Genomic DNA, 144,179 nt, shown 5'->3' with positions numbered 1-144,179 from the left:
CTCCGTGATCTGAAAGGAACCTAGTAATTCAATGGCAGCCAACATCCGTGTGTGCTTATCTAAGTCCAAAGTATTTGGAGTGCAGAGTATTTGGAGTTGCAGCAAGTGATTTGTGGTGGATCTTAAAATGCACCCAGGCACTGGAGCAGGTGCAGGAGGTGTTTGTTACTGCCCACTTAGCCACACACTGGCAGGGCTCTTATTGACCCTGTGGGGGGTGAAGAAAGCCCATTTGTGTCAATGGGAGCAACTCCTATTGCAAATAAGGATCAAGCTCTTCAATTTCTTTTTTTTCTTGTCTTGATGCTGTATTTGGGAGCATGGATTAAGTTAAACCTTGTGTTGTCTCACCCAGCCACTCTGCCTCCCCACAGCCAAAAGGACAAGCGGACAGGTCGTTTTCTGTTTATTAAGAGATTTGAAGGTCAGAGTATCAAAATGGTAATTTCAATCAGAGCCAGTCTGGTTGCTCAGCAGACTAACAGAGCTACTGTAGGTTGTAGATCTTAATGCATTCAGAGACTGTGATCTAATTCTGAACACTGCTTGCTGGGTCAGATCTGGTTGAGTCAAATTGCATTGCATCAGCCCATCAGGTCATTCCTGAGAGGCTGTCTCCTGCCACGGTGGCAGCAAATAAAATACAAAGAAGAAAGGAAATGGATATCTTGCTTTGCTGAACAAGCACAAATCTCTCCATTAAAGATTAGCACTTAGAAAATAATCCACTGTTGTCTTTAATGTAATTTCAGTAGACATGCTAAATTCAGTGTTGAAACCTTTGCAGGTACTGTCAAGTACCAGACAAAGGCATTCCTTGCAAATAGATGGGAGTAGAAAGCAGGGACTGGAAGAAAGAATAGATTAATTTCTTATTGTCGCTTGATTAATCCTTGAAGTGCCAAATAGCTTGATGCTGACTATAACAGGAGGCACTGTTTAGACTTTACAGTTTTATCCAAAAAGGGAAAGATGGATTGCAATGGCTTGATTTCAAGTGTAAATATAAAGAATTTGTTCTGTTAGCATAATAACTAATAAGGATTTGTAGGCACTTGAAGGAATAATAGTTTATTTTTAAAAAATGTAGGGGTATTTAGAACCTTGCTACAGCCCTCCCCTGATGCAGAGGTCTGTGCTGAGCCCTAGCACACTAACAATAGCAGCAACAGCAATTATAGAGCAAATGTGAGTAACATTTTTCAAGACACCATAGGTACTGTTTTAGGAGAACCCCAAACAAACAAATTAGCAAAATGAAAGCACAACACAGCACTTAATCACATAGTTGTCTCATTTAAATCAGTGGGTCAACTCATTTTCAGATAATTATGCATGTTTTTAAGATATGCTTGGTATGTCACAACTATGTAATCTTATAATTGCAGCTATCCATTTCCTTCATGTTTGCCCTACCCCTGGAGAAAGGACTACTCTTCAGTTACTGGTTGTAGTGCACTTGGCATTGGGAGGAGTACAGGTTTGCGAAGAGAACTGGTAAGCACTACAATAGGATGCATGGTAACAGAGTCCTAGCTTAAAAATAACTAACTATTGCCAAAGAGGTAGTAAAATACAGAAGTTGAATGATCACAGTGATAATACAAAAAGCCTGCAGTTGAAAAGGTTAGGGCAGCAGGGTAAATGGCTTCTGCCACTTCAATGTACTCTGCAAAAGTTGGAACCGGTGGGAACCAGACCAGGTAGGTGTAATTACAAATGGGGAGCTCTGGCAGAGACGGGGGAGTGCAGGTGGTGGGAGAATAGTAATAAAATGATGTGTTTTATGTTACTGGTGTCCTGTCTTTTATTCACTTTAGTCTGCTGGCAGGATGTTTCTCTGTAAACATTACCACAAAACACTTAACAGGAATAAAAGTAACTTTTATTGAAGGAATTTAAAAGTAGTCTCTGGAAAACATGCAAGAAACACCATGTGGACTCCACATCTTCTTCAAAGTAGAGCGAACACAGCAGGGATCTGCTACTGTCACCGAAAGCAAATCCAAACTGCACCCTTTAATATTTATATAATTGAAAGTACAAATCAAGGTTGCTGCCTGAAAGTGCTAACATTTCATGACAGCAAAGGAGTCAAACTCGCCTTTTCAAACGTGTTAACGAATTAAGCTTGTAGTTCTGGCATAAACCAGCAACATCAGGACAATAGCACTTACCACATATTGCAAAATATAACTTTCTATTCTTTAGACTAATTAGAGAGGCAGCCAGCAGCAACACTATGGTTCTGTCAGCATTTCCACAATAAAACCTTCTTTTCAGGGCTTTTTAACTTGGCTGTAAAAAATTAGCTTCAGGCTGAAAGTTGGCGTGCCATGGCTCACCCCAGCAGCAAGTCAAGCTGTGCATGGGGTTATGTGTGTGGTTTGTTGATTGTTTCCTAAACACAAATTTTCATTAAAATTAGGTTTGCCACTTCTTGAAAGACAATAATAAAATAAACCATTTTTTTTAAATGAGTGTAGCTACATTCTTTGTCAGTGTCTTGAGCAAGTTAAAACTATGAAAGTTTGAGGTGGGAAGCATAAAATCCTGTAATGCTTTTTTGTTTTAAATTAAATCATCTCAAAAGAAGTTTGAAAGTAGGTTGTTCCACTTGCACAACAAACTTATTTCACAGGGTATGATCCTGACTCCATGAACGACATTAAGCAGTTTTGACAGAAAAAAGGCCCCATTTAAGCAGCTCACATGAGGACATTGGTATTCAAATAGTCCCTGGAGCCCTTGGAACAGCTGTGTCAAAGGGAGGATCAGCATCCCAGAGCTGCAGAAGTGTCCAGGCCACTAAACGCTCAGGTGGAAAAGCTGTAAGTGTCCTCCACTTTGCATACAGCAGTGGCAATTTCAGCCTTTTCTAAGCTTGTGTCACAGATTAAACAGAAGCTCTTCCAGATGTGGGTGGTAAACCACCATTTCTTAAATTTCCACATTATGGCTGAGCATAGTGTACTACTTCAGAAGTGTTCACATAACCTGTTTATATCCACAAATTTCGAATTGAACTGAGTAGGATAAAAAACCTTTCTGCAAATGTTTCTGTTTCAGCTTCGTTGTCACCTATGGAAGTGCCCAAGGAGTCAGAACACTACTATGCACCTAGAAACACTGCAACATGGAGAGTGAAGAGGAAATATTTGAAAGGAAATCAGAAAGACTGGTAAGGTGGGCAAAGCTGACTCATTTTTCTTCAGTGAGGTCTTCCTCATTTTAATGGTGTTTAAAGTTTGTTGCATGTTTTGATGTATTTTTAAAGATTTTTTAACAGTTAATAACAGTTGATTATTAAAAAAGATAGGCAAAAAATGGAAGCCATGGAAGTTAGCTTTGCTTCTTCCAAGGAAGCAAACAAGAAAAATACTCTAAAAACTCGAAGGAGATGGAAAATGTCATCAATATGCACTAACATGCTCTCCAAATCATTCTTCAATATAAGTGTCACGAAGAAAACTAACAATCCACATCCAGTACTCTTCAATCAATGAACAGTTGAAGATGAAAATTAATATTATAGAGTAGAATAACCAATTATAAGCCAATTCAAAAATCTATTCATCATGGACTCATTTTTGCAATGCGTGGATAAGATTTGAAAGGGAGAGAAAGTGAGTAAGCAGCACTAAGCCAATTCACCATCTTCACAAGTGCAGTTTTGTTAACACACCAAAAAAAGAGAGCTGATGGCTGATGAGATATTTGGGCTCAGGCCATCTCTCTGAGTACAGGGAGTCAGCTAAGAGAGCCACCTCTCATGCAGAGGTAGTCTCAGGCTCTCCATCAGGTCAGTAGTATTTTGTTCCAGCTTTAATTTTCTTCAAGAGTAGCTGCCAGGATATCCTTGAACACATAAGCCCAATTAAGCCAAGCTAAACTGATCATTAGGCTTTCAAGTATGTGTCTGCTGATATTTTATAAGGCTGTAGTCTACTTAAAGTTTCACCTCCTGCAGCCACCCAAGGTTGACTCTGGGAATCCACTGAAACAACAGACAGAAACTCCTAAATTTCTGGGAGAGTCTGAGTATCTCACAATTACAGAGGCTGCCCAGACCACTGGGGCTCACATGACGATCACTCCAAAACTTCTTTTTACGTCTTTCAGCTGCTGAGGTAGCCCTCACTCAGAATAGCTGGTGTGACTTTGACCTACACCCGTGGGAAATCTAAGAGTGTGCAAGTGGGAAAGAGTGTGAAAGAGGCATAAGAGACATAGATGTGCTTCTTCAGGCAAAAATGCAATTCCATTTGTCACCTTGAAGACTTGTCTAAATTTTCTGATTTTCCACCATTTGCAAAAATTATCATGCTCTGGCTCGGATCATGTACTTGTCGTTCACCAAGTGCTAGAACCTAGGGGAAAGTAAACAAAACCTACTGTTTAATGCCTCCCTCTGCCCTCCCAAATCTACCTCTCCACCCCAGTTCTAGCTTATATAGACAGCCCACCTTTGCACAAACAACTGTAGTCCTCCGGAAGGAAATGCTGGGCCAGTAACCAGACACTTTGTTAGATAAATAAACTGAATTTGTTGAACTGAGAAGGTATGCATTGATTCCTCATCCTGCTTCTTTCCACTCACCCTACACAGTCAGCTTTGTGACTATGTGAATCTGAAGCCAGTTTCATTCATCCAGGTTAAGAAACCAGCATTGGTTTTGCTCATTCAAGCTTTGTTTTCTTAAAAGGTTAGTTAATAGTTAAATATGATGCAGGACCAGGTGAGCAGTTACACTGGAGAACACCTAGAGGGATTTTATATACAGACTCTTGGCCACAGCTAATCTCTATCCATGCTAAAGCAGGTCTTCTGTGATAGTAAATATCTCCTCTGCAGCTTTGCTTGAAGAGGTGTTTGCTATCTTTGATTCCCTTTTGGTAGTACTCAATAGCCTGCAGGCTCAAGTCTTGTTTCCTTAAATTTGGGCATGTTCCTTCTAAACTACCTGACTAACCAAATGCAGTCAGGAACACACGATCCTCCTTGTTGTGGTAAATGCTGGAAAACTAGATGAAAGGATCTTATCAGTACATCCCACTTGGAAAAAGAAATTAAATAAATAAAGAAACAATTAATGCTCAATAATAGAGGAACATAATTTACAAATGTCTTTTGTGGATTAGTAGGACTTTCAACCCACCAATATCCATGTTATTGTCCTGTCATTGACTAAAACTGTGGCCTATACAGCTTCATGCACTGAAAAGCACTGTCCAATATTTAAAGATATCCTTTGCCTGTTTGGAATCTCTTTGTTTGTTCTACTTTATCTGAAGGACACTGTCTGTTTCTTTTTTTTCCCCTTCTCAGTCCCTGCTTATGCTTTTAATGAAACAAAACCTGCAGACTGTAGTTTTGATTTTTTTAATTTCTGCAAGAATCTCCTCTATGATTTCCGCAAGGTTGCACACAACCTGACTGAACAGGAGCCCAGACTCAGCTGCCAGTGGCTGCATTGAGATCACAAGAGGACAAAATAAGACAAAAATCAAGCTAGATCTTGGCTGCATATTGACGGCTACTAAAGGAAATACATACAGAGGGCTGAATTAAATCAGAGGTAGCATAAGAGGTAAGTCAGGGCAAGTACCTATATCATAAACTAGTCTGAATTAAATGATCAAAACTAAAGATGGAATCAGGGAAATACAGCAAGTAATTAGATAAAATATATTCCTTATTGCATCTCAGCTTCCAATTATCACTAAATGTGTACCTCAGGCTGAACCTGACCCAACCTGACAGATGCTGGATAGTTACACCATTACTTCTGTCACTGCCTATGACTGGTCTCACAAAAGGGCAGGGCTTGAAAAAATTGGAATGGAGAGTAGTAGTTCAAAAAATATTTGTATCTTTAAAAAAATCTTGTAACATTCTTCATCAGAATCTAATCATTTCAAACCAGAATATATGGAGGATACACATATCTATTTATATCTGTAAGTAATATTAATGTAGTTAATAGTATTGCCTACAGTGCCACACTTAGCTATTACTTCCTCAGCACATCTTTAACCAAAGCCATGCTTTAGTCAGTGGTGGTTCATATCATTTCTGCCACTCAACAGGAAGAAGCACAGAACATTCCATCACAGTATTGACACTTCTGTCTGCCTTTGCATGATTGCACTGTAACAATTGCGTTGTCTAGAAGGACCATTATGAGTTCCCCTTGTCGGTTTGTGTTCTCCAGACCCTCTCAGGTCATGCTGTCAAGGAACAGAGTGACTTCAAGGAAGTCAGACTGTTGGTCTAGTGACGAATTTGGCCCTTTTGTAAAAAAGAGAATGATATCCATCTTTTCCCTCTCTTTCTCTCTCCAGATGGAAATTTCACTTCCAATCTGATGACTCATAGAAGTCTCCTCGTCTTTTTGTCTGAAGTTTTCATTCTCCTGATGAAGAGCAAAAGCTAAATTCTACAAAACAACATAAAGGGGATGCCAGTTATGATTAGACTAAATTTTATGCACTCTCCCATGTATGTTAATGCTTTATGTACAGCTACGCATGGAGATAAAGCAGGAGAAAGAAAATAGGCTGGGAAATAGAAGAAAATGAAGTGAATAGCAAAGGCTGTTTCCCTAAATGGAAAGCATTTAAAGATTAGAGTTGCCTCTTTTTTTTACTCATGTTTCCTTCTCAACTCTATCAGCCAGCGTTCTGCTCTCACTCTGCTTTTAGTTATGAACTTGTTTTTTGTGTCCTGTTCACAGGAAAAGAAAGCAAGCAGGCAAGAATGGAAAACAGAATGAGATAATTATGGCAGAGTTTCACAAGAAGCATATCCTAGAGAACATCAACAATCTAGATAAGGTTCAACTTTCCTTTTTGCTTGCTTTAAGGACAGTTGTTTGGCAGCTCCATGCTTCCTATATATGCCTTGCAGTTTATGTATAAATGTAAATTTCCTCTCCTGAGTATCACCCCACAAAGAAACAAATAACAGTGGAAAAAAAGTTTGGAGGAGATATTTGTAAATGATAAAAATTGCATGCATCCATAGTAATATGTCTGTATAGAGATTTCTAAAGCAGCCTTTTTACTCTCCTGAGTAGGAAATGTAAAACACCACTATTGCTTTTTTTCATGACTAGTAACTACAGAGATACGGATACTGGGATGAGGAGGGATGAACAAACCTAAAGATGACAGATCTGTACAGAATGCTGTTAGTATGCCAGATCTTATTACAGAGCAGTGGGAGGCCTAGTACACTACATACCAGATCTATGGGGACTTCCATATTTAAAACAAGATGAAAAAAATGTGATTTGAAAAACCCCTCATGGGCAGCCTTCAAAGGCACAGACAGGTTCTGACTGGATTAACATTTATTGACTGTTTAAGCCTCCTTTTTTGCTTCAGGACAGAGATACATGAGTTTAATTGCAGAGGCTGTTCTGCCAACTGATCACTAGAGTGGCAACCAAAGCTTTACTAATCGGTCCTTCATTAAAGAAAAGTCTCTATTACAAAACAAATTAAGCATGCTCTCATCCTAACCTACAGGTCCAATGGCATTACAGCAAAGTTTAAGCTGTTAGAACACTGAAAAACTTATTAAGGTTTAGCGCTGAGATAGCACTTTTGTATTGATTTTACAATACACAGGTATTATGATTTATGGAGTGCTAGTGTCACTCTAACAAGCTGAAGGACACACAATATCATCTCCAACATCATTAAAATTCAGAAGCCTCTAGAACTAACTCATCAACCACCGTACATTGTCACAGACTATAGAGCTGTATTCCAGTTGGAAAATGTCCTCAGCTTTCCGGACAGTTTTCTTCCTGAATCATTTCATTAAAAAAAAAAAAGGGAGGAGGAGGAAAAAGGACAAAAAGAGTAAGAACTCAAACTCCGCGTACATTTTACAATTTAGCTAATCGCCTAATGCCTAGTTCATGTAATAGAACAGCACTCTTATTTACTATCACCTATGCTAAAATGAATTTTTCTGTCTTCTGTTGCCTGATCGTTAAGGCATTGGTGGGTGTGAGGACTACTGGAAACAGCCGGTTAATCGGAGCTGAGAGGGGAAGACTTTCGACACGCTAAGCGAAAGCCATGCATTGTTTTACCGCGTTCTGTACGTGGAATGTTTTATTTTATGGAAGTTTGAGTCCTCACCCTGCCCCAGCCCAAAGCCACCCCTCCTTCCCAAGTGGCTGCTCTCCCTCTTTTCACAGAAAAAAAGAGACAAAACCTGACACTCCTGGCCTCGCACTCCATTCAAAAACGGAGAAAGCGGCGTCTGAGGTAAACAAAAACACAATGCCCGCTGCCACAGCCGCACGTTGGCAGGAGCTGCTGCTGCGGCAGCGGTGTTCGGCCCCACGCCCCTCACCTATCCACACACCCGGCCGGCGGCGGGGACCCGACCCCGGTCCACCCCAGCCCGGCCTCGGCCCTGGCCCCGCATGCCCGGCCGCTTCCGCGGTGCGCTGGAGACCCCTGTCGGCAGCTGGCAGCAAGGGCGGCCGGAGCCCTAGGCGGCGAGGAACCGGGGCCCAGGGGCGGCCCGGCCCGGTGGGCAGCCGGAGCTGGAGGCAGGGGGGAGCCGGGCCCGTGGCCGCTCTACCCGGCGCGGGCAGGAGTGCGACTGCGGGGTCACTTCGGGGTGAGGGTCCCAAAGGTGAGCCACAACAAAACACACAACCGAGAGCTTTCTGGTTTCTCTTTTAAAATGTTTAAAATGTTTTTCAGGTCTACACCTGCCATTCCCATAGTGCAGCTGTCGAGCCTCTGCTCCTTTACTCTGGTTCTGAAGTGCCAAGTTAATATTTTAACAGCTGGTGCGGGAACGTACTGAGTAGAGGCAAAACTTTGACTTTTTTTCTAGCGATATATAAGTGCAGGAAATCCTTCTCCTGGAATTTTACAACTCGGCTCATTGAAAGCATCCAGATGACAGTAGTATCTATAGCACTGGAATGGTTCAGGGCTAGCTGAAGGGATTCATTTTGGCGAAATCCGATTTTATTACCCTGCACTGCACTAAATAGTCACTATTTGTAATTATAACAATAGGAATCCTCAAGCTTGGTTCTCCTCTGTGTTATTGTTCATACAGCCCACATGTGGTCATTCACACCAATGCTACCAAATCACTTTAAAAGAGGAGCGTAGGAATGATTGTACAAACCACTTGAGCAGTAAACCCATTTGTTTTTAATCAGACTGCATAAGGTGTTGGGTATTACATAATAAGAATTTCCATTCTTTTGCACAGTGATCACTGGTAGTTGTTATTTCCTATCTCAACTCATGAAAAGTGTTGTATTGTTATTACATTTGCTGTATGATTATAATCAAATATAGAAACGTGCCTTCTACTGTCATTCTTTTGTGTGCACAACTCCCCTTAGAGCTGTAGCAATATTTCATGTGAAATTGCTCGACATTCAAAGTCGGGCAATTGGGCAGCTAAGCTTATTAGAAAGCAGCCTTATCTGAGGACTTCCAAAGTGTCCAAAACTGACAAAGCCTTGTGATGTGCCCCATGCTTCTGGCTGGCATATTTAAATACATTCATGTATATTTTTTTATCCCAAATTCTGGTACATCTAAATATTTTTTAGCTTATAGTACACTCGGAAATGTCAATTGCAGCTATGAAATGTTTACTAAATTATTTTTCTAAATAAAATTAAGCTGTAGCTTATTGATTATGTTAACTCTTAAAGCTCATCAGATTTACCTCTTACACTAGTGTAAGTAAGCCTTAATGCAACCGGGAGAGCCTCCTGATCTCAAATTGCACTAACACACAGCAGAAGTGCGTTCAGTGTAAACAAGATTAGGATCAGTCCATGAAATGTGAGTAATACTTGGAAGTGGCTTAATAAACCCCCCCCAAAAAAGCATTAATTAGTATTTCTGTCTGCTGAGAATTTCAGTACCCTCCTTTTTTGAATCTCTTACAAACCTACTAAAAATCCTGCAAGATGCAAGTGCTCCTGCAATATACCACTCCAGTATACACAGCAAACTAACAGCTAAAAGAATAAATATTTTTAAGCCTTCTTAAAATGATTACAATATACATATAAAAAAGATCAGAGGATTTCAAAATCAGTGTAAATGTGTATTGGTCAATGGCTTATTAGAGTGGTTGAAAAATGTTTTTATTTTGCTGCTTGTATTTTTAATAGCATATAATTTCCAAGGAAGGAAGAAAAAGGTTTTCTTCCCAGTATCGCCAAGGATGCCTGATTGCAAAATCCAATCAGCCCTATATTTAAAATTAGGAGGCTGGATCAGCATGAAAGCAATTGTGTTATAACTCAGTGCTAAGATGTTATTGATAGAAAAGCTAATACAATACATTTGCCTCTGTCACTCGTTTGTGGCCCAAAGCAATTTGCCAACTAGCTAACCACCTTAGCATAAACACGGGGGAGCCCCCGCTGGGTCCTGGAAATCCCGCTTGTCTGCAAGTGCACAATATGCAAGGCAAATCTCCATAAGGCTCAGGGCCACAGTTGAATACAAACACTCCTCAGGTCCTGCTGTGCCTTGGCATACCCCGCTGGACAGCTGGAAACTGAGAGGAAAGGAGCTGCTGCCAATAACAGGTTACAAGGGATTGTCAGTGCAAAGTTTCCTGGAAACGGGCAGTGACTGACATTATTATTTTGCGGGAGGATATTGGGGTGGATATGTAAGATATATACAATGATATACAGTTGCATTTGATACATGTTTGACAGGATATACTGTAAAACATCCAGTGCCTTTTTTGATACGGTCTGTGTGCTTGGGCTAAGAATTAAACACTGAAAAAACAAAGGGAGTTTGTCCCAACCTTATGTTTTACCTAACAGAATTCCGGAAATCAGATATTGCTCTGAATGCCATTTTATTTTCTGTAGCAAAAAGATTTAGCATACTAAGGGTCATGAATGTGAATCTAACACCTTTGCAGCTGCAGTTTACTGTAGATAGATTGCATACAGTCACGCTTTCATTTATTTTTTTTTCTGGGAACCACTTGCAATGAAGTGCTACTGGCGATCATTAAAAAAAGATTGCGCTTTCTATGTAGCTTGAATATAAAAAAATAGTACTTATCTGCATTCTGGTGTAAAGAATACTTGGAAGACAATCCAAAGATATAAATGAAACAGCTAAATTAGGGATTGGCACACTCAATCATCGTTAGTCTAAGGTAGTATAATTTTTGATGTAAAGAGTCTACTTTTTCTAACCCAGAATAAAAGCCTTCTCTATGTGTTATAATAAATTAATGCAATAAAAACAGGTACACTTATCCTGTAAAGAAGCTTATTAACTAGACTGCTAGTGCTGCAAAATTCAGCATACAGTAAACAATACTTTTTTTGTTAGAATAATGATGTACAGTTTATTCTTTTACACTGTGCAGCACTTGGGGACCACATCCATTTACCAAAATAATGCCAAATTAGTACTGCAAATATTGAAATCAGACCTTTCAGACTAACCAGTGGCCTAATTTTCTCTTCAATCTGCTCTTAATCTCAATTCATCAATAACACTGCCTTATTATAGGACTTTGACAGCGAGCTAGGGCTTTTGATAAATTATACATCTCAAGCCAGATTTAAAATTTGAAGCTCAAGTGCTAATTATCTGTACAGGCCTAGTTAATAACGAGATTTCTTGTTAAGTATCTGATCACAGCATGGGCATCATTTGTCAAGAACCTCAAGTCTACCTTGGAGACTAGCTCTTCGAATTCTCCCTTGCCTACCATATGTAAAATTGGGATCTTTGTTTCTATAATAACCTTTTATTAGGAAGCTGACATAATGATTAAGTTCGCTGTAGACACATACAATGAGTTAGACAATTACCCTTGCTGCTTTAAACTACTCAGGCTCCTAGCAAGACAAAATAATTAATATTGAATTTTAATTTGATGTGTTCCACATTTAAACCCCAATTTGCAAAGTACACCTGGAAGGCTGCCGCTGTTTCCTTGCCGTTTGTGCTGATGAAATAAAGGCTCCTGCAGTTTGAATGTAAAAGCACAGAAGGCATGATGCACCACAATCACTTCTCAGTGGAGCAAAGAATTTTTGAGCATTAATGGGAAAGGTAATTACCTAGGTCTAACTTTATAGCCTTTTCTCTAATGAAACTATAATCTCCCAGGCCTACATGGTTTAAGCATTTACATGATTTTAACGATTTCACTGCCATAACAGTTGTCACATGTGGTAATTTAAAAACTCAGTGCCTTAAAACAAAGATGCTAATTATATTTCTATATTTTTATTATTGAAATAAAACCGGACTGTGCGAAGTGACAGAACCATAATAAAAACAACCATGCACAGCATTGCCTAAGTGGAAGGAGGGGTGTGGGCATATTTGTTTGCAGGAAAAAAGGCACCTGAGAGCTTTGACAACTGTACCTGTTAACTGCTCAGAGTGATTTAATTCCTCTGAGCTTTGGCAGCAGGGTGAAGCACGCGATACACTCGGAGGACCTTCAGTCACTCCAACCTCAGGCAAAACTCCCTTTGTGCCAACTTGTGTAGTTATTCCCTTATTAAAATGCAAATAGTTCTCAACTATAACTACCTAAAGACATATCACATACATACAGTGTTGCCATTGTAAGGTGTCTCTTCCCTACCCTAGTCCTGTGCTCTCCTACAACTGTTACTGCGGTCCTGATGGCAAAATCTCCACTGTGACTGGCAAATGCTTTCTCCCACATACAGATGAATTTGAGACTGAAACATGTGGTGAAACGGGCTCACTGCCCAAAGGACTGGACAGGCCAGACATTTGCAGGGTGTATCCTGTAGCATGACTTCAGCTTTTTAGAGTGATGCTCTGCTCTATGTGTCTGCTGGGGTGGGATGGGGCTCCCACCCAGCTCACATCATCTGCTATTTTTAACTTTTGCAACATCCCCTCTGCATGTATTAGCCTCTGCTTTTACAATACTAGGTGGTTTGGCTACCATCTCACCTGTCAGATGTGCAGGCTGGCAGGGACATAGCACTATTAGTAAAATCAGCTTTGCCCATGACCTCAGCTCCAGGGCTGGGACCCCAGCAGGCATCCTGGCTTTATTCAGCTCTAGTAGGGCTGGATAGCTTTCTCCAGCATTGACTTTCATCTATACTTGAGAACCTCACATCTCTAAATAAGCTGAAGTCATCGCTGCTACCATTCTCAGGATAATCTAATACAATGTTCATCATCATGACACAGCTTTACATTGCAAAACCTGCTCACATCCACTAGCCATGAGCCTCGGGTGCCAAGTTAGGATCCATACCAAAATACACACTTTCCAAAAAGGCAGGTGTGTTCATGTCTACTACAGATACTTTCTGATTATTATCAGTTTATAATTGAAGCAAAAAGATATATTTAAAGAAAAAAAAAACAATTCACTTTGCTGATGGTGGCTCTCAATTTCTTTTAAAGTGTCAGTGAGGAGTCAGAATTTTTGTTCTGTGGGAAAATCAGGCATTTCAGGGTTGGGTTTTTTTTTTTTTTTCAATTTTTTACTGGACTGAAAAGCTAGGAAGATAAAAGAATATTTACCAAGATTATTTTCCTGTCAGAGTCACTCTTACTAGTCAAAAGAAAAAAAAGTCAGGACTGTATTTGTGACTTTTGAATCACAAATTCCAATGAAAGACACTGTAAGAAGACATCTGGAAGAACAGTCTCAAGAGGGGTAAGCTCTGAAAAATCTCTGGGGAATAACAGATCTGAAAGATGAAGCTGTGGACAAAGAAACATGGACAACTTAATATAGTGACAAAACATGGATTTCTACTTTGTCCACCATAACTAGTGTTTCTCTCTTTGCATTGATATGAGAAAGACCGGATGAGACCCTTAGCTGAAACTGTATCCATCCTTCAGCCTAGGGGAGAAAATATTAGTCAGCCTTGCAGCAAAGCAACAAGCAAAGGAGCTGTCAGGCTGAGGAGGTGCAAGGATGTAGTGCTGGATGCAGTGGCAGCTTATGGATTTGGTTTCATTTTTTTCATTTAGGAAAAGGAAGAATTAAAATCACCTTCTCTGCCTCAGCCAAGGAGGACACTTCAGAACAAAAGGAGATCCCATGGCATTACAAAATGTGACAATGGCAGGTGAAACGCTCTTTTATCAAAAGCTCAAACATACAAGTGTCTGTAGGTCAGCATTTACCATTATAGAATCATAGAATGGTAGGGTTGTAAGGGACCTTTAGAGATCATCCAGTCTAAACCCCTGCTAAAGCAGGACCACGTAGATCAGGTCACACAGGAACATGTCCAGGTGTGTCTTGAAGACCTCCAAGGAAGGAGACTCCACAACCTCCCTGGGCAGCCTGTTCCACTGCTCCGTCACCTGAACAGTGAAATAGCTTTTTCTTGTGTTTAAACAGAACTTTTTGTGTTCCAGCTTCATTCCATTACCCCTTGTCCTGTTACTAGATACAATAGAAAAAAGGGATGCCCCAACCTTCTGACACCCACCATTTAGATATTTGTAAATATTGAGATCCTCCCTCAGTCTCCTCTTCTCCAGACTGAACAGCCCCAGTTCCTGCAGCCTTTCCTCATAAGGAAGATGCTCCAGTCCCCTGATCATCTTGGTGGCCCTGTGCTGAACTGTCTCCAGAAGTTCCCTGTCCCTCTTGAGATGGGGAGCCCAGAACTGGACACAGTACTCCAGATGAGACCCCCACCAGGGCAGAGGGAGAGAAGAACCTCCTTTGACCTGCTGGCCACACTCTTCTTGATGCATCCCCGGATGCCATTGGCCTTCTTGGCCATGAGGGCACATTGCTGGATCATGTTCAGTTTATTGTCAACCTGGACTCCCAGGTCTGCCTCTGCAGAGCTGCTCTCCAGCAGGTCAATCACCAGCCTGTACCAGTGCATGGGGTTGTTCCTCCCCAGGTGCAGGACTCTGCACTTGCCCTTGTTGAACCTCATGAGGTTCCTCTCTGCCCAACTCTCAAGCTGGTCAAGATCCCGCTGAATGGCAGCACAGCCTTCTGGGGAATCAGCCAGTCCTCCCAGTTTGGTGTCTTCAGCCAACTTGCTGAGGGTACACTCTGTCCCCTCATCCAGCTAGTTGATGAAAACGTTGAACAAGACTGGCCCCAGAACTGATCCCTGTGGAACTCCACTGGCCACAGGCCTCCAACTCGATTCTGTGCCATTGATCACCACCCTCTGGGCTCTGTCATTCAGACAGCTCTCGATCCACCTCACCATTCACTCATCCAAGCCACACTGCCTGAGCTTTCTGATGAGGGTGTTATGTGAGACAGAGTCAAAAGTCTTGCTGAAGTCAAAGTAGATGACATATACTGCTCCCCCCTCATCTAGTCAGCCGGTTATGCCCTTGTAGAAGACTATCAGGTTAGTCAAACAGGACTTCCCCTTGGTAAATCCATGTTGACTCCCCTGATAACCATCTTTTCTTTCATCTTTTTATATATAATTTCAGAAAGGTAATTTCCCAACCTTTAAGGATTTAAAATCCAAAGGTCTTTTTAAATCCAAAGGTTTATTTAACTTATCAGCTGCTACATGCCCTGCTCTCGCAATCCTCTGCAAGGGTGTCCAGCAAGCCTGTTTATTGTGACGATTGTTGTGTTCACAGAGCCTCACAGAGCACAGTATAACCACGCTCTTCCACTGCATGTGTTTAGTGTTGTTTTTTTGTGTAATAGCACAAAATAGGAGTATCTGTAAAGCAAAGCAGGTGCATTGACCTGGTGCAAGATGAAGAGCTACAAACTCCTGTAATTCCAACAAGCTACAGACTTCCACACTTTCCCTAATTATTATTCACACCTGAAAGTGTTCATGAGCCTTGTTGGTAACTAGGTTTTCCACAGATCTCTGTGTTTCCACCTCTCAGACTGGGCTATATCATTCAAGGAGACCTGTTGGTCTCTTAGCATGGTGAAGGAGTACACCAGGATGCTGGATACTGAGGAAGAAGTCTTATACCCAAGTTTTAAAGATGTCAGCACTGGGAAAATCAAATTATTTATTAGTTTCATCATTATATGAGATTTTATGTTATTGGATTTTATTTTTTTCATTTGAAAGTGTAGATTTCCAGTAATGGGCAGATGTTAGAAAAGATGAAAGAAGAAGGTACATTATTAAGATGGTAAGAGATGACAGGAGGCATCTTCCTTAGATATGTAGCACAGCCATTCACTAGCAATGTTGCCTAATTAGCCTCCAATGCTTATTCCAGGGAGGAAGTCATGGTTTAGCAAGGAGCAGCTTTTGCTTGGTAACAGAGGGAGCAGGTTGCAGTGAAGACCCAATAAAGAGGTTTTGTACTCTTCCCCGGCTCCTGGGCTCACACTCACCTCCAGCCTGGCTGGGCCAATCTGGCACCTCTGCCATCACTATTTAGGGATGGGAATTTGAAATGCTGGTAGGAGGTGTAAGAGCAGTATAAGATGGAGGCAACCATGTGGACCCCAGAGTCAGAGAAGAAGGAAGGAAGGAGGAGCACCAGACCAGAGACCGCTCTGTGAGCCATGATGAGAATGCAGCTGTGCCCCTGCAACCCGTGGAAGGCAATGGCAGGACTGAGAGACACCAGCAGCTCCGTGTAAATGCACCTGGACAGGTGAGAGACTGTGTGAGGAGGCGGCCATGGCACAGGCCGTGCTGGAGAGCCTGCGTGCTGCAGAGCAGCCCCACATGAGAGGCAGAGAGAAGCTGCAGCCTTTGGGATAAATGCACATCAGAGTAGCCCATGCAGGGCTGCCTTGTGTGTGAGGTACCCCATGGATTTGCAGGGAGGACTGGGGTGGAGCCCGCCTGACCTGAGGAGAGACAAAGGGCAGAAGCTATCAGGAAGAGACTGATTGAAACTCCCATTCCCTGCGCCCCTGGCCGTTCAAGGGGAGAGGAGGTAAAAACACCAGGATCAGGACTCTGAGCCCTGGAAGAGAGGAGGAGTGGCGAGAAGGTGATCTTGAAGGCTGGTTGGGCTCTTCATCATTGTACCACTCTGTGCTGTTTTATGTTTGTTATGTTTTGGTGTTTTAAGGTTATATTTTAGTTGATGTTGCATTCAATTATTTTCTGTTTTCTTCCCCAAGCCGAGTAGCCTGGTCTGTTTTGTCCTGAACCTTAAGGCAATTCAGCTCTCCCTGCCCTTTGGCAATCCTCAGGTCTTTGGTACTTGAGGCTAATCTTGGTCTTTTGTTCCCTGATGGGCCTAAACCAAGACAGAGGGGAAGCCCTGAGAACTGACTCTCTCCTGCTCCTTCTCTTCAGGATGACAAACTAAAGCAGCCAAAGCAGTTACTCTGAGGACAGAATGAATTCTTCTAATGCTTACTCACTCCTGGCTTTTATATAACTTATACTACATTACGTTACATTACATTACATACGAGTTCCTCTCTAGTCTCTAAATTGTGTTGACTACCATTGCTACCAAATACTTTGTATAATAGATTCCCTCCTTTTGAAGATTCTTTGGGAGCCTTATACATCATGTTATAAAAAAGGATTAAAACCTCTTAGCAGGTTCCTGACTCTGTCTTTCTATATGCTTTACAGAAAGAAAAAAAAAAGGTTAGTTTTACAAGGACCCTCTTCAGGGTTCCCATCACAATTTAAAATTTCTTCACAGACACAGATCTTACTGGACTGAGACAAACCCAGGATTTTTTGGCATGTATACATGCTTTGATACTCACTCTCAAGATGTTAGATGTAAAACAACTCTGGAATAAAGTCAGTTATAACTATGTGGAAAAAACAGTAGAATTTCGACACTATGCAGCATTATAAAGAATTTGTAAATGTTTACTAATGCACACAGGTGACACAAATCAAATATCTCTTTTTTTTCTCTTTAGATGTGCATTGGGTTTTTCAGACACCATATTACCGTGCAAAAACCAGCCCAAATCACTTATCAAAAATACTGCCAATGAAAAAACAGGATTGCCACTTCACTGGTGGTCTTAGCAGATAAAGCAAAATTGCCACTATACATCATCCTTAAAAGAAAGACAATACCAAAGGGGAAGCTGCCAGAAGGTGCCATTTTCAGATGACAAGATAAGGGATGGATGTCTGAATTAATGCAAGACTTGTTGCATGTTATCTGTAACAGGCAACCTGGTGCCCTGCTAAAGCAGACAGCCTACTTGCTCTTGGATGCATTTCTAGGGTATATAACTGAAGGAACCTAAAAGATACTGAAGAAAACAAATGCTAGTCTTCCGAGTATTCCTGAAGGCAACTGCTATGTTGATGTGAATGTTGATGCTGTTACACAGAACAACAAGGTTAGTGGCTACTGCCAGAACCAATGACAGTATTAGCAGTACTGCTAAGAATGAGGGTGATCATAGGTATGTGTGTTTCATTGGCAAAACATGTGCCTGCCAGGGCTGCAGCAGGTTTCAGCACATGAGGAAGCACAGTTTTGGGCAATTCATTTTGTAACATGTGTAATTGTGATAAGCATCAAGATTAAAAGGAGTGGTTGTCTACAAAGGTAGCTATACTCTCAGGAGCAAGAAAAGGACCATTGGCAAAGCTGTGATGCAGATTTAGATTTACCTGGACTAACAGGTAACATCTTTCTGAACATTTCTGTATGTGACCAGTGTTTGGGTTTGCAGGACTTAAATATATTAGCCGAGATTGTCTTAAACCTCAGCTGTGTTTAAGGATAGATATGCACATATTACAGATTTCTGAAAATGGATGGGAATGAATCTATTTCATTTTGACAGGGAAACATGCTTGGCTGAAGGTCTAAGAAATTAAAATTCATATTCTTCTGGCCACTCGCTTGTCAAAGAAATTACTCTGCAGCTACTTAAATCCTCTTGAACATCTCATTCTTAAGCTGAAGATACTATCTATACCACTTTGATTTCCTGTGTCTCTGCCTTGTTATGCTTTCAAGTTGTTGGGCTTGCTTTCACTACCAGAACTGTATTTCTGGCACAAGCACAAACTGGCTGCCAGCTGGTAGCCTTGTGCTGAAGCCTCCTCATGGCAGAGTTATCCGAACATGGAGTCTCATTAAGTTCTCTGTGCACCTCATCTTTTTTAGACAAATGAAAGATCCAGAGCAGAGTTATCTCTGAACTGGATACCTTGGTGACCTGTGGCTCAGAGCTGCTCCTGCACCCTCCACTGTGTCATCAGACCACTGCAGAGTCAGCAAAGACAGGAGAGAATTGTGTGCTATAGTTGAAAGTCAGGCACAGAGAAATTAGTTCTCCAATATTCCTCCAACATTAAGGCTGTTTTTCCTACAAAATCTTGACATCTTGAAAAAAACCTCCCATGATAAAAATCTGAAGTATTAACATTTGCTTCCTAACACAAATGTGAATCCAGAAAACTCCTCTGATACTGGAAGTTAGGGCTGAGTGTGTCTGTACCTATATCAAGATGTCTGTGTCTATACTGGGACAACCAAACACAGAATTCAAATGTTAGTCCTATTCCACCTGTAATAGGACCATACTTGAGATGGCCCTGGAGTTGATTTTCAGAAAAAGAGTATTGTAATGCTAAATATATTTAACTGTTAAGTCTTTAACAGAATTTTCACTGGTCATGTACAAAGCCAGAGTAATGCCTGAGTTACATTTCTACTGACTTACACTCTTCATAAATGAAAGAAGGTGAGATGACTTGCTAACTGGTGCAGTAATTAATCTTCAAGAGGGTAGAAGATACAGCATTAAATTGGAGCTCAGGTTACAGAGATGAAATCAAATGAACAAGTTCAGTGTCTCTAATGTCTTACCACTTATTCCACAAGCTGTCTAAGTACATCAAGAGATTTAATTAATTCTGAGAATCTCTGATCAGCTGCAGAAAAAAAAAGACAAAACACAGTGTATGGCAAGAGTCCTAATCAGACTGACCTGCTATGTGGTAGCAGAATTATCAGTGTACCCTATGAGCACGCTGCAGATGATATACTGTCTCTGTGTCAGAGTGTTCTGAAATTCAGACTTACACCATGAGTTCCTGTACTCAGAAGGGCGTTTGAAAGTACTTGAGAAGACCTTAACAGATCAATTTGTTAAAGAAAAAGTTTTCACCGTTGAACTTTAAATACAGAAAGAGTTTCTCACACAATGCAACTCTCCCAGAATGTACAAGCTCGTTTTGCAGATTAGGTAAGATTTCCATGCTGGCCACCAGCTTCCCCAGTATCAACCCTGATGAGGAATGACTCTATGATTCTCTGAGGAAGAAGCCCCATAGCTCAAGGCCCCATGGAGAAATGCATGAGACTCGAAACTTCTGCCCTCCATAGCATTGAATCATAGAATCATTTTGGTTCCATAAGACCTTTAAGATCATCCAGTCCAACCACTAACCTCATACTGTCAAGTCCACCACTAAATCACATCCCTGGACTAGTCATCCGAGTAGACATATGGTTTTGCACCTTCCAAGACAAGAGCTCAGCAGAGAGCAGTGCTGCACAGGGTCTGTATCCATCTTACCCCAGGTGCAGCTGCCTGAGCACAATGGGAGTGTTAGGATCAGGCCTGGAATGAGGCAGAACCTTCAGGTTCTAGTTTAATTACGTGCTTTTTTGATTTCTACAAAAGAATGGAAGCATTTTTTTGAAAGGTGCCACACTCAGAGGGGAATCACAGTGTGCTGGGGAGTTTAAGTGGGGCATGGTTTATTTAATTATCTTTTCTCTGCATAGCAACTAAGCCTTGTATCCCAAGTAATTTAGGTAGGAAGCTTGTTCTTACGCTATTAACTTGTAGCATGAATGTCACCAGCCGTAGCTGATAGCAGTGACTGCTGCCAGAATGCCATCAACACTTTTATGATTCACAGTACACCTTATTATGCCTGCAAAACACATAACAGTGAATCTGAACAATTTATTTGAGAGCAAGAGCTACTTAGTGCTCCACTATGTTAAAAATGAAAAAGTGAAAAAAACTGATCTTGCCTCCATCCCTCAGACAGTTGCCGTCACTGGGGAAGCACTGAGTTCAGAGCCTGTGACAGTGTTTTCTGATGAGCTATTGGTACATTAGAGACTTTCCATGTTCACCTGGGGAGAAGCACACCTGTTCAGTCAACCCATGTGCATGATAACGTATGATAATTGTGCATCAGTGCTTCTGGGGACTCTGTCTTTGCACCCAGACTGCCGAGAGCTTGTGCCATCTATAATGCCTACGTGGGCAAGTGGGATCCTATGTGTTGGATAACAGTGGAGCCTCTTTGTTACTCATTTCAAATGCTCAGTTTGGCAAGGAGAGGTTGACAAGATCTTGATCTAAATTCTCTCTGATCTTTTGATTTCAAAGAGCTTTAACAATCCACAGTACCTGAGAATTTGGACAGTTTTCTACATCATGTTGGTTGTTTAAGGACAAGGCAGAATATTGTTTTTCCTTTAGAGGTTGATAAGTTCAGTCCTCTGAAGAAGCTGTTGACTACCATTAGTAGTGGGTTCATTTGTTCTCTGCTGGACACTGTCAGCCAGCAGGGGTTTTGGCTGGTGTGCAGCTCCCAGCTCAATTATTTCTCAGGGCCCTTTGTTTAATATAATGGGGTCAAATTCAGACTGTAGGTGGCTGATGATTTCTTGTCCAATTTGCAACAACCCGTCTGCAAGCCCACCTTGAATCCAGTTAATTTCTTTTGTGAAATAAAGTGAAAACTCTGCAAAGTGTTCAGTGTTTTGGTCCAATATTTAGTGTTTATAATGTGAGCCAATTAGCAATTTTTTGTGTTCAGAGCAGCTCTGACATATTTATGCAGCCATATTGATAGAGGAATTGTTTTGGGTATTTTTTCCCCATATTGTAATGCAATGCAAAGGGAGGTCTTTCTACTGAAAGATCAAGAGATTAGAACAGGTTTAATACTTCCAATATCTACCACTAACTGTTTTGTGAACCTCAAGTTTACAGCTAAACAAATATTCCTGATCACTGTTGAGAGTGTGATTTGGTCTTTAGGAGGTCACAGTACTCTGGTTTGTCAATACATAGGCATTGTAGCTGACTAATAGGCTTTCTAGAGTAGATATTAAGTTGCCACCTTGGCTGGCTCACAAACAATGAAAAGGATTGTGAGTCTTAACTGCTTCAGCTCAGTTCAGACCTTTAGGGCTGAAGGATACAACAACTTCCAGAACATCATGGCAGAGAGTGGATGTGATGCTTTCCCTGGGGATCACACAGAAAGCTCTGGGGATTCAAGGACCTTTGCAGAATAAACTGCTCCATTTATTTCCATGTTTTACAAGAAGGCTGAAACAAAAGGCTTCAATCTCACATTGTCTAAGGAGAGTAGTGGTGAGACTACCCATCTTGTTCTGGATTAAGGCTCTAATCCAGACTGTGACTCTGTACACAGAGATCTAGAGAACACTTGACATTTCACAATTTTTACGATGAGGCAAATAGATAAGACATTAGGAAAGCCTTAGCAATGGTGATACAGAGTGGAGGGTACTCTCCTGTATCAGGCTATTTCTGCTAGGAGATAAAGTGATTCAGTTGGACCTGATATAGTGTGTTACAAATCTTAGTTTTGCTGAAAAAAACCCATCTAACTACATAGACAATTTATGGCAGATTTTCTCTGTAGACCAAGAGGTAGTCATAGCCACCTGCTTGCAAAGGAGAGACAGGAAGTTTTTTTGGTTTTCTGGCATTTAGCAACTTTTTCCTCTTTCTGTAACAGTCATTTAGCAACTGTTTTTCTTTCTGTAGCAGCCAAAGCAGTAGATACAATACTGTACCACAGCAGCATCTTTGTTTAATCTGAACACATCTTTGTTTAATCTGAACAATGTGTCATATTACTCTTTATATTGCATTCACTTCAATCCATACATATTTGTTTCTTTGATACATATGCAGATCTGAGCATGTTATTTATTGTGGGGCAGGAGAAAGTGGCTGACATTTTGCTTATATTGCAATTTTACTTGCTTTGACTAGGTTTTAATTGCTAACAAATAGAGAAGCTTTATTTTAACAGTTGTATCAGTGACTTTGCAATTTAGCGATGCTTTTCAAGGATAAAAAAAAAGAGTTATCAGAGTTAGAAACTTAAAATGAAAACTAATGTAAGTATAGAACTGTAAATATATTTGATTTTGTGGTAAAGTAAGGTCCATTTGCTAATTCCACAATTGGTGGAAAAAGATAGAAAAAAATCCTCTTATTTTCTCCCTATGGGTAAGGCATTAGTGTTGATTCCTCATTAGGAGATAAATCCTTTTTGTCACAATAATGGACACAAGAATAAGGAAAGGAAAAAAACATAAAGCTTACTATTTAAAAGGAAAACTTAAATAGATATTTTACCTTTGCAAGTTATCTCACTAGTGAGTAAGTAAGATGTTACAACCAACTGTACTCTTGGGTCTGTTTCTTTTCTTTTTTTCCTCAGGAAAACTGACTAAGAACTTGAAAGTGAATAAAGACTGCAAGGACTTGACCAGATTCTTTAAGCTGACAGAGGACAATAAGGTTAGAAAGACTGAAAAAGCTTCTGGGTGACTCTAATATTTATATTTTATATGTCTTCATTTCTTATCTTTATTGTTGTTCCTTTTTTTCTACAGTTCTACTTCAAACATTTCTATTTGAGCTAAGTTCTAAAAACTTTCAGAATTTTGAAGAAACAGTAAATATTTCATTTCTTGTTTTTCTCTCTTTTTTTTTAATTCAGATGAGCATGCTTTTGTTGTTCTTTCTGTCTCCTCCATCTCCAGTTGCTAATGCAGAAGTTGAATCACAGAATCTTAAGGGTTGGAAGGGACCTCAAAAGATTATTTAGTCCAACCCCCTTGCCAGAGCAGGGCCACCTACAGTAGGTCACATAGGAACTCGTCCAGGTGGGTTTTGAATGTCTCCAGAGAAGGAGACTCCAGAACGCATCTGGGCAGCCTGTTCCAGTGCTCCATCACCCTCACAGTGAAGAAATTCTTCCTTGTGTTTCTTTGGAACCTCTTGTGTCCCAGTTTATACCCATTGTTCCTTGTCCTATCATTGGACATCATTGAGAAGAGCCAGGCTCCATCCTCCTGAGATCCACCCTTTACATATTTCATAGAATCATAGAACCACAAGGGCACATTGCTGGCTCATGCTCATCCTGCTGTCCACCAAGACTTCCAGGTCCCTTTCGCCTTACACTACTCTCTAACAGTTCATTCCCCAGTCTGTACTGGTACATGGGCTTTTTCTTTCCCAGATGAAAGACTACATTTGCCCTTGTTGAATTTTGTTAGATTTTTCCCTGCCCAACTCTCCAGCCTGTCCAGGTCTCGTTCAATGGCAGCACAGCCTTCTGGTGTGTCAGTCATTCCCCTCAGTTTCATATCATCAGAAACTTGCTGAGAGTGCCCTCTGTTCCCTCATCAAGATCATTAATGAATATATTGAATAGTACCAGTCCCAGCACTGACCCCTGAGGGACTTTGCTAGACACAGTCCTCCAAATACAATCTTAAGAAAAAAAATGATGTCCTGGTTTAGGTCTATCAGGGAACAAAAGACCACGATTAGCCTCAAGTACCAAAGACCTGAGGATTGCCAAAGGGCAGGGAGAGCTTAATTGCCGCTTATGGTCCAGACCAAAACAGACCAGGCCACTTGGGGAAGAAAACAGAAAAAAAATTAATGCAATACCAACTAAAATATAACCATAAAACCTCAAAACATAACAAACATAAAACAGCACAGAGTAGTACAATGATGAGGAGTCCGACCAGCCTTTTAAGATCACTTTCTTGCCACTCCTCCTCTCTTCCAGGGCTCAGAGTCCTGATCCTGGTGTTTTTACCTCCTCTCCCCTTGAACGGCCAGGGGCGCAGGGAATGGGAGTTTCAATCAGTCTCTTCCTGATAGCTTCTGCCCTTTGTCTCTCCTCAGGTCAGGCGGGCTCCACCCCAGTCCTCCCTGCAAGTCCATGGGGTACCTCACACACAAGGCAGCCCTGCATGGGCTGCTCTGATGTGCATTTATCCCAAAGGCTGCAGCTCCTCTCTGCCTCTCATGTGGGGCTGCTCTGCAGCACGCAGGCTCTCCAGCACGGACTGCGCCATGGCCGCCTCCTCACACAGTCCCTCACCTGTCCGGGTGCACTTACACGGAGCTGCTGGTGTCTCTCAGTCCTGCCATTGCCTTCCACGGGTTGCAGGGGCACAGCTGCATTCTCATCATGGCTCACAGAGCGGTCTCTGGTCTGGTGCTCCTCCTTCCTTCCTTCTTCTCTGACTCTGGGGTCCACATGGTTGCCTCCATCTTATACTGCTCTTACACCTCCTACCAGCATTTCAAATTCCCATCCCTAAATAGTGATGGCAGAGGTGCCAGATTGGCCCAGCCAGGCTGGAGGTGAGTGTGAGCCCAGGAGCCAGGGAAGAGTACAAAACCTCTTTATTGGGTCTTCACTGCAACCTGCTCCCTCTGTTACCAAGCAAAAGCTGCTCCTTTCTAAACCGTGACAAATGAGAACCCTGAAAGTAAAAAGCCTGAAAAGTAAAATGCAGGACTGTGAGAAAAAATGTATTGAACTAGCAGTCGGGTTAAGGTTTTGGCAAAGTATCTCAAGTAAATATTAGTTACTAAAGCACTGGCAAAAGAATAACATGAGCAAGAAACAGGTTAAACAGCAGATATTTAGATCAGCTGAATGAGAAAGTTACTGGAAAAAGGGTATTGTTTCAGAAGCTGATAGTATCTAAACAGTTGAAAAACTATTTTCAAGTTTACCTTGACATAAACCAGAGATGTTAATGAACTCTGCATCTGATGAAAATTTGGAAGGCACCAGTGATTTGGACAGGTCTAGAATATTATATAGGCAGAAGTTTGAGAAAAAAAAAAGAAATTCAACAAAACTAAGTGCAATATTAAAAGATCTCTGTAATCTGGAATTTCATCAGAAACATCAGACAAAGTGGAAGTCATACTTCAATCAGCCAGCACATATAACTGCAAGCCACTAATATCATAGACCTCGTAAAGATGTAAACATTCAAGGATACCTCTAGGTTTATGCACATCGTTGTATTTCAGAACATAGGTATGCTCCATGTGCACAAGGCATATCTAGCCTAGTAACAATAAAGCTGTGGAGGATATGGCTTTGCATATAGCAAAGAAATTAAAACAGAAAGAAGAGAGTCTATTTAAAAATTGATGTTAAATACAAAAAGACTAATTTCAGGCCAATCTAAAATATAAATGGAAAAATAGAAGAAGATCCATCTAAGTCACCAGAAAATTGATTTTAAAATAACGTTCTGCCAAAGTGAAACAGAGTGTGGGGAACACACGTGATTTTAAGATGGATGGCTTACAATGACATAGTGATTTGTGGTATCAAAGAGTTGGTTTCACAACCTTCTTGAGATGGGTTTTGTTCATTCAACAATTTTGCTAAACATCAGTAGCACCTGTTTCCTTGAATGCATCTTCACTTCCTATCAGAAGTCAAAACTGGCCACTAAACTAAGAATCCAGAAACTCTTCTGTGGTATTTACTTTCTGCAGACTTTCAGTCTCACAGATGCAATTCCTGAGATACCAGTTTTACCTTTTGGATCCTCTATTTGCATATCTTTGCAGAGAGAAGAGGGCTTTCCTGGCTTCTAGACCTCAGTGCACTTTCCAGGAATGCTTAGGAAAACTAACTGAAAGCATGAAGTAACTGGGGAAGAGAGTACACCAGCAGTGAGGAAGAGTGCATTGCCATTAGGTTGGATGAAGTATTGTTGTTTTGCTGTCTTTAATTGGTAGATGCCCATGAGCTGCCAGACCCATGCTGCCCAGAGCCATTCCTGGCTTACCTGAGAACAGCACACTGTGTTTGTACAATGGTTTTCAGACTTTTGGGTAGAAGACATTCCCCTGAGATTTCATGTGTTTTCCATTTCTTCCTAGCTCTTTTGAAAAAGTGGCAACACCAAACAACCAGAGAAATTCTTCACTCTCCAGGGCAACTATTGAGATAGTGGACTCCACAAGGTGTCTTTGGCTTAGTAAAACCCTCATGCTTATTAACTGCTGATTAACAAGAACAGAAAGATGATGTATCATCTCTGTTTTTTGAATTGTCAGCCACACTAAAAAAAAAAAAAAGCTACTGTCCATCTGAAGCACTTTGTCTATATGAGTCATACTTCAGGCACTCAGTGGAGGAAAACTTCTCAACTGTCAGGAAGTCAGAAAAACTGCTGGACCTTTTGGTACAAATGACCATCGTCTTAAGGATACTTAATGGCTGGGTAGCAGTCTCCTGTGTGAATGTATCCAAGTAATTATAGCTTAAAGTTATACTAATCACGCCTAATAGAGAGGGACTGTTCCTCCTGCTGTGACCCTCACTGCTCCCAGATGAGAACTATCCCAACAATTTGGGATTAGCAAAAACACTTGTTATACTATTAGCTTCATAACTTTATTATTATCTTTGATTATAGAACAGATGGATGACTCTTAATCATTCTATAATGGAAGATTAAATAGCTTAAACTATATCAATCATATTTAAGTCTTTACTTAATAAAACAACAATTTAAATTGGGTCATCAGTAGGGTTTGAACTCAAGGCCTTCAGATTATCAGCCAGGACTTCCTCCATTAAAAGAGTAAACCCATTAGCTGCTTGCAGTTGTAGATTTATATCTGTGTACACTGGCCATTAAAATATACGACACACGCTGTGCTAGTGGATTACACATTGAATTTTCAGATTAAGAATTCCTAAGTTCCTTTTGTGCCTCTCAGAAGGAGTTTTACCCCTGAATAGAGCAGGCAAGGAGAAATGGCTCAGCTGGTGACAGCATTTGGTTATATTTTTACATAAAGCTTGGATAAGTGTTCAGGTACCAAAAGACTTCATAAAAATGTCTATTTTGATTGTCTTTGGTTCAGAGACACATAAGAGCCAAACATGCACATTTGATGTAGGCACTTTGAGATCCAGACAAGAGAGTTATTGAATCCCCATCCTGTCATTATGAGTAGAACAGAACTATGAGAATACAGGGAAAAATTGATTACAGTATACTTTTTGTCATCTATTTCAGATATACTGGTTCACTGTAAACAAGGGTTTAGAGATTTTTGTCCCTCTACATCATTTTTGTGTTGCCTAAACCTTAGGTAACTTCAGATACTCTTCATGACCTCCTCTGGGGTCAATACTGATTTGCACTGACCTAGAATCCTAACTGAAGCTTATTAAAGCTCTTATCTGCCACCTTACCAGAGACAATACACCAAACTTTACTGAAGATGACAAATGTCACCACTGACTCTGGAGTAAAGATGTATTATTCCATGAATATTTAATGAAAGATCCAGTGGAGAGTGGCTCAACAAATCTCACCTGAAAAAGATATCTTCAATCTTACCTGTAAATTTGAATGCAATATATGTACAATGTTAGCCTTTGATTTCATGACTGCATGCAGAGAATTGATTTGTTCATTTTTGTAAATAATGTTGGACTAACAGAAAATGCATGACCATTGCTTGACAGTGTTAACACAGAGCTGCAACTTCAAGACTGAAGGTGGAGCATGGTAGATTGAAGATCAGCCACCAGTGCGGAGTTTGAGAATATCACCTCCAAAAGCAAAAAGCCCAAGTACACATTAAGGAATGTGTTTTGCTTCAGCTCAGTGGGAACAGAAACTACTAATTCCTCATAAAAAACACTTCATGTGACATCATTTGGGTTCCTTGAGAGGGTTTAAAAGCAGGTAGAGCTCTAGTTAACTTTGGAAAACTCACAATAAAAAGTCCAATTGCACAGCAGCTCCATCAGATGCATATTAACTCCTATAATTCTGCAAACTTTGCAAGTTCACCCATCAGTCTTCCTCAAAACTTTACATACACACTTAAGATTAAAATTTTATTTGTAGATGTCATTTCACTTTATTGTGAATTGGTACATCAGCTCTACTATAAGTGCACTCAGTTGCTCCCTGAAGAGACAGAAACTTAGCAGTGGTAGATATATTTCCTGCTCATTACACTGTAAAAACCGTTGGAGAACTAATACATTGATTAGCACAAGTCAGAAGTGCATCTTTGACTTGATCAATACATTTGTGTGTTGTGGACTGGCTCATGGCAAGTGTCAAAGTGCCCACCTGTTTGAAATAATTGCAGGATACAAACATTAACCTATCTGAAAGAGTGCATTTACTGGGCACAAAGAAAAATTTATGACCATGTGTACAGCCTGTGCAGTAACACTGACTGCCAAATAGAGACGAGATAGCTCAGCTATATTAAAATAGCAGGTAAATCTGAAATCTGGGGTTTGGTCCAGGTATTTAAAGACCTGAGCAGACCATAATGAAGGAACAGATGTACCACTTCAAGCCAGTATGGTACATGAGTAGCCTCAGAGGAGTGTTGGAACATAGAATGAAAAAAGATAAAACTCTGATAAAAAATATGTATCCAAAGGTTCAGAAAAAACACACCCTTTTTACAAAGACCCTCTTGACACAGATGTGTCATAACTCCTTCATGTCACTCCCTCAGGATAAGGTATTTTTTATGCTCTTGTAAATTATTTTATTTCTTAAAATATCTTTTCCAGGTGAACTGGAATACTTTACAGGTTGCTTTTAGGTACTCTGATATTTCTGACTGGCTGTGTTTTTCATTTTGAGTTCACAAAATGGAGGAAGAGCTCCCCTTTTTTGTCAGTCCTATAAACCCATACATACAAAGCTCTTACTTGAGATTAAGTTATGCTCCCTTGTTGGCATGTGAGAATTAAATACTTCCCAGGAAAGCATCTAACCACCATAGTAAATTTATTGTAAGATGAGCTGCTTTCAGTATTTTCTACTGCTACTATTCTACTCCAAATGGCATAGTTCCATACTCAGTGGGAGATCACTATTTTCTGGTGGTTCTACATCTCACTTGGTAGAGACCATGTCTGACTTCCGGTACTCCATGGAACAAATAAGCATGACTTTCCAAGCGGAACAAAGGAGACTCAGAGTAGCTTAACTGCAGAGAACACTGGACCTGATGGTAACACTTGCCTTTCTTGGAGAGGACAAGAAATGGTTGAATGTGTCCTGATGTATGGAGATGGAAAGGGAATAACTTCCAACAAGAGACAGTCTATGTTGGACTGTGCTTCCCTAGATATTTCATGTGGTTTTAGGACTGAATCTTGAAACTCTGCATCTGCCAAAGATCAATAACTATGGCCAGGGAAACACAAATTGCAGAAAACAATCACCTGAGGGAAGCGCGCAGTCAGGTGCTGGTGCCCTGAGTGGGTGTCCTAACTTCCCTCAAAAAAGTCTGACCCAGAAGTGAAGAGTTGTTTGATTTGAAACCAGTTTAATTTGTGTTGATGTAAGAGGATCTCTTTCCACGTTGAAGCAGCAAAACTAATCTCTTCCCCTAGCCTGAGTGTTTCTACAGTCCTGTCTCAGAGGCTGTAACATCGTGGCTTTCTTCTGGCCCAGTCAGCTGGATCACATCAGCGTAGAGTAGGAAGACTAGCTCTTGCATATCAGTCTCTGGTTTTAGTGTGGTTAGGACTCAGGGCCTGTACTAAGTTTGTCACATACCTTTGTGTAGGTGAAAAACATGAGTACTTGAGATCATTCTCTGAAATGTGATGCATTGAGGTTTTGTATGAGTTCCACGGAGATAAAATCTGGTCTTGAGAGGAACTCCCTTAATTATAGGTTAAGAGCTGTTATCTGAATTCAGACCCAGTACCTTGATTTATTCTTTGAAATAGGATCAAATGTGTAACAGTAGAACAAAAAGCTCATAAGAGAAGCTGAGGTAGAGGGGTGGAACTGTTCCTTCTATTACAGTAAAAAAAATAATGATTGGGAGTGTAATATTGAGCTTTTCCTCCTCTGTTTCTGCACTGCTGAGTTTATAGATGAGAGAATGTATGTATCTTGGGTGTCAGGTAAGTGTTTCTAAGTGTTTCTGTCACATCTAGTAGTGTCTGAAAATGCTTTAATTACTGATTAGGCTGATAAGAGTTGAGGGGTATTTTTTTTAACTTCTACTAGTAATCTGATACTGTTTTCTGTTCTTTTCCATTTTGTATAGTTACACTGAAGTTAGCTGTATAAATAATGGAAATTTGCTTGCCTTTTAGGAGAATATCAGAGGCCAAAGTACTAGTGCTGTAGCATAGAAAATTAATGTATTGCCATTGTTAACAGTATTTAGTACTCCTGCAATCCACAATAGTACAGAAAAGTAAGAAAGATTTTAAACAATGATCAAAGGGGAACAAGGGATTGATAAAACAGCAAAAGGATTCCTTTACTCTGTAGTTTCACTGTTTACATGATAAATCTTTTAAATACTAGTGTTAATCTAGCTCTCTTTCAGCTAGTTGTAGGCTATTAAACAAAAGCCACCTTTTTTGGAGTGCTGCAGCAAGTGTCTATGCTAATTGAAAAGAACATCCTGGGTAAAAAAAGGAGAGCTTTGTATTTTAAGGCAGCCTTTAATTAAGTGTAAAAATGTTTCAGGAAGGTGGTGGTAAGCAGCCCAAAATCAGGTCTGTTCTGGACTTTACTGCTGAACTAGACCAACCCTCTGATGTGATCTGAAAGAACTTCTTGTACCTTCAAGAAGAGCAGCATAAGGTAAGACACTGGTGATACAGGTTCTGGGAGAACATTTCAAATCCACTAATTTGTCTATGAACTCATTGTGGTGAACTATTTAGCTTTTATCTTAAGGCTGTCCATAGTAGCACAGAAACTGTAATACTGACTTAGTATACAATTGTTGACATAAAGTTCAGTTCTGTTTGGATGTTCTGCTTTGCGGTAATGAATCCACTTTCAGATGGGAACTATGGTGTCTAGGTAGATGTAAAATCTATCATGCATCTTCTGTATCTCATTGGTTGTTACAAACTTATAAACCACCACCACCTCCTCCTCCTGGTTACGAGCTCTCAGTTGAGAAGGTGGGATTTTAAATATGGTATTTAATTACAACAGGCTGCTTATCACATTCACATCCTTCCTTTACTATTCTCTGGTTGCTTCTACAGTTTAGTAAGTGTGAACAGGCATCAGGTAGCTCCTCATGAAGACACCAGCAGATCATGTTTGGGAGGCAGTACCCAGGGAGACCTAGCTTAGAATCCAGGCTTGGATAAAGCACAGTGTCAAACACTGAAATGACCATTTCATTGATGCCTGTGGACAATACCAGCCCAGGGAAAAGACAGTCCAGGGACAGAGCCCTTGCAGCGTGAGAGAAGAAAGTGTACTTGCAACCACTTCTCAAATGTGCAGGTAGACATTTCCTACTTGATGTGCACTGGCCATAGAGAAGCATACTGTACATGATGAAACTCCTACGCAGGTATCCATATCCTTCATGTTTAGATAGTTTGCCTGCAGAATTTGGTTGCTCGTATATATTTGAAGTTAATGTTGACAATGTACCGTAAAAATGACTTTTTTTCAGCCTTCCTACTCCTTGCATCATCAACAACTGGAAAAGAAGAAGAGACAGAAGAAAGAAAGAAGAAAGAAGAAAGAAGAAAGAAAGAAGAAAGAAGAAAGAAGAAAGAAGAAAGAAGAAAGAAGAAAGAAGAAAGAAGAAAGAAGAAAGAAGAAAGAAGAAAGAAGCCTCCTCTTCAGGCTTCTTTTTAAAAAGTGATCGTGGAGGCGTCTAATTGGCTCAGTCCCAGCAGTGGGTCTGGCTTAGAGCTTGGAAGAGTTTTGAGCAACTTCTTACAGGAGCCACCTTTACAGCCCCTTCCCCCTTACCAGAAATGGCTGTCATGTCAAACCATGGCATTTATTCAGCTTGGAAATTGTCTTTATACTGTACACGCAGATAGGCAAGCTGAAAAAGGGAGATTAAATCTCAGTTAATTTGAGACATTTCTGAAACCACCTTCTTTGAAAATGTAGAGCACTTTTCTCCAAGCAAATCTTTAGAGAGACAGAGACTGTGTTTTAAAGCACTGTTTGAGGAGTTTAAGCTACAAGTTATCTCAGAAGCACAGACTCCTAAGCTTTATTTTCATCACTTTATATGTAAGACCACAAAGAAAACAAAATGTGACTTACAAGAATAAAATAAATATAGCTAAAAACCTCAGTTTTAAACTTGGGGCTTCTTGTTCCTGGCACATGCTACCCTTCTTACAGATCTCTTGACTCAAGTGCATGTCTAACACATTTGGAAGCTGTGTGGGTCTCAAACTGGAAAAAAAATTATCATCAAGTTGGATTTTCTTGTTGAAAATATTTTCTTCAATGAGTTGCTGAACACTTGCACTGTTGGTAAGGTAACATTCAAACTGAGATGGAATGTGCCATACACAACTGTCTTAATTGTGAGACATGTTCAACATATGTTTAGAAAATTGAATTCAGACTTTATAGTGAATGAGAGACCCTCTGAATGTTGTCTACTGTGCAGTTCTGCAAAGATGCCTTATTACAGGGCATGTTTGTAAAAATACATACATTCAAATTTAAAATTCTTTTTTTTTTGGTTTAACTCAAACAACATTCCATAGCATTTCTCTGTAATGATATTCTCTAAAATACTAAGGGTGGGAGCTGGAGGAAGATAAAAATACTGAAACTGCTAAGTGAATGATTATCAAATTTGCCAATCTGTCTCTAACAACAGCAGTCAATAACAGAAGCTCAAGTGAGAACTGAAAGAAAAAGGACAGAAGTAATCCTATCTAACAAATTAAGCAGCATAGGGACTATTTATGCCAGATGTTTCTCTGATTAAAACATCAAATAGTGTAAGATCCAGAAGAAAAATCTGGTGCAGTCATTGAGACTCTCTAATGTGTACAGAAACAGAAAAATTGCTTACAAACAATTTTTCTCTCCCAGTTTCCATGGATTTTTAGCTTTTGAGCCTACAACTGTCAGATAGTCAGGCCGAATAGCAGGCATGTCATCTCAGTCAGCCTTCTAGATCTGAAGCAGAGCACAATTCTGAGGTGCCAAGCAGTCATAGTGTAGGAAGGATGTTCTCCACTTTTCACTAAATACCATCTACAAGACACAAGGGGCTTATGCTGTAAAGGTCCAGGGAGGTCTGTAAATGCTGGAAATCATAAAACCAAGAAGGTCACTGGATGTCTGTGCCCTCTTTCACCAGGTGACTTGCTCTGGAAGGGCTAATAGGAACTTTTAACATGGATAATAATGTTCTTCCACAAAACCATAGAGTAAAGGAGATGTTTTCTAGGTGATTAAGTTGACTTGTTAATAAGGTCTTAATAGTTAAGTTCTGTGCTGAAAACATTATTCCTCATTTCTATCTCATCTGCTGACTTAGTTTCTGCCTTCCATTCTTTATTCTTTTCATTAGTTATATCCACAGCTAATGAGCAATCATGTCTGACAAAAAGTGGATGGAGGATGCCCTTATATTCCAATACAGAAAAGTCATTTTCAGGGACTCAGTCACCTAAAAGAATACCATCCCATAGAGATGCTAGGTCAGACACCCAGCACTCAGAGAAGCCACGAGAGACGGGCTACTCAAGAGACTGCAAATGCAGATACTTCTTAGTCTAGCCACACAGCGTTATTGGAAGTGCTTGGTTCTTCCCTCAGGACACTCAGGTCAACTGTTTGCCAATGATGACATTCCTTGGTAAAATTCTTTTTAGGTCTTTCCTCTATTTTATTTTATTTTTCCCAGAAGGCCATTTTCTGTCTAACCATAGCAAGTCTGAAGTAAACCATTTAGCAAATAGATGACAGTAAATGTCCAACTCCTGGACAACCTTTGTCAGAGATGCAAGTTGGCAGTGTGGACAGGAATTCAGGATGGTACTAGCTATTGCTGGGAATTTTCCTTTCTGCCATGTTCCATCATTACATTCCATGCAATGGTATGATTCTAAGTTGAAATTTTATTTCCATTTCTCCCCAGCATGAGAGAAACAACTAGAATCCTGGCTTGCAATCTGTCTTGCTAATGCTTAAGATGGTATTCTCAGCCCTAAGGGCTTGTAGGCAATTTAATTGCATTCATTTCATAATTTCAAGTGACGGTATTTTGTAAACACTTTTAATGTATCATCATTAATATACTAAGGAAATAAATCTATTTCTGACAGGAAAGAGGAAATAAATCTTCACTATCTCTTTGGTCCACTAGTTTACATTTAGAATAGAACACCTTTTCTGAAAAACTGTTGGAAACATATGCTCCTATTACTATCTCACAGTGATTTATCACTAACTCTAAACCAAACATTATATTCAAGTTACCCACTTGCTACTGCCCTTACTATGTAATTTAAGAATATCTTAAAGAATCCATATGTAGACATTGACGTGGGTTTGTTAGGTTTCAATTTCTTACGTGTATTCAGTTTTTGTATTGTTGCCATGCTTACTTTTTCAAATTATATGAAGTAAGAGGGAGAGAAACAAATAAAAATGAAATTGCCAGCTGAAATCCTAGGTAGAGACAGCAAACTCTCACATACAAGCCAATACCAAAATGTCTGTATTCGAAGGACTCTAAAATCTCTATGTCAATGAGCCTTTACTCAGATCGGAAGGGGAACATCAGGCAAACTGGCGTGGTCTCACACAGTGAAAGGAATAAAAGCCACACTAAAAATGTTGTCTTGGTCAAAATTTTCACTTTCTAGGGGAAAGGGGAAACTCACTAAATGTAAGGTATGCTGTACCCTTAAAGGCTGAGAGGATCTTTTCACCTATGTATTTGAAGCTAGGTGAGTCAGTGCAGCCCTCAGTAGCTTCAAATGGGCATGACCATGGTTTAAGCCGTAATTCTGTCAGTTGCCTGGAATTTCTTTGTGCAATGGGACATCTGTTCTCTGTGAAATGGGACCTCTCTGTAACAGGACTATTTCAGACAGAGTTGAGAAGCAGATGTTCGCTTGTAAGTGGAAGATCAGGGTGACCCAAGGCATAAGACAAGTGGATCCTATAGTTCTTTACCTTAGCATGTGGTGCCTGCCTCTTGTTTAACAAATCACAGGCTGCGTCTGATTCAGAAAAAACAATCCGTTAAATCATGGGTCTTTATTTACTTTTGAAATGAGTCCAGTATCTCCTTCAGTATAAGAGATCCTATTATACTAGAGCTGTGTAAACCAAGAATAATTAACTGTTCCAAAACAGTTTGCACTCTCTTCCTTAACATCAACAAAAAATAGGGGGAAGTTTGGGGAAGTTATGCAGTTATGTGACTACATTTAAAAAAAAAAAAAAGATGACTAGAAGTCACTTGAGCACTTCCTGAAGGCTGATCTTATTTATTTTAGCTTTAGATGTTTGATCTACATTGCAAATCTTCTAGTTATCACATTCTCTGTAGGAATAGAGCTCAATTAAGCAGTATGGTTACAAGATGCATCATTGCCCCACATTGAAAGATGAGGGGAAAGAGAGAGAAAGGTCACTACTGAAGCCCTTCATTACTGTACCATATTCTCCTTTGTTTCTGATGATCATCACTGTAGTAAAACTTGTTAATAGCTATGTGAGGGAAGCTAGCCAAGCTGAAGCATCTTTGCTCTTTGATGAAAAACTGTCAGTAATTTTCCCTTTAAGCTTTTTTGTTGAATGTCTTGGGCGCTAGATTAATCCTGAATGTGTAAGATACTGTGTCCCTTTTCGAAAGGCTGTTTTAGCATCAAAAATGTTTGCCATGGCAGGGAGCTACTAAATCCTGCTTGGTTCTTTGCTTCCTGTCTGTTCCAAGATGGTGCAGTGGCAAAACTGTACAGAAATTCTGGGCCAGTTACTTTTAAAAATAATAAAAATAATAACTTCCATCATATATAAAAATCTTATTGAGTGCAGAGGAGGCTACTGCTTTAGGATTATTAGAATAGAACTTCTTGGTTTTAAAACATTGAAAAGAATTGCTTTTTTATTGAAATTGTAAACTGTTGTATGCAAATGCAAACCCAGAGTATTGCCTATCGATATTTGCAAAATACAATGTAACTAATACTACAGGATCCTAGAGTAATGTTGGTTTACTCTGTGAAAGTAAATCCTGTGTTGCATATTTATTTACTTCAAATGTTTTCTATTTTTCAACATCGTGTCTCCAGTTATTTTGTCTGGTAGGTATTTAGTATAAAATATAGCCATACAACACAAAATATTACAGTAGGTTTTCCTGGGAAAAATGCACATAGCCTGCTAGAAGACCGGAGCTGAGGTTAAAGACAGTTAGCATGTGGCAGAGCAAGATGGAAGGTTGGGACTTTAAGATCCGCTCTAATTATTCACTAGACCAGTATGATTCTGTTTTCTTCATCAATTCAGAATAACACTTGGAAAAAACAAGTGACCCTCAGTATCATACATGATGTGGCAGCTTAATTGGCAAGAAGAAGGTGAAAAGTAGGGGAGGAAAACCCTTTGAGACTGATGGAGCATATTTCAATGGCTTCATCAAGGTAATGTTCCCCAGGTGATTGGAGGCAGCAAATATTTCATCAGGAAAAATACAATGGTGCTTCAACTGCAGAATCCAAAACGAATGATTACAAATATATATTTTTTTAAAAGAGCCTTTCATATTCTAGAGGAAATGTAGAAGAAAATTCTCAAATATCCATAACTTGTGGTGTTAATGCACCTAAAAATAACTTGCATTTTCAGTCAGGTTTAACTCAAATAGGCTTCAGTTGTAATAAGTTTTTACTTTCATCAAAGGATGGAAGCAGTCAATATGTATTTTTGTGCAGGTTAGCACATAAAGTGCCTATTTGCACATATGCTCAGAACAGAAATAATACTGAAGTACCCTTAGTTTAATGGTCACATAGCCTATCTAGACCCATCAGGCTCACAAAAGCTCACATTTATTGAATATTCAATTTATAGTTAGATTTTATAAAGATCCTTTAAGTGGGAACGATGTAACTACTATGAAAATAATTTCAGATCAAAAATATCACAAATTAAATGAAGACTGTTTTTTTTAATGACTTTCTAGATAATATAGTAAAACTACAAATAAAAGAGCTTCTAAAGTTTCCAGGACAAGTATTCTGATTCTGTAAAATCTGGATTTAAATAGTCAAAAGTTTAAATGTTGCTTTTTTTTTTTATTAACTAAATTTCATAGTACCATTAATAGAAGATATATGTGTCCACACATCAATGTAAAGTTAATTATTTATATTATCTCATCTTTTCTGTCACAAAGACATCATGTGATTTTTCTTTTTTAATATTACTAACGTGAACTGTGACAACTAACATAAGCTACAGGTTTGACCTAACAAAATGCACAGGGAAACTGGAAAACACTTTCTCCTGTTGTTACCTGTGCACATAATGTAGGTTGTTATCACCAAGGTTCTTCTATTCATTTAAGCAGAGTAGATGCTCTAGGAAGTCCAGCTTTAAATGACTTAATCATATTTGAAATGGAAATGTGCTAGCTAGTTGTTAATTGCCATTTAACACAATTCCTGATCAGCATCAACTAAAAGTATTTTAGGGTAATGGTGTTAGTCCCAGTCTTCTGTACTATGTGTTCACATCTCAAAATCAGACATCTTCATGTACGCGCTAAACAAAGGGAGCTGAGTAATTGAATGTGTCTGGCTAGAGCATCTTTAGCTTCAAGATGGGCCTATAGAAGATCTGAGTGTGGATATTGTCTGTGCCACTAGAAAAAAAAAAAAAAAAAGAATTTTATCTCTGATCCAGGGAAAAAATAAAACAAGAGTTTTGTCTGATACTGAACTACAGTTACTTATGATCACAACTCTCAGTACTGAGATACAATCAGATACAATAGTTATACCTTACTGGTTGTCATACTTTCTCTAATGCCTACAGCTTTGACCTGAAAGAAAACAGTATCATTATGATGCACGATACACAGAGATGTCTCTTCCCAGAGTTAATTCTTCTAACACTCCTCAAAGCTGAAACAATTTTCATTCCTGGATCCAATAAATAAAAAGTACAAGGTGAGGTTTCAGTTACATAGATCTGTCAGCCTCTTCAAAGAATGAAGCATTTCTTAAACTGACTGCATTGCTATATGTTAATTAGTCATCAACAGAGAATGAGGGGCTCCATTAGAGGTAGGTGTGTGTGAGATGGTGTTAAAGGAATATATATGCATGGATTCTCAAAACTAATCATTTTATTTGCAATCTGTTACTGAGCTGGAATTTAGTTAAACATCTTGAAGATGTACAAAATGGCTTGTAGAGGAGGCACGGGCTCTTAAGTAATTGGCAGCAGTACTAGCTCATTAGAATAGCTTCTCATTTGACATGTCAAATGTGGTCTGTGTTGTGCTGTTCAATAACCAACAGCCAATCGCTCCTCTTTTCACATCACTCAGCTTGACAAATCAGTGATATTAACCACATGGGTTAAGGCAAATGCCCATCATTGTTTACATCTCAGGTTAGCCAGTTCTCTTTCAATCAATACAATGTCTCTAAAGAAACAATACAAACAGACTGGCTGTGAAGTCATCATAAAACTGACATGACTTCCCTCCATTTTAAAAAGAAAGCAATAAATTATAGATGTGCAATTCAAATACTGGTATGATACTGGCTATATTTAACTTATAGAATATAGAAACCACATTGCTGACAGTAACTGGTAGCTGCATTTGCCAACACATGACTTGTAGGAGATACTGAAACCTGAGTTTCAGAGGAACACATGACAAAAAGCCCACATGGAGGAATTCCCATAGCTTTTCTCACATTGAGTCAGCTTGTCAGTAGTATGTTCCTGTTGATACACCCAAGCCCTTCTTCTAAGCTATGAGAGTTAAATGATGAGAAGCCCAAGGTTCCCTTTTCTGCATGTGTTACTTCCTGTTGGTTGGCACTGAATTTCAACTGCTGTTGCACACCTTTTATTCAGTTTAGTTAGGTTTCTCTTGAACTCACAGCCTTTGCTAGTCTATACCAAGCTGAATAATTTAGTCATCTGTGCATTTTAGCACCTCAGTGCTCATTTGTGGTCAAAGATCACCAATAAGTAAGGAAAACACTATAATAGGGTCTTCAGACAGTACTATTTGCTGCCTCACTGTACCACCATTAGCCATGAGAGCAAGGATCTATTCATTCTTATCCATGACATATTTCTGGTCATCTCTCAGTTCTCATGAAGAAAAGCAATATCGTTTTCACTCTTTTGCTTCCTAACTTCATAAAAAACATCTCATAGTAATGAATAGCAATGAATGTGAGTGTAATATTTACTTGAGGACATTCTCCTCATCTCATCGTTAGTTTTGTAAACAGCGGTGGTGGAAATCCACAAAGTACCATGACTATCACAAATTCAAAATGCTGACAATGTGTTTGGATACACTAAGCATACTAAATTCTGACAATTCTGTTCGGTTCGGAAGGAGCTGCAGGCTAAGTGGAGCAGGGTGATGTGCTCTGAAAGTAGCTGAAAGAACATGAGTCATAATCTAAAGACAGGCTGGAGAAAAGGATAAGGAATAGTTACAGGCAATGTCAGAAATTTCTTGAGCTCTCTGTTCCTGAACAACAGCTAAGATACAAAAAAGTAATGATTCTCATGTTCTGTACATGATGTTTGTGATCTGCTGAGCTGCGGATCTTGTCCCTGCAGCCAAGGACACACCAACCTTTTAGGTTGCTTACTTCAATCCCTGGCTTTCTGCTTTTAGCAAAAGTCTTGCAGCTAGTTACCTATTGAAATGAGCACTTGCCATTGTCTTTTCTTTAGCTTTGTTTTCACTAATAGCAGAGCAACACATGAGCAATGGAGGGCTTTTTGAGTAGTGCCTATGCATGAGGTCTGTCTGCAGGCTGGGCGCTAACACAGCATTGTTTATCTAATGGGAGTCTCTTACTGTGGCTCCTTGTCTCTCTGTTTTTTCCTTCCCCTGCCTTACTCCTCTCCCATTATGTAGAAACATAATAACTTGATTTCATTTTTTTATAACATTGTATTTTGTCTGAATTTTGTCTTCCTTTCCTATCTCATTTCTGGCATCCAAAGGTTTTGTTACACTGCTTTTGGTTACTCTACATAGAAGGTGGTAAAAGTCTATACACTATACTTAAAAATATAGACATGAGAGAAATTAAAAGGCAAACTAAGAGATACCCAAAAGGTTCAGAAAATATGCCTAGTGTCTCACATTAAAAGTGTATTTACTCAGACACTCATTGATCTATCTGGGCACAGGTGGGCTCCCCCCTGTGAAGTACATGCTGTACCACTGTGGGAAAATACAGTGCGGGCAGAGGTTATTTGCTTATGATAGAAATCACATAATAAATACATCCTGAGATGGTCAGGATAGCTATTACTCTGCCTTGGCGAGCTTGGACATTTAAATGTCTAGTCATTTTTCTTTTTTTAACGGCTCATTTTATATCCAGTACATCATTGTATCAGTGACCTTTTCTCTCTTGACTTGTGCTGATGACATCATGAAAATGACAAGATTACCAGGATCGATGGAAATAGGTGCTTATCATTGTACAAATTAGCAAAGAACTGGCAGCAACAGGAACGACACGATAGGCTACTATGTCTGCTCTGGTGCAGATGGGAAGACCACATCCTAGCCGTCTAATATTTGCAATGAGAATTTAGTCAGGGACAAAAGCTCCTGTTTGCCTAGGAGCTTCTCTCAATGTGAAAGCATCCAGCTGAAAATATGTGATTACCATCTATTAAAACATGACATTAAAACTATTAAAAAGCCATTTTTTACCAAGTTCAATAGATAAATAGCACAATTGCTACATATATCCCCTATTTTAAATGTGGGGCCTAGTCATATTTTTCTGTGCTGAATTGCAGTAATTGCTTCCACATAACATACTCTCCACTCATTTTAATTCCCTTGTTCGGTTTTACACTTACAGTAGCACTAACACGCTTTAACTGTATCTCTTGGTAGTTTTGAAGTTCTACATAAGAATCATAGGATTCTTGTACTATCATTTGAAATGCATTGATATTCCTGAGATGTTAGTCTTGACTCAGTATCATAGTATTATTAGGCCCATAGCAAAACTTATTTCATAGATTCACAGTTAGTCTTGACTCAGTATCATAGTATTATTAGGCCCATAGCAAAACTTATTTCATAGATTCACAGTGATGCTTAAAGTTGTGCATGGTCTTAGTACCATACAGAATGGGTATCTTGGAAACACAACTGTGCATGTTGATTTACTAGGATAGCACTGTAGAGTGGGTAAAATAGTTCAATGAAAGTCAGCTAGGGAGGAAATATTGTAAGATCACACAGAGATTAATACTTGTATAATCACGCTCTGGCTATGATGGGAATGAAAAGGATATTTTGAGTTGTGTCACTTAGGTGATCTTTCAGCCCAACAAACCTCTATCTGTCTTCTATTCCTATCACCACCATACCTCAAAACCCCCAAACAATAAACAAGAAAAACAAATCTGGAATCTCGTTTCTGTTTACAAATTTGTTTTCTTTGCATTAGCAGAAGCTGCAGGTAACCATGAAATAGATTAAATGAAGATGAGACTGCAGTGGGTCATTCCAGGGCCAGATATTGGTACAGTGTTGTGACGATTGTAGATGAAAAAGGAGACTTCAATTTTCTCAGTAACATTGCAATTTTTTTTTTTTGTCATGGTCTTACTATACCTCCTGAGGGTATTGGCTTTTTATCATCTACAAACAGGTAAATGTTTCTGTAAGAAAATATTTTTCTTTTATGCTCAAGAATGTAGTAGTTTTTATTACGTTGATACTCAGATTGAGGGAGGATATAAGGGCAGAATCAGATACACAGAATCACAGAATGGAAGGGGTTGGACCTTTAGAGATTATCTAATCTAACTCCCAATACACTTGGGAAGGTCACAGTGTAGTAATAAGTTATGTCCTTCAATAGTCATTGTGACTTTGTGGGGGAATAATGGTTAAGTATCATCCTCATTTGCTTTGTCAGAATTTCTTGTAGCATTGTTTTGCCCTATGTTCCCATCACTCTGGCAGATCATGCATGTGGTGTTAATGAGATTGAATGAGTTGTACTGGATAGCACAGTGCTCTAAGTCTTTATCATCAGAAAAAGATGGCAGAACAACATCTGTTTCCATGACTGCAGGCATTCTGGTATTTTATCTGTGTGTGCATAGCTGGAGGCTATACTAGATCTCTTTGCTCTTGTGGTTTGGTAATTCCAGTAGCAGTAGCTTTGGCAGCAATTCACTTCCGTAATGGTATCTGTGACTGTGTCTCGGTGAAGCGGATGTGCTCATTTCTATCCATGATTCTTTTATCCTAATTGAATTATTGGAGCACGTTAATGTCAAACATGCCTGGAACTACAGACTACTAGTATGGCCTTCATACCACTGTGCCACGTCATAGTTTTCCTGCTACATCTAGATCTCCCTGTGGATAGCAAAGAAACTTATAGGTTCCCTGCCTGAGTTGGCACATTCCTGGGACGCTGCTCCACATAGCTGCTCAAATTAATTGGCATATACAGGGAGGGACAGAGAAAGGGATTTTTGGAGAGACTGCAGCTCTAACATAGGCAGGCTTATCTTTCTCTGCCATCAAGGAAAAATGAAAGGTCTCCTCCATATTCAGTTCTTGTTTCTTAAACTGTTAAGTGACTACTCCAGGAGTTTCAATTCCCCTTGAGGTTTCAAATATTTTTTAGCAGCCAGCTAAAAATTTGCTGGCTGTGTCTATCCAAACAATGAATATCAACAGTCTTATTGCAAACAAGACTAGTAAGAACAAACAGGGAGTTACCAAGAACCACCAGAGTACTATAGTTAAATGCAACATAGTCACAAAATCCGTCAACATGCAAAAGTAAGTAACTTTCTGAAAATATAGTCAAATCCCCAGCCCACTCCCAGCTTTCTGAACTCAGTCAAATTTGCTGTTGATTAAAGTGCTGAGAATTGCACATGTGAAGTTTTAATGCCGAGGACTTCTGCCTTTCATTCAATATCTGTCAGGAGATGCTTCAGTTTGGGGTCTTCAGAAAAGTGGGCATGAGTTTCTTCCTAATATACCCCATACAGGCAGCCTGACCAGACTCACTTCCCAGGCTAATATTATACTTTTGGAGATCCCTCGCTGTATTTCTGTCTTGTAAAGATCCTATTGCATTGTCAGCACTTAACAACAGACAGTAATTCTAGAGCCAGACACTCCCATCACAGGCCACAAGTCACTTCTATTGATTTCAAATACAATGCTGCTTTTATCTCCACTTCATTCAGGAAAGAGTGTGGTTGGGTCACCCTCACTATATATATCATTTGAGTAATACAAGAAAAGTAACATACTGGTGAAAACTCTTGTTCAAAGGCAATGCTACTTCATACTAATTCCCAGAATGGTGCACATAAAAAGAAGGATAATTTTTTTTTCCTTTAAAAATGAGATAATCATTCCAATGAAATGATAGGGGTATTGTTGCTGCTTTAAATATGGATGAGAGATAATAAATTTTCCTCTTCAATTTGTAAGTCTTTTGAGCAGCTGGTTAATAGTTAATAGGCTTCATTAACAGCAAGTAACCAATAGTTAAGTCTTAACTCTAAATTAATTGTATAGAAAAAAAACCCCAATTTCAGTGAAGAAGATTGCATCTGAGAAGTCTAGTTGAAATCAGGTTACTTCACCACAATCCAGAAAAACAAAATTTATATGGAGTTTGCAACAGATAGCACACCACCACATGAGTCAGTGAGGCTTTCAAGGAGAGTAGATTCTGGGATTTTGCACCTGGTTTGCTTTCGAAACAATCTGAATTAACTACATTGTGGAAGGGGTCAGGAGGGTTTAGAAGGGACTCTTTATGTTACCAAAAATAGAGTTGTTATTAATGCAGCAAGAGAACCTGAAGTTACAGATAGACATTAGGCATGGCTGTTCATAGAAAGACCCAGATGCCAAACTAGAAAAGATACATAATGCTTCCCATAGCAGCATCTGTCTTTTTGGCGCTATCTACACACTTGGGCATGGATGACACTGTGTTTGCTTTGTAATCTTTCAAACAGTTGAGCTGCTCTGACCTGTGGCAAAACTGCAGAACTTTTTCCTCCATAGCACATAATTGCACATAGCATTTCCGTTTTCCTAAATAAATTTTTCACTGCTGGATAAGCAAGTCCTTTAATACAAAAATATTTTTATGTGGGGGGGAAAAAAGCAGGACCTTAAATGCTCACTCTTGTGTTTCTTCTTTTTCTTTTTTTTTTTTAGTGCATGTTGTTGCAGATCAAACACTGATCATGACTGTATAGAGAGACTTGGGAAATATCCAATTTTAGTATGCCCTGTCCATAAATGAGAGAAGGGCTCAAAGTGCATGCATGTTCTTGCACATCCTTAATGGATTTAAGCTAGTAGCATGTCAAAGTAAAATACATTATGCTGATATATAATGAAGCTATCTCTTAGAGTAAGTTACAGTAAAGGGGGGAAATCACTATATTTTCATTCTATACCTTTCACCAAAGGCTTTTACAGTGATATTAAATATTAACTCTATATAGGTTTAATCCCAAGCCACAGCAGCAGCCTTAAGGTTAATAGTCCTTTTAATTAAAGGATAAGTCAGTTATTGAACACAGAAGCTAATCACAAAAGGATTACCACTGAAAATGAACATAGTCTGTGCAATTAGTCTGATAATTAAGACTTAAGTACTGGACAGAGATCAAAGTGCTTGTAATCTGCAATAAACTTCCTAGAGTTGTAAGGATTTTCAAAATGTTAGCTTGGGCTTTATTGCACCTTCCATTTATTGTGTACCCATGATAGCAGCAAACACATTTTCCCAATGGATATCAGCGTGTATAACTGCAACAGCTGTTACTACATAAGCCTGGAGTTTCTCACAATATGATTACTCTGTCAACGACTACCATAAAAGGTGGCATCTGTATTCATCAAAAAGAGTTATCAATAAATGTAAAGCCATACAACAATTAGAGATCTCCAAGGAAGAACAAATCCAACAAAAAAAAAATCAACTACACTATTTAATTACTAAGATTGTTAATCAATAAAATGCCTTCATAACTTTTAATTAAATTTTTATTTGAACTGGATGTTTAGAGAATCTGATTCTTTGGTTTTGTTTCATTTAACAGTTGCACTGCTAAAGTACTGGTGGCATCTGTGAACAACCATCCTCGAGGGGACACTTCAGGTCTGTAATTGCATTTTGTCACCTACAGAGGGTGTTAAGAATCTTGTTAAAAATAAGGGAAGTAGTTAGGAGACATCTCACTGTAGCCATTATTATAGTGCAAATTACTAGGTAGAGCAATCGAGAAGCTGTCAGGAAAGGTTAGTAAGAAAGAATGTCAGGAAATCAACCATTCAGCAATTCATCATGGCCTAATGCTAGCCCTAAAATGAAAGCTTTTTTAAAGGCATTGTTTTATGAAGTAAGGGATGTGATTTTTAAAAATTTATTTATGTTTTTACAGCAGTGGATAAAGATAACAAGGAGAGTGGTTCTCTTATGAAAGATATAAAGATATAATGATGAAAAATGTCAATTATTTTAACACACAAATTTGCAGGCAAGGTAAAAATGAGAGGTAGGTTGCTACAATTGAAATAAGCCACTGCTGTATATAACTTCACCTTTATTTTCATTTTAATTTTGGAATAGATAGTCTGATTTTCACAGTCCTTGTTCAGGTGAAAAATGACAGGCTTTCCAGGTCACTAGTCTGATCCCTAAAGGTTCTGTAAGATGTCATGAAAACATAAAATTTGTTTTTCAGGAAGTTTTTACAAGTGCAGTCTTGATACTGATTGTAACACAGATTGCCTTTGTTCTGTTAAGGGATATTGGAGGAGTTTGTTGCCATTTGTATCACTAGCAAAGAATTATCTGCCTTTTCCCTTGACTTTCAGATTTTGCTAGGTCAGTAGGGTCCTTCTGATAATAATGATTCTCCACCATTGTAATACCACTGATGTTGCCATTTCTGTTCCCTATTATGGTACTGCTGTTGTTATGGTACACCATTTGAGGAAAGCTGTAGCTGTTTTTTTGGGTTTTGTTGGTTCATATTCGTAAGTATAGATAAGCCCTGGACATACAACTCGTTTTTCTGTAAAAAAGGTAAAACTGCACTTTGTTCTGGCCAGGGGAGGGGGAGGGGAGAATAGAAGACAGATCTTACAACCTACCAAAAGAGTGAACTACTGAAATGTCAAGAAAGAACAATTTGAATAGGCCAGTAGCATTTTCCTTGTTAATTCTGGCTGAGGGATGTGAAAGGGAGTGTAGTTTGTTTGTGGGGGGGGAGGGTTCCCATTGTGCATGGAAAGAAGGAATAGATTATTAATGTACTGCAAATTAAAATTACTAGAACCACCTGTCAGCATCAGAGGTGTAAGGAAGGTATTTTTTTTTTTTATTAAGTTGCTAAAGAGCCTGAAAAAGAAGACAGATTTAATCAAGAAAATCCTGTGAACTGATGAGTTGCATGTGTTGGTGCCTTGTAGTTTCAGTCCCAGAAACAGATAAAGAGTCATCAAACAACTCATCCTACTGCAGAATCTGAACAGGTACTGAAGGGAATCATAGAATCACTACAGTTGGAAAAGACCTTTAACATCATCAAGTCCAACCACTAACCTCACACTGCAAAGACCATCACTAAACCCATATCCCTCAGCAACTCATCTATGTATCTTCTAAATATCTCTAGGGATGGTGACCACCACCTCCCTGGGCAGCCTGTTCCAATGCTTAATAACCCCCAAGGTAAAAACGTTTTTCCCAATTTCAAACCTAAACCTCCCCTAGTGCAATTTGAGCCCATTCCCTTGCGTCCTATCATTCATTACTGGAGAGAAGAGATGGACTCCCACCTCCCTAAAACTCCCTTTCAGGTAGTTGTAGAGAGTGATTATGTGTTCTTTCAGCCTCTTCCAGAAGAAACATCCCCAGCTCCCTCAGCCTCTCCTCGTCAGACTTCACCAGCTTCATGGCCCATCTCTGGACACACTTCAAAAGGAAAAGGAAAGCATTCTGGACCACATAATGATCCCCATGATTGCCTAGGAAAAATCTAATTTACCTAGTTCAACCAGTAATAATGAAGCCAAAAAAAGTATAAGGGAAGCGTCTACAGATTACAAGCATCATATGAAAATCCTGAAGGAAAGAAAGAGTCTTTAGCTAAATTGGAGGAGAAAGAAATCAGAAGTCAATAATCATTGAAATATTTTAATATTAATTGTTGCTTATACCCTTTTTTTCCCCCTAATCCTGTTGCTCTCATGATCATATCTTCTTGCCTAATGTAAATATAATCATAAAAATCTGAACCTTCAGAGACTAAAATTTTCTAAACTGATTTTCCAAACATCTGAGTTCTTAGTCTTCCTCTTTTTTTCAAGCTCCTACATGCAGACACCAAAAAGGCAGAAGATAGTTAAAGCAGGAAGACAGAAATCTCTCACTATTTAATAATCATGGGTTTTTTGTATTTCTGGAAATCTATTTGCTTACATTCAATATTGTATTTTTAAAAAAAAAGCAGTAGTTGCTTGGCAATTTTTTAGTCTTTTCTCAAGAAATAATCCCAGCAACTAGCTAATTTCTATTTTTTTAAATGGGACAACATCTGCAAAATTGTAAAAACGTGAAAAAAAGTCTTTGTTTCACTATTAGTAACAGAAAATTAACTAGATCCAAAAAGCAAGAATATGACATCGACGACCTGAATTGAGCAAATTAAGTTATTTTTTTATTTATCTCCTGATAAATTATTTAAAAGTACTCCTAAACAAATACCTATATAAACACACATGTATCTTGATACACTGGGGAAAAAAAAACATTTCAAGATGTCTTATTTTAACTTTACTGACACTGTAATATCTACAAGCTGCTCTGTAGGGTTTTCTGAAGTTACAATGATGTGAAAACAGCAAATTTGCATACTTATTTATGAACTTGTTTTGCTCTTTCTATGAAACAAAGAGGGTATCAACTTAAAGATGTTAGACTTCAGTTTACACTGATGAAAAAGTGTTGCACTTATATCCAGCCTTAGCATACCAGCAAGAGCTAGTCTTCATTTGCAATGCTAGTGATATTTACTGAAGATTTGTCAGAATGGAGTACTTCTCATAGATATAAAAATGTCCTTATGAGCAGATAATGGCATCAATCACTTTTAGTGTTTGGATGTCAGACATGTATGAAACCCCTGCTAACTACCTTCAATAAAGAATTTTTAAAACTACTCCTCAAAATATGTGTGTACATATTTTAATTCACAGGAGAACAGATTAAGAGAATGATCCTTCCATGACACATTGGATGAAAATCTGTCTTGTTGCAATGCTAAAAATTCTCAATCCATCAATTAAATGCAGATTCAGGGCAACATCTCGTATTTCGTTGTCAAATAAATTATGTCTTACATCAAAGACCACACAGATTCCTACTTAACAAAACAGAACTATGTCTGAACATATCATAAACGTGAAATATGAAAGAGAACAAAATGAGACAGCCAATAAAATGTACGATTTGTTAGTCCAATAGCATATACCTTAGAAATAGTGTTACCAGTACTCAGAATCTGTGAATAAAGAAATATTCATAATCTGTCACTAATCTTCTCAACAGATTGAAACTTTCTTATAATACAAACTAGCAAAAATCTGAGAGAAATTTGAAGAGGAAAAGTAGCAGAGGAAAGCATGTTTAAATGTGCATATTTCTGTTTTTGCATACATATATATATCAAAATCTATTTATTTTTTTTTCTCTTTTCAGTTAACTGCTAAGCTGGAAGAAAGGTATATTTGTCAAAGGAAAAAGTTTGAAGATACAAAATTATTGAGGGTAGTCAAAAGTAAAACCATAAGTAGAAATTGCCTATAACTTTCATAATAACTGTCTGGGCACTAAAATGGTAGCTGAATTCTGTCAATAAGGACAAAATAACATGGTAGAAGCAGAGAATCATAGAATGGTAGGGGTTGGAGGAGACCTTTAGAGATCATCTAACCCCCCTGCAGAAGCAAGTTCACCTAGATCAGGTCGCATAAGGGTATGGAAAGATCAGCTTTAAGTAAGCTACTGCCACTCAAGAAAGAGATCTCAGGTTGATTTGCTTTATCAAACCACTAACTTGGTATTCTGCAGTTTTCATAAAGCAAACATTGTCGATAATCATTTGGAAAGAACTTTGAAAGAAAACACTGATTAGACCTCTCATGCCAATATCTTAGTTGTAGCTTCTCCTGGTCAGAGTATAACAGAAAGTTAGAGTAGAACTAGGAAAAACTCAATTGGGACTTCTTAAATTTTTAAAAACTATCTTAAAAGATGGCTGAAGGAGATCCAGTAGCAATCAATTATATTGTGAAGAAAGCAAAACTTGTCCATATTGCTCATAACAGGAAGACTAACCAGCATACACCAAAGTAAGGAGATAGAGCATTTAAAATAGACAATTAGACAATTTTGCAAAGTGTAAATCCAGTGCTGACTAGGAAATACAACAACCCAGAAGAAATCTCCATGGACACACCATGTGATAAATTACACTATGGATGTCAGGCATCTGCTGCAAACAACTGTCAGAGACAGACCAGTAGGATGGGTGAACCTTTGATCTGACCCAGGGTGGAAACATAAGTTTTACTGACAATCCTGATCTCCAAAGAAATGACTGCTCAGGGAATGCAACCCTGAGCTCTAACCAACATAAAAATACATTAATAGTGTGTACTTTCCTTCCAGAATGAATGTTCCTCATTTTGGTTCTATTTATTAGAAGCTCAGTGTGCTGAAGCAGCCTTTGTAGATGAAGAGTCTGGCCAAACAAGAGAACTATCTAAGAGGTAAGAACTCTTAGGTACATAAGTAATTAGATAATTTGGGGGGGTTTTTTAGTGCTCTGTGTAACACAATGTACTTTACAGACATTGGTTTCTGCATATAGACTTTCACATTGACATTAAAACCAAATTAATATATGCCTTGTTTTCCATCTTAAAAGGAAGCTTTATAGTCTATAACTGAACAACAGTTCATTCAGAGAAACTAATAAACATTCTCAAAATCTCTTTTTTTAATCTGACTATGGATAGATAGTCACTAACTTATTCTCTAAGAGCTTGCGTAAGTCAGCAATGATTACAAGCTGTTAATAATCCTACATCAACTCTGCGTTCATTTGATGTCACTCAGCTTCCTGGATAAAACGTGTAGTAGAAATTCACTTCACAATCCATGCATCAAGCCTTTAAGTTGGTGAGGTAGCTTGTTTCTTCAAACTGATGTTAAGCTTGATACAAAATCTTCAAAAGATGAATCTGACATGTGGAAATAGTTCCATTATTTAAGTGACCTTTGCACTTTATGCTTTACTGTCTTTTTTCCAGTCATTAGACCTTCCTATTCTTGTGTCACTAACTTAGTTGTTTTATAAGTATCAAATATCTTATCTGTAGATAATTATGGACCATGATCAAACTATCTCTAACTGTGGATGAACTCAAGAGATTGAGTTTATATCAAAACTTTATGTGAAGGTAGGTTCCCACTTCTTGGGTGTTTATTTTTCTCAGAGGTTTTATGACATGTCAACACACATATCAGGCTAGGTATAGCCCACACTGAACACCCGACATCAGAAATAAACTTGATGCTACATGTATCCCTATTGCTACTATCCTCCACGTTTCTCAGCATTTCCATCTACATTTTGAAGACTCACGTTATGTCTGTCTTTGTCGTTCTGAGACATCTTTTCCATCTGCTTTTCAGCCATCACTTCCAAATCTTCATAGTCTTTACTTTGCAAGACATAGTTCCTTGTATCTTCTAACAACCAGTGGATTACCCATGGTTCTTCATTATTTCCTTTGTTTCACTTTTCTATTACTCCTTATGCCCAAGTAAATATTTATGTGAAAAAACCTTCCTGTAAATTAAATTAAATTAATAGGTAAATATATGATATTTGCCCTCAGTTGTTGACATGCAAAAATTATTTCTGTCGCCACTGCTACAATATTTTCTAGTTGAAGAGGTGTGATACAAGGTATATACCATGACATGGAAAAAACACTTCATTTCTTAATTCTGTGAACTTTTTCTGCATTTGACAATTTCCCTCCCAAGAGAAATGTTCAGTATATGATACTGCTGTGCCTATCTAGATAAGAAAACACGGCATACATATTCACAAATATTAAAGAAGCCTGTGAACTGTAATGATAGTGGTGGTGGGAATATAAAGGAGATGGCAGTTCATAACACAGATTCATAAATCAAAACTGTTTGAGCTCATGTCCATGAGATCTTGTAGAGTATAGGCCTCTTTTGGCAACCTGACTTCACTATAAAGTTCAGGGAAGAAATGGGTGATTTTTAAATTTTTGTTTCCCTCCCTTCCAGTCAGAGACCAGATATCAGTGACAGGGATTTTGCTATCTTTGAACAATGTTATTAAATTAATAGTAGTAATATTAGGCCTAATATTGAGGAGAATGGATCAGTGAATGAATGAACAAAAGAATGAAAGAAATTGGCTAAATTGCTCAGCAGTGTGCTACATCAGCCTGATAGTTTCGGTCAAATCAAAATAAAAATTTTTTACTCAGAAAAGCAGCAGTGCATGCTCCTGTGTGGTGGAGGTGAAAGTAGTGGGAATATGAGTATTGTAATTTCCTATTTAGTTTATGGTATAATGCACATGTACAATTTCAGAAGCTGTCTATCTCCTGTTTGGTCAGCTGCAGCTGGTTACAGGAAAGAAGGGGACACCACGCTCTTTCATAGAGCCTTCATTTCTGCTCTTTTGCTTTACCTTTAGAGTTACGATCCTTGGGCTGAGAGTGAGGTGGTTTTCCGATGTGGAGAAAAATATGACTGAAATCATAACAACCTTATTGTGACTTAGTGAAAGATTCATCTCATCATCTGCAAGTGAAATTAAACTGATAGAAAAGAGTATATATAAAAGGAAGTTTTCTCCAGCTGTATAAAACATCACTGTAGATACTATCACCTCCTATATTCAGCAGTTACTAGGAAAGCTCTGAAAGCATTTTCTCTCTCTCTGGTCTCTGCATCCATTTTCACAAGAGGAAGCGCAAAGGTAATCTATTTTATATGTTCACAATTGTTCAGGAAAGATGAAAAGCTGAAAGCCATGGCAAAGCCCTCACCCATGTCAATGGCATTGCGTTTCACCTATTGCTCCTGTGAATATAAACGCCCCTTGTTCATGAGGCTATTTGGGACTTTAGGAGCCGTGCATGGTGTACACGGGAGACTGCAATGCTTGGGAGGAAATTTTTTCTTTATTTTTTTGTTTTTAAAATAGACTTGTAACATCTCACTAGCTTTTGTCAACACTCATTTGTAAAGCAGTAGCAACCCCTCCATTGATGCTGGGATCGTTAGGTGGGCAGGTGCGTGTCCCAGCAGCGGTCACTGGAGCCTGCAAGAAGGCTTAAGGAGAGGAGCAGGGTAAGGGCATGGCTGGAAATAAGAAATATTTCACGATTTGTTCACAAAACTACTCTCATTTGAAATCCTCATCTAAAAAATTTAAATTATCACCCAAACCAAAGTAGAACCTGACATTAGTTTTGAGTGCACCTCATGCCAAGATAAATACAGGCTCTTTTTAAATTTGTTTGTATCTGGGGCCTGCCCTGAGGATAGAAAGATATAGCCACTGTGCTAGCTCCTTTGATTTAACATCAAGGTCACTATGACCTTCTTTCTACTTATCCTTGAATTCCAAAATGTCATATTACTTCTGGTAATTCCATTAAAGCCTTCACTACAGAAATAACAGAGAAATTGGAAAAATAACTAAACCTTTTTTTTTCCATTGAATCCCATTTATTCCTTCATTACATCCGTGTTTGGTCGGATAACCAAATGGTATACGAGCTAAGAAGAACAAATTTCCATTAAAATCTGTTGAAAGTCTTACCTAAAATTTCCCAAATTGAGGACATGACTATTTCACAGGTGTGACTACGGTCTCTCATGACATCCTTTCATTTTGCCAATTTTCTAAGTTCTCTGACTAGAAGAGTATGAGGCACAAACACATGAAGATGAGAAGAGATACCCAAAAAAGTATAATAAATGCTCTTTCTTGCTCAGTAGGCTTAGATAAAATTAAACATTTAAGGTTAAAAATCTCTTTTTTGTTGTTGATTTTCCGTTTTTAGTATGTGGTGTTGGAGTTCTTTTTCAAAGATTGCAAGTGAATATAATATGATGTTGCCATCATATAATGCTGAATTGTAGAATATCAGGAGTAGGAATGGAATATTTGTATCAACCCTGCTATTGCTTCTGCATCCTGACTACTGCTGTTTACTTCCCTCTCATTAATAAAAGATCAAAGAGATGACACAGAGACCACAGCAACTCTGTTTTGGCATCAATTTCCCAGAATAATTATCTTTCAGTACTGATGCTAAAGTATCACATAGACAAGTTTTCTTTTGGTTGAGTACTCACCAAATAATGTTACCAAGGAGATGGCTGAATTAGTAATTCCTCTTCAGGATTGCTCTGGGAGCGTGCACCTTTGTGGTTTTTCGGATTGGTATAGACAATATGAGCATGATGTACATTTATTATCTGCAATATTGAAAAGTAACTAACAACGTAAATCTCCCACACTCTTGCATGGTGAGTGCAATCAGCAGTGTAAGATATCCGTGTGCTGTCTTTGACAGTGGGTGGCAAACTAAAAATTGTGAAGAGGATGAGAAGTTAAAACTAGAGGGCTGAAGATTACCTGAGTATTTGTAAAAGGTATCTCATTTTTACCCATTAATCTATAAGCGGCAAGATGAACCTATATAATCCAGGGAATTTAAGATTTAAATCTACAAAGAAGCTGAACTTTTTTTATGGTTTCCCATTCTTGGTATCTCTGTGAATAAAATATTCAAGGTTACTTGCCATTTCATGATCACTGAAACATGGACAAGCATACAGTCTAGTATAGTCAACTATTCATCAATAAAATAGGTAAGCAGGATTTGTTTAAATTTTAAGCAATTTTGACAATCAATGACAATAGATTTGTTACCCAAGTTCAACATTTTAAGTAGTTTGAAATCTGTAACATATTAGCAGTGTTACCGAGGAAAAGTAATATGTTAAAGAAACCCCATCACCTGTAGATTCACTGTAGATCACTGTCCCCACAGTCTTAGAAGACAGTGAGCCACAAAACTAATAATAATTAGGACTCCTAGCCGAGGTGAAAAGCTATTGCATCATGGAACTATTTTCCAATCATTCTCTTTCCAGCTGAGCTGGACTAGTAACACTATAAACTGGCAATTAAATGACTCAAGTTTAAAAATACCTTCAGCTTCCCAGGTCCCACAATGGCAAAGGTTAAGTGGATTATGTGGAGATAATTCACTCAGCTCCAGGGGGAGGGTGCTGACTGCCTGGGCTCTTGGTTACCTCCCTCTCCCCTACTCACTTGCTGGAGCGATGATTGTTACAGTAGTGTCAGCTCTGACAATGTAAAACAAAGGAATGAGGAAAGGCCTGGAAAACTTTCCCAAGGGATGCTGCAATTACTAACAGACACTGACTGATACTTGCAAATTTTACTTTGATATAGCCCTGAAAACTGGAATTGGTCACTGCTCTTTGGCTAACTTGTTAATGCTGTTAAATATTGAACATTCATGCAAGTATTCCCTGTTCGTTCAAGGGAAAATAAGTATGAATAAGATTGCCAGCCTATGTGAACAGCTACGTTCCCCCTTGCTCCAACTGAATTAAAACCACCAGTTACACCTCTAGCTGTGTGGCAACACCTACACAGTGTTTCCAATTAACTTTGTAAGTTTTTAATCAGTGACAAATGCATTTTTGTAAATTCAATTTGCCTTTTATTGCAGCACCTATAAAATGTCTTGCAGCATTCCGGAACTTTGTGAAGGTTTTACTTGCTACTGACATAACGCAGCTGTCGGACCTACAACAAAGGCTAAGGTTTATGAGCAACTTGAATTAGGATGTAGGTTAAGCAATTAAAGTTCAAGGAGGGGGAGGGGGAGATGGCTTTCCAAAATTTGCACTTGCCCATGTCAAAAAAAGAATGCCAAAAACATGCTGCATACTGCGACGAGCAAAGCTAAAGTGGCTAAGAAGGTTACACTCCATTTTAAACTCAATATTTTGACAGAGTTCTATATGTGAAAAGGTCACAGAGATTTCATTAATAAATCTGCACTGCTATTTGTTTTCTTCTTTAATCAAACTCAAATGCATTCTGTTAAAGGCCTAAGTGATTAGGTTGTAAATCTGGATGTCCTTGAAGATGATGAAGAAAACGCTTATCTGTAAAGCAATCATCATACTGCCAGTTCTATCATTTGCACATTTTTACACATGCTGGGAAAATGGTTTAATTTTAAATCCTTTGCTTGAATTTCTAGATAAGAAAAAAAAAAAAAAACCTGCAGAATTAACAGTTAAAAGAGCAACTGGATTACTTGTGACGGATGGAAGCAACCTATTACATCTAATCTTCTACGTCTAAATTCAGGGTATTAAAACAATCAACAGTCAGAATAAACATGAATTAATATTTCATCTTAGTGAAACTCAACACCCAGTATGTTAACTTCTGCTTCCATTTATATATTACAAAATTCAACAGCTCTGAAATTTCTCTTAGATTTCTCTTTTGTTTTGTTTGTTTGGTTTATTTTGCCTTATGTCTTGATTTTTCATTTGTTTGTTGAATATTTATTCGGTACTTTTGGTACAGTGCTTTTTTGGCTATAAGCACAATCTGGCTATTGCTGCAACTTCACCTTCGCACACTTGGGTCTTATGGGCAATTTGTCACTTTGTCTGAACCCAGATTGTAGACATAGCAATGGCTAACACCAGCATTGTATTTTGCTATTACAGTGCTAGAAGGGAGTTGAGAAAGGAATGTCTCTTTGTAACTTTATTAAAATAATGGATGTAGAAAATAAGGGTTTTTTTATTTATAGACATTCTTACAAAAGGAATGAGACATGGAGCAGTATTTTGAGGTAGGTAAACACAATTTCTTAGCTGACTGCAGGATTTGTTTCCACTTTAGTTTAAATCCTTTAGTTTAAATCCTATCTCGTTTGATTTGACAGAGTTGTTTTGATTTCTGGAGACTTTAGATCCATAGAAGATAAAAGCTACAAGATATGATTATCTGGCACTGACACTAGTGCCAAAATCTGGCTCAATGGAAGTTAGCACAGTACATATTATCTGATGATAGTGGAAGTTTTGCATTATTTACTGCATAGAATGTCCACCCTGCAAAGATTGATGTGTTTAACTTGGTTTTGTTCAGGTAATTACCTCTAGTCACTGAAGATCCTTGTACACAGAGTGAAACATCAATCTGCTTTATTTTCAATAATATTTTTTAAATTACTTGTTAGATTGTTCGCTAGTTGAAAAGGCATTATGATAAAAGCTTGTTGTACTTTGCAAAGGTCTAAGGTTTCTAAATTATATTTTTCCCATAGATCATAGCAAGCAGGAGGAGCAGCCACATCATTCAATCACATACATCTAACTTCAGACAATTTTCTTTAGCTGACATTTATAAACACTCTTTTATTTGTTTTGTTGTAGATCCTCCAATCTTTTGTTCATAAACACAAACACTAACTTAAAACTTAGTTCAGTGAGACAGTTTTGAGCTACATGCAGAGGAGATTAAAAGAAATAGCACAAAATCCTCTCCTGGGAAAGATCAAATGGTTACTAAAATGAAAGCATCCTAAAACTGTAGCATTTAGCCCAGAGGGAGTGAGGGAAATTGGGCATTTAGCTATAGTTAACACCTTCTAATTAACCTCTCTGGTATTTCAAACGGATTTTTTCCTATTATGGGTAGTTTGCTCCAAGATCTGAAATCACTTTGATTATTTTAAAAATAGAATGAGAAAAAAAAAATCAACTACTAATGCTAAATTCAAGGTTTTGCTGTTTGGACAATAGTTCTATAATCTTCAGAGATTTGTAGTCATCTGTAAAGCTGTCAAGCATCAACTATTTATACAAATACATTATTTGTGTGTGAATGTGTGATTGCAGAGAAAATCAAACTTTTGCCCACTTTCTAAGGGACTCTTACTGAATACTGAATTTTGCTTGGACAAGCATTGTAATAGTTTATCTGAAGCTTGGGATTAGCAACTTTATCCAAGATCAATGTCTTAAGGATTCTTGGCACTATTTATTCGTTCCTCCATTATTTCAGCCAATATTGCTTAAAACTATCTTAGACAGCTACCTGGAACACTTAAATGAAAGTATTGTAGCTCTTCCTTTTTTTTCAGTTTATCTCAATAGATTAAGTGCCCAAATAAACAGAAAAGCTGACAAACTTCCTTACTTGGCTTTCAGAGGCCTTGCTCAGTGCTTTTGTGTGTGTTGGATGCTGGAATCTAAAACACAGCTTATTTTCTCTCTCCATCTTCTATCATGTGTTCATCCTTGTGAGGCTATTGCCTACCAATCATTCAGTCCCACAATCTGGTCCCACTTGTTTCCCATAAACAATAAATATGTTGCTATTTTATATCAGCTGATCTAAACTAAGATATTTCCTGCTTTTATGAATTTTGATTTACGTGTTGCTACTCCTTTGGCTTTTATAAATTCATATCCTGTGTACATTCATATCCTGCCTTCTAATGCATTGCAGGCTATTAACATACTACTTAAACTGATGGAGATAAATGTAGTACATCAGTAAAAGTAAATTCTGTGTATTCCAAGATAGCAAGCCAGTGGAATTTGTTTTGAAATGCTTCCTGATGTGCAGAAGTGCTTCCAAATCACCACTTCTTTTGTCCTCTCCCACTGGGAGGAACCCAAAAGGTGTGAAGAGAGTGCAGATGTCTGTCCTGCAGAGTTCACTGTTCACCACTGACTTCCTCCAGCACAATGTACCTGGTCATTCTGACAGATTCATGCATAAGTTTATGCACATAGTCACAAGAGATTATGATTGTCTTCTCTGTGTTAGGCCAAGAAGACCCTGAATACCAGGAATTGAGGGAGGATACCGTGGGTATGGAGATAGCAGTTCACTTACGGATTTCAGTGGTCTGTGGTAGTATTTCATCAAGTATTTCAGTGTCTAAGAGGAGATTTGGTTTTTAAGAACGAAGCTAATAAAAATAGTAATGTGACACTGGCTCCTTCTCTGTCTGAAATCTACAAGATATGTAGCTTTGTTTCTAGTTTTCCTAGTTCTGTTTCTAAAGAAAGTCTGTTTTCACAACAAACTAATTTATTTTTCTGCAAGTAAGGTTAACGCTTTCTAACTTGCTCTTTCATGCCTAAGGGGTGTAACACATATGGTAAGTAACAATAAAATACTGATCTGACTGTACAACTTTATGTAGGGCCTGTATGACTAAAACCTGAGCAATAAAATTTTCTTTCCTACTCAGTCAGAATTGTATATGCCTGTCATATTTTATTGGTTGTTAAATGGCACATACACTTATAGATCATAACCAAGAGCAGACAACCTACAATATCATTGCATATATGTCATTTTGAAAGAAAACATTGTAGACTTCTGTATACTTGGGAAAATTAAGCTATGGGAAAGTAAACAATCATGTAGCTTATGAATATGTATGCACTTAAAGCACGTAGAAAATGTAACTATTTAGTATTAGTGCAAGAAATGTTTCTGATTTAACTAAGTGGTGATACACGTAATGATCAGAAAGCAGCATTGTACAGCAATATTTTTTTTAAGACAAATATTCACCTTTTCAGAATGCAGACCAAAATAGCTGATGGAATCAACAGCTCAGATCCATTTTAGCTACATTAGTAAATATCATGCAATTCATTAACATCCAGTGAATAGAGCTATCTGAAAGAGAAATAGTTTTTGAGCTGTGAGTTGTAATAGTAAGTCACTCAGTCTTCTGAATTCTGCCATTATTGGGTCTTTTCCTACATGGTAAACAATTCTGGTAAATTATAAAAATGGTTAAAAAAACCCCAAAAGAATCAGATATCACAAAATGTAAAAATTGAATGTGTTAAATATACAGTGAAAGCATGCTCCGAATTATTTTCAAAGAATCCAATGACAAATACGAATGACAGTGATTTTAAATATGAATGCACATGAACTAATGATATACTGTAAACCAAACTGCACTGCTGTTCTCAGGAATGATTTTTTTTTTTAAGTGTGCACATTTAATTAATTAGTCTAACAATTAGAAAGTATTGTAAGGGCGACATGATCCAGATACACTGGTAATCCATTCTCTGCCCTTTCTTCAAAGCTGGCCAAAATTATATTTGTTTAACAAAATTAAGATTTATGGCTCTTGCTTAGCCCATATGGCAGTATGGCCCACTGAATAAACCATTTGGACACAGTAACATTGACATTTATCAGAGAAACTTTTGGTCAGGAAAGTTATGAAAGTTTGAGTTTTTTCTTTATAGGTATCAAAACCCTTTGATCAATGCCCAGCCCTCAACCAAGTAAGTAACAGTGAAGACCACGCCAATCTGGATACTGAAGAGTGATTTTGTCATTACTTTAATGCCATCTGAGGTAAGAAGATTTAATTTTGTAATATTCTTCACACCAATCACTAAGTAAAGACTACAGGAGTGACTGTGACACAAGCAAACAGAGAGTCGATACATGAAATGGATTTTGGTGACTAAGTGTAATTTGCTTGTACAACACTATAAATGCTTCAGATGTCATATGTGAGGTGGACACATGCTAGGCATTTGAACTGTATCATTAGTGGGTTATAGAGGCTGAGTAACATGCAGTAATGCCTCCTTAGGCACTTTCTGTGGCAGATAGATATGTGATACCATAACGATCGGGAACCTGCAGAGACCCTGAGACCCCTTCACTTTCTTCATGCCAGACCACCAGCAAAACTCTTGACCATTTCTCTGCCTGTAATATGAAGTCTCCATAACTCCCTTTTACCCCAATTTCACTGCTGCTTGACATTCATTAGAAACAATATAGAAAAAGTCAGGCTGATGATCATAGTCAGGTTTTCAGTTTTAGATGGCTGTCTTTGAGATGAACTGAGTTGAGATGATCCTGGGCAGGAACAGAGCTCCTAGGTTTGTTTTGACTGTGTTTATAAACACGTAACATTTGTATTGAGAGTATTTTGCATGGGATGAGCTGATAGGGTTGAAGAAAAAAGGTTTCATGTGCACAGCCTCTTCATCAGTCTAAAATGTCTTTGTTACGGTGATGTTGGTTGGGCATAAGCACTGGCTTAACTCTCAAATTCCTTCCTATTAAGGGCTTTGCTCTTGTGAAAAAAACCCACAGGAGAATAAGCTTAAACCCAAGCTGATGTAAGATTAATTTTTTTTGTTGTTCAAAGTGATGACAATATAGATGTTCTTATTTGGTAAAGATTACTGAAATGAGTAAAATATCACAGGGCCATCTAACATGTTTGCTTGCATATTAGGGCTCAGTTAAGAGTTGTTTAACAGAGACTCTCTAAACTGCTTTCCCCTAGGAAAAGTTTTAAAGAAAAACTAGAGCTGTGGAGATGAGCTATACTGCTTTATATCTAATCTTCTATTACATGCTGTTTTCAACAGCTTTGAAGTTCCATTTTTCTGCTATTTCCATTAGGATTTCTGAAAATGCTCAAATATCTGTTCAGGACTGATTTAACAATGCTGACACTTTTGTATGCTGTCTGAAAGTCATTTGCAACAAATGGTAACTTTCAAATGCATTCCATCATTTTTCAAAGTCTAAAAATGTGAGTAATTACAGTTTTCGTATTTGAAATGTGTTTTCTCACAGAAGTATGGTTTAAGCTGCAAAATCAGAAATAGTTTTCTAAACACTTTTGGAGCATGCTTTCAGCTTAAAAGATGTGATGATCATGCTCTCAGTAGTCAGGTCTCAGATCTTATTCCAAATATCACTGGTTTGCCACGAATTTTTCACAAAGCTGTAAATGCAATACTACTTATTTAAGAGAGAGGTAGACAAGATTTTCTTATTTTGAAGAAAATAGGAATATTTGAATGCATTCAAAGATCAGTCCTACCCTCAGATATTTTTCCTCGGTTTCTGCTGACTGCACTAGAAGTTTCGTCTGAGTGTTTGCAGGTCAGATTGAGGTGATGGAGGATGTAGAGTGTACTAGTGCACAAAACCTTCAAGGTTTGCGCCGCTTAATCACTGATGCTCCCTCTGCTGGTAGTTAAAGATAAAAATAAAATTACGATCAACATCACAGATTTGTAGCCGTTTCATAATACTAATTGAAATATTCCAAGTTTATATATGTCGATTGGTTAATATCCACAACTTCTGTGTAAAACTGAACTCTGTCTCATGTGATGTGTTAGCATGACATAGTTACCGCAATGATTATGATTATTTGTATGAAGTACCATACTAACTCATGTGAAAACACAACTTCTTTTGAAGCAACCATTAGATCAAAATCAGGATACAAACTAGTATCCAGAAGGGACTCTGCTTGAAACTCTGTGAATGTATGGCCAATACCCTGTTCCAAAGATAAATTTTTCAGGACTACTGTAGTGAAACAATAAACAGCTTACTCAGGAGATATATGTGCATAGTGTTCATATCCAAGTTTTCCCATCCAAGACCACTCCACATCTCCTACTAAATTTTTATATAGCACCATGTTAGTGAAAAGTCATCCTACCTTCATAATGTGAATATGGTAAAGAGCTAAAGCACTGAATTGCAAATTGTTGACAATTCTCTGACATAAAATTGTCAGCCAAGGCACATGGATGCAATGCCATATTATTTTATCATTTAATCTGTCTAAATGCCTTCCACTGACTGCTATGGAGGTTGCATATGTGCATTTGAAGGAAAAATCTGAGCCTAAATTGTGGTGAGCACACAGCTTGTACTTTTAGACCTGCAGGAAAGCATATTGCAAAGTAAGTTTTGATCATTCAGACACAAGAAAGGTATGATCCCCACTCATTATTGTCTAAACTGCAGAAGATAAATACCAACAGCTAAATGCCTTTAGGCCACAAGAAAATATGTTTCTCCTCTTACTTTGTTTTTTAATAGATACGGGAGCTTTCAGGAAAATCGAACAGCACAGTTAAAACTAGAGAGATCAGTCTACTTAACACACCTAAATGAAATAGGTCTGTTGGTCTCACAGCAGTGCATTTCACACAAACATTTCAACTCAGTTGATTGTCTCTATTTAAGCCAAGCATTTTGGACTGAGATAATAGAGATATCTACATGACTAAATTACTTTCTCCTCAAGAGATATTTATGGCTGTTATCTGTCAAGAATACAGCTGGAAGCAGTGACATGGTAACAGGAGTGCTGACTGCATAGTTGCATGTAGGTGCATAAAGAGCCAGAGTTAGATTAGTGAGCTGAGTTACTAACATTAAAATACAGTTTTCTGACAAATACAGAAAGATTTTCCAATGACTCGTTGCTAGACCAGCACAAAAACACCACCCACAGCAGTGACAGTATTTTTTAAAGGAATAGAATGAAAACTATAGCATAGCTCCAGTTTCTTGACTTTTTCTCTTGTAAGAGTGAGCTATTTTAAGCCAATTCCAATGCAATTTCCATGTGGTCAGTAATCCTCCAAGGAAGCACCACATTTTCACAAGCACAGAAGAATGGCAGGTGTTAAAGAAACAATAAGTTTAGCTGAGGTTAAACCTTTAGCATAATGAAAGTTGCTTCACATGTTTTTCCAGGATAAAATGTTTATAATTCAAGACCACCATCCCCATATCAGTTCCAAAGTAAAATAATAAAATCTTGAAGGCTGTCAGTTTTCTACAAAGTATTTGTGAGTGAAATTTAGCATAAACTTGTTGAATCTGATTTCTCATGTTTTGGAAAGAGAAATAGGATGCTATGAATGTGATGTTTTTTCTATTGCATTTTGGATGAAGACATTGTTTTATGTAGTTCCTCTTTGGTAGAGTTTGTATTTTTGTATCCATTAGTTTATCTCACCAGGCAAGAAATTTCCACAGTATGTCTAAGACATCAGGAGAAAAAGCTCCCCAAAGCTCTTCATGTCACGCAACTTTGCACACTCAAATTAGTGTCAATCTTCTTGGTATTTTTTCTAAATTAATAAATAAAACAGATTTTTCTTCATCACACTGAACAGTCCACTTCATGGTAGGAGACCACCTTATCTCTGTCATACCTTTTCACATCTTATAGGGTAACTGTGTGGAATTTTCTCCTGTGGACAAAAAGTTGAAGAATTTGAATACTGGAGGCACGATTTTCAAGAGTGTGTAGGGAAATCCCACATGTCAATGAAAGCTGAATTCCTTGGACCCTTAACCCTTACTGACGTAAAATTAATATTTTATACAGTTCTTAACAGCAAAATAACTCAGAAGCAGATCGAACTTTATGATATACAGAAATGAAAGTTACTAACAAACATTATTCTGAGACTGGGAGGTACAGGATATTTTACACTCCAAGAATGACGTTTCTGAAGAGGAATCCCTGGGCTGAAAATGTTCCAGCTATAATCCCATTGCATAATGCTTCCTGAGTGAAATCATAGTACTACTTCAGCAAATAATTCAGCCCTGGAACTTGGTCATTTTACTATTTTAACTTTGATGAGCCAATTTCTTTAACACACTTTTGCTATGACTGCTGTGCACTTATTTCCAAACTTTTAGTATTCTGTTGTTTCTGGCATTTACTAAACGCCTGTTTGTAGTTAAAAAAAAATATATTGACTCTGTGGCAAATTATCTTGAGAACATATAGGAAAAATTAGGGAAAAACTCAAGAATGTAGACTCCTCTTTGAAGAAATAAATTACTATATGCAATTTGAATAGGAAGACTGTCTCTGTTCTAAGTCCTGAAGAACGGTGAGCTTGTCTTGTCAGTCCTATCCACAGCCTGCTGGGCTGATGAAGTCACCACTCGTGCCTGTACTCCATCATGACAGATCTTCCCACACACATTGTGCCTGCCAGCACTAAGACATCCTGCACAGCATCAACAGGTTGGTGGCCACCTATGCCAAACAGTATTCTTACTGCACGCTCCTTCTCCACAGGGAAAATAGTGGAGGCCAATTTCTCAAAATGGAAGAAAAACTTGGCTTCCCTCTAGGCAGGCACCTGGGCCAAATTCATTAATTGCTTTAGAAATTTGGTCATTAAATGCAAGATGATTCTGTTGCATGAATGCAGTTTAATGACTTCAGTTTCTTCCACACTGCATGGATACATTTGGTAAAGATTTTAAAACACCAATAGCTTCTGCTAAGCATTAAAAATGCAAAGCACAACATAAGGATAACAGGTTCTTATACTTTTCTCATGAGTTAAGTGGATACAGTATAATCAAAGGGGATAAGCTGCCAGATTAATATACCAGTGTAACTTCCACTTACAAAATCTGACAGAAGCAGTGATATCTTATACAGCTACTCATTTTACTTTAACGCTCTTTCTTTTGAGAAAGATGGATTTTCTTTGCTGTATTTCTCTCAGCTAATACTATAATTTGGGTTTCCATTTCTCAGAAAAGCCTTCTTCATGAAAACTGAATGCAAATGTCCTTCTGATAAAACTATTTCTTACTGTTACTGCAAGGTAAAAATATACTAGGTAGCATGGAAGAATCTTTGGATTTAGACTTGGTAGTCTACCTCCACTATTTTTAATATTTTTTTAAGTATTTTTATTTTTAGTCTTTTCTCCTTTTCCTTGATTGGTTTGTTGTTTTGTTTGTGTGTTTGGGGTTTTTTTAATTCTTCCAGAGTACTTGGTTATGTATGATTCAAAGAATGCCTTACTGATAAACAGAGAAGTGAATTATATGATGTCCTTAAATAGTTATGGACAGTAAAAGCAGGTTCTTCCCATAATATGACTAACAACTGCTTGCACTGTCCTGTAACAGAAAGAGTGTGTTTAATATTACTTATAAAATTTTATATATGTCTTCTCAGACCAATATGTGCAGTAACAGAGACAGTAGTTTTTCTCATCCTTGCAGGTATGAGGTCAAGTGTTGTTCTTTGCCCAGTCTGCTTTTCATTTATTGAATCATAGGGTTTTTGCATGATTTCTAATTGGCAGTAAAATCCATTATTTTGAATTTCCAGTTTCAAATTAAATTAACAGTCCTTCCCTTTCATTATAGTACATTACTGAACTCCCAGGGGGAAAAAAAAAAAAACCAACTAGAATATCAGCAAACAATTTTTGCATTATAGTTATCTAGAAACCCACATGTTCTCCAGAGCTTCAATAATTATTTTACTTATCTTTCTCACTTGTCAATTATACATTCAGTACTCCTTCGATTTACTACCTTATCTTTAAAGTTTTTGGAAAAATTTAGCCAAACAAACATTTCTGAAGGATGCTTCTGAACTTGGATGCCTCATACCTCAACCATAAAATGTACAGATTAAAAAATAGATCTAATTATTTAGGCAGCACACAGTTGTCCCAGGTTCCCTGACAAAAGTAAAGGGCAGTGTTGTTCCCAAACAGTTTGAAATTGGAGTAAAAACATACAAAGATAGAATGTGGAAGGTGAGGAAAACTGAGTGATTATTATGTGCACTTTAATGAGACTGCCAAACTAGTCTTTGATTTCTCAGTCTATTTTCTCAAGTATAGATTGTGCCTTAATAAAGATTTCAAGGCTGGAAATGAACAGAGAAATAGAAAGAAATTTCCAGCTTTACAGAGTAGCCACTAATTCCTTGAAATACAATATTGTAGGCAAGGAGGAGCTCACAAGAATAAAAAAAGCTAAAATCCATTATTCAGGAATGAAATTAGAATGTCTTATAACCACTACTTGTCTGTGAATACATTAGAAGCTAGATGAAGAAAAAGAATTAACCTATTGTTAAAACTGATGGAGACTACAGACTGATGGAGAATATCCCCGAATGGTTATGATTTGTCTTAGTTTTTTTATTTTAATACTGTAGAGAAATATTTTTAAACAGAAATTTGAATAAATTCAATAAAGATATTTTAATGTATATTTCATGAGAGGTTCTAATAACATAAATATGTAAACATACATAGGATTTTCCACCCATCTTGAAGCATACAAAAAAAATCACTTTCCAAATTAAAATCAAAGTCTCACTGAGGAATTTAACTTTCTTTGAAAATTGTTAAGAATACTCATGAGTCACACCCATACTTTCCTTCTAACACAGAGCTAGAACATAAAGAAAGTTTTCTCTAGTCTTTAGGGATTGATTCTCCCTTGAAGCCTGGATAAAATCATTCCAATAGCACCTGAAGGATCAGTAGAGGATAGTTCTTCAATTACAGGCAAGAAGCTGGGCCAAAAAGGAGCTCTCATAATTCTCACAATGCTCATTACCTTTGGCTTTTTGCCTTAACAACTGGCGTATAGTATATCAGGTATATAAATGTTCTGTGTGGTTCTTACAAATTCTCCATGCCTAGACTCACTTGGCAGTGCTCTGAACCTCCTTCTCTGTTGCCTTGCACCTTATGAAATCATTATATCATTTACATTTATGAAAAGTAAATCCAAACTACTTTTAAATTACAAGTCATTGCACAGCACTATCTTCGTAAAGGTATGAGTGGCCACACTAGAGGCAAAGAAACAAAATTCCTTGCTCAGAATCAGGATTTCTCAACTGCAGTTGTCTCAATTTTTATGGCATGAACGTTTTAACAAAAGTTGTGAAGCTGAAACAAATGCCAGTAAGTGTTTTCCAAAGCACTTTTCATATGAGGTTATAAAAATAACCTTTGTGTCAATTTGCTAGTTAAAAATATTTCTATTTATAAGTTGCACAAATCTGGAGCAGTCCAGGGGATAAACTCAACATTCTGCTTTTGCATCTGGCTTATATTAGTCAATAGTATATAATGTGACAGTATAATAGAAGGAAAGAGCGTATGGAGGGATTCTAATACTCAGTTACCACATCTGTCTCTCTACATTATCATCATTAGAGTGTTTAGATGCAATTTATCTCCCTTTCCATTTGAAAGATTCATGTTCCCTCCTATGAACTGGGCATCAGCCCAACTGTGATGGGTTGTGTCCACAGGGGAACGCCTTCACTTCGACACCTGCTATTAGCCATCATCAGCCCAGCAAGCTCTATTTTGATCGTTTATATGTTTGCAATCTTTAGCCAAGCAGGGATGGAACCAGTGTATGTTTCTCTGACATGGAAACAGAAGAGGAAACTAGAGGAGAGGGAAATAAAGATATGTCCACTTTCCACAGCTGACAGAATTTACAGCACAGACATAATGAAAATTAGCAAAGCTGGGCTCTGCAGACATTTTAATTTAATGTAAATAGAGAAGAAGGATGCTGCTGCAGTTCAGGCCAATGACTAAGGCACAAGAGATCGAGAGCGAGTCACTAGCAACTGTCACAGCCTGACACTGGGCAAATCGAACTCTCTGTCCCAGATTTACAGAATAGCATGTATATTTAGACTTCATGTTCCTTTGGGCACAGATTGGCTTTTATTACATTTTTCTCAGCATCCAGTACCCTGAGGCCCTGATCTCAATTAGGTCATATAGTTATTATCATAATACAAACAGTGCCATCTACATCTCTGCTCTCTGGCATAGAGCTTACCCCAAAACAAACTGATGAAAAATATCTAGATGAAGCACCAAAAAAATTTTTTTGCTCCAAATCTTAGGCAAAATATTGTAGCTATTTCTATTATGTTAGAACAAATTCTCTTATCACTAATTAAGGCATAACGGGAAAAATTAGAGCTGAGGTAACTCCCTTTGTTGTCCAACTCCCATGCATTCATGTGAAAATCAAAAAGCACCAAGGTGATGAAAACTTCCATATAATTGAGTCCTACCACTGTCACTTAAAACAACGGAGCAGAGAGTATCGTTGCAGTGCATATTTTGTTATATCTGGTAACTTGTTTTAGTGATGGTTGTTAAAATATGCTTTGGAGGAAGATACAAGGATCCCTATTTTCTCAGTCTGCCACCAGAGAGAATAATGTAGGATGGTTTGCACTTCTGCTACTCTCATCTTACCGGATGTGTAGGTGGGTGTGATGCCTGCAGTATCCATAGGTGTTCTCATGCACCTAGGATCTAGCCTGCGCAGGCTGCAATGATACATCCAGTTGCAGTGTACACAGATGTTGGATTCAAAAGAAGTCTAATTTGAATCAGAATCTGGGTTCTGTTAGTAACTCTGGTATATATTTCCTGTATTGCTCTAGGCAAGACATTCAGGGCCTGATCCAGTCTCCATTTAATTCCACAACAATCATTCCTCTGGCAGCACTGTGATGGATTTGATTCAGCCTATTGCTTTTGCAAGCTCTCCATATTCCTCAATGGTACAATATTACCTGCTCACTCTGTCAGCAACTGATGTGGCTTAAACCATTTGCTTCTAAATTGATTTGCTACTTAAGCATTGCATGAATATACAATTCAATTAAATTCTTGATTCTGCAAAACTCTCAAACCTTCAGTAAGTTTCAAGCAAACACATACCGGAGAAATTTAGGTTATGTGTCATTAGGTGTCAATAGATAGCCTTAAACATGCAAGAAGGTAAACAACTTCAGTGGAACTCCTTAGGGGCCTAACATTAAGCATATGCCAAAGTACCTTGCTCAAGGATGTATTATCTATCATTAGACATAGACAAGTGCTTAAAGTTAAGCATCTGCTTAAGTGTATTGCTCAATTCATCCTTAAAAGCACAATACCACATGCCTTCTAGCACAGCATACACAAACAATTTATCCTAGAAGATACTAAAAACAATCTACATTTGATTATATGAAATATCACTAATTTTTACTTTTACCTTTTTGATTTATCTAGAGGAACCAGAAATTTTAAGGTTGAGTAGTCTGTGCTAATTTTCAGGAATTTTGCTTAACCTATAACCCTTTATTTTTGCATAACATTGAAATCCCAATGCAGATGTGTATTTTGAAGTAATTGTGTTGGTGGTCCCTTCATGCTTTCTGAACATCTAACAGTTAGCTAAACAAACACACGTGACTGATTAAAAGAAGAAAGGGAACTATTTTTACAGGGACCATTAAACTTTAACTGCCATCTGGCAGGGAATGATTAGAGAAGATCAAAATTAAGGTAGTCAACACAAATACTGTGTGGATACCTCAGGGAATTAATGTGGAGAGAAGACGGTAGACTTGTGGCTATGTTAAGAGACAGACAGAGAAGGAAGTGGTGAACACATCCTTTATGACTGCTGCCCTAATGGCCACATTCATAGCAACAGGAGCAGAGAAAGAAGAAATCAAGAACATCTGGGAATAATCAGATGCTTGTTGTCATAAAAAAAGAAAGTTAAAGCATTATATGAGAACCACACCATTCTTGTTCCCCCACAAGTCAGGAAGGAAATTTTTATTATGGAGGTGTGTTGAAGTTGGCAGGTAGTTAATATTCAAATTAGCCTACTATCTTTATACAGGCATTTTAAATAGGGTCTGTAATAAATCTTTAAATTGAATGACCTTATGGAACAGGGACTTGTGGTTGATCTAACTGAACACTGGATGTCACTATTTATACACACTATTAGTCATTTTAGAGGTATTAAAATCACAGTCCAGCCATGGATTTTTCTAATTAACTATTGTTAATTATTGATCTTCTTGAGATAGCAATTTCAATCAGCTAAAGCTTCCAAGTTGCCTGAACAAACACAGGTCATTTTTTTACTACTCCACTGACTACCTTGGCTGTGCTGCCCTTAGGTGTTTCCTAACAAGAGTGCCATGGCTGGCTTCATTTTTTATGGGAAAGATTTGAGGTTTCAATAGAGAGATGATGGACTGGCTGTTCAATGCAACATCTCACAGCTGAGACTCTTATCAGGCAGACAGATTATTTTATAACCCTGCTGTTGTGATGGATAAGGAACAATCAAAATACAGCTCACTGACAACTGCCATAGCCCACACACCAGGCAGCTCCTGGACTGACTGCACTGCAGTAGAACTTTCTTTTCACTCCTCAAGACCAATTGGGTTGGAAAACCTCTGGTCTCTCAAGCATCAGCCTCAAAGTTTTTCATTCCATGGCACTAATATACAGCTCTTCTGTTACTCTGCTCCCATTCCCTGAGAAACAGGTGATTTTCAAGGAATACAATTATTATGGAGTACTTTTGGGGGCCAGAGCAATGAAAAAAAAAAAAGAGTATCTCAGAGTGCAAGTGGTATGGAAAACAAATCAGTGCTAACAGTCTACCTCATGTTAGCTGTCAAAAAGACCAAGGACAGAAGACAGGTGAGAGGAGGTAAAGATTAGGAACAATTGATACAATCTGTTATTTTTGTTTCTTGATCTCAAGAAGTTTGATTTCTCAGTAGCATAGGAGAAGCACATTAAGTATGCTTCAAAGCCTATAAAATCTTGTCAGCTGTACCTGATTTTATAAACTTATGCTAAACAACAAAATAAAAATAAAAAAATATAAATGTACATATTAATACCCTGAAATTTACAGCTAGTACAAAAGTTTCATATTTTTAGACCTTGATTCTCAACAGAATTTTCCAGCATACTAACGTATCCACTTGTCACTCTGTATACTTGAAATTTCTCCAAATATTCTTTTTGGAGACATATTCTGGAAAAAATATCTTTTGCTTAACTACAAAAATATATTTTTAATTTGAGCATAATGGGCTGCCCAGTTGAGGCTCATGAATACATTTTTCTCTTTCCTAAGCGATTTCTTCTTTATACAGTACAGAGTAATTATTCTAAAACAAGTAATCTGTTCAGTGGGGCAAAATGGAGCTAAGTACAGCTATAATGTATTGATATGACACTAATATTATATTACACATATATATGTGTGTGTGCAATATTTCATTATCATATTTCTGTATGTTTTATAGAGAATTATCTAGAATGTAAAGTTTAATAAGCAGCACCAATTTTGCAGCACACAGAAGCCACTTTATAATTGGATAGGAGCAAAATATGCCTTATACATAAATCTGTCCAGAATCTGGAAAGGCAAAAGCTGTGGTGCAAAAAGGCAGTGCTCTATCATTCTCACCTCAGAATATACCATAGACACAAAGCAATCAAGGGTCATATGAAAAAACAGCAGAGCTGTTTTTAAATTTCTGCAGTTTGTTGCCCCAGCTTTGATGCAGAACCTGTTAAGACTGCTCAGACCATGTAAGAGCCTATGGCATTCTCCTGTTAACAAGGTGCAGAGCATTCATTCTCCACATGCAAAATTCCAAGCACTGAGCCAAACTGAAAGAGAAATACAGTAGACATTTGTTGATTTTTTTATAATGCCCACAAGCATCTACAGATGTGATCCCATGTAATGAAGCATGTGGCCTTAAGCTGGAATTATTTGCAAACAGCAGGATCTCCTGGCAAAAGAGACAGCACTTGCTGTGTTATGAAAGCTGTCCCTCTAAAACCATGTTTGGTTAGCACCTTTGCCCTGTTGAAATTGGCATAGATAATTCCAAGTGGGAACAAAGCCAACATGACAGATGGGAGTGAATGCAGGAATGCCAGAGAACCAGTATGTTCATCAAGTCTGAATATTAGGGACAGAGTCCTTTCCAAGAATTTAGAAATGGCAGGCTGTCCAGAGGTGCAGAATATAAGAATATATGATCTCTTTTGTAACTATGAGCAAAAATGTATTATAGCAATTTAGAAGTAGCTCATCTCAGCCATTTGAAGCTTGATAGTAGTCAGCTGAATTAGAACAACTTTTTCTCCAGATTCAGACTGGCACCAGGTCTTAGAGGGCAGAACCTGTGCACCAGACTAAAAATGATGCCACAGGTTTTCTACTAAGTGGCTCAGACTAAAGAGCTTTCAGATGATAATGAATGTGCTTCATTTATACAGTGCCTCTCAGTCAGTGATCCCAAAGCAATTTGCAAGTGTATGAGAATTTAAACTCATAGTTGGAAGGTAAGTCATTTACAATTAAGCAAATGAATCTTGTATGTATTAATGGGCTATAGTCCCATCTCCCCTTCCACCAGGGATTATAAACTGGAACTATATGCTCTGCAGAGAGGGTGAAGGAAGACAAAATCCTTCTGCCAGAATCCTGGCAGATGCTTTTGCTCAAAGAGCCATATCAGATCAGTTATCGAAAACACTAATTTAATCTCTGTAGTGTTTTAACCCTGGCAGGGTGCCAGGTGCCCACCAAGTCATTCTATCACTTCCCTTCCTAAACTGGACAGCGAAGAGAGAAATATAACAAAGGGCTCACGACTCGAGATAAGAACAGGGAGATCACTGGAACAGGCTGCCCAGGGAGGTTGTGGAGTCTCCTTCCTTGGAGGTCTTCAGGACCTGTCTGGACATGTTCCTATGTGACCTGATCTAGGTGGACCTGCTTCTGCAGGGGGGTTGGACTAGATGATCTCTAAAGGTCCCTTCCAACCCTACCATTCTATGACTCTATGAATCTATGATCAGTCTGCAATTGCCATCACATGCAAAACAGACTCAGCTTGGGGAGAACTGGTTTGATTTATTAATAAGCAATCAAACCAGAGTAGTAAAATGAGAAATAAACAAATCTTAAAACACCTCCGCCCACCCCTCCTTCTTCCCAGGACTCTCCCTCTTCCCCCATAGCAGCGCAGGATGAGGGTTATGGTCAGTTCATTACAGATGGATTTTGCCACTGCTTCCTCTCATGGGGAGGACTCCTCACACTTCCCACTGCAACAGTGTGGGGTCCCTCCCATGGGAGAGAGTACAACAAAAACTTCTCCAACGTGGGTCCTTCCCACAGGCTGCATTACTTCACAAACTGCTTCAGTGTGGGTCTGTCCGATGGAGTGCAGTTCTTCACAAACTGCCTCATCCTCAGGGAGAACTCTCTTTCAGGAACTAAATGCTCCAGTGTGGGAATCCCCACTGGGTCACAAGTCCTGCCAGCAAATCAGGTCTGGCATGGGCTCCTCTCTCCATGGGTTCGCAGGTCCTGCCAGAAACTTGCTCCAATGTGGACTTCCCATGGGTTCACAGCATCCCTCTACTGATACTGATCCACCCACTCTGCCATAGGGTCTTCCATGGGCTGTGACTGGATCTCTGCTCCCTCATGGACCTCAAAAGGACGGCTGCTTCACCATGGTCTTCACCACAGGTCACATGGGAATCTCTCTTCCAGTGCCTGGGCACCTCCTCCCCCTTCTTCCCCACTGACTTTGGTGTCTGTCGGGATGTTGTTCTCACATTTTTACTCCCTTCTGCTGCAGCAGCCATTTAGCAACTGTGCAGTAACTTCATCCCTCTTCAAATACATTATTCCCAGAGGTGTTACCTCCATTGCTAATTGGCCCAGCCTTGGTCAGCAGCAGGTCCAACTGGCTGTCTTAGACCCAACTGGCACTGGCCCTATCATCTAGTGGGGAAGCTTCTAGAAGCTCTTTTTTAAAGCCACCACCCCTATAGCCCCCCACTAGCAAAACCTGGCCAACAAGTCCACTACATTCTCCAAACAAGAATTAGTAATTACTATGTTTTTTGAGCACTGAACAGCTACCTTTCCCATTTTTCAGATTGTGAACAGCAAAATATATTTCTCAAAAAGTCTTGTCAAGGATCACTTACATGATTCTCAGAAGGAGGAAGACCCAAAAAATCTAAGAAAAATAACTTAGGTACTATTGTTTAAAAACTAAGAATCTGGTGTTGCAATCTCACCTCCATGAAAAATCCATATTTTCAGAAGATTGCACTAACAAAACATCCTTCTGTTTTGGGTTTCTTGAACTTCACCAGTCAAAATTTATGGATGCTTTTGGGAACACTGGCTCTAATATGGCCAAAGTCCTGGTTGTCTGTGCTTTCCTTGGCATCTGTGTTTTATCAGAAAGCATGTATCTCATGAAAGGGATTATAATGGGATTGCCAATGTTGTTTACTAACCAATGCAGCTAATAGTGACAATTTACAGGTGAACTTTGTTTTCTGTTAAAAACCAGAAAATCCTATTTATTCCCATTAGAAGGAATAAAAAGCATTGCAGAATTTATTTGCATTTAATCCAGTGATATTCTGTAAACTAGAAAACTATACCTGTTACCAGTCAAGTGACTGACCATTTCAAGTATCAGCTGTTTTAGTAACTTAGCCTTGGGAAACATATGAGTCATCTAAGTAAGACAATTTAGCTAAGGGAGTTTATGTTGTAAAGCAATACATGAAGAGGTACTTTCATTCCAAAGGTTCTGAATTTTGTGTGTATTTATAACACTTACATTGCTTAAACATCAGTGAATTGTGTTATTGCTGCTTTTCCTAAAAAATCAATATTGGGTCGGTATATATCTATAAAATATGTATACATATTCTTTGTAAATACATGAAAGCTCACATGTGACAAAGCGTGTTAAAACATGTGACAGTCCCAACTCACATGTTTTAACAGTTGTAAAGCATGAAGGGAAACTATTAATGAACCTAACATTTCCTTTCACTTTCAGTTATATTACAAATACAAATAAAGATTACATCAAAATATGGAATCAGAATTTTTTAGACAATTTATAATTTTTACTGACTTACAAAATGAATTTTAAAAATACAGGATCATCTTCCACCTCGTGACCTGCTGGGTTTTACACAAGGGTGGCTATATTTTGACATACTTACGGTGTCGTACAGCATCCTGAAGTTAACTAGCAGAACTTAAATGCTGGAAAATAGGGCTTGTTATCCAGAATGAGGGCAGCTCTACGAGTCTTTTCCGTCAAGGCTCCTTTCCTCCAGAATCTAGTATCTAGGATCAACGTGGGAATACCTCCTTTCCACTCTCAGTAGCAAAATGGTTTTCCTTTTGCCAATATCCCATTTTAATGTACAATAGCTATAATAGTAGTAGGCCCTACATATATAATCATTGTGCCATTCAAAGCAGATCTGAGAGACACAAATATGACACGACAAGGATTATCACGACTTTTGACTCAAATTGTGTCAATGGTCTCAACAATATTAACATACTTCCAGAATCTTGCTAAGTATGAACATGGTATGATATTTGCGGTTAATGCAATCCATTTCTAGGATTCTGGCATTAAAATAACCAATGGACTGTCAAGCAGAATGCACCACAGCCTAAATTAGCTCTACCTTGTTAACTGCCTTCGGCTCTCTAGTGAAAGGAGCTCTTGAGACCAAAAGAAAACTAATTTTAGTAAAAAAAACGTTGGGTAGGTACTCCAGGGGACAAAGATCCCTCAAGAAACAGGTTCTCCCTTTCCTTGTAAAGAAGTTTACCGTGATACAAAAAAACTTTATCATCTGCTTTCCTATAAAGCATCTCTTCCAATCCAGCCAATGCAGTGTTACTTATGTCAAGATTTGCCAGTTACTAACAATCAGTAAGGTAAAGAGGCATTAAGAGGCATTACCAACAGAACCTCTGCTTAAAACAGAGACATCTAATGATGGCTTAATTCCTTCTTCCCAGAGCTAAACTGGTTTAAATATTCTGAAGTGTATTAATTCTGCTTCATATACTTTCTTTCCACAAGCCACTGCTCCAGTTACCTGAGAAGACCTATGCAGTCTTGAATGGGAAGACTGAACCACAAGGTTCTAAATGGAAGCAGCAAGAGTGCAAGATATTCTGCAGACCGAAACATGGCTAAGGCTGTGAAAAACCCTTAAAATGCCTGACTTGGTAAATCAATACCAATCAATGCCTTGCAAAGTACATAATATATCTTGAAGTTCTAGAGAGCTAACTCTGATGTAATAACACCATTTTACATTTTAAAACATTTAACAAACATTAAGACAATCTCAGAAGGCCTTTGATCCAATTTCATCCCTTGGGGCTCTTCCAACAATTAAGAGTTACTGGAATATGTTGGTTTTCCAGACACATCTCCACTTCAAAACAGATTTTTAAAAAAGACTAGTGTGTGTGACATGTTTTTGAGTTAACTATCCTCCGCTGGGACATAAAATTTAACCTGAAAGAATAGGTTTCAATCTAGAAGAAGTTTTTACTTAGGTTTTGGACAATAGGATTTCTCCAGATCAGCCAAGATTTCTTCTTCAGCAAATATAGAACTGACCTTCATCTTTAATAAGTTATTAATAATAAATATTGAATTCTGACAGACTTTTTGGTGCAAAGCACTCTGGACACACTCTTTTTTTTTTTTTTCAGCATTGTACAGGATTTTATTTATTCAGCTGAGCCAATCCACCATTGCCAAAATTCATCTGTACCTGGAGGAAAAACAACCTGTACCAACCAGGCAGGTATGTCAAATTAGAAGTACTGTGTCCAGCTGCTTTCTGGATGGCAAACTGGACAGAAACATCTCTTTAAAAAGTCACAAGGAAAATGCCATTTGTATGGAATGTCTGTTGTGCTGATACATGTTGGAACATTTGGAGTCTAGTATCTTTAGATACCAATGCATTTCAAGTTACAAAGTTAAACTGCATGTTACTGTAGGACCGATCCATTACATGGTTAACTAGGAAATGAGCTGTTTGGCAGTGAAGATGAAACAGACAGTTGTTTTTCTAAAACCAAGGATAAAATGACTGGGAGAATCTTTATGGTTTCAGGGAAAGTTTTCAGAAGGCTCAGAAAAAAACTGGGATGGTCCTTCTCTTTCCTTTCTGGGAAAGGAGTCCATGCTAGTGAACCACAGCTACAGGGCACTTGCTCTTGCTGCTCTGACATAAACCAGGCTCAGCAGCAGTGACCTAGGGGAGAGAAGAGCACTGGCTCTCCAGGCACCATGTGCTACTCACACAGCCACACTGTATCTTCTTTGTCAGAGGCAAAATGGAAAGGAACCTCTTCTGGCATCCTTGGCTATTTCCCACATGAAAACTGGTCCTGTCTGGGAGAGACAGTTGGAAAAATAGAAACCTCTTCTAAGAGAATTTTGAAGTTCAAGATAAAATTCCAAGTAGAACAGACTTTCAGAAACGTGGTGAGCAATTAGAAATTACACTGCTCTTTAGCGTACTGCTGCACTTCCTTGTGTCTTTGCAGCAGGTCAGACATTGGAAACCTAACATTACAGAAGCCTTTTTGTATGAAGATCTGCTTAAATTAAACTAAATATGGTCACCAAAGATTGATAATTGCTTTTCTAATTCCTTCAAAAGCAACAGCTGAGGTGCAGCTAAAATACAGTATCGGCTGTTATGCCTTAAAGACAACAATAAACAGATGTTTAATGGTGCTTTTGATTTTGTTCAGATCAACAGCTTGTGAATACATCTTTTGGAAAACATTCCAGGGTGGAAATCGTGACAGAAGAGGGCACTTTTTGTTCAGGAAAGTGCTTCCATTTAACATGGTTTTGAATCCACGTGACTTTGTGCTGTGTATACACACGAGTGTAATGCCTACCTTTTTCTCCACTCGTGAGAGCTGCAGAAACATGTGGTTTACATCTGGAGGTCCACACTACCAAGTTCCCAGGAAGAAAAAGTATCTGTAACTGCTGTGCTCCCTCCCATGAACATGCAAATATCTTCATTGCAAATGGCCTGCTCGCTGCTGCACTTCTTAAGGGAAGTAGACTTCTCCACAAACAGCACACTGTGTATGTTAGCGTACAGCAACAAGTTACATTTAAGTCATTCCACCGGTAGAGCATCCACATTTGCTTTATGGTTTTATTCATGGTGCTGGAAATAATTGTTACCACAGTAGCATGTAGAGTGATTTTTTTTTAAGTTAAAAGTTATGCCTAACCATTAAAGGCTTTTGTCATTGATAGTTAATTTTTTAGTGTTTATCCACAGAAGAACCACTCAATAGGCACTGCAAGTTTGCCCATTCACCTCAATTCCCAGACAAATGAGTGTAAGATGTGGAGAAAAAAAAAAGAAGATAAATGAGCAGGCAATTTATAACCTCTTTTGCTGGCCTTTATAGGCTCCATTTTTGTTGCTCTATGACTAAGTCTCTGGTTGCACACTGGAACCAGTGCTATTGGGCTTGAGGTAGGGAGCAGAAAGCTGGAGAATTCGTGCTGTTGTTTCTCACGTTAAGACCTACAGCTGGGTACAGCTCCACTATACCTCAGGATCAGAAGACACTGCACTGTAGGTTATAAAACCAACATTATTGTTAACATTAGTACATAGTTGTCTAAAGTGCCTATTGATCCACGTTTGTTGGTGAGTATTGAAGTTGCTGACATGGAACATCTCAGCTGTGTGGCACTGGTGATCAAATCAGCAGCAGCAACATCCATAATCCAAGTAAGTTTGCAGGAGACAGGCATGTCCTCAGGCTATGTTCCCACCCCTAAATATAATTTATCTATCCTCTTACTTGTCCCTTCAGAGACAGTTTGTAGCACACTTACGACTTACATTTACTGTTATGGCACAGATTGTATCAAATAATAATTTTTAAAGCAACAATTTTAATATATTTTTTGCAGAGTTTTACCCAAAATGTGTATTTTTCTGCATTTTTCCTAATTGACTGCTATTTTTCCCAGTTGGCTACTACCGAGCAAAAACATCAAAGAATGGGAACCTCGTGAACATACACTCAGCTCAGTAAAAAACCTTGTTTCGACTAAGCTTCTCTAAAAAAAGGATTGTCTTTATTTGAATGTGAATCTGCTCATCATATAAAAATTACTAATTACACCGCAGGGACTTTTTGCACACTCCAGGGCTTGTCGGACGCGACCTCTCGCCTGTCCCTGAATCTCGCCACCGCCGGGCCCAGACGAGTTCCGGCCACGTTTCTGCAGCCCGTGACCGTCCCGCAGCCGCAGCCAGGCGCCAGCGGTCCCGGCGGCGGGGTTAGCTCGGCCGGCCGTCACGCCGCCCGGTAGGCCTCTGGGCGCCGGCGAGTCCTCGCCAATCACGTGCCGTGGCGCCGCCCCGCCTCCCTCTCCTCGGCAGAGCTGTACCCGGAACGGGCTTTCGCCACAGCGCGACCTGCTGCCCCGCCGGGCGAGGCGACACCACCCACCCTGCTCCTGCTCCACTGGCCCTCGGTGTGCCAGCCTGCGCCGCCCCCGAGCGCCAGGCTGCAGCAGCGGCGAGGCCGCTGGGCCGGCACTGCTGCATGGCACCCAGCTGTAGCAGACGGGACCAGCCCGCGCCCCGCCCCGCCCGGCCCGGCCCCACCGCGGCCCTGGCCGGCCCCGCCCCCCGGCGCCGTCCCCGTGCTAATGGAGCGGTACAAAGTGACCTTGGCGGGGCGTCCCGCCTCCTTCCGCCGCGCTGCATCCGGGCGCTCGCCGCGGGCCCCGCCGCGCCTGCGCACAGACGCCCTAGCCCATCGGCTCGGAGGTGCTGCAGCCGTAGCGGGTGAGTGGCGGCCCCGCGCCATCCGCCCCCATCGCCGCATCTGCCTGCCGCTCGCTCACTCTCTTCTTCTCCCCGCAGAGACACCGGATTGTGGCCCCTGGGACGCCGCCCGTTAAGATGTTCGCCTGCGCCAGTCTCGCCACCTCGTCCTCCCTGGTGAGTGGGGGCGTCCGGGGCCGCGGGGGGCGCCGGGGCCTCCTCGTCGGCCACGTCCCGTCTGCGGCGGGGGCAGCGGTGACCGCCAGGAGCGCGGGCGGCGGCCAGGCCTCTGGGGCCCGTGCAGGTCGCTATGACGAGCCCGTACCGAGTGCGAAGGGTGAAGCCGGGTTGGGGGCGCGAGTGGTCACAGGGCCAGATTCTCCTTCCCGCCTCCTTGGCGTGGACCAGGGCCCCTTGCCAAGGTGAGGGGCCTTCTCGCACGAGCGGGGAAGGGGGAGGGCAGCACAGTGCAAAGCTCTTGGGCCTGGTGCGCTCGGCACCTTGCTGTAGGTCAAACTCCAGCCTGTTGCTTGTCCTACGCAAGGCCAGGATTTTTTTGCCCTTGCACAGATAAGGGGTTATCCTGCTTGGAAATGCCCTCTCCAGCTTGCAGAACGTCTTCTTTTGCATGGTGTAGGCACGGATTTCCCTTGCAGGAAGAGCTTTGTTCAAGAGCTGATATGACCTTAAGAGTGCTGGAAGCCCAAGGACACACGCAGGCCGCTTGTGAAGGAGGGTTCATTCATTTGTGCCTCGATAGATTTAAAAGTCTAGGCTGTGCTTGTGCATTTGACAGCTTTGGAATTCATTTTGATGGCTTTTATTTTATCGTTTCAAAACATATATCATTGGCTGTTGGTCTGTTTGGCTTTTTCATTGCTGTGTTGCAACTTTTTCTGGCAGTATGATGCAGGTATAGATTCGTTGAACGATGTAGCTATTTGCAAGGCACTGAGAACAGTGCTGTCAAATTGCAGGGCCGCCTTTGCTTCAATGTCATTTTTTGTATACCTAGCTGTGCAAACATTACTGTCTTTCAAGACAGAAAAATGGCGTCCTTGATAATAGCCTTATAATGTTGCACACTATTGTATTAGAACAGCTGTGATCAAATGTCTCCTTTTTTATAGCTTTTTTCCTCCACTTGCAGATCCGTGCTGGATCGAGAGTCTTGTACAGACCAATTTCGGCATCTGTGTTTTCTAGGCCAGAGGTCAAGAATGGAGAGGTACCTTATAAACAAAATTCTGTATCTTCCTAAATTACCTGGTGAGCCTAAATGTCCTCAACCTAGAGTTCACATGTACTAACTCAAATATGTTTAGTGTGAAGTTTGCTTTAAGTCGAATGCCTAATAATACTTACTGCTGTCTTGCTATTTCCCCTGAGAAGTCCTACACAGTTCAAGTTAATTGCTTTCAGGTTGGACAGGTAACATTCAAGTTTTTAACACTTAGAGTCTCATCACTTGGAACTAGATACTGTCTCTAATACAGGTTTTAAAACTGCAGAATAACAAATACCAAAGTACTCACAGAAAATGGTCTGTGTTTCAATATAATGCTTTTTCATGTTTTGTTTTCTTAGGGCAACTCAACACTTAATGGGGCCCAAAATACTGTCTCCCGACTAGGACTTAGAGAATTCCAGACTAGTGCTATCAGCAGGGACATTGACACTGCTGCCAAATTTATTGGTGCTGGTGCTGCCACAGTGGGTGTGGCCGGTTCTGGTGCGGGTATTGGAACAGTCTTCGGTAGTCTAATCATTGGTTATGCCAGGTAATCAATCTCTCTTACAACTCTCAAATTGCATGCAGGTGTATTGTGAGATGGCTCCTCCAGATAAGCCAAGTTGTAGAAAGGATGATGGCACTGTAATAAATTGTGTTAATAAGAAATTATTAATGGTAAACATGGTAAAATTATATGAAGCTGTATTATATTCATCAGGATGACTCTGTTGTGAAATTCATAACTTCGTACAACCTACCTGGAGAAGAGTCATGAAAGAAATGGGGTTGTTAGACTTGATCACTATTTTGGTCACTGAAGTCCGACGTCTCAGCATTCAGTTCCAGAACTGAATTAAAAATATAGCCTGGATCTTTCCCCATGTGAGGGGAGAAGTCCTAAAGAGAAACTGTGTGAAAACTGGTAATAAGTAGTGTCAGTTTGTATGCTTTAGACTTCATAGTCAGGATTGCAGTTTAGAAATGGATGCTGAATTCCATTTTCTGACACATTCAGCTTTGCATCTCAGAACATGCAATTACTTCATTGAATGAGTAATCATTCCCTCTAGAAATCTGAAGGGGAATGAGGATTTCACAGTAGGGATAAACTTCTTCCAGCTAAGTTTATAATGTTCCTGTAGTAGTAGTTCACATGTTATCACGGAAGAGCAGAACTGATACTGGCATAAAAATGCTTTACTGAAGTTTTTATATTATTCGTTACTTTCAACCACTTCAAACTTAACCAAAAATCTTTATTAAACAATAAGAACTAAGCCTTACTGAAGATGAGGAAGTTCAGTTTCTACTTGAAGAATCCTAAGTGTTTTCACTGATGTGTCCTTTTTTTTTTGAATCTGGCATGAACATGTCAGAGGTTGAAGAACATTACTTCTTAGTATTGTGTTGAAGGGGTTTTTTTCCTCTCCCATACACTTCTTGGGGCATAATTAACTTCATTTTTTTCAACAAACAGCTCTGTGGGGTTTGTTTTCTTCCTCTAGTCTGGGAGCTACTTGAAATGTTACACACATAAGCTTCCTTGGAATGTAGTTCTAATGTCACAGATGTGAAATAAGTTTATGGAGCACAGTGCAGATAGTTCCTGCATGGGAGGATGTGGAGAAGTCAAGTTCAAAAGCATACATAAATGAAAACTGGAAAAGCTATGTACAATCTGCATAAACTGAATCTGGTCTTAATAGCCAATTCATTTGTCTTCAGCAATATCCTTGCTAAAAATTACTTCTGCTTGCATTTATTGGATTTTACTGTTACGGAATCTGGCAAGGAGGTACCTGGTTCTAAATCTGTCAGATGCATTAAACTCTATGAAGAACATCTTAATTGTAAAAAGTTCTTACACCTTTGCTTTGTTTTAGAAATCCTTCTCTGAAGCAGCAGCTGTTCTCATACGCTATCCTGGGATTCGCCCTGTCTGAAGCTATGGGTCTCTTCTGTCTGATGGTTGCTTTCTTGATCCTGTTTGCCATGTGAAAGGAGATCTGCCTTTAATATTGGCATTGGAATGTAACTGCATTTTATGGGACTCCCAGAATGTTGGTATCATGGAAATTGATGCTATTTCCAAAGTCATTTCATTAAAGATAACAACTTCAACTGTCAACTTGTTGCTTGCATTTATTGTCTTTCTCACTAGGGCATCTGGAAGACAGCAACTTGTCATTCAGTCACCATGGATTGCTCCTGTTACTGACATACCACATAAGTCATTGTTTGAAGGGTCCTCGAGTCAAACACTTTGTCATTTGTGTATATTTAGGCATATTGCATGTTTATGGAAATCTGTGGCATATCTTTGAAAGATCAAAGGATATATAGATTAATTGTGAAAGGCTGTACTGCTGCCCCTGTAGCTGGCACATAAATTGTTCTGGCATGTCTTTATAGAAGGAGCAAAACACATCCACAGAGAGTGATAGGGAACTTGTCTTTGCATCAGTTTTTAGTTATACTAAATTTTGATGGTAAAAATTTTCCCCTTGGTTCTGATCAGTGTCCCAGTTGAACTAAATTAACTCCTTTAGATTGCTCCAAGGCATTTAATTGTGATATATTGATATTACACTCTTACCGCATCCTTGGCATCACCTAATTAAAAGGGAGAACTTCCACCTTGCTGATTTTGTGAAGTCAATCTTGCATTATCTCTTCAATTATTTTAAGAATGGCAAGATCAAAGCATTTTTATTAATAAAATAAATGCAGTATCAAGCTTTTATGCTCACAGTTGCAGTCTTAACAATCTAAGTGCATTTATGATGCTGTCTACACTTAAGCGAAGTATTCTGTGCTACTATATGCTAATCTAGTGGGCATGATAGTATTTCACATTTTATTCAGGATTATTAGTGATGATTTGACAAATATAAGCTGAAGTTTGGAAGAATGTACAAGCTTTGTCATCTTTCTATTAAATGAGTAATTACTGAATTAAATCTAGGAAACTTTTTTCTGTAAGATTCTTATCCCTAAGAAAATGGAGCCATGACTACTGGCTCTCAGATGCATGCAAGGTGCAAGTAAGTCCTTTGTTTTCATCTGAATTCAAATAGAAAATTACTGTTCATAGATGTGGTTTAGTGGTGGACCTGGCAGTGTTAGGTTAATGGATGGACTCGCTATTAAAGGTCTTTTCCAACCTAAATGATTCTATGATCTCATAGCTTTACTTGGACCTAGCCTGAGAAGTTACTTTTCTCCCATGTGCTCATAAGAGAAAAAAAATAGTAATCTCAAAAGATTTAAAAGTTACTATGTAAATACAGAGAGCATCCATTTATATAAGTGAGCTTTAGAAGTATAGAATATGCAGTATCTTTAAATATTTAGCTCTAGCACGATATTGGTAGTGTCTTACAATGACTAGGTCTAAAAGTGAGGTGTTTGAGGGGTGAGATAGGAGGTAAAGAATATTGCAGCTGTCTTCCATGTGGCCTACCCTCATGCAATGTTTATTTTATGCCCTTATTCAGTCTCTGTTACAGAGCTGTTAAGTGCATTTGCCCTGAATTGACTAGAATTCTAGACTAGACTTGTACTGCTGTCATTCTGGTAGATGATGAACTTCGTTCTGCCCTTTCAGTACTGTAGAGATTTCTGGAGGTATCTGAGGTGGCAGTCTATTACGTGACGCCATGGTCTAGTCTGGTGGATGAGTTTAATTCAAGCTTCAGATTTCCATGTTGCTGAGGTTTGGCTCATCTTGTTTTGGTCAAGTCTAGCTCAATTTCTGTTAATGCTACTTAGCTGTAATCTGTTTGCATATAAAATAGTTCTGAGTTGTAAGAGTGTTTGGTGTAGAAAGAAGATCTGGCTAAGCTACTGCTCCATAACCTCAGTAACAAAGCCACTCAAGTCACCATCAGTTACTTGAATCTGGTTTGAATAAGGATTTCTGGGTTTACATCCCGTATTTACTCATATGATTCACCCTGTCAACATGCCCCCTCTTCCTTGTGATCAGCCTTGTCTGACAGCAGACATCTTGGGTGACCCCGTGTACAGATGTGATGCCTGTCTGTTTTAGTAGTAGCATCTCCCCAAGCTTGTTACCTTTTAACTCACTTTTGGTCTTGTGAACGTGGGCCAAACCCGAGCAAGATTGCTATTTGGTTATGCCAGTTTGAAAGAATTGGATCTTGGTTTTAAGGATAAAGACTAATCAAGGAGTTTCAAAACATGGTAACAACCTTCATGAAGAGGATTATTCTCCTTGTAGACAGTAAGGGGCTTAGTGAGTGATAGGCAGATCTTCACAACTGAATGATTTGCTTTGTTTTCCTGAAATGCTCACAAAACGGACAACTGTAAATGCTTAAAAGATTAAATGTTTTGTATTAAAAAAACCCTAACCCCAGCCTGTTTGCAGTGATCAGGCAGCAGCAGGTCAGTGACTCTCGATCTTCTCCATAAGAATTTACATCAAGAATGGTTTTTTTCATAGGTCACAGAAACTGGATAGAGTTCCATGAGGTGATACTGTAGCTTTCAGAAGACTGAAACCTTTTTCATGGTTTCTTCTGACATAACTGCTGGCCATGGAGACAGTCAGCTTGGAAAATTTGTATTGTAGGTTCTTCAGATCCAAAGACTGTTCATGTTTCAGGGTTGAAGATGAAGCCAGCTGAAGCAGAGATCTTCATTGTCTCTGAATAACTGCTCTTCCTGCTGTCCCAGTAGATCTTTATACTTCAAAGTGATGTGCACAACAGTTATCCTAGTGTAATGGAGGAAATGCTTATGTTACCAATTATGCTATAAGGCATTGCTGCAGGTGAAAGTGATTAATCCTTTCCCTCCTGCTGCTTAGTTTTTCTGTTCCTGCCTTCTCTCTGTTCAATTGCACTAATTTCAGCCTGAAGACAGGCAAATATCTTGCAGTTGAGTGTTTTGTTGAGGTTTAGGACTGATACAGCCTTGTAATGGTAGAGCTAAACCACTGAAAATACTTGTTTCCAATACAGCTGTTAATTGCTCTGTGAGGAGAGAATGAAGATCACCATTCCTCTCTTTGGGCACTCACATTTCAGCCCTTTGCAACATGCAATTACAATAAGGAGTTGTTCCACCTTGAAGTAGATAGTGTACCTCTGTGCAGTGTTTTTCACCCTGTGCTGTACAATGCCCACCAGGACAATTTACAGGAAATGAAACATACCATATTTTATTTTGCAAATAAGAAAAATTCGAGAAATTTGCACAAAATTTATTGAACTAATGTTTTTTTAGAAATTTCTTTTATTATTCAGTCTCATACTCTCAGATTAGTCTCGGAACAAGACAGTGATTCAGGGCACTAACTACACTGTGTTGCTATAGGCAATTAAGATATTTTTTAAAATTCAACCAAAATGCTTCTAGGTCCTCTGTGTAACATTCAGGTGGTGCCTTTCACTGTACAATACTCCAGTGCTTGTGATACAATGTCAAATTAGGTGAATGCTTAGCAGAATTAGAACTCTTCGGCATACACACAGCTCCTGCCCTGAGATTTATGGTATGGAGATGAGGAAACTAAAGTAGTATTATCAGCGCATGGGTCTGGAGGCCTGGTTGTGCCAAAAGTTAGATGTGACAAGTGCAATGAGCATTGTTACTGAGTAAAGCCTCACGGTGGTTCTGTCTCCACCTGCTTTCTGCTGCCTACCCCCCCCAGCTGCTGCCAGCCCGTCTGCAGAACCAGCAGCAGAAGATGGACACTTCCCCTCTCTGAGCTTCCTATCTCCAATGGTTGCAACAAATCCTCCCTTGGCAACAGCTTTCCCCGGTGTGCTGGGTCGCGCACAGACACGATTCAGCTGGGCTGTCGTGGCAGGTGTTTGGGCCAGATGTGGCCAGGGAAGTCTTTGGCGGCTGCCGGCGGCTCTCGCAGTGCTGCCGCTCTGCTCCTGGGCCAGGACGGGTGCAGGTCCTGGCGCCCCGGGGCAGGGAGGAGCAGGGCCCGTGCGCTCGCCGCCGAAAAGCTGCCGAGTCCCTCCCGCGCCCGGTCGATGGCGCTTCCGGCCGCACGCCGCCGCCCGCCCCGCGACAGAGCGCGCCTTCCCGCGCCCCTCCCCGCCACGTGACGCACCCCCCGCCCGCTGAGGTGTCAGCCGAGCTATCGCGAGAAGTGACGGAAGCCTGTGGGGGACCCGGCCTTTAATGTGCGGTTCGGCCCGCGTTCCTGGGGTGAGTTTGTAAACACGAGCGCGGCTCGCCGGCGGCGCCTCCTCCCTCCGCGCTGCGGCGGCGCCCGGGCGGGCGAGCGCACTGAGAGCGGAGGGGAGGGAGCGGCCCCCGCTCGGCTGTAGGCGGGGGGATAGCCGGGAGGCAGTAACATGGCGCCGCCGCTCCTCACCACGGCAGCCCCCTCCCCCACCGCGGCCTGCGGCTCCCGCCGACCCTAGAGCCGGGGCGGGGCGGCCCGGCCGGCGCCGCGGAGACCGCTACCCGCCTGGAGGTAGGGGCCCTGGCGGGCGCCTGGAGGCAGCGGAGCGGAGCTGGGCGGGGCGGGGAGGCGAGGCGAGAGGTTGCAGGGGGCCGCGGCTCCCCGCGCCCCGCATCCGGAAGCGCGCTGCCTCGCGGGGGCATCGCCAGCGCCTGTCCCGGGCCCGGCCCGCGGCGGTGGCGCGGGGTGAAGGGCAGGGGGCAGGACGGGAGGAGCGGGGCAGCCAGGCCGGGCCTTTCAGCCTCAGCTCAGCGGCAAGGAGGCCTCTCTCTCCATCCATCTTCTGCTCTGAAGGGAGATCTGGGTCCGTCCCCCATGCTGGTACGGACGGTGCCGAGGGGGGTACGGTGTGGTGGGGGGTGGTCGTGGGAGAGGGTAAGAACAGCTTTTCTTCAGCAGAGGGAGGTGTTGTCCTACCGGGGAGCTGGCCTCGGACGTGGGCCTTTGAACCAGGTGCTACATTGCCTTTGCTTGTTATTGTGCCTTATGCCTCTCGAGTGGTTTTAATAAGTGGTCTCTGAAGCTTTCCGGTGAAAAAAACACATACTAGACCCTGAAGCAATGATGTTTTAGGCACAAATCTTTCATGCCACCATGCAACTTAACGTTTTTAGCTAGGAAATATGTGTACTGCCATGTTGATTCTGCAGCCTTATTCATTGTGCAGCTATTTTGCATCCCTATTCTTGGAGTGAGATCCATGAGTATGTTTCCATGTCTCATCCCTGCACTCTGTGTCAGTCGTTTGATTTTCATTATGTTGCCCTCAGAGGTGTTTATCTTCAAATAACAATAACTGTCACCCGTTTCCTTGCACTAGAATGAAAAATTCTAAGAAACCTAGACATTCTGAATCACCTGCTACCTTCCCAGTAGTGATCCTGAATATGACCAAGGTGTATTTTCCACCTTTTAAAGTAGTGTTTTTGTTTTTTCTTGCCATATTCTACTTGTGATAGTGAATGTTATGTCCCAAGCTCTTGTGGAGTGTAAAGCTAGACAAAGTTGCTTAAAAACAATTTGTTCTGAAGTTAAGATTGTAATACTGCTAGGTCTATGTTAGATGCTGAATTCAGCACTATCTGATAGGGTAAGGAGCACCCTTCCTTGTGATCTTAGTTATCCATAAAGTATTCCAGATGTGATTTCTTCAGCCTTCCACTGAAAGACAAGTTAGTGTCTATTAATGAACATCCAGTTGCAGACATATTTCAGAGGGGCACACTATAGTCAGTTGTTCACTTGAAATCTCTTGGTGTTCAGAATTCTTTGTTCCAGAGTCAAAGTTAGAAAGCTGTCTTATTAGAAAGGCCAAACGCAATAACTTTTTCAGGGACTCCTTGTTATATAATGCATGAAAAGAAATGTGAAATAATTAAAAAAAAAAAAAAACAAAACCACAATCCTTAACATGTGTGTGGAGTGAAACAACTTTTTTTAAAAAACCCACTCTGGAGTTCGTGGTTTAATACTGACACTGCCTGCTAATGCTTAATCAACTAATTGAGCCTTTGATGTTCTTCACAGTGTAGTTGATAGTTCTGTCCCAATTTGAATTCTAGAAATGCGGACTTGTTTGGTATGTCTTTTTCTAGAAACTTCTGGACTTTGCAACATCTAACATAAGTTGCTTCAGGTCCTAAATTTTAACATACACAATTTTATAATTAATTTTGGTTCTCCTGCTATTTCTTTTCTGTGACAAAATGTTGAGCGGCTTGAAATACAGTATTCTTTTGAAATCTTGTTTAATTAAATTATGAATGTATTTTTAGTGCCTAAAATTCCTTTTTTTTTTCAAGAGCTGTTTTTTTTCTTTCTGCTACGAGTTAGTTTAAACTTACAAATGCACATTTTTCTCTGAGAAGCTTTACTAACTTGAAAAGTTTATATATTATTCCTACAGGTTTGTATGGTTACTTAAAATAGTTTTCAATTTCTATATAAAAATAATGCATTAACTGTTTCAAAAACATCAAACAGAATTTAAAACTATTAACTCATTTTTGGAATAATGAATAGATTTCAAGTTACCATTTGTCCTCTATGGCTTAACTACGTGTGTTTCAATAATGTGCACTCTGAGGAGTAATTGGATATAGTTAGTGGTAGAAATACGAGTCGATATTTAATAATTATGCAAGTTCTTGGTTTTTGGTTTGGGGTTTTTTTTTCTCTAAGTTTATGCCTTGCTGTTTCCAGCTTTTTTCTGTGTCAATTTCAGTTCAGCCTTAGAACTTTTTCCTTTAGCTTGAGCTCAGACAGAAGCTTGTCTTCAGTAAGTTTCTCAAGGCTGTGTAGTGTATTTCCATTTCTAGGTAAATGCCAGTGGTCATTTGTATTATTTTTTACAGGAAAGACTCTCTTTTAATGAGCAGTGGGACTCTTAGTGGGATATTTGTGACACATTTAAAGATTTTTTAGAAATTAAATTCTTAATTATTGTATTCAGTTTTCACTTCAGGGAGGCAATCTGGAAAAAAAAAAAGTAAAAATGAAGTGACTTTTTGTTAAACTTTCTAAAAAGAAAATGTTAAAAGAAATGTAGTGAAAGGAGATTGGATTTCTAATATTTGTTAGGTTGATGGGCAATATTAAGAAGTTCAATCGTAGATAAATGAGCTGGGGAGGGTAAGTCCTAATATCTTTCTAAGCAAATTGTGAAAAGATTGATAGAATACTAACCTTTGTATAATTCTTCTCTGAGGTTCATAGGCCTTTTGCTTATCTACAAGCGCTATATTCACACATCATGAATTCCCAGTAAGTCAAAGAAAGATCAAGGCACTTGTGAAAAGTATTTCAGCAAGGGAGCTGACACAGGAACTGCCATATTCAGGTAACAGGAAGTGTTAGGCCAAAGGACCTTCCCATTAGTGTTCTCCGCTCACCAGAAATGTACCTTCTCATGGAAAAAGCCTGCTCGTTCAGCAGAACTGAAGTACCTTCATTGCTTTGTGACTATCTGTCCAACTGACTATCTTGTTCTTATTTGAACTTAAGTCAATAATCCTCACTTCTTGCATCTTTTCTTCTCATCCAGATGATCTCCTTTTTATAGTGTCTTAGATCATAGAAGGTATTGAATTAACTTTAGACATCAGTTACAAGCAATTAGCTAATAACATCAGCAAAAGCGCCCAATGCTTCTTAAAAGAAAAAATGTGAGCATTATCCCTTCTAACTCTACCATTCTGTGATTCTATGATTATGACACAGCCATTGCACTTTTCCTTATGCTTACCCAGAAATTGGTGAAACAGAGCATGTGTCTTCTAGGAAAGGCAGAACCAATCTATTAAGCAGTGAAGTGTGAAGAAGGAGCTCCCATTTTCCCATTTGACAGTTTTTGGTGGTTTCTGGACTTACGGCTTATGATTTTCTTGCAGAATCTAGTGGGCTACTTTCTAGTGAACCCAGCTTCTTTCTGAGGAGGGATGTTTTTATTTTTCTGTTTTCTTGTCTGTTCCATTCATCATTTCATTTTACTTTTTATGAATGCCAAATTCTACAGCATTACACAAATGTAGTCATTGAGAAGTGGAGTGTAGTGGTCAAGTATTAATTGTATCCCTTTTGCTTTTTAGGAAATTGAAAAAATAACAGTTCCAGTCCCTGCAGGTAAGTGGAGCAATTTTTTTTTTTTTTTTTTTCCTTTAAAATACTTTTATTTATGTGACTAGGTGGTGTATTCTACATACTAACTTCTGGTTTTTACTGAAAACAAAAATTCCCAGTCTGACTCTATAGAAAATGGGAAATAAAGATAGGCTTAAATGTAGGAGATGAATACAGTTTATGTTGTGCAATGCTGTATGCGAGTACTGAAAGTATAAGAAGTGCCATGTTGGTTTTGGTTTGTGTTGATTTGTTTGTTTACATGAGAAAGCCATTTCTTTTAAGTGCTTACATTTGAAAAACTGAATTAGTGGTATTTTTTTCCCCTCATCTAAAGAAGCATGTCTGTTAAAATTCTTGTATGGAGCCAAGCAAAACACTAAGTTTGGCTTTTCAGGTAACTATTAAGGGAATGTTTTTCTTTACTGTAGGAGTTATATCCAGTCCACTTAACTTTGGAAAAATATGCACTTCAAGTAGAACTCTTTAAAGTTGATAAAGATTTTGAAAAATTTTGACCTTGCCCTTTTATACTTCAGTTTCCTCTTATAAAATGAAGCTTTAAAGTAAAACCTTAAAAATTTGTACTACCTAAAGCAATTACACACCATTATGGGATCTACGGAAAAGCTTACTAAGAGTTAATAATTCTGTATATGGTAAGGATTTATATCTTGCAACAAAAAGGGTCAAAGTCCCACATCAAGTGTAATGAATAAAAGGAAATGTTGAATAGACTTGATTGGTCTTGAGGAAGTGCAAACATATGTAGGAAAACAAATTACTGATACTGTAACTTACGCACTTTGTAATGTATAGACCCAGAGGAGACTTGATGCTGGTGGACTGCTGTAATTCTGGTCTGTCTCAATGGCCTAAAACCGTTTTTGAGGGTTTTTTAAACTTTTTTTTAAACCTGAGTGTACAGATGTGTTCTGGTTTAGCAAGGAGCAGCTTTTGGCTTAGTAACAAGGGGAGCGGGTTGCAGTGAAGACCCGGTAAAGAGTTGGCGGCCTCTCCCCCGGCTCCTGGGTTCAGACCCACCTCCGGCCTGGCTGAGCCAATCTGGCGCCTCTGCCATCACTATTTAGGGGACAGGAATTTGAAGTGCTGGGGAGAGGTCTATGAGTGATACAAAATGGAGGCGACCACGCGGACCCTTCAGCCAGAGAAGGAGGAAACAAGGAGAAGCAATAGACCAGAGACTCCTCTGCAAGCCGTGGCGAGAATGCAAGCTGTGCCCCTGCAACCTATGGAGATCCATGGCAGGACTGAGAGTTACCAGCAGCTCCGTGTGAGTGAGCCTGGACGGGCTCCCGTGTGGGGAGATGGCCATGGCCCAGGCCGTGTTGGAGAGCCTGCACACCGCAGAGCAGCCCCACACGAGAGGCAGAGAGGAGCTGCAGCCTTTGGAATAAGTGCGCGTCGGAGCAGCCCGTGCAGGGCTGCCATGCGTGTGAGTTACCCCACGGACTTGCAGGGAGGACTGGCAGGAGTTCATCTGTCCTGAGGAGGGACAAACGACAGAAGCTATCGGGAACAGACTAACTGAAACCCACCCCCCCCCCCCCAAACCATTCAAGGGGGGACGAGGTAAAAACAGGACTCTGAGCCCGGGAAGAGGGGAGGTGTGGCAAGAAGATGTTCTTAAAAAGGCTGGTCGGACTCTTCATTGTTGTATTACTCTGTGTTGTTTTACCTTGGTTATGTTTTGGGTTTTGGGGGTATGTTTTAGTTGATGTTGCATTGAATTATTTTCTGTTTCCTTCCCCAAATCGAGTATCCTGGTCTGTTTTGTCCTGAACCTTAAGTGGCAATTCAGCTCTCCCTGCCCTTGGGCAATTCTGAGCTTTTTCGGTACTTCGTGGCTAATCGTGGTCTTTGTTCCATGATAGGCCTAAACCACGACAAGGTGTTTCTTGAGTTGGAGCCACATGCAAGTGGTCTAGCTGCAAAACTTGGGTTTGCATCACATGTGAAAACTTGGGTTCTCATCCCATGTAAGTAGTAGAGAAATCAGCTCGAAAACTGTCAGATTGTCCTCTGTGGACTGTCCAGTTTAGAGGATGACACACTTGTGAAAACGTGCATCTCTTCTTGCTCGCTGGCCAGTGGAGGAATGCTGACGTTGGAAAGTGTTAAGGTGTTGAGAGGGTTTTTTTGAGTCTGGGCTTTGTGTTGTTTTTTTAAGGCTGGAGCTTCATGTTCAGGTTAGATTGCTGAACCATCTCTTTTTCTATGGGACAAGGTGTTTATTGCTGCCTGGTAACAATCCAAGGTGATTGTAATTCATCACTATCTAGACTGGGTTAACAATTTACATATTTTATTTCTCATTTGGTTGATTGAGTAACATTTTTGTCAGAATGGCATTTAAGTTGCTATTTTTGGTTTTCAGAGGACTAATATTTTCTAAATTCTTCTTTCTTACTGTGATATTCTCTTAAAACGGTCAGTCTCCAATAACCTTTTGAAATCACAGTGGTGATTTCAAAAATCACAAACTTTTCTGAAAATTTGCCTTCTGTGTGTTAGTCTTGCTGTTCCTGTCAGGCAATGAACAATCCAGAAGGAAAAGAGGAGGCATAGGATGGGGTTTGTTTGTTTGTTTTCCCTAGCAGCAACAATTTTAGTTGTTGGGTTATAAAGTTAACCATGCAAAGTCTTTTAAAGCTGTCAGAATATTACCTGAGTGTGGATTATCTTTTGCTGTTGGTCACCTCTGCTTGTAGCCATGATGTCTTTATGGTATACTGAGTTATCTCGTATTGCTCAGGATTTCGTCCACTCTAGTTTTGAGAAGTTTTTTTTTCTCCAAAGATGGACATTTCACAGCCCCACTGGGCAACCTGTTCATCTGCCCTCACTGTGTGATTATTTATTTTTTATTATTATGAATTTTATGAGTTGTTATCTCTTTTACCACCCCTGCCCCCATATTTGCTCTTAACTTTATTAGTGTGACTTGTGAATGTTGCATCTCATATTTTTTATTATATACTACCCAGAGTCTGGATCTCTCTCCTCTGTAACAGTACATCAAGTAGTGTAAGACAGCAAGTAGATCTTCCTTTGTCCCCTTTCTCTATGCTCAACAAACTTTGTTTCCTGATGTTGTTCTTGTAAGTAGTAGTATAGCCTCCCAGCTATTTTGGTGGGGCCCCTGTTGATTTCCATCCAGTTTGTCATCTGCCTTGAGGCGCTTAAAACTGTACACAGTGCTCCAGCTGTAGCCTCATGAGTGTCAGATAAAGGAGAATAATCGCTTCCCTTCATCTGGTTGCTCTGCTCTTGCTATCTTAGCCCAGTAGGCTGTTGGCTTGCAGTGCTGCAAGTGATGTGATGCTGAGTCGCATTTGCTTTGTTGTTCAGGAGTTACAGGTTCTGCCCCAAAGCTGCCTGACAGCCAGCTGGCCCTCAGCCTACCCTGTTGCATGGAGTTATTTTGTTCTAGGTGCAAACTTTGCATTTGTATTTGTAATACATAAATACCACTCCTTACCAATTTGACTAGGCTAATGAATGTGAATTTTCCCATCCTGTCAGATCCAGTTTCTCTTTAGATTTGCAATGTCTGAGATCTTACTGGAATGCGTGAGTGAACTTATTCTCTCTTTTAAGTGCAAAAATTTGATTGCTTCAAGGTACTTCTTTTTTTCCTCAAATATTAGCTGGAATCTCTTTACAAGGCATTACCTCAAAGCATTTCTTGTACCCTGCAGTCAAGTAATATTGCAAAGATCAGGAAACAGATTTATCTCCAACTTTTTTCCAGTATGTTTTGCAGGAGGACAGCAGTTCTTTTTCACAAGGATTGATTTTTAGTGCATAAATCAGATATTCAAAATTCACAGGCTTCACAGATGAAAACATAGAACCAGATAACAACTTCATATGCAAGTGTGTGTTTTGGTAATATTGCTTTAAAAGAGAAAATGAACAGACTTGAAAAACTGGTCTTTAGAGCGTATGACCTAAGAAAAATTCCACCAGTATGGATGGAGTAGGATTTATGGCTGATACTATGTACTTGTCAAAGACTAACAACAAGCTACCGTAACCAAGTGTACCTACACTTTTGTTAATCAAAATCTTCATCCTTTGGATAAAAGAAACCCCAGAATTGTTTATTACATTTCAGACATATCTAGTATGGATATAACTCTGCTGCTCATAATACATATCCATTCGTGCATATGTAGGCATGTATAACTATATAGTGACCTGTGATTAAGATTTAACAAAGCAAATTCCTTCTGAGATTTAAAGGAGACCAACTCTTAGTTTTGAACCTGCATTTAAAAAAAAATCTGACTCTTGCCCAGCTCAAGGATAATAAGCTCATGGGGATAGCTTTAAGTGTCTCTTTGAGGTTACAGTTAATATAAGGATGAAATTCTGAAGCTTCATTGATAAGGACCTTCTTTTATACCCAGTACCTTAGTCATGAATATTCAGACTTGCCCATAATCTTGTTAATTCTCTCTGTTGGTGTAGTACCAACTTTATAGCTTAAACAGTTCAAGAAATATTTGATCCCTTCAGAAACTTGAGACAGATTGTGAACTCTTTGCAAAGAACAGCCGAACAATCTCTGTTCCTGGTTTACTGTGCCATTTTTCCTTTGAGACATGAATGTTTTCTGAGAGGTCAGTATCAAATACACTAAAGTTTCTGGCAGCTCTGCATCTCTTCTTGGCTTGTGATCTCAACACAGTCTCCTCACTCTGTTGAATGTGTATATTTAGAAGTGACACTTTAGAATCTCCTCCACTTCATGTTTTGCTCTTTAGTGCTGTCATGGTTTAGGTCCATCAGGGAACAAAAGACCACGATTAGCCTCAAGTACCAAAGACCTGAGAATTGCCAAAGGACAGGGAGAGCTTAATTGCCGCTTAAGGTCCAGGACAAATCAGACCAGGCTACTCGGTTTGGGGAAGAAAACAGAAGATAGTTGAATGCAACACCAACTAAAGCATATAAAAGTCTATACATTAGTTATTTACTGTACAGATGCAGGCAAAAGGATCAAGTAACCTGTTCCCTACAGGTCTCTGGATTAAATCTTAAATTATTTGCTTAAACTTACTGGATTTGTCTTGTGTCTGGTGCTAAATGTTACACCAGAAGTATACATTCCTAGGATAGAAAGTTTCAGAAGCCTCGCAACTTTTCATGGCCAGCGTGCTGGGGGAGAGATGGATTTATTCTGTTTGTAATCTGTAATGGTACAAACTTCACTATTCATCTTTATTGGCATCCTCAAGCTAGGCAAAGTTCAGAACTAATACTGTTAGAGCTCCATAGAAATACTCATATTTAAAGATGAATATATTTCCTTCAGGGTAAAGTCACATGTGGGTTGAGAGTGCTTGTCTTCTGGCTAATTAGCTAATTTGGTACATTCATCATCACCCCTCTCACCCTGTTGCTTGACCTTAAAATGAGGTAACTTCAGTGTTGAGATTAGTTACTCGTTACTGTCGGGTTTAGTGATGTGACAACAATATAGTCATTTTATATCTTCGTTGCACTGGAACTTTATTATTTTTTGTCACTGATGTCGCAGCATCCACACACTAGTTTTCTGCATTGTCCAGCACAGTTTGGCTTCATCTGTCTGAGGCTCTGTTTCTGAAACAAAGTGATGCTACTGTGCAATGTTTGTTCTGTGCTTGCAGAATGAGAGAGTAAAAGCATCTCTGTTTCTCAGAGAAAGGGTAACTACTTTGAGGATGTACTGAAGTAAACAATTCCTTTGAAAAACTATTGTGATTCAGGGGTAAATAGCGAGCATTATATTATTTATCTTTTCAAAATCGTGTATTATTACATATTTAACATGCCTAGTAACTAATTCCTTCTTTCAATTACAGTTCACTGCCATGAAAAGGAGGACATGATAGTTTGCCCTATGAAACAGGTTTATATGTGAAATCTGGCAGGTATGTGTGTTAATACGTGTGGTAAGTGAGCAAAACAGCACAAAATATAGTTAGTATCTGTTAGTACTTAAATATTTTTTTTAGCCTGTTGATAGTTTTGTTATATAGCTGAAACATTTCTTATATACGTGTTTGTATAGTTAAATTTGTAACAATTTACAGAAAGGGCTATCAACTCTAAAGGTAAGCTTTAAGGATTATGAGAAGACTAAGGGATCAACTACTCTTCCTTATCTGTTGGTGCTGTATCCTTGAGTACTTGGTATTGTCTGCTGCTTTGGTTTTTTTTTTAATTGTGGGAGTTGGATTATTGTTGTGCTGTATTTTTATTTCAGGAACAAATTGTCTTACTATGTAGTCAGATTCGTTTTGCAACTAGTCATGTTATCATGCAAATACTTGCCTTTCCAACTGAGATGAACCTTCAAAAACTACTTTGCCTCTATTGGGTTTTGCACCTTCCTGACAGAGCTTGGAATCCAGACTCTACTTGAATCCCAAGTATTTAGATTCTTAGTGTAGCCAGGAGGCAGAAGTTCTTGCCCATGGAATATTAAAATGACCCGTGGATGTTCATGTGTTGGCAATTTGTTGCAATATTTATAAGATATGTTCCATTGTCATTTTAATGCAGGTAGCACAACGACCTGTGGAATATGAGTGATGACAAACCCTTTTTATGCACTGCCCCTGGATGTGGCCAGGTAATGGTCTGACTTAAGTTATTAATGTTCAAGTACAAATAAAACAGTGGAACATTTCTAATGATAAAAGAAAAGTGGATTTATGATAATTGGCAGAAAGTATCTGTATTTTGATGAAAAGCTGGCAGCAGCAAGAGCATTTTGTTTATTCAGAAAATACTATTTATGGAAGAAAAAAATCTAATTAAATTAAATTGCTATTTCTGAGCTGAAAACAATTTGTTAGCCTTTATTTTACTTTCATTAAAAAAATCTTCACAACTATGGTGACTGCAAATAATGGCATCATTTTTATTTATGTATATTTTTGTTTATAGAAGGATGTTTACAGTATGCATGTCACAACTGTATTTCAATTCCTGTTGTAATTTTAATGTATTGTATTAAATAGCATTAACAGAATAGAGCTGAAAAGTAAAAATATTATTTAGCAGGTGTTTACTTACAAGGAAGCTGTTTGAACACTTTAGTAACCTGAAAAGAAGTGAATTTGCATTATCTACTGCATGAGCTGGACATCTCTGCATCCTTTATACAGAATTGATTTCTTAAACAAGATATATTTTTTCATTATATTAAGGCACTTGGATTTATTTTTATTTGAGTTTAAAATATTTTTATTCTGAATATTGACTTATGAGGAATGACATTAATGTTATACTGAAATGGGAAAAGACAAAGATTTCTTATTATGTCTAATATGTTGAGAGACATCAAAAGTAACAAAAGAGGAATGCCTTTTCCTAAGCAACATGTTTCTCTCCATCCTGTTTCAATCTCATTTGTAGGTAAACTCTGTCAGAAGTGTTTGGCAATCCTTGATTCCAGTCAAGGAGAGGAGGGAAGTTCATGTCCCTGAAAACAGGCAATCTCCAGATGCCAACTCATACCACACAGTTGAGAGAGTCTGGATCTGGAGACTGTTGCCTCTGAAGGAGCCTGTCCATCACATAGTGGGGACAAAGATATGTGCTTAAGTCTCTTTGTGTGGTAGAACACTGAAGTTTCTGGCTTATGCTGTGTTTAAAGATGAGGTACAGAAGCTATAGAGAGCTGGACATTTGGAACCCTTGGCAAAAGAGTTCTAACAGGAAAAAAAAAAAAGCCTAGCATGTATCACCCTGAGTTTCAGTGATACTGCATTTTTAATTTCCCTCTCAGTTCCACATATACATATCCTTTTTCACAGAAATGTCCTGGATGACTGTACTCTGAGGATAACTACACTTTTTATATTCTTTTCTGAAAAATGACACTTGTGTGTATCTGTTAAAAGACACATGTGGAGTGACTGAAATTAATGAGGAATATAATTTGAGACTCAAATGTTCACATAGAAAAGAAAGAATTTGAATGTTTTCTGAAATCTGTTCCTTTTAGGAAACCTGAATCTTTGGAAATGTTTTCTTAGAGTATCACAACAGATGCATAGCAAATTTCAAGTTGGTGAAAGTAAGAATATCTATTTTACAGCACCTGATTTGTCTACTTACTGCTTTTTTGGATAGAATGTACTCCAAATTTTGAGGGAAGGATCTATAAAACTGTCAGACTTCTGAAAACTTGGGATTTTTTTAAAATGCTGATCATTCACAGCTTTCAGTTGTCTGACATTGTTGCAGTGTTTCCCATTCTATCTGCCTCTTATTTTATATTTTAAACTGTCAGGGTCAGGAGTTATACTTTATTTTATTTTTATACTGTTAAATATATTGAAGCCTGTGATTACAGATCAATTCTTCGTATTGTAATAGTACGCACAATACAGAAATCAAATAGTGGTTATCAGTTACTAAACTTTGTCAAGATCCATTAGTGTAGCAAATGGCTATTTTCTAATGAGTAATGAAGTCTGCAGCACTCGAAATTTTATCTTGGACTTTGATACTCTTTCTATTCAGTTACCGTGAACATCATTTGAGTTCTATAATGTTTCTGCTTGGTCCCATTGACCAAGGAACAAGACATATCTGCCCAAGAGGGTTGTCTGTTAATGTAGTAATGATAACCTTACATGTTGTAACAGTTAATTTCTGTAGAATTGCATTTACTTTGTTCACACACAAAATTACAACTATCTCTTAAAACTTTCTGCTGCAGCGTTTTACCAATGAGGATCATTTGGCTGTCCATAAACATAAACATGAGATGACACTGAAATTTGGTCCGGCTCGTAATGATAGTGTCATTGTGGCTGGTTAGTATATACTTTTCTAACTGGTTTATTCACTTTTCTGCTGGAATGGGCATACATTTTCTGTACTTTCTGTATATAATGCATAGATTTAAGAATTGGTTATTATTATTATTCATTGAATGGGATAATAGAAGAAAGGATTTTTTGGGGTTTTTTTTTGTTTTGTTTTGTTTTTTAATTTTAGCTTCAATTCAAAATACTTTTCTGTATTTCCACCTCTGAATTCTTGGTATACCCTTGGTCAGTTGTAAGTAACTTTTTTTATTTGTCCAGGATCAGAAGGAATCACCAATGGATGATTGATTGCATTATAAATTTTAAAGATCTTGAATGAAGATAGCACATGCTGATCATTCTATAGTCAGACTGTTTTTCACTGGTGGAACAGCCCAAATTAACTTCACAAAGGTTTCCAGACATTTTCTGAATGTATTTTTTCCTTCTAGATGGCTAATTTGTTTGGATGAGCAGTCAAAAAAAATGTTACTTCTCCATCAGCAGTAATACATTTAAAAATTCTAACTGTGACTCTCAGCAATTAGACTGTAAGAAAGGAGACCTGTCAAATTTAGGTGTTTGAGAATAAAATCATGGCAGTGTCTGATTGCAGCCACATTCCAGTGATATGAACTGTTAGTCATAAATGCCCACTTACGTTAGTAAGGTGCACATAATACCTGCATTTACAATATTGTAAAACGGTAACAACTGGCAAATGTGGTTAATTTTGACCTGGTAATAGTAGTGAAGTAAAGGAAATTTATGTAGTACCAAAGACTTTGTGGAAAGACTGTTTGAAACTGCTTCACGCAATCACAAAGCTATCAGAAGTCTTATGATTCCAGCTTGACTATACAGGCATCATAGGGGTCAATATGGTCATGTATCACATTTCCTTTTAGGAGTTCCACACACTCAAAAGTAATTATTACTGTTTTCTCAGTATGAGAAGAAAGAAACAAACTGTGAGCTGTGTACTTTTTTTTTTTTTTTAATTAAAGCTTTCACATAGGCCTCCTCTTCATTTGAAAATCAGCCTGATTGCTTACCAAAGTGCTAGACTAGCACTGGGGAATAGCTCCCTCTGGTTTCTGGACTCAGACAGAAGAAATGCTTTGATAGCCTGCAAAAATTGTAAGGGTGACAAGCGGACTGGTTTGCAAACGTCAGTTACTTATCTCCAGCAGGTGGAGTAGGCCTCTTGACTGGCTTCTCTGCAAGGCAATAGCAGTTCTTCACCACCTCCGCTCTTTCTGTTTGCTTTTGTTGTGAAAAACATTTGTGATAAGTACATTCATAAATGGTATTTTTAAAATGAAACAGTGGGTTTTTTTATACACTTCATTTCAGATCAGACACCAACACCAACTCGATTCTTGAAGAACTGTGAAGAAGTGGGCTTATTCAATGAATTAGCAAGTCCTTTTGAAAATGAATTTAAAAAGGCTTCTGAAGATGACATCAAGAAAGTATGTTCAAAACCTTTTTTCTGAGAGCTCCTACTTTTTTTGGTCAGAAGTTCAATCTAGAAAGCAAACTTTAGATTTATACATTGTCTTCTAAACTCTACCAGTAGTCGCTTGCCAGCTGATAATGTATGGTGAGAATACAGATCTAAGATGACTCTTGTGAAGATTGATTTACCTGATTAATTTTGCATAGTTAGTATGGACAGTGGGACACATTGACTTTGTGTTACTTCTTTAAGGATCTAGTCTATATCTGTTAATCATTAGCTTTGATTGAAATTTCATTAGGCCCTGAATAAGCAAAAAAAAAAGTCTGAAGAGCTTTTGCAGAATTAAAAACATTTTTAAGAAAGGTATGTGAAAGGAATAGTATGAACACTGATTATTGTGATTAGTTTTAAAATACCAGTGTTATTTTAAGAATCAGTAGTCAGGATAATGAGAGTTAAATATGGTCTAAATTTTAGGAAGTGTCAGTAATCTGATTATTATTCTATTAACTATGTAATAAAATTGCTTTTGCCTCGATTATTGATCACTACCTAAACATCTACTTTTTCTTGAACGTACAGATTGAAATGTAGGAAAAATGTGGACCGTGTCTCTTTAGCAACTTTTTATTTTTATTAGGAACTTCCCATATATTTAAATATTGTTTCTTCTGTTTATTTTAGTACTTCTGAGTCCATAACTGGTTAGGGGCCCAAACATTTAAACACTTCTGCAAGTGAAAAATTTCCTTCAATACCTCCCTTTGTTTGTTTGTTCAATACCTCACCTTTGATTACTTAGTTGACTTCCACAGGCAGTGATAAAAAAAGACAAAATGTAAACATTTTTTTACTCATATACAGATTTTGCAGAATCAGTATCTGTGTTTTCCTTATTCCAGAGAATATTCTAATAAGTATTTATGAAGCAGATGGATTATTATCCATTCCCAACAAAGCCTCACCCTTGCTGTTACTTCAACTATACCAAATAAGTGTGTGTGTGTTTGTTTTAATGAGCCTATGCTAACTGTTCTTAAAATGCTACATATGGTAATATCAACACTGTCTTTTCTGTGTAATTCACCACTATTTTTGAGGAGGTTATTGGTACTGTGAAATATTTTAAACAATTTTTGAATGTCTTTAACTGAGACTAATTTTCCAAGCTGCTTTCTGTTATGAGAAGAAACACAGTCCTGACATATCTCTGCTTGATTAATACACATAAATGATCATGGCAAGGATTGGAAAAATTGACCATAATAGCACACTCTCAAATTTACAGTAGTGCTTGAAGTATTTTCATAACTTAATTTCTTTGTAGCATTTCAGATTTCCCAGTGGACTTTATCTAGTAATGAAAAATTGCTTTTCAAATAATTTTTTTTTTTCTGCAGTAAATTTGAAGTTCATTGCCTACAGTAGCTTTTTAATTTGGAAATACAGTTAGGATTTTGTGCTTTATCACATGGTAGAATAATTTATACAAACTATCATAACTTCTTTTAACTGGAATTTTGAAGTGCAGCGTAGTCCTTCCTAGGCTATAATCTTCCTGTGATTCTTGGGAAGGGAAAACTTTTAAAGAGTATTTTTATTTATCAAGAAGAAAATATTTAGTCTGACATTGGTGTTGAAAGGTGAAGTGTTTACTGAAAAATAGTGTTTGTGCATATGGTGGAAAAATAGACTTGACTGGTAATATATCTGCATCAAGATCTTCCAAGCTTCAGCATCTCAAGGCTGATAGCTCTCTTTAATTGTTTACATTTTCTTACATATTTTAATTTTTCTAGAGATTGGGTAATTGTTTTACATTCTTGCTCTTAGATGCCTCTAGATCTGTCTCCTCTTGCAACACCAATTATAAGAAATAAGATTGAAGAACCTTCTGTTGTAGAGACGACTCATCAAGATAGTCCTTTACCTCATCCAGAGTCTACTACCAATGATGAAAAGGTCAGAACCTTTTTTTCCTTTTTGAAATTTAGTTACCAGATCTTCTGATGATCTCTAAGTTTGTTGTACATGATAATAGTCATGCTGCTTAGCTGATTGAAAGGAAAAGGATTTTCGTTTGCCATATTTCGTTTGCTAAATTCTTTAGTTAGCTTTGCTCATTGCAATTATATCTTTGCCTTACACTGGCCATCCAGTAAAGCTAGAAAGGAAATAAAATTTAATATTCACGATACATTAGAAAAGGCTAAAGGGGCTCTTTTTTTTATGAATCTTAATTCCTAAAAAAGCAAAGAAAGTTCCATTTCTTTGACTATTCTATTTTTTGGGGGTTTTGTAAATGTCAAGAGTTTGCGACTCTTCATGTGTACACTTTTTTTTTTATATTTTTTTTTATTATAAATTGTTTTGTAGAACAGCAGGGGATGCTCTATAAAACATACAGGGGTGAGTGGGCTGTCTTTCAAAGCTAAGCATTTTGTTTCCAATTTTATACTCTTTAATCTATAAAAGTATGTTTAAAAGTGGTGATCTCAGGCATTTGCTTCTTCAGTGCTTACTTGAGTAGTCATAGAAGACTGAGATATTGTCTGTCACTAGAGAGGATATTGCAGTCAAATCAGTTTTAAAAATATTGCTCTAAAAAAGAAAGAAATGTTTTAATAGTAGTCGTAACTTCAATATGTGAATTGCAGTGTTTTCATGATGTGGAGTTCTCTTGAAGATCACAAAACAAAGCGAAATCTATGAAATGAATTAATTCTTTCTATGCCTGCTTCAATAAATAAAAATATTAGGAGTAAAACATGATAAAGCAATATAGTTGCTCTAGTCAGTATTTTTTCTATGTATGTCTTCAGTAAACAGTCTACATTTGAGAGACTTAGCTACCTTATTTCCCAAAATGAACAGGATCATGGGTTCAGGTAAGAAGGTACTGCAGGATTTTTCTGGTCCTACTTTATCCTCAAAGCCATGGTTAGCTCTAAGATCACACTTAGTTATTCAGAGCTTTATAGAGTCTGATCTTGAAACTTGTGAGGAGGGAGGCTGCACAGCCTCTCAGTGCAAGCTGTGCCAATGGCAGACTGTGCTTGTGGTGAAAGTGGTTTTCTTTGGATCCAGTCTGAACCTCTCTGGTTTCAACTTGCATCCCCTCTCTCAGTTTGCCAACAGACAGCAGTGTGAGAAGATCCTTAAGTGTGTGACAAATTTAACAGAGTTTTAGTTCAGATTTGTGTTTACAAAGCTTTACTGAACTTTCTTAGTCATCAAGGATGAGTAATCACAGATAACAGAGGCCATCATGTAGTCTCAAAATAGTTGAAGCAGTTTAAAGGAATACATGTAAAGAACTTCTTAGATTAAGCAAATCATAGACCAAATCTTAAGTCTTCCATATTTCATTTTTTATTTCAGAGGTTAGGTTAGTTTTTTGCTGTGAATACTTACTCTTTTGGTAGGATATATTAATATCTTTATACAGTAGTGGTTCTGTATCTCATTAGCATCATTGCGAGTTAAAATTATACCTCAGTGTTTGGCAGTACTTATAAACTTGTCTTATTCATGATGTAATTTCAGTGTTGTCACTGTAACATTGCTGAAGTGAAAAGCTGCTGCTGCTGCTTAATGCTGTTCTGATGTCTGATTGTAGAGACAAGCTGAGCAAGGATGAGGGTGCTCCTTGGAGTGTGCTGCTGCTGAATGTGGCCTGCAGAAGTTGAGAAATGTGAGCAGAGTGTTGCTGTTTTCTCAGTTAGATTTTTAAATTCTCCTTCTGTAGGTGTATTGAAGGAGAGAAGATTATTTTTTCCAAGGCATAGCTGCGTTTTAAAATATATATGCCACTGTAACTATTTAATTGGCTGAATATATTTTAGCAGCTTAAGTGATTACAATCTGTTAATTTATGTGCAAGACAGTTCTAAATTTCCTTGTAGTTGTCAAAGGAATTTCTTAGACTCTTAAAAAATTATGCTTAATTCTTTTCCTAGTCTTCCAAGAGTTCCTTGAGTTCTTTTAGGCTTCAGTAAGAGTTAATATTTTTGCTTTGAATAGACCAAAATATCATTACAAGTATGTAAAGCCTTTTAACCTTAAAATAATACGCAAATGTAACCGAATTTATTCTTTGAGAGCTTTCAAACTCCTTACAGTTGCTTATTAACAGTACTTTAAATGATGACTCTCAATAGAGTTTCTCAAATTGCTTAGTTGTTTTCAGGTAGCTAATTACCTACCTTAAATATTTTAAACCCAGTTGTTTTCCTACAGTAATAAGCAACTACAGTATTAGTTCTGGCCATGTACATATTTGCATAAAGAATTCTATGTGTTCATTGATAGCATTAGGAAGTTGCTGCATGGTACTTGGTTTTAGATACAAAATACTTGCAGATACACATCTCTGAAAACATTTCTTAAAACAAAGGACTATCCATCTTCTGTAAGATATTTTCCACTTCAGTGAGTTTTAATTTCAAGAATAAAAGAGTTGGAGAGCTCAGTAAGTCTCTAGTATCTTTGAATAGGCTTAAACTTCTTTCTTGTGGAGGTAACTTCCCTTTGGCTTAATCTCATAATTGCAAATTCATCTCTTATTTTTCTTGTTGTTTAGCAGAATATATTTACAAACTATTTTATTTCAGACAAAAATTATACTTCATTAGTGCAATGCTTTGATGACCAGTTAATACCTTCTATCAGACTAGTGTGTCTCTGGTTTTGCTTCAATATGCTAAGAAAAGATCAGTTTCCTTTAGATCCATACTTCTTAAATCTGCAGCTTGTGTTATTGCCACGTTGTTGCAGTAACTAGTACATGCATGCTTTTTTTTGGTCTAGTATCATAAGGCAAGTTAGTGTAAGAAGTAAAGAGGAAGTCGAAAATACTTTGTTTTCAAAGATCTTTTCTGATCTTTTAAACAAAACACAAAAGTCTGTTTTTAATAACACACAGAAATGTGCACATTTGGCATTTCTGTTCTCAGGATTTGTGATCTATTTCAGCATTTTGTCCATTTCTCTTGTGACTGTTGTTGAAATCTGCTTTCCATAGAGCACTTTGTCTAAAAGTTGCAAATTGCCTTTTTTCTAGTAGGGGATCAAGCCAGTTTTACCGTCAGTATTTATTAGAAAACCTATTAATTAAGCTGTTCTTATTAATAGCCAACAAGTATTCAGAATGCAATAACTTATTGTACATAGTTACCTGACTGTGGTGACAGTAGGGAGGCCAATTCCAGCTGCTTGCTCAGAGGTAGAAGGTTGTACTGACATACCAGTGACTTCTAGGTCAGTGTTCAGAAAGTGTTCAAGGTCAGATTGAATGGGACTCTGAGCACCCTGATCTAATGAAAGATGTTCTAGGCCATGGCAGAGGAGTTGGAATAGATGATTTTTAAAGGTGAGTTCCAATCCAATTATTTTGTGATACTATGAAAATCCTTCCAAGGGCTCATTCTTTCATTAGCGTGTGTTTAATCTTGTACTCTTTGTTTGCATGTAGCAGCCACCATGTTTTGGATGTCTGAATGCTACAGCATGTTCATGCTGGTGTTCTGAGATTATAAATTGCTGCAAATTCAACAAAGGCAGTTTTCTCTGGAGCTTATCCATTCTTGGGAGACTTTCACACACTTTTCTTCTTGGCCTTCTGTATTTTGGTAGCTATTTCCCCATCCATACACAGAGGTAATTACAGAAGCCACTGGCACAAACATGGTATGGGAGAGGTTGTTGTGACATTACTGTTGTTGAGAACATGTGAATACCTGCTTTGTTTACGTTTTGATATTGAAACATTTTACATGGCTCTATGGTTGCTGTTAGCCAATTATCTTTTCCCCTTCCTTTTTTATGGAAATTCAAATAACTGCCACAGGTATTTATTCTATGGTATTCATATATACATATAATTTTTCATACATGTGGTTCTGTGTATGAAGATGTTTCAGGTGAAAGGAAGAACAAGAAAAAGAGCTCTTACATCTCTGTTGGCTGTCAGGGCCAAGGATGTTCCTGTGTGAGATCCCTACAATGGGAATAAACTCATGGCTCCTTGCTTGCAGTAATGAGACAGGTAATAGTGAAAAACCAGGCAGGAAGGAGTGAAACTAAAACTAGTGGAGAATGACACAATATTAACTTCTGAATTGACCATTGCCAAAAGATGATCAGAGCAAGTATTATCCCCTTATGCCTTCTTCTAATTTCCTCCAGTGAAACAGTTCAATCTCCTTTGTTTGACCTGTGGCTCTTCTCAGTGAATAAGATCTGTGTAGCTGTTAAACACTCCCTTGCAAATGAGGAATTTAGTATAATCCAGTCCTAATGTCATGCAGAGTTGTGTTTGATATAGTCATTTTTTGGGGTGTTTCTGCAATTTCATACTGTGTGTTTTCTTCTTTTGACTGAATGCTTATCTGTAATTCTAGGTACTGTATTCAAGTATTACAACATTTGTAAATATGCCAGATTGATACTAAACAAGAAAAAAAAGTCTTGCATTCCTCATTACAGCTCACTGTTATTCTCCAAAAGCTCTCATTCATTGTAAATAGTCTTTTAGATCCCTTGAGGGAAGAGCCTGGATGAACTAAGGAACTAATCTGATGACAAGTCTACCCTCTGAGGTTTTGAAGGGAGTATATTTAATCACGTGAAGTAGCTTCTTTTTTAAGGCTCATAGTTTGCCAGCCTACTTACAGTTCTGTGAAGTGCTCAGGGGAGCACACAGATTTTGCAATGAATATATAAAAAGAAAAACAATCTGTAGGACAGCTAAGACCTTAATGCATAAAGCTTTGTGAATGAATTTTATAAACTTAAACTTAATTCAAAGCAAATTGTAATCAGTGTAGCCTACATGACACAGGTATGAGATGTTTTCTTTGAATTAGTTTTAACAGTTGGTGTAACTAAAGTGCTAGTCTTGAGAGTGTAGTTTTATGTGCCATTGATTGCTGTAGCTAATGTCAAAAGAATAAATAACTTGGAAGATTTCTGTCTGAAGGTAAATCTGAAGTCTGACAAAATCAAGGGTTTCCTCAGAAGGAAGGCATTGGTTACAGTAAGGCATTTCTAGGTTTGAGAAGCAGCAAGTGAAGGTACTAAATTCTAATTGATAATGTACTTTACCTGATTGCTAAGCCAAAAACTGTAGTCAGTTCTGCCTGCTATTTACTTCTAATTAAGGAAACTTAATTTCTGTTCTCAAGTAATGTATTCTGTGTCAGGATACACACATATTTTGTAAAGCTATGAATGTAACACTCCAGATATTTAAAACTCCGTAGCACTCTAGTTAAGTAGTACATGGATAAGGGATAAAGGCTTAAAGAAAGATAGATTTTTGTTTTTTCTTTTCAGTGAACTATGTATCTCTTTTCTTTCTCTTATTTAAATATAGAAAAATGGACTGAAACTAAAGTGTACGTAAGGACACCATGTGTTACTTATTGAGTGTGAGTAGGCATGATGGTGCTGATAGCACCATGGGTTTCTTAGCAAACAAAAAAAACAGCTTAATACCTGATTAAAAACAAATTATGAGTGATAGCAGCCTTAGCATAAATTGAGCCAGGGTTTGTTTTAAAACTATAATCACTATCTTTGGACCAGTTTCACTTTAATGGTTTCAATGAGTTGTCAAAAAGGGGTTTTTTTAATATTTTTATTGTGTAACTGATTCTACTTGCATAATGTTATAGAAATTCTGATCTAGTCCATTAAACTGTGTTCATTTAACAGTCTGAATTAATGATTACTCTTTGTTTTTCCTCAGGAGGTGTCACTGCAGCAGACCGCACAGCCTACATCAACAATAGTTCGTCCAGCATCGCTGCAGGTTCCTAACGTACTACTTACGAGTTCTGACTCAAGTGTTATTATTCAACAGGCAATACCATCACCAACATCTAGTACTGTTATTACCCAGGCTCCATCCTCTAACAGACCAATAGTGTAAGTTACGTTAATCTTAGTAAAATGTTTTCTTACAGAATTTGAGAATATTTTGTCTTGGTTGCTTTCGATTAATGTAGAAATTCAAGATGCTTTGGTATAATGTGGTGCTTTACTACATATGAAACACAATTTTCACTACATGTGAAATATAATTCCATATTCTCCACATCACTAAGTTCATATTTTTGATCTCCAGATAAATATTACAACTGTAAACAAAAAAAGCAATTTAAAATAATATGTAAGTTGTTCTCTTCTCTGAATAAGTTTTCTTTTATATAGTTCATTCCTTTTTCAGTCCAGTTCCAGGTCCTTTTCCTCTGCTGTTACATCTTCCTAATGGACAAACCATGCCTGTTGCTATTCCTGCATCTATCACAAATTCTAATGTGCATGTCCCTGCTGCAGTTCCAGTAAGTAAGCATGATGCTATATTAATTTGAAAGTGGAGCAGATTTGCATAAGTGCAGCATAGAACTTAGTTTTAAGCAGCTTGATAGCTGTTTTGGCTTCAGAGGGTAGTGCTGTCATGTGCTCTCTATTTTGATAATATACTCAGGTTTTCTTCATTTTTATACTTTATCTGGTCAGCTTGTTAGACCTGTCACCATGGTGCCTAGTATCCCAGGAATCCCAGGGCCTTCCTCCCCACAGCCAGTGCAGTCTGAGGCTAAATTGGTAAGTGAAAAAACTCCATTATTCCTCAAGAAGAATAACTTGAGAAATTAACTAAATTCTATTGCTTTTTAAAACAGCTTTAGTTTTCTTTTGTTAGCCTAAATACTGCAAGTACAGATTTAATAAAAACAGAAAAATAACTGTAAAATAAATGCAGCTGTTATTTAAAATTCAGGCCTATGCTAGTTTTGTCATTAATGGTCATTTTGATCTTTTTTTCAGTCGCTCTTCTAAAACTATTTTTAACTGAACTCTTCCTTGCTCCTTGTGTTGTAGGATAAATGTTAGTTGGAAGGAAGGCAAGATGAATAGTGTGTTAACAGTGAACAGTTACTTTCAGAGACTCAGAGTATGTTTCCTCCCAGAGGATATGTTATTTCTTAAATAAACTAGAAAAAGATTTTAACAATGTTTTCAGAATCGCAGCTGAACACAGTCTGCTTGGGAAGAGTTTTGTTTCTCTTGTGTTAAGGCAGTTTTGGGGCTTTGGGGATTATTTGGGAAAATAGTGAATAAAACAAGCTGAAGAAAGCTTATTTTGTTGTTTTGTTTATTTTTAAAAAATATTAGTGATCCAATTATGATATTTTCTGCAGCATAAAGTAGTTGCTGCTCTGGTTTTGCTTTCTTGTGTGTTACAACTGTTCCAAAGCAATAGAAAATCTAAGATTAAACAGTAATTTACCCATTTATGTATTGACAAGATACCTCTGTAAACAGTATCTGTCTTGTGAAGTAGCATTCCTCTTCTGACTCTACTTGGTTCTAAAAAAAGATTAAAAAAAAAGAATGTTAGATAAAATATGTTTTTGTACATCAGTATTGATAAGTGGGAGGATACCCTTAACATTCTTTAATATCTCATTTCTCTCAAGCTAAACTTACCCATTTTTGTCCTTTCAAACCACAATATGAAAAATAGTGAGTCTGGGGATTCTAATTATTCTGCTGTCTGAAGTAATGGAATTGCAGTAGAGGGGGCACACTAGACCACATTCACCAAGTAAATTATTGTGGAGAGCTGGTCACCAGCTGTCTCACTGACTTTCCTGATGCTGTCAGGTCTTCCTTCATTTCCCTCCTCTGTTGAAGATGATGACTTTCAAAATAGTGTTGGGAGAGACAGAAGGGAAGGTCTGTTTCTGTGCATACTTGTCCCCCTAGGAATGAGAAAAGGAATCTTGTAATACCTGAGGAATTTAAATGTAACCGGCTCTGATGAGATAAATTCATCTTCAATCCAGGAGAGAAGAAATATAAGAAAGTGAATACAGGATCTGTTTGTTCATAAATGGTGCATTCCTTAGAGTCAGGAGACTAGTGCCCTGAATTCCGCTGAATGGGTTCCAAAAAATTTTTAACATGGGCAAGAAATAAGGTTTTTAAGCATATTACTGAGTAATTTGCTTTTACAAAGCTTTAAAAGGGGGAAGGAAACACATATGTGTGGTGAAGACTTTGAAGAAGCAATTACTCCCATGCAAAGAAAACAAAGATCATTAGACTTAAAATTTAACCGTCTCATTAGTCTTCTCGTTAGAATTTAGTTAATATATGCACTTCAGTGATTGCCTTTTTTTAAAGTGAAACTGTAAAAAGAGTATTTGCAATATTTTTTGTCACTTAATATAAAGCATGAACAGAATTCAAGAATATCAGAATTATGTCTATTTCTTATACTCATTTACTTTTATATAGTGCCTATTCTCAAAAATAAAATACTTAATTTCTTATCACTCCTCAAGTGAAAGCAATTTAATGAGAAACTTAATGTCTATATAGAAAAGCTTACAACAGGAAGACTAACTCTCTATGCCATGTCAATCATTGTTAGCAGCTATGTGATGGTTTATTAACTGTAAAGTCCCATTTAAATTTTAAGTCTTTATGATGCTAGGTCTTTTTCAGATCTCTCTTGAAAATAATTTTACTTGCTACGTAGTAAGTTCTGAAAGGGTATCACAATTGAGTTTATTTTTCACTTGTATTAGCCACACTTGTTGGTTAAGCCAACAGAAGACTTAAATATTTATTCTTATAGCGACTTGTTTGATTTTTTTTTTTAATTTCATTAGTACTTAACATTCAAACTTGAAATACAAGCTATTACCTTGAAATTTAATACATGAACAGTGTATGTTTTATCACAGTATATGTTTCATCTATTAACAGTACGCTGCAAGTTGTGGGCTTATTGGTATGTTTAAGTAGGCAGAACACTGGGAATACTTCACACGTCCTTTTGTGTGCCATAGCCACATGCAGGGGTTAACATAGTGACAAAGGATGAGGAAAGGAATGAGGTACTTTCTGTAGTCTTCTTTGCCTCAGTCTTTAATAGTAAGATCAGTTGTTCTTGTGGTACCCAGCTGCCTGAGCTGGAAGTCAGGGATGGAAAGCAGAATGAATCCCCCATAATCCAAAGAAATAGTGTTTGAACTGCCTCTCCACTTAGATGCACATAGGTCTATGGGGATGGGTGGGATCCACCTGAGGATGCTGAGAGCTGGCAAAAGTGCACACCAAGCCACTTTCCATCATTTAGGATGGAAATCCTAATAATCCTGATAATCAATCCTAGCTAACTGGGAAGGTCCCAGTGGACTGGAAGGTAACAAATGTGACACCCATCTACAATATGGGCTGGAAGGAGTATCTGGGGACTACAGGCCTGTTGGCCTGACCTCAGCACTGGAAAAGGTTATGGAGCAAATCATCCTGAGTGATCAGGCCTATCAGCTTGGCTTTATGAAGGGCAAGTCCTGCTTGGCTAACCTGATCTCCTTATATGGCAAGGTGACTCAGTGGATGAGGGAAAGGCTGTGGATGCAATCTGCGTGCACTTCAGTAAAGCCTTTGATACCATTTCCCACAGCATCCTTCTGAAGAAACTGGCAGCCTGTGGCTTGGATGGACGTGGTCTTTGGGTAAAATCTGTCTGGATGCCTGGGCCCAGAGAATGGTGGGGAATGGAGTTAAATCCATTTGGCAGCTCGTCACCAGTGGTGTTCCCCAGGGCTCAGTGTTGGGCTGTGTTCTGTTTAACATCTTTGCCAGTGATGTAGAGGAGGGTATAGAGTGCACCCTCAGTAAGTTTACAGGTGACACCTGCAGGTCCCACCCAAGTTGGGTGGGAGTGTTGATCTGCTTGAGGTTGGGAAAGCTCTTCAGTGGGACCTGACCAGGCTGGATCAGTTGAGCTGAGGCCAATTGGATGAAGTTTGACAAGGCCAAGTGCCAAGTCGTGCACTTGGACCACAACAACCCCATGGTCGTTCATGGTTGTTCTCTTCCCCACTACCAGCTTGGGGAAGAGGTCTGGAAAGCTGCCTAGAGGAAAGGGAACTGGGGATATTTGTTGATAGCTGTCTTGAATATGAGCCAGGAGTGTGCCCAGGTGGCCAAGAGGGCCAATAACATCCTGGCTTGTATCAGAAATAGTGTGACCAGCACAAACAGGGAAAGATTATGCCTCTGTACTCAGCGCGAATGAGGCTGCACCTCAAACACTGCGTCCAGTTTTGGACCCTCACTACTTGAAGGACACTGAGGTGCTGAAGCTTGTACAAATAAGGGCAAAGAAGCTAGTGAAGGTTCTACAGTACAGAAGTGGCTGAGGGAACTGGGGTTGTTTAGACTGGAGGAAAGGAGGCTGAGGGGAGACCTTATCACTCTTTATAACTACCCAAAAGGAGATTGTAGTGACATGGGTGTTGCTGTTTTTTCTCCCAAGTAAGAAGCAATAGGACAAGAGGAAATGGGCTCAAGTTGTGCCAGGGGAGGTTTGTGTTGGAGGTTAGGGAACGTTTCTTTGCCAAAAGGGTTATCAGGCATTGGAACAGTCTGTAATGGGAAGTGGTTGAGTTGCCATCAGTGGGATATTCAAAAGATGGGTAGTTGTGACACTTAGGGAGGTGGTTTGGTGGCAGATGTGGCAGTGCTAGGTTTTCAGTGGAACTAAATGTTCTTGAAGGTCGCTTCCAACCTAAATGATCTTGTGATTCTATAAAATCTGTCAGCGTAGTATTCTAGTGATTTTTGGAGAGTAAACTGAACGAAGAGGCAGTGATCTTCCCGTCTCAATAGTCAAGCCCTGGAAGTCATAATTCTTTTAGATATTTAGAATTTTTGTAGCTGCTGCTTTATTTTATTTGTTATCTATTATTTGGAGAATTTTTTGTTACTGTTTATAAACAGATCTCATAGTCTCACAGATTTTTTTCATACTGCATTGTAAAATGTAGAAATAGAATATATGTATCAAATATGCTTGAATAATTTCCTGCCATTGCAGTTATTCCTCAGATATTCAAATAAGTTTGGTAATGTTTGGAAAGTTAACATGGGGGTTTTTAGTATCTCCAAAGGGTTTTGTCAGATGCTTTTGGCCATCGTGGTTTGAGTCTTTCCTTTATTCAAAGATGATAATTTCCTAATGTTATTCTGCATTCTCTACCATCATATGTATGACAATACTATTCAAGGTATTATAGAATTTTTTAATAAGAGCACTTTGTCCTTTAATTTCATTCCTCATCTCATTCATTTCTTTTTTACCTGTTTACAAAAGGGTATTATTGTGTACATTTTTCTCTTATTGCTTCCTTATGAGTTGCGTATTCTAAATTATACATAGAGCATCATCTATTTCTTTATGTAAAATCATGAATGAACTTCAGTAGAACAAACTGATGTTTTGATGTTTATAGAAGATAAAATTTAAAATAACTGGCAGAAGACTTTTTGGTAATGGGCATAGGATGTCTTCCTTTAACAAAACTTTTCTTCAGCATTCCAAGAAGTCTTAAAACCCTTTTAAAAATAAGCAAACTAATATAGTTGCTGGATTGTTTGAGTTTTTTTCTCCAACTATAGACAGCTTTTGGAGATCCTTTTTCAGTTTGTAAATGGGCTCTCTTACAACATTAGAAAGTGATTTTTAGATTAAAGTGTCAGAATATTTTCCGTATTTGAAAAAGTTTTCAGTCTGAAGTGTCAAACTCCTTCAGTATGGCTATTTTGGTTATTCATGTGAAGCAAGTTACAGAGATGTACTCTGTTCTTGGCTGAAATACTCTTGTCTCTGGTTGCTACTAAAGTTGCCTGACACTAAAAGACCACGTGAATTCTATAGAGGGACAATTGCATGTGAGAACAAGTTCATTGAGTGAAACAGCAGATAGAAAAATGTATACCAACTGAAAGGAATAATGCCTGGGAGGAAAAACCAAAGTTGTAAACAACAGCAACTATAAGAGCCAAGACAGACAAAAAATTTAAAATTGACTGTGCAGTGAGCCAGATCCTTGTGATTGGTGACATTATTGCAAGAAACACATGACTGAAACAGATGAAATTTAGTGGAAAAGTGTGTTATGCACAATCTTAAGTGTCTGTCTCAGCACTGAAACATATAGTGCTATTTGTGTTTCCGTGCTGTGAGACAATTCAATTGGTTTTCATGAATTTAAATTTTATTGTCCAATATTTAAGTAATTGTAGTGAACATAGGTGATCCATTCATACCTATGAAAGCCATGGTTACTATAGTATTGAGCATCTTTGGATCTTTTTTTCTCCTATTGGTTGAGAATTGAAGTGAAATATGTCTAGAAACTTTACTCAGACACAAGCTGTCTTTTACTGTTTTGAAAACATCTTTGTATGGTGTACTGAGAATGACATTCAGTAGAAGTGAAAATGAGCTTTAGATTTCTGTGGCACACTTACTGTCAGATTTTCTGATGTGACTCTGTATTTGTTGTTATGCTAAAGAAATTATCTTCCACATACTGAAGTAAAATCAAATGTGTGTCAGTTTTGTGGTATTTTAGAGAGAGTTAGAAGTAGATGCAATAGCTATGTTTAAAAAAAAGACACAAAAAACCCTTCCTTACTAATATAAGGGTGCATGATTCTAAATAGCACAGAATTACTTGTCATCTTTTTGTAAGAAGATCCATAATTATATGCTTTCTATATATGAAATGTGAGCCTTGAGTTGCTCCTAGTTGTAAAACATCCTTTTTTTGAGTGTACAGCTTGCAGATGCAAACTTAATGTTGAGGCTGTTCTGCATGGATCGCAGAAGTTTGTAAAGAACTTAAAATTGCTGTAACACTGAATGTTTCACTCCGTCTCCTCCTACTCATGCAAAAACCTTTTGTCACAATCTGAGAAATACCTTGCACACAGTGGGCAACCAGTAGGCTTTCTGCAGGAGTTTTCTACTGAGAAGCGACAGAGGGCAGCTTGGCAAATGTTCAGAAACCAACATTAACTTGCTGGAGCCCGGCATGGGACCTTGTGTTCAGCAGAATTCTTCTGACCTGTCTCTCTGCATGCCAAGCTAATCAGCAAACACCTAATGAGCCTACTCTAAAGAAACAGACCCTCTCACAACCTACTTCATTTTCATATGTTCTCTGGGGGTGAAGAGACAAGACTTCATAAGGACTGATGATGCTGCAAAGACCACAATAATGATAATTAACTTGCTGAATTTAGAAGATTATGCTGTTAATTAGTTGCAAAATAAAGATAAGTAATAGAGCAGCAGATGGTAGGATAACACCCAGGAGAAGGAGGGTTATTACTCTGATGAGCTTTTGTGGCAGATATGAAATATGGATCTGAGTTGTTCACAAATTGTTTCTGGAGAATATTATCTTGTTTCTGTGAGCTCTTGACGGAATGATCTAGTCCTACCAAATTTTGACAGATGCGGTGAGGATTTGTTTTCAAGGATATACATGAATAATAAAGCTTGCTAATAAAGACTTTAAAAGCTATTTCAAAATACAATTTTAGTTTGCCTCAACCAAATAATACCGAACAAACCCCACATGCTTATATGCATTTATTCCAATACTTGTTTTGATATACTTGTTTTTTAAAAGAGATTCTCATATTTGGTAACTATACCCCTTCCCACAGGAAACAAAATATCTATTTAGTATTTTACTCCAGCATTACCTTCTAAAATATGAAACCATTTAAATACACTAGCTGGATCTCTCTGTGTGAAAATCTGTAGTTCTGTTCAGTGGATTTTCACGGTGTTTCTGCATTTGTGGATAATTTTAATCATAACTTTGAATTTATACTTTTAAACTCTGTAATGTGACCCTGAACCAAATTATTTTGTTTTTCCATAGTACGTCACATTTAACAACGTAGTTTTCAAATTAATTTACTTATAAATTTCCAAAATTACAATAGGGAAAGTTAAGGCCTACTTTGTTTGCACATCCTTTGTGTCTGATGATAGACCTTATATAATGTAGACAGTATCATGCTATTTCCTTCACTTTCTACTGCCATTTTCAATTTGTGTCAAATAAATAAATTTAATGGCATCAACTTATTTTTCTTTAACTTTGCAAATATTTCTTTAATATGGATATACAGAAGTAGAAAGAATGGAGCTAAACATTCATAACAGTTACTTTGGTTATCTGTATGTTTAAAAAAAAAACCAAAACACCCTAATTAGTTTTGTTTCATCCCCTAAGTCTTCTGAACTTGGACTCTCTTTCGCTAAGGAAATGGATATGCTGTTGAAACTTTTTCCTTAAGTAACCAACTTTACGCAAACACTACAAAGCATTTCTAGAATTTCAAAGCGCTGTACATAAGAGTTGCGGGCATGTTATCTTAAAAGATTTGTATCATCCTGTCACAATGCCTGCAGCCATCCTAAATTTTTAAGGGTTGAGCATTGGGGAAATTACTGTGAATTTGTTCTATGTACTTTTCTGAAAGCACTTTCATCATTCTGGGAAACTTACAAAGTTGATACAAAAATGAGGTGGGGAGCAGAACTTCTTTAACACAAAACTTTTTATCTACACTTGAGTGGTTGCTGTCTGGGGTAATATGTGCTATGAATTCAACCTAGAGCAGAAAACGTGAAAAAGACTTACCTCAAAAGTCACTGGCTAAAGATGCCCTAATAGCAACTCAGCAGAAGACTGTTGGGAGTTTCTTGGTTCTCTCAGAGTAGCTGTCCTCAAACGGGCTCCCTGCTGGTGGTAGTTAGATGCTACAGTCAACTATATGGATTTGATAGTTGGTGTAACTTGCCGTATAGCAGACCTGAAGAATTTTTGCAGTTTTGACAAAGGTGATCTGCAATCTATTGTTCTAATTGTAGAATAGGATCTAGGAAAGCCTATCATGCAAAGTAGGAGAGAGCTGTCCTCACATTCCAATGACTTAGTTGTTAAGAGTCATTACACACTACAATTTATAGATAATATCTACATAAATAGGTGCAAAGTCTTGTGTTACTTTGAGCTGGCCAAATGCAGCCTAGCCTCCAGTATTTTTGAGACATTCTGTTAATATTAGTAGTTTGACAATGCTTTGTTCATGTTCCAAAATGATGATACAAGTTATCAGAGGTTTTGTAAACTGACATGTCATTCACCTTTTCTTAAAATTATATTGGATTCTTAAAAATGAAGTGCTCAGTATAAAAACGTTTTTTAATACCGTTTCTCTAGTAAGGTAAATGCACTGATGAAACTGAAAATTTAATGATAAATTAAACAGTATTAATGAAATTTCAAGAAAGAATCTGTAACTATGAGCAATTGTATCTACTGAAATTTAGAATGACCCTCCATCCCTGAAGATTAAGAATTTGTTGAAAATAGAATATATTATCTGTTCCAGTTCTAATAGATTTCTCCAAAAGTTAAGTAATTTTCAATAGATGTTAATAAAATGCTTTAGAATACTCTTATCAAGTTATTAGTAACTCTTGAATGTATTATATACAGCTGAACTCTGAAGTTACTCTTCTTCATAGTGACTGTGTATAATAAAGATAGAACTTGAAACCTTTTAGGAGTTTCTTAATGTAAACCAGCATCTCATAACAGTTAGCTTGCATGATTATATATAAATAAAAGCTACTCTTTGCATATAACCTGAAACTTGTTATTAATTTGGGCATTATGGAGGTGTTTCAGCAAATACCTTGGCTTTTATCTAATAATTACTCATAGGAAGGACTGTAGAGGTGAGTATTTGTAAAGTCCATGAAAAAGCAGGAGTCATAACAAACTATTGGAAAATGGATGGAGAACACAAGAATTTTTAAAATAGAAAGAAGTTTGTGTTTCTTTTTTTACATGTTTTCCCTCTTGTGTTGTTGTTACCTTTCTGATCTGGGCCTTGTGTAATACCAGCCTCAGCAATTGTTTGTTCATGGCTTTCCAGTTATGTCTTCATGGGCACAGCTTATTATGAAAGAGGCTTTCTGTGTACTTCTCCATAGAGCTTACCACCCTTCCATTTCTGAGATCCTATGTAAAGCCTCATTGCTGTTGCTATGCTTGCAAGGAGCTTAATAGGTATATGCCTAGATCAGTGTTGAAAACCTGTAAAAAGAAAAACTATTTTAGAGTTGGAGTTCTTGTTGCCAAAATGGTGGTAACTACAAATATAAATAATAACTCAAATTAGCGTGATAGACACTTTCTTTTTGTTTTCCTTATATTTTTCTGCTTTCAGAGATTGAAAGCAGCCTTGACCCAGCAGCACCCTCAGGTAACAAATGGAGATACTGCCAAGGGACATTCAAGTGGGTTGGTTAGGACTCAGTCAGAGGAACCACGACCACAATCACTACAACAACCTGCAACTTCAACGACTGAAACACCGGTATGACAACAAAGTGGACATGTACTTTTCTACCCTCTTTGTTATGCAAAATAATTCTCTTTTTCCTTACTCTTAAGACAGAGGTTAACATGCTACAGAATTCTCTTGGTGTCAATAGTTATGTAGCAGTAAAATGTTTAGTTCTTGCGCATTCTTAAATGTTTCTAAAATGTATTGTCCAAGATGATTTCAAAATAGATATTATTTAGCTGCTCAGATGTAGAGTTAAGTCCTGATTTCGGGAGTTTATTAACAGGAAATTCTGTGGTTACTGAAAATTATACAGCTGATTAATACATGTTTGAAAAAAAAACCTGACTGCTTTTACTTCTTACTTACATTGCAGTGTTTTAATATTTTCTGTCTTCAGAGATGTTTTTACCTGTATCGGGTATCATGCTTATGTTAATTTGCCTAAAGGATCTTTTCTGGGTTGCCATATGAGGAGTTTCAGCTGTGTATGAAAAGGTACTGAAAGGGAAGCTCTGAGTTAGGAATGCTATGTCGTCCCTTTTGGACGATAGATGAGAACAGAGGCATAAAAGGTAAGACCTCTGAGTCAGACTGGAAGTTGGGAGTGCTGCTGGAGGACTTCCCTGGTGAATGCTGAAGGATTGCTGCTATTGTGCTTCTAAAAAACTTGTTGAAATCTGTTTTCAAAATGCTTGTAAACATCTCACCAAGAGTTGTTTTTAGAATTCATAGCACGATACCAATTTTATAAAAGTGACATGCTTAGCCCAGATTGGGAAGGACCTGCATCTACATTGGAAGCACTTAAATTCTCTGACCGGCCAGTGAAATCAAATAATGTAGCAAACAAATACGTGCAGGTGCTCCTGTGAATGTCATATAGAGGCTTATATTCAGTTGGATTAATTATAGTGTTATTATAATTCATTAGATCTTTGCCTAGGATCTGTATACAGCTATGAAAGGAATATAATGTATCATTTTAAATCTTGAAATATTTTGAACCTCATAACGTGTGGGTGGATATAAAGGAAATTTATATGCAGCAGCGGGGAACATGTCAACAAAGTAGGAAACTGCTATTTGGAGATCCAGGGATCAGTGAATATCAGCACTGACAGCATTTGTCAAACAGCTGCTATATATTGGGCATAAACAATTGCGTAGTATTTCAGTTATGACTAGGTATGTGGGAACAGTATTTGGAAAGGGTCAAAAGTAGAAAATTTATTTCCTTCTAAGTGTAGCTTTTAAAAACTGGTTTGTGTGGAAGAAGTTTTTGAATACTTATGTCATCAGAACGTCTGAGAGTCCATCCAGACAAGTAGTTTCCAGTCTGTATTCAGTTGCCAAATGTTAATGTCATATAAATTTAACTCTGTGAAGTGAGTGGCTTCCTTTAGTGCTGTAGAGTTAAATGATACGGCTTTCCACAAAAGAAATGTATATAACCTGGATGTATGTAGAAATGTTGTGAATGCTTTTCTCAAGATGTGATGTGTGTTTATACTAGTGCTATAGGTTGTCATGGATAGTATTATACTGATAACTGCTTTCATGTTTTTACTGTTTTCAGGCATCACCAGCTCAGCCTACACCACAAACACCAAATACAGGTGGTCGGCGAAGAAGAGCTGCCAATGAAGACCCTGATGAGAAGAGAAGAAAGTTTCTGGAGCGAAACCGGGCGGCAGCTTCCAGATGCCGACAGAAACGGAAAGTCTGGGTGCAGTCATTGGAGAAAAAAGCTGAGGACCTAAGCTCACTAAATGGCCAGTTACAGGTATACTTTTTATTTCAAGTAAAAAGTTTTTCCATTCTTAGACAGTGATCCTGAATCAGTGTATCTTAAACTTTGTATTAAACCTGAAATATAAATGTTTTTGTAGCTGGTGGCTCAGGTGAGAATTGAAAATTCAGCACTAATTGCATATGTCAGTAAAATATGCATATCAAAGAATACTCAGATTTCAAGATATGTAAACTTTAGGTTCATAACCTTTTGTCCTTTGTTCCGTTTTAAATAACTTTCAGACTGTGATACTAAACAAGGATAAGAAGATGTGTTGAAGTAAAGGCATATTAGCGAAGTTAATGGCTTTACCCTAAAAACATCTTGCTCTTAAAAATTTTTATCACAGCCTGAGTTATTTAAATAAGATTTGGTTTGATTTCCTTTGGTTCTTTTTAACTTCACTTCTTTTTCCTTTAAAGTGAATGTAGTGCTCGTGAAAGGTGCCAGATTGACATCACTGGAAACTGAAGGCCTCTTTTGTCCACAGAACAGGTACAGCACAGGCAGTGGTAGTGCAAATTTCACCACACTGCCCTCCCAGTGTGCATAAATCCTATAGTGAGGGAAATATACTTAAAGAGGGTAGTTTAGTGTATGTTGCAAGTCATTTTTTCACCTCATCTGAGGTTGTCAATCCTGGAAAGTTACCATGTGGACACACTTTTTCCCCTGTAAAAAAATCCATGGCCCTTTTGTTTAAACTAGTATTAAATGTTACAGCGTACTGTCTTCATGTTTTCCAGCAGCACATGAGAATTGGCACAAAGTATAGTTAAAAAATAAAAAAATCTAAGTGTTTTGTTTTGAAAATTATAGAAAGGAAGAATTGTGTCATTTGCTAAATGAAGCATTGATTTTAAAAAATGTAGTGGAAAGTATGTTGACATGTTAAAGTTTCACTTCTTGTTCTTTTATCAGACCTGTTCACTGAGTCAAATTCGCAGGTCTTTTCCATCCTGTTAAAACTCTTTCATGCTCAAATGTCCCAGTTTGACCACCCCAAAAGTAGGGCATGTGGAGATTACTTTTATCATGTAATTGAAATGAGCGTGTTAGTTGTCTTCATGTTCTTTTCCTTAAAAATATTTGGCATCTAAGACTGCAAAATGGAAGAAATTTCTACCTAAGCACACAGTGTGATATAGTTGCAGGAATCGTGACGCACTGCACCAGCATTAGTTAAATTTCTTCTAAATGTATAGTCTTCTCATAACTGTTCACAGGCTTTAGATGGGCTCCTTTAAAGCAGTCACAGTCTTCACTGGAAGTCCATTAATTGCAAAGTTATAGGCAGCACTGTAGCCTAAATAATCTAAGAAAAAAGTGAAAGTAGATCTATAGGAAGAAAAACAAAGACCAAAAAGACTAGCTGTATTTTAGGGGGTTTAGTGAAAATAATTTTTGGTATTATGTGAACAGCCTTTAACTTATACCAATTTATATAACCAAAAATTATGTAAGTGCCATAACCAAAATATTTCCAGATTTCCAAGAGTTAACTCAGTGAATTGAAGGAAAAGAATTTTCTTCCTGTCTGCCAAAAGCAAAACCGTTAACTGTGAAGAACAGACTGACTTGTAAAGAAAATTGAATGTCAGAGAAATAATTAAACTGTACTTTATGTGAAAACATTAATCAATCCTGTATTTCCGTAATAATTCTTTACTTGACAGGCTGACACAGCTGATCAGCATAGTGGACAGTAATGACCCATGATTACTTACTTTAAATTCAATAGTAAATTTAATAAGTTTGGAGTTTTTCCTTAGTACAATTTTATAGACTGACTCCTAGGGTTTAGTAGTTCATATTTTGTTTAATATCTAAATGACCATCTCAGTTGAATTTACAAAGAAGTCACATTTCCAAAAGCAAGTTAATACCAAAATTATTGCATTGCATTGCTTTCAGCACAGTTAGTAGCTTTCTTGTAATGTGTCTGTCAGAGCTTCTAATGTCAAGCTTTTTAAGACTGGAGGGACTCTTAAAAGTACACACAGAGACTGAAGAGATTTACTTGGCTGATGTATATCTTTTGTTATGTAGTTTTCAGCTTTCTGTTGACTAACTTCTGACTGCTTTCTTCTTTTTAATGTTTGACTGTGATTTCCTTTTTAACCATTATTTTTCAAATTTTCATTTAATTTTTGCTTTTGCTTAAAATTTCCATCTCTTACATCATGCCAACAACATTTAGGCTAGATTGGCTAGTTATTATAGACTCTGCTATGGCAGGTTCTTTCATGCTTCCAACTTCTAAAGTTTATTTATGGTTTGCTACCAATGTGGTGACTTGTTTATTGATCTTAAATTTTATGTACTGCATTGTGTTGTCTCTGTGCCTTCCACACTACTGCAGGGTATGGTATGCTGTGTAACACATTAAGGAAGTATTGACAGTATGTCCACAGTGGCCGCTCAATTGTATTGCAGGATCAAATGCCAAAGTTGACTCATATGGTCTATATTTGGTCTCTGCTGCTTTAATAATCTTAGAGGGCAAAGTATTTGTAGAAGAATGGCCTGTCTTTTATACGAGTTCATTTTAGGTTTTAAGGGATCAGCAGTCAAGTGGTGGTTTATACCAGTGCTACAGAAGCTGCTTTTAGGAAGGCTAAATTATGAAAGAAATGCACATAAATAAAGGTCCTTTCCCACAGGAGTATATCTTGTTGAAGTTATCCAAAAAGAAACAGGTAGAGCAATGTCTAACTCAGCCACAGACTGTCCCTGGAAGTCACATCTATTCGTCTCCGATGGTAGTTTTAGTAAATACATCTCACAAATATTGTCTCGCCTATTATATATGCATTTTGGATCCAGGCAGAAATAGGCAGATACAGAAGAACATACTGTACACTGTGTGGTATACCTTTTGTAAGAATACAGAAGGAAAAATATTGTTTTAAAAATGGAGTGACAGGTAAGAAGAGATATGCTTTCCTCCAGAAACCTGCTTTCTAATGGTAGCACATTTTGAAATATGGGACCATAAAAATTCTACTAGACAGTACGTGAGGTATATTTCATGCTTATTTAAAGAAATGTTGGTGTCTACCCTTGACTTGGTATCTCCTTAATGAGGAGAACCTTTCCAGTGTAAAAACTCAAAACATCTTTTCTTATGCCAACTGTTGAAGTGTTAATTCCATATGTTCCTTGTTAGCCTGTTTGCAACACGTTAACTGCATGTTAACATGTTTTGAATGAAATGAAAACACTTGCTATTGTCACATTCATGATAAGAAACTACAGTGTGTATAGGAATTGGTTGAAACAACTGCCTTTTATTACCAGTTAGAAGTGGTTATAGAATCATTTTGATTTGGAAAGATCATCAAATCCAACCACTAACCTAACACTGCCAAGGCCACCACTAAACCACGTCCCTAGTAGTGGTTCTTAGTGGTAAGATGTCAACGACAACCATGGATTGCCTTTCTGTGACATTCCACATACCCCACGTGTCTAGCAGACGTATTCTTCTCTACTTTCAGGAGTGATTTATACATTGCTTATAGCACTGTTGGCACGTGCAATGAGAATATATCAGCTGGGTTTTTTTTTTTAGTATAGGAATGTTGTTCTATTTTTGTTCAAATCTGCTTTAATGTAAGATAATATATTTGCTTTTTTATTTCTGGTAGCAAAGTTTTTAGTATTAATAATAAAACTGATGTTCAACTAAGGTCTGAAATTTCATAAATATTAGTTTTACTTACACTGATAGACAGTGACTTCATACTTATGTGCTATTTTTATATAAAAATACAAAGTGAGAGATGAAGGTAGAATGTTTCTGAAAACCTTTTTGCAATCTGATCACCTATTTTGCCAGCATTCTTTTAAACTAACAGAAATATGTTTCATATTCTTGGACATTGCTGCTTCTGTAGATTATCAAGAAGTGTTTCAAAACCGCATCAGCACTTTTTTTGTTTTTTCCCAGCTATGTCAGTTCTGTGCAGCTGTGTGCTTGGCATCCAGACTTGTGGCTCCTCAGTAAATAACTTGTTGATCTAAGAGGAGACTGAGAGCTGGAGGCAGAAGTAGTGTGCCTTCTTAGCACCCCAAGATTCCAGGACACGTAGCTGGTAGAGAATTTGTGGGATTTATTGTTGGGATTTTTCATTGCCACCTTTTTTGTTTGTAGTGTCATTTTTCCATCATTAGGAAGGTCCATGAAGTCAGATTTTTTTCTTTCTTTCAGCTCTTGCTTTTGTGTTAAATACGAAGTTTCCAAAAGAGATGTTTGACACAATAAAATGACTGAATAAAAATGTTGTCCTTTATATTTTAAAAGGATTTCAAAGGCTTGAAAATTTTGTCTTCTAAATAGAGAGACAGAGGACACAGAGAGGAGCTTTTCTTTTTAAAATCTGGTATTTTAGTTACAGTATTTATAAACTATGTTACTTAGTGTAAGTAAACCTAACAAATTCTGTTCTTAAAAATTGTTTTTCCTTTTTCATCTCTGATTGTATTCTTATTTTTTAGCTTGCAAGTAAGTAGATTGACTTTCTCATGGGTTATTTTTCCCAAGGAATTTTAGTTGCAATCTATTTTTCCTGTGTTTGTTTTTTCTTGAACTCACTCCCAAATGCATAAACTTAAGCATTTTCCAAGCAATTGTCATGTGTTATGCTACGCTAACGTGCAAAGGTTCTTACAGTTGAAGTAACTTCAGATATCTATACTTGAAGGATTTATACTGAAAATAAATTAACCAGTGAAAAACATACATTGTGACAAGATATGGGGATCACAAAGCATTACAGATAACTTGACTGTGTAGATACATAAATATTTTTCTACTATTTAAAGTGAAATCAGATCTATCAAAATGCCCTACCATTCTTAATTTGGATTGTCACATATAATGCAGTTATGTAGTGCTCATCTGTAGATATCGCACTGCTTTACAGTCAAGGTAAGTATCACTGTCCTCCATTTTACAAATGGGGAAATTGAAGCACAAAGAAGTAAAATGACCTTGCTCAAGGTCACCCAACAGTGAAAAGGCACAGCCTGGAAATGAACTAGATTCTGCAGATGCTGTCTCCTAGATTACACTCCACTTTAGGGACATAAGCTGACATTCCAGGATTTTGTCATTATCAGTGATTCCTTCATAGTGTAAGTTTATGTATGCTTACTAAAGAGAAAATTAATATGGAAATGAACAAACATTTACTAGGTTATTGTCCATTATGTGAGATTTTCCTCTTCAGAGTCTCAAGTACAAATATATATTCACTAAAAATCATTCTTCATTGGCTGATTTTTTTTGTTCTTTACCTTTTTTAATGTTAACTGCAGCATCTGTTAAAATGTGGGTAGTTAAATGTAGGTTTACTTTGATTAGAATTTATCACAAGACCTGGCAGAAGAGTCTTACTGTAGCTGGATCATGTGAATGAGAGTATATGTAGACTCTGCGCCTGCAAACTGGAAAATGTCTGTTGTATTTTTTAAAGTACCATTTCCTACTTTAAGAAAATAATATAGTTAGCCATGTTTCAGCTAATATTTATGTATTCTGAGATAAAAGAAATTGATTCACTTTTGCAATATGTACCAAATGGAAACTTCTTGTATTTTATCTACCTCTAAATGAACACCTGAAAATCCTATAAAACTTAATACTTGCCTTCAAAATATGTGTAGTTTTAGCCTGGTAAAGTACATAACTTTATTCTCCTTTAGAATGAAGTCACCCTGCTGAGAAATGAAGTGGCACAGCTGAAACAGCTTCTTCTGGCTCATAAAGATTGCCCTGTAACCGCCATGCAGAAGAAATCTGGCTATCATAGTGAGTAATGTTCCATTACGTATAGCCTTAGGCTGCATCTATGAAATACTGCCAGAGTGAACTGAATGAATGTTACAACTGAGAACTGCAGTTCTGATATTACATTAAAGCTTATTTTAAAAAAAAAAAATCACAAAGGTTATTGGAAGACAGGAGTGAATGTGATATTTAGAAATATATTTTAAGTCATTTCAGTTGAAATATTGCATAACATTGAAGGTTTTATGTTGGTTTAATAAATGCACATGATAATTAGCATTTAAGGACTACCAGTTACTACACCTGCTTTGGAAAATGTAATTAAAGTATTAAGAGCACATGAAAAACCATTTTCTAGGCTTTACTTTAGCCTAGTACAGTGAAAGGTCCGTGTGGATTTTTTTTTGCCTTCATTGTAATGAGATTCCAGTGGAGGTAATATAACAGCTGTCCTCATTTACCATAATGTCCAGGATCAGTCAAACCGTTAAAATAATCAGATGCAGGTTCATGGCTCCTACTGTACAGTGTCTTCTGGATTCTTTTGATTTCCACATTGAGCAACTACCTTTCTATAAACAGAGTATTTGACAAAGCAGTTACTGAAGGGAATGCTGAGAGTTTCAGTAGCTTTTTGCTTTTCTAATACGTATTTTTTGCTTAAACTTGCTCATTTGATTTTACATCTTTCCAGCATTTTAAAGGTTAATCATTCCTTCCTGACATGAAACTTCCTTTTTGGATATGATACACTGTCCTAGAACCAGCTGCTGCTGCTGCAGAATAAATGGCCAATTTTGTCCATTGTACACAAATTTGTTACAAATAACCGAGCTGGGAATGCATTAGGCAACATTCATAATATATAACCCACAGCTTTCGTTTTTATGATTTAGTGATATTTCAGGATATTTGTAAATGTGAAGATTGTTTCTGCCATATGTAGCCACTTCATTTTAATTTGCCAGTGTCAGTAATTCAGGAGAATAAAGGAACATTTTGTATTGGATGCAAACAGATCCTCAGGTGCTTGCGATAAAACTTAATGGCCACCATCTTTACTTGTAGTCATTGTAAGCAATTTCATCAGAATGGGCAATATTTTTTAATTTAAAAGATTCGGGAGATTTAGCAACTCTCTGTTGCCATATATATTTAGAATACTGATTTTGTCAGTTTTGAGCTTATAAATCTTGGTCCTTTGATCTCCAGTCATTTTGACAAGATGGAATATAGCATCTTGGAGCAAATTGGAACAGTACAGAAATATGTTTGGGATTTATATTAACAATGATTGCTGCAGGGATGAGGCCATTATAGCTCCCATCTGACAGAACAACATAATTTTATACAAAAGCTACTAGGATAACATTATACATGCAAGGGTTTGTGGCCTTTTTTTTAAAACAAGCAAACAAAACCTCAAAACCACCAAACTGGGTTTCTTGAATTTTTATGTTTTTAGGATGTGTGTTCCTGAATTGGCATGAAAAAATATTTAAACATATGTCTTCAACTGGCAAAGTAATTACAGGCTAAGAATTTCTTCATTGAAGAATTAACGAATGGCCATTTTAGTAATGCTTATTTTCTGCCCTCAGAAAAGGACTATGACATTCCTAATTTACTAAGGAAAGCAAAATGAATAAGAACTAAACTACTAATCAGTGGGGAAAAAAATAGTAAGCAGGGATGTTAGAAACACAAATCACCCATTTTCTTGAAAAGTCTCTTGAAAGTAGAAGTTCAACATGAATCATAGTTATGCCATTCCTCTATAAGGATTTTTTCACGTTGTCTGTGTGTGAATATTGTAAGGAAAACATGTTGGCTAAGTGACATACCCAGACTACCACTTGCGACAGAAAAAAATGGTTACAGTTAATAAATCCATGAAAACAGTGTTCACAGTATCTTTAAATACTCAGCCTCACCTCCATCCCTGGAAAAGTGATGGAACAACTCATACTGAATGTTATCACTGAACATGTGAAGGATAAGATGGTTATCGGGGGGAGTCAACATGGATTCACCAAGGGGAAATCCTGTTTTGACCAACCTGATAGCATTCTATGAGTGCATAACCAGCTGGCTAGATGAGGGGAGAGCAGCACATGTCATCTACCTTGACTTCAGCAAGGCTTTTGACACTGTCTCCCATAACATCCTCATCAGAAAGCTCAAGCTGTGTGGCTTGGATGAGTGCACAGTGAGGTGAATGGAGAGCTGGCTGACTGACAGAGCCCAGAGGGTGCTGATCAATGGCACAGAATCAAGTTGGAGGCCTGTGGCCAGTGGAGTTCCACAGGGATCAGTTCTGGGGCCAGTCTTGTTCAACATCTTCATCAACGAGCTGGATGAGGGGGCAGAGTGTACCCTCAGCAAGTTCCCTGATGGCACCAAACTGGGAGGACTGGCTGATACTCCAGAAGGCTGTGCTGCCATTCAGCAGGATCTCGACCGGTTTGAGAGTTGGGCAGAGAGGAACCTCATGAGGTTCAACAAGGACAAGTGCAGAGTCCTACATCTGGGAAGGAACAACCCCATGCACCAGTACAGGCTGGGGGTCGAACTGCTGAAGAGCAGCTCTGCAGAGAGGGACCTGGGAGTCCTGATTGATAATAAGCTAAATATGAGCCAGCAATGTGCCCTTGTGGCCAAGAAGGCCAATGGCATCCTGGGATGCATCAAGAAGAGTGTGGCCAGCAGGTCAAGGGAGGTTCTTCTCCCCCTCTACTCTGCCCTGGTGAGGCCTCATCCAGAGTACTGTGTCCAGTTCTGGGCTCCTGAGCTCAAGAGTGACAGGGAACTGCTGGAGAGAGTCCAGTGCAGGGCCACCAAGATGATCAGGGGACTGGAACATCTTTCATACGAGGAAAGGCTGCGGGAACTGGGGCTGTTTAGTCTGGAGAAGAGGAGATTGAGGGGAGATCTTATTAACATTTATAAATACCTAAAGGGTGGATGTCAGGGGGGTTGGGACATCCCTTTTTTCTATAGTAGCTAGTAACAGGACAAGTGTAATGGGATGAAGCTGGAACACAAAAAGTTCCACTTATAAGAAAAAACTATTTCACTGTGAGGGTGACGGAGCAGTGGCACAGGCTGCCCAGAGGGGTTGTGGAGTCTCCTTCCTTGGAGGTGTTCAAGACCCACCTGGACATGTTCCTATGCGACCTGATCTAGGTGAACCTGCTTCTGCAGGGGGGTTGGACTAGATGATCTCTAAAGGTCCCTTCCAACCCCGACCATTCTATGATTCTAAATAGACATATTATGTTCATCGAGTAATCTACATTGAATTGCTTCAAAAGCTTATTGAGTGGTTTGGCTATCTCTGTGGAAAAAAAATGAAGAGATTACAGAGCTCCTGTAGTGCTCAATGTTTTGCACTGCTGAGACAGTGCCAGTTTGTACTATGCAGTCCATGTTTAAACAGCTAAGCCCACAATTTAATAGAGCTTATGGTACACTTAAATAAGCAAAGATAATCTGTTGCTTTTCAGGGTATTTTTGGCACTTAGTTTTACATAGTTTTAAGATGTCTCAGATTTGCCGGGCACATTTTTGTCTCAGGCAAGTGACAGTGCAGAAGTGCAGCTACTCCTTTCTTTTTCTAAGGTTGTTCTTGGGATCATATTTTCCTTATTTAAAAAGTCTTGTGCCTGTTTCAAAAGCAAATGTCATCACCACAAAGAAACCAGAAAAATGGTTATTGCACTTTGAGGCAGTATGGATGAATTTCTGCTACAATGTCTGAGTTTTCAGCCAGTTTAAACTTCTGTATTTCCTGAAGAAGGATGCTATTTGTGCTGAACACGTCTTTAAACATTAGAGAAGAGTGAAAGTGCCATGTTTTTTTTTATTTTAGCTCTTCTATACCAGATTGTAGACGACTTTAGAAACAATGATCTTATATTTTTCTCAGGCATGTTTGGGACTTGGAGCAGGAAAAAGATGAAAACTTGTGAAAGTAAAATGTCTTGTGAAAATTAGAGTTGTTAAAAAAGGGTGTTTTGGGTAATTTTTCAAAATGATATAATAGTCAAGAATGTTTGTACAAAACTGAATATAAAGGAAGATAAATAGAGGCTGCAATGTTAGTAGTGTTAAATGGGCCTTTTTGTGTTCTTTCTCCAGTTAGTTTTAAAGAAATGGTAGAAGGTGACTGCTCAATTTTAGATGTTGAATAATTTGAACCACAGTGTTCCCACAGCCAGTTCTGGACAGGCGACAGTCCTTCAGCAGCTGCAGGGGATAGTCACAAAGGCCAGCTCAGTGGAAATGAGCATTTCTAGACTCTCCTTGATAGTTCATGGGTGGCCTGATGAGAATTACCATGAGGCTTCCTGACTGGTGATTATCGGGGAACTGAAAGGAGTTCTGGATCACACGTCAATGCTTGAATACTTGTTCCCATTTTAGTGGGTTTTTTTCTTCAGAAGCCTGAAATCAATCTTTCCTTACCTTACTAAAAGCTATCAGTAAACAATGCTAAGAAGCAAGTGATAGCAAAGTTTGACACCTCTGAAAAGATACTTTATTTTGCATCCTTAAAAATCTTCTCTGTGTGTTGTTCGGTGTTTTTTACATCTTTTCTGTAGACCAGTCTAGCCCATGTTATGTTACCAAAATGGTAGATTCTTTCTTAGGATAAGAAAGAATCTGTCTAGGAATTATATAGCTTTCAGGAAAAGTTCATGCAATGTAGGTCTGTAAATTTTCAGCCTTCTAATATGCTTCTTGTAGACTGGTTTCTAATTTGGACTGTGCATTTTCCTTGGTTAAGGCAAAGTTGGTGGAGCATTTAAAAAATTGAAATACCTAGGCATTTTTCTATGTTGCTAGCTACATTATGATTCTGATATATATCAATTGCACTCTTGAAGCCACAGTCCTGTGCCTGGCAATTCTCTGGTGAACTAAGGAAAAAAAGAAAAGAAAAAAAATCTGTTGGAATTTGAATGACTTTCCTGTGTTCTAACAGCCTTTGTGTTTATTCCCAGTATTGAGGCTTAAGAAAAGAAGTCACTCATGCAATGAAGTGTCTATAAGTATTCTATAATCATAGAGTAGATTTTCTTGTTTGATTTTAATTCTTCAAATAGAGTGATGTATTTTTTTTAAGCTTGTATTTTTGTTGGAGTTAAGTAGTTTTTGGCTGCTATTCCTGTATAGTTACGGCTACAAAAGGAAGGATTTGGAAGGAAATCAAAATAGGGCGGTACCTCATTTCTACATATTTCTTTTTGAGTTATTGAGAGGATGTATGCTTCCAGTCAAATTTATTATCATAAATTAGGGGTAGATCTCTATCTTATATAATTACCTGTTTACTCTACAACCCCTCCTCTAGCCTCAGGCATCTGAAAATACGTGAATCTTGTGTTTTTGTCTCTTCAGCACAGTATGTTCATCTGCTCAGTGATACAGAATCTTCCGTTGTACATTGTTAATAAGTTTCCTCATAACTGTTTCTTCCACAGTCTTTCTGAGCCTATCAGACCTTTCTCATGGCCTTTTCCACTGTGATATTAGTACAGACATTTCTTTTGAGTTAAGTTAGCGACACACAGAACAATGGAAGCCCTTCCTTCTAGATTGAAAGCTCATGTTCTACTTTACTTCCTCTCTATCTCAGGCTTGTAACGTTTAAAACTAACCCTTTTTCTTGAGGATATGGGGGATTTGGCCAACAAGGAAATCGGGGACCAGCAAAAAAAAACATATCAGGAAGGCTGAGATTCATAGGAGAATAAGAACAGCTCTGAAGAGGAAGAGCGGGTGTTAGAGCGGGGAGGGTGTATCTGATACACGTTGTCCCACTTGCTGCCATTTAATTCTGTCTGAGTGGAAGAATATGCTACTCTCATAATGAGTAATTCAGTATTTTTCAGGAAGTGGCTCTAGTTTCTGTTTTTAACCAAGTTTGCTTGTGTTCCTTCTTCTTTTTACGGGATATCTTGTAGGTCTTGATAGAAGTGAAAGATGAAATCCTGTTGAATGCTGTTAACTGAATTGACACTCTTCTTGAATGGTCAAACGCTATTAAGGATCACAAATGTCTCTCTCTTTCAATGCTTGAAAGATCTGGTTTTGAAAAAAATGCAGCATCTGTAAAATAGTTGGTCTCATGGAGAAAAACATGATACTTAAAAATTACTATGCCCATGCTCTTTTAATATCGATATAAGAGAAATTCCTACCTTGTTCATCTAGGCAGTAGTTCTTCAAAAGAAATATAGCAGTTTTGCTTACTTACTTATCCTTTTTGGCCTTACCATCCTTTTCCAGAAGTGGTTGATAATAGAATTGTTGTTTTCGGGTTTTGAAGAGGAATATGTTCTTTGTATGCATGGGATTGCTCAAATATGTTTGTGTTGGGCACTTGACTAGCTAATTTAGTGAATCTTCTTACCCATAGCTAGTATGGCATATAAACCTTAGTACATTGTACATTTCATTTCAGCATTGTTTATTCATGCTTAATTGCTGTTGCTAGCCTGGTTTGCTGTGGAAACAAGAACATTGTCACATATTCAGAGTTATGAAGGCTGTGATACTACAGTGTCATCTTTTCCCCTAGACAATTTGTAGGCCCAATTTCAAGCAAATCTGAAAAGGATTGCAAAGACAGATCTAGAGAAAACCCAGCTTTGTTCCATTTCTTTGTCACAAGCAATAGTTCATGTTTCTTCTGTGTATCTCTCTATATTGTGATGTTATGCAATAGTCATAGTGTTTTCAAAGGGACTTCTAGCGTTCCATCTGTATACTGGGTTTAAGTCAGCATATAGAACTACCGTGCAAAATAATTGAAAACGCTAAATAGTACAGTGTTACAAAGAAGTTATCATTTCAGTGTTCATACTTGTGAAAACAGTAGGCTTGTTTCCATTTTTTATGTTTAGTCTTTAACCAAGTCTCTTGCTTGATTAGCATTTGCATACTGCCTTGGCTAACCTTTGCGACTGGCAAAAAAATGAGGATTTTAACATGACTAGGATGTCTGTGCAAGAAAGGTATTTTAAGTCATGCTCGTTTTGCAAGTTCTTGTTTTTCACAGTGAGAGCTGTTTTATAACCTGTTCATCCTCTGACATGAGAAAAACTGATGCAAATGTGTGGCTAATTCACTTTGGTTTTGTGGAGAGCACCTGAAGTATTCTTGAAGATATTTCTTAAAATTAGTTTTGACAATTTTGAATCTTACTGAGAGACATTTGTGTGCTAAAGAAGTTACAGAACCTCACTCTGTTAAAGAATGTGAGTTAAAACTTTGTGGAAGTATTGTCTGATTAATACAGTACTTAAATATTTTTTTCAGTTATCACATTCATGTTCCCAAATATTAATTCCCAAATGTAGAATTATTCTTGTTTGATTACTAAGTAAACATAGTAACAGAGAATATTAAAAATCTAAAACCAATTCACACGGCACCAAGAGATCTGGTAGTGTTTTTCATCTATAAATATTGCTTATTGACATGAGCAGTCATCATTAGACCTGGGCATGGTACCCACCAGCTGATTTACTAGGCAGGAAATAGGATAGTTTTCATTATGACTTTGAAGATGTGAAAACATTCTTGCTTCCTGAACATTCATACCGCAGTTCATGTTTTTTGCTTGCAAAATAGTATTTTCTTTAAGAAATGAAGGCAAGGTTGTTTTGCAATCTGTACTTCATGACACCAGGAATTGTGATAATTTAGGGGGCAGTTGTTGTTACTTGGGATGTTGGTGGTCTGCATTGCGGAGGAAAAAAATAAATCCTTTTTCTTCAGCTGCAGATAAAGATGACAGCTCGGAAGACATATCAGTGCCAAGCAGTCCACACACGGAAGCTATTCAGCACAGTTCAGTCAGCACTTCCAACGGCGTGAGCTCGACTTCCAAGGCAGAAGCGGTGGCCACTTCCGTCCTGACGCAGCTGGCCGACCAGAGCACAGAGCCCGTGCTCTCTCAGATTGTCATGGCACCTCCCTCCCAGGCGCAGCCTTCAGGAAGTTGATTAAAAACTTGCATTGCAGCAGTTTCTTAGATACACATTTGTGACTTTAAAGGGAAACCAACAAAAGACCAGTCTCCATCTAGGAGAAATTGTAGCTTAAAAATTACTCATTTTTAAAAATCCAACTTAAATTTGGCTTTAACAATTGGCAGGTGAAGGTGAGACAGAACACCAGTTCTGGTCTCTTTGCAAAAGACTTTTCTTTTTTTAAGTATTAGTTTTACTAGTTATTTTTGTGCTTAATGTGTAAAGTGTGTGTACAGTACAATGTGGTTTTTCGTTCTTAATTTGGTATTATTTCAACAAACATTGGGGTGAATTACGAAAGGTCATCCCCAAGACTGTGATAGTAATATTATGTGACATTTTTATACCAAAGTTCTGCATAGTCCCTATTGACTTTGTAACGTCAGCAAGGTCATAAAGCACTAGGCAAGAGAAAGACAGTAACAGTAAATTTGCTTTTAGTCTTTTTGCCTTTTTGTTGTTTTGCACATTACGAGAGGGAGAACATTGGGAGAAAAATGTTTGGGTTGTTTTATGTATAGCATTTTGGGTGGCTTTTTAACTGTTGGGGTTGTTCATTTGTTTAATAGGGCCAGTACAGTATACGAGATACAGAACTCTTATGCACATAACCTGTCCTAAATGAGGATCATTACTAAATAGATTTGATTTTTTTATTATTATTTTTTAATGGTGTCAGGTAGGATTTTTTTTGTCCCCTCCAACACTTTCATTTAGGGGGGAGGAGAGCTTTATTTCTCCGGTCAGAACAGATCTCCATAAGTACCCTTTGTTGCTAGTCTGAAACCAGTAAGCATATTGTAAAATACAGGGTTATCAAATATGGAATACTTAGTATTCTAAAGTAGGTTGATATTTTATGGATTTTTGAGTCACAGACTGAGGAGTTTACTCATGGTTCTGGGTGCCAGAAGAGCCTAAAATCCTTCAGACAAGTCAAGACTTTTTTTTGTCATTGTCTTGTATTTGCAAGCTAACTTGTACTTAATTCTCGTGTAAGCACTGTCATCTTTTAGTAGCAAAAATTTTGATACCTTTCTTGTGGGGGAAAAAAAATAATCAGTATCTACCGTATCTTGGAAACAATGTAATTATGATGTGGTGTGTGTGGTGTGTGCGTGAGAATGGTTCCGTAGTTAATGCCAGCAGTCTTTTGCTTGAATGTTTAAAGATGCCTTCAATGTGATGCTGGCTGATAGGTGATTGCAGTTTTAAAATGTTATTTACTGTGCTGCGAACTTGGATAACTAACATTCCATGATGTAGTTTGTTTCTGATGAGATGATTGTAGGTACACTTTTTCTCATTATCCAATCATCTGTAGGATATTGAGTTTTTTAAATGTGCCATTATCTATTTTGATTCTGTACTCATGTTCAAAATACAGTACAATATTTTACAATAGATTAAGTTGTTTAAAAAAAAGTAGATGTGTGCTTTCAGGTCAGAAAACTCTGTATAATAGCAAAACCAGATGCATAGTAGCAACTGGCAGTAAAGCAGGATTCCATTATGTATATAACAAAGATTTAATGCATTTATAATGGGTTGTGTAGTTCATTTGCTCTTCCTTCTCCACATTATACTATGTGTTTTAAAGTGTCGGTGCCATCAAGTTTCAATTTGATTCAGTTTTAAATCTAAAACTGTAATTGATCCACAGGAAAATCATAATTCTCCAGTATATATACAACCACGCTATAATGAAAACTGGACAAAGAAGTATCTAAGTCATATATGTATCATTGCAGAACTTTAAGCATGAAAATAATAAGGATCCTAAATATTTTGTATTTTAAAATTAAGAAAGTTGCGTTGGTAACCTCACGTGTTTAACGGTCTTACTTTCCCAATTTCAAGACAAAAACCTGTAACAGTTATTGAACGTTTCCAGCATGGTGAAATACAGTGGACCTCTTGTGAGAAGGAAATTAATTGCAAAGGCACAAAATGTGAATTCTGCAAGAAAGCTATACAGTCACTTTTCATTGTAGTTTTGGTGGACTAGAGAAGGCCTCATTGATTATACTATAATTTGTTCTCCTAAACACAAAGGCTTTTAAATCATATTTATGTAAGTGGAGTTTTTTTATAACAAAACTGTCGCGCTTGTAAAATAAGTCTACATAAGTGTATAGGAGACGTGTAAACAGTTAATGAATTTAACAGTGGGGCTGGAAAAAGAACCATTAAAATCTGTGTTCGACAAATAGAGAGAAGTTATTAGTTGTACTACCACGGATACGTTTCGAGACGTATTTCACACTACTTCTGTACTTAGCATTTGGGGTCTTTACATTTGACATGTTTCACAAACTGTACTGTTTTCTTTTATGTGCAGTTTGCATGAGTAAATCATCAAAGAGAATAAAATCTATCTTTAAGTTATGCTCCTATTTTAATGAAATTATAATTGTTCTAAAAGGCAGTGCTGTCTTCAGACCTATTTCTTCATCCTTGCAATTATCAGCATTTCTCTGAAAGTCATTACTGTAATGTGAAAGTCATGTCATGTAAATAAGAACACACACGTTTCTTTAAAAAATAAGCCAAATTCCATTTCTCTGCAGTTGGGCTCCAGCAGCTTCTGAGGAATAAGCCTTGTACCCCTAATTCCAGGAGCCCAAGGTAATCTGCAGATAAAGGTGTTCTTAAACAAAGCTTGGTGATCCCAGGTGTTGGTCAGCCATTTCTGGTTGCTTCGAGTTCCACAGCAGAAGCACTGTGTCTCATCGGAATTTCCAGCTAACTTCCAGATGTCTTAATCTTATCTTAATGTACATGAAGCCAGGAGATAGCAGCTACAGACAGATAAACAGCTCATAGTTTTGTTGTGAAAGGTTGAGAAGAAATCATGCCCTCACGCTTAGGTTTTAGAATAATAATAAATGAATGTTGGGAACATACAGAGTGGCACATTCTGTTACATTGTCACCTGAGAAGCTCTTGATAGAACCCTGACAGGGAGGCTTTGGAGGAAATGGGAAGAGTAAAGTTGTTGTGTATTTGAATTTATTGCATGCGTTGACCAAAGGAAATTACAGTTAAACTACACACAACTTTGAGACCGATATGAGAATAATGGCCAAGGCTTCTGTTGCTTCATTACGTTCTTTTACTGACTATATGAGTTATGCTCGTCACTCCAAGGAAAAAAACACAAAGGCTGTGTAACAGGGGAACAAGCCTACTTTTTCACGTCCACAGTGTAAAAGACTTAGTTTTACGCCTAACTATCCAATGCACGTAAGCTTTTTCCCTTTAAAATGCTAATAGAGACTGGGCAAAGAAAGATATTACACTGATGGAGTGAGATGACAGAAGTGTTGGATGAGCAGTGATTTCAGCTACCAGAATTACAGAAGTAATTTGCTTGGAGGCAGACACAAACATTTTAATTGGTCATCATAAATGATAATGAGGAGAAAACATAGTGAAATTAAGTGCATCCTAATAAAGTAAGGTATGTTAAATTGCACTGAAGGAAACTTCAGCGATGCTTCTTGACATGATTAATATACTCATGACAATGTGTCTAATGAAGGTTGTTTGCATTTATATGCTGCCTGTTGCCTCCCTCAGTAGAGAAATTATGTGAACTGCGCTCATTTACATTGCAGAACAGTCAGCATAAGGTTAGCTTACAGTAAGTCTCTTCCTTTACACTTGTTTTTCAGCATTCACATCAACCCCAATACAGGTACAATTTATTTAACCTGGATCTTGTAAAACACTGTAGGGTGGGTCCAGATGACACCATGAAATCATTTTGGGATTTTCCAAGTTTTATATTCTTCTGTACTAGGTCTCCTGTCCTTTTTTAATCTTAGGTTTTAATATGACTTTTTTTAATCTTGATGTAGTTTCAGATCATGAACTTTCTTGTTCTTCACTTTCTTCTTCAAAACTATTTCTCTTTGTGTGATAAGCCCCCAAAAGTGCTTACATACTTAGTGTGGAATTTCTTCTTTTTGCATATTTCTTCCTCCTTGGGTGTGTTAACTCTCGTTTCCTTCGTTTCCAGAAGTTAGTAGTCGGGAGAGGAATTTGTGCATGGCATGTATATTGTCGTCTTCAGCTAAAATAGATATGAGAAGCTTATGAAATCTTGACATTTACATCATTCTAGAACAAGATACATTAGAAAATACGTGTTTAGGATGTTTTGAATCTCCAGGATGTAAATTTCATTACAGATGGTGTGCACAACACATCAGTGCAGGTTGTACACTGATGGCTTCATAATTCTGCAAAGTGCAACTGTCTTCAAAAAGAGCTACTGACCTCCTAGGTGTGAGGTTAGTTATAATCTAATTACCTGTCTGTCAATAGAATAATGAGAGACATAAACTTGATCCAATTTGTGTAGTTATTTTAAGCCTTGCTCAAAGTCTCTATCCCTATTCAATTGCCATTTTTATAATGATGATTTATGCTGTGCCAAGCACTTTTTTCCTATTCCTTTCTGGGAAAGAGGAGGGAGGCGGGAGAAGGTTCTCAAATTTTCAAATAAACTGCCTATAACAGTTTAGTCTGGAAAGGAATACTCAATCAGAAATGTGTTGTGAAGTTATTATGCAAGTGTACAATTTTTAATCCATAGATAAAGAGACAGTAGCTTAAGCTGCAGAGACTAGTTGGAAATGGTAACAAGCATAAAATATACAGGACAGCTTGAAGCAAAGATAAGGAGTCATGCTTCTAGGAACTTTTGTTTGGCTTCAACACCAATAGCGGAAACAGTAGAGTAGGGAGTGGACAGTGTTTATAATCACTTTGGACAGCAGGGCCTGGTGATGCTTCAACTTACAATTAACGAGCTTAAAGGCTAGTACTCTTTAGCCTAGGGAGATCTGGCAGTGCTACACTGAGATGAGCATCAGGAATGAGCGTGCTGTCACAGAGATACCTTCAAAGGAACAGAGTTGCGGGTAACCAGGTTTTGCTCGCATGGTGCTCGCCTGGGGCTACTTCAGTACATCAAAGTACCAATATGAGCTGTTACACTTCCACTTCATACATCTGTCCACAGGCAGCTTGAATGCAAATCTGATGGGTGTGTTTACCTACCGGTAGGACAAAAATTAAGGTCTGCATTTTTTTTCCACTGCCTAAAAAGTTCCTGCTCTTGTTTTGTTGCAAGCTGGTAGTGGCATGGTTCATAAAGAATATTTCTGTCACTTTAGTTCAATCACTTGTTCTAGACTATTACAGAAGGCAAAAATACTCTCTTTGATAGATCACTGTACTGATGCATTTTAGAAATTGAGTCATTTCAGAAAGCCTACTAATGTGTTTATGTTTAAATATAGCATGTGAAATTACATCCATGTCCTACATCTAGGATTCTAATCAGGAGAAAAGGGAGACAAAGAGAACGAGCCCTCTGATTTAGCAACAAACAAACAAAAAAATCTTTCTGAATAAATTGAAAGCATGAAACAGAGTCTGTGCCATTTGCCTGCTGTTCCCTCTGAACCAGAACATGTTGTTTCAGCACTGAATTACAACAGCCCTTTTCTCAGACACTGTCTTTGACAGAAAGGTGCCTTCTGTGATGATCTATTTCTTCAAAATGTTTACAGCGGTTAGGAATGTTTTGATCTTACTTCAGGTAAGTAGTACAAACATCCTGCTATTCTTGACTGTGTTGAGAAAGATACTCTTAAAGGTGATACAATGTATAGTATAGACATTGCAGTTGCCTCTAAAATGCCAACAAAGCTTATAGCTGGCATGGTTATGATTTTAAAACAAGTAAAGGCTAGTATTTCACTTCTCTTGTTTTCTGTCTCCCTTTTCAGTAGAATTGCTCTAAAGGTCTAATGATTTTTGCTGAAAAAACAGATAATCCTTGTAAATGCCCAACTGATGCTGGATGATAGGAATGTTTTGAACACTTGATCATTTTGTTGAACACTTAATGAATCTTGAGTTTACAATTTATGACTTTTGCATACGTGTGAATATTTGAAAGATTTCTTTCTGCTGTCTCTAATAGTTTACCCAGACTTTTTAAAATCTGTTTCTAATAGGACTTAACTCTTTTTTTTTCTTCTATAAATTATGCAGCACTCTCTTGAATACTGTGTAAGAAGATTGCTGGCCACAGATCTTTGAGCTCTGTTTCCAATCTCTGCGCATCTGGGATACTGTTTCTGAGTTGTCAGCATAGTTGTATTTGTCACTTCTGCCTATCATATGGCACAGCATTGGCCTCCTTGGGAGAGAAACATGTTACACTGACTTGGATGCTTCTCTTCTATGGGCTCTTCAAATCATAAGTACCAGTTTGTTTTATGAATTCTGGCTTTTTCCTTGTTCCAAAAGTCTGTCAAAGTTTTATTTTGGAGAAGAAATGCAGTATCTTTAGTTGCTTTTGTAATTCCACATCTAGTTTAGATTTTGTTGCTGTTGGTTTCATCTGTTGGGTAAGGGCACACCCCTCCCACTTAACACCAACTGCCTTTTGTAGCATGCCAGGCACACCGGCATGTTTGTGAGGGCACATACAATCCCGTGGGTCTTGTCTGCCTAAGAACTTGTTACCAGTTTCGCTGAGTTAGACAAATACAAATTTTTAGAGACTGTAAAGTTTTGCTTTGACATGTCAACTTATTTCAGTCCAGCTCATGTTGCTGGAGAATAGTATTAAGCCAAATTTTGATTTAAAAAAGAAAAGCATGTGTATAAGTTACTGAACCAATACAAAGCTACTTCCATTTTTGCAGTACACCATTTCTTAAAACATTTGCCTTAGAACAAAGCAGCCTTCCTACAATGACAATTTCAAAGAAACTTCCGCCTGTTTTGTGAAGAGGTGATTAATTTTGCCCTATTGACGTTAAATTCCTGCTATAATGAGGCTTTCCCAAGCAGGTATGAGAGCAGGATCTGATTTAGCCAGCTGCTAATTGCCATCAATGCTTCCATCAGTAAACATAATTTAGTCAAAATTTGAGCAATGCCAGCAAGATCCAGCAATTATTTCTTTTTTTTCCTTCTAATTCAATATCATACTTCTTTCAAAGGCCTGAAGTTACTCCTCTGAAGTCACAGTTGTAGTTAGATCTTTACTGTAGCTTAGTGTAAGCAAAGAAGATTTTTCCTGAATATTTTCTCACTGATAATCTGCAAGTGCTCAGACATCTATGATATTTGTGTTTATGGGTCACTTGAATAGAGCCATAAGCCTCTACTCTGAAAGACTGATAATTTGTCTAGTCTGTCAACAGTCACTTCTCTGCAGCAAGCAGCAATTGCTACTGCTGCTGCCAGTGGAGTTGAAGACCTGTTAAGAGCAAGAGACCTTGGTGTGAGACCTGTACTTCAGACACATTGAGTATATATTAAAAAACCACTTGACAGTGAAGCATTTCTGAATTCTGTTGGTATGCTGTATTACACAAAAAAACCTAATTGTTTTTCAAAGAGACTACTTGGAACTTTCAGGTTCCATTCTGGGCTGGTTTTGATCAATTTTTTTTCTTTCAGAATTTCAGTGCAAAGTGAAGTCATGACAACACTCTGAATGCCGAATTTTGCTGTGGTGAACTGTCAGACAGGCTGCTATATACTCCAAGCAGCAGTACTTACAATGATCTAATGAAAAAAATCCTCATAATGTGTTCATTTGCATACATGAAAAACTAAAGTATATTTATTGAAGATGTTTTGACTTTCTGTAAGTGTTAACAGTAGTCTCTTAAGGAAAAAGTTAATAGTTCGCTTCTCAGTCACCCATTTTCCTGCAGAATAAGGGAAATTTTAATGTTATACTGAGAGGCTTATGGACATTAAACTACCTACATGGCATTCCAGCACATGCACAGAAGAACTTCATTGCACTTCAAAGTAAAATACATTGTGCCCTGCAAAGATTAAAAATGGAGATGTCATCTTGTACAAGCTAAAATGAAAATGAATCGGTGCAAAGTGTAATATTCAAAAGTGAATGTTATGAAGCTATTATTGCTTAAAAATCAAATTGTTAACAGCTCTATTCCTGAACAGGAATTATTTTTTGGTACTGTAATCTGTATTGAGGTTTTCTCCAAAAATAACACAGGAAATTCTGTGCACAGTTACTGGAGCAAGGCATTTCTGGCGGATTTCCATGGCATGCTCAGAATCTGTGAACTGGCCTGTATTTATTTTAAAATGTGGAAAATATTTTTGGAAGTGCTGACTATAGCTCAAACC

The 144,179-nt window shown here is 38.2% G+C and overlaps 2 protein-coding genes across 5 annotated transcripts; both read left to right on the top strand.

Annotated features, from left to right (window-relative positions):
• The first annotated feature begins 80,399 nt into the window (after nucleotides 1–80,399).
• ATP5MC3 (ATP synthase membrane subunit c locus 3) lies at nucleotides 80,400–83,848 on the top strand. Its single transcript, XM_062004759.1, has 5 exons — nucleotides 80,400–80,507; nucleotides 80,586–80,663; nucleotides 81,637–81,714; nucleotides 82,074–82,267; nucleotides 83,604–83,848. Exons 2-5 carry the CDS (start codon nucleotides 80,625–80,627, stop codon nucleotides 83,716–83,718), a joined length of 426 nt encoding a protein of 141 aa, XP_061860743.1. The 5' UTR covers nucleotides 80,400–80,507; nucleotides 80,586–80,624; the 3' UTR covers nucleotides 83,719–83,848.
• Nucleotides 83,849–87,833: 3,985 nt separating this feature from the next.
• Nucleotides 87,834–139,807, top strand: ATF2 (activating transcription factor 2). 4 transcript variants are annotated; one of them, XM_062004505.1, is made up of 14 exons: nucleotides 87,834–87,912; nucleotides 91,759–91,792; nucleotides 97,666–97,734; nucleotides 98,369–98,438; nucleotides 100,539–100,635; nucleotides 101,986–102,104; nucleotides 103,928–104,056; nucleotides 109,845–110,023; nucleotides 110,325–110,439; nucleotides 110,618–110,704; nucleotides 120,227–120,376; nucleotides 121,926–122,132; nucleotides 127,851–127,956; nucleotides 135,724–139,807. In XM_062004505.1, the coding sequence occupies exons 4-14, from the start codon at nucleotides 98,391–98,393 to the stop codon at nucleotides 135,948–135,950; spliced, it is 1,464 nt and encodes a 487-aa protein (XP_061860489.1). In that variant the 5' UTR covers nucleotides 87,834–87,912; nucleotides 91,759–91,792; nucleotides 97,666–97,734; nucleotides 98,369–98,390; the 3' UTR covers nucleotides 135,951–139,807. The 4 variants fall into 4 exon arrangements, with proteins under 4 accessions (XP_061860489.1, XP_061860490.1, XP_061860491.1 ...); XM_062004506.1 differs by lacking the exon at nucleotides 87,834–87,912 and adding an exon at nucleotides 87,924–88,183; XM_062004507.1 differs by lacking the exon at nucleotides 87,834–87,912 and adding an exon at nucleotides 88,452–88,492.
• Nucleotides 139,808–144,179: the final 4,372 nt, after the last annotated feature.

Source organism: Colius striatus, chromosome 11 (assembly GCF_028858725.1).
Source record: "Colius striatus isolate bColStr4 chromosome 11, bColStr4.1.hap1, whole genome shotgun sequence".
In the NCBI taxonomy this organism is placed as follows: domain Eukaryota; kingdom Metazoa; phylum Chordata; class Aves; order Coliiformes; family Coliidae; genus Colius; species Colius striatus.
The sequence above is the reverse complement of the archived record's forward strand: the minus strand, read 5'-3'. Positions and strand labels throughout refer to the sequence as shown.

Bases quoted from the DNA above. Each gene is read 5' to 3' on its own strand.
- ATP5MC3 (XM_062004759.1), top strand. From the start codon at position 80,625: ATGTTCGCCTGCGCCAGTCTCGCCACCTCGTCCTCCCTG. The intron at 80,664-81,636 runs GTGAGTGGGGGC...CTCCACTTGCAG, and splicing joins TCGCCACCTCGTCCTCCCTG to ATCCGTGCTGGATCGAGAGT. The intron at 82,268-83,603 runs GTAATCAATCTC...GCTTTGTTTTAG, and splicing joins CTAATCATTGGTTATGCCAG to AAATCCTTCTCTGAAGCAGC.
- ATF2 (XM_062004505.1), top strand. From the start codon at position 98,391: ATGAGTGATGACAAACCCTTTTTATGCACTGCCCCTGGATGTGGCCAG. The intron at 98,439-100,538 runs GTAATGGTCTGA...TTTCTGCTGCAG, and splicing joins CTGCCCCTGGATGTGGCCAG to CGTTTTACCAATGAGGATCA. The intron at 110,705-120,226 runs GTAAGTGAAAAA...TTCTGCTTTCAG, and splicing joins TGCAGTCTGAGGCTAAATTG to AGATTGAAAGCAGCCTTGAC.